Consider the following 144,179-nt stretch of genomic DNA (forward strand, 5'->3'; position numbering starts at 1 on the left):
TTTCAAATGTATGTTTAAAACGTTTACTGGCTTGTTAATCGTTTTTGTGAGGTACTTGGTGATAAAACTTATTAGGGCATGATTTTTACCACATGGCCATTTTTGTTTTCTGCATAGAAACAGTTTCTGAGCTTCCCCACTGTTGTAATATGAGTGGGAGGGGCCTATTTTAGCGCTTTTTTGCGCAGTGCACGGGGCGGGAGCGGGTGGGAACCGCTACACTACAGAAAACATAGTAAAAAGTATTAAAAAAAAATAAAGTTTAAACTTTAAAAAATATAATCTAAGGGATCTGGAAGGGGTGGGGGGTTGGTCTTGGTGGGGGGGGAAAGCTACACTACAGAAAATTGCTTTTTTTTTAATAAAATGGCAAATTTTTTGCAAAACTGGGTACTGGCAGACAGCTGCCAGTACCCAAGATGGCGCCCATTAAGGCAGAGGGGAAGGGTTAGAGAGCTGTTAGGTGGGGGATCAGTGAGGTTGGGGTCTAAGGGGGGATCATACACATCAGCATATGTAAATATGCTTTTTATTTTTTTTAAAAAAAATGGCCAAATACCTTTTATTTTAGTACTGGCAGAGTTTCTGCCAGTACTTAAGATGGCGGGGACAATTGTGGGGTGGGGGAGGGAAGAGAGCTGTTTGGGAGGGATCAGGGGGTCTGATGTTTCAGGTGGGAGGCTAAGCTCTACACTAAAGATAAAATTAACCCTGCAAGCTCCCTACAAGCTACATAATTAACCCCTTCACTGCTAGCCATAATACACGTGTGATGCGCAGCGGCATTTAGAGGCCTTCTAATTACCAAAAAGCAATGCCAAAGCCATATATGTCTGCTATTTCTGAACAAAGGGGATCCCAGAGAAGCATTTACAACCATTTGTGCCATAATTGCACAAGCTGTTTGTAAATAATTTCAGTGAGAAACCTAAAATTGAGAAAAATTTAACTTTTTTTTTAATTTGATCGCATTTGGCGGTGAAATGGTGGCATAAAATATACCAAAATTGGCCTAGATCAATACTTGGGGTTGTCTACTACACTACACTAAAGCTAAAACTATCCCAAAAAGCTCCCTACATGCTCCCTAATTAACCCCTTCACTGCTGGGCATAATACACGTGTGGTGCGCAGTGGCATTTAGCGGCCTTCTAATTACCAAAAAGCAACGCCAAAGTCATATATGTCTGCTATTTCTGAACAAAGGGGATCCCAGATAAGAATTTACAACAATTTATGCCATAATTGCACAAGCTGTTTGTAAATAATTTAAGTTAGAAACCAAAAGTTTGTGAAAAAATTTGTGAAAAGTAAACGATTTTTTATATTTGATTGCATTTGGCGGTGAAATGGTGGCATGAAATATACCAAAATGGGCCTAGATCAATACTTTGGGTTGTCTACTAAAAAAAATATATATACATGTCAATGGATATTCAGAGATTCCTGAAAGATATCAGTGTTCTAATGTAACTAGCGCTAATTTTGAAAAGAAATGGTTTGGAAATAGCAAAGTGCTACTTGTATTTATGGCCCTATAGCTTACAAAAAAAGCAAAGAACATGTAAACATTGGGTATTTCTAAATTCAGGACAAAATTTAGAAACTATTTAGCATGGGTGTTTTTTTGTGGTTGTAGATGTGTAACAGATTTTGGGGGTCAAAGTTAGAAAAAGTGTGTTTTTTTCCATTTTTTCCTCATATTTTATAATTTTTTTTATAGTAAATTATAAGATATGATGAAAATAATGGTATCTTTAGAAAGTCCATTTAATGGCGAGAAAAACTGTATATAATATGTGTGGGTACAGTTAATGAGTAAGAGGAAAATTACAGCTAAACACAAACACCTCAAAAATGTAAAAATAGCCTTGGTCCCAAATGGACAGAAAATGGAAAAGTGCTGTGGTCATTAAGGGGATAATTGTTATCCGTTTTTGGGTACTAAGGGGTTAATCATCCATTTGCTGGTGGGTGCAATCCTTTGCTAACTTAATACATTTACTGTTAAAATTTGGTTGCTATAACTATTTTGGTCATTGTTATTTCAACTGTCAGTTTTTCTGTGCTTCTTAAAGGCACAGTAACGTTTTTTATATTGCTTGTAAATTAATTTTGAAAAGTATTTCCAAGTTTGCTAGTCTCATTGCTAGTTTGTTTAAACATGTCTGACTCAGATGAATCTCTTTGTTCACTATGTTTAAAGGCCAATGTGGAGCCCAATAGAAATTTGTGTACTAATCGCATTGATGCTACTTTAAATAAAAGTCAATCTTTACATGTAAAGAAATTATCACCAGACGACGAGGGGGAAGTTATGCCGACTAACTCTCCTCACGTGTCAGTACCTTCGCCTCCCGCTCAGGAGGTGCGTGATTTTGTGGCGCCAAGTACATCAGGGAGGCCCTTACAAATCACTTTGCAAGACATGGCTACTGTTATGACAGAAGTATTATCTAAGTTGCCAGAATTAAGAGGCAAGCGCGATAGCTCTGGGTTAAGGATAGAGCGCGCGGATGAGATGAGAGCCATGTCAGATACTGCGTCACAGTTTGCAGAACGTGAGGACGGAGAGCTTCATTCTGTGGGTGACGGATCTGATCCAGGGAGACTGGATTCAGAGATTTCCAATTTTAAATTTAAGCTAGAGAACCTCCGCACATTGCTAGGGGAGGTATTAGCGGCTCTGAATGATTGTAACACGGTTGCAATTCCAGAGAAATTATGTAGGTTGGATAGATACTATGCGGTACTGGTATGTACTGACGTATTTCCTATACCAAAAAGGCTTACAGAGATTATTAGCAAGGAGTGGGATAGACCGGGTGTGCCTTTTACCCCTCCTCCCATATTTAGGAAAATGTTTCCTATTGACGCCACCACACGAGACTTATGGCAGACGGTCCCTAAGGTGGAGGGAGCAGTTTCTACTTTAGCTAAGCGTACCACTATCCCGGTGGAGGATAGTTGTGCCTTTTCAGATCCAATGGATAAAAAATTAGAGGGTTACCTTAAGAAAATGTTTGTTCAACAAGGTTTTATTTTTCAGCCCCTCGCATGCATTGCGCCTGTCACTGCTGCGGCAGCATTCTGGTTTGAGTCTCTGGAAGAGGCCATTCGCTCAGCTCCATTGGATGAAATAATCAACAAGCTTAAGTGTCATGCATATTCCTTTCTATATTAGCACTGCCCCTTTAACTGCTTGGAATTACCATAAATACCTGCAATTCACACTCACTCATTGCTTGGTATTGTTTCTCTACTGGGACCAGTCCTGAGCTGCACACCTTTCCTGCAATTCCTGCAGCAACCGCTCATTGAGCTCTGTTCCTGTTTCGCTCCCAAGCAGAGCTGGGACCTGCTCCGCTACCGGAACTGCGGCCTCTGTGACGTCACACGCCACTCTCCTGCCGAGACCGGCTGCCTCCTAACCGCTTACCGCTGCTTATCCTACTTGCGGTTCCTCTCACAATCAGTCTGCAACTTAGCTATTCAAGGTACCGATACTAGGGGGTTATTTCCTTGCTTATATTTTTAAACCTGTATTATGCTTTACACACTTGTGCTTATTCGTAAGTACACCCATTTTTACTTGAGCTCATGTTATATAAGTATCCTCCATTATTTTTCTGTTTTGTGCACAAACATATATTCAGCTCGTATTTGTTAACCTACTCCTCCAAAAGAGGCTTAAGCATCTATTCACACTGCTGATTAGACTACTCCTGCATTTATCAGCAATAGTGTTGTGCTGATGCTTATTTAATTTTTATTTTTGTTTTTTCTTCTTCACATATTAACTGCTTCTTGTGTGTGTGCTAGGTTGCCACATATTACTTATGTGTAATATCCGTGTGACACCCTGCTACACACTTAGCTACACCCTATATTATTCATATACCTATTTATCAGTAGCTGTGGTCCACTCTAACACATGTCTCTTTTCCCTGACATTACAGAAATACCAAGCCTTCTAAAAATGGTCCCAACTGATATGAATACACACATACAAACACTAAGCAACAAAGTAGACTTATTAACTGAGGGTCTTACTGCTTTAAAACTTGAAAATGATAATTTAAAAACTTATATCAAGGAGGTTGTTGATAGAAAACCCCCTCCCTTAGAACCCCATATTAGTTCCCCTGAACCTTTCTCAGGAGATAGAAAGATGTTTAGGGAATTTAAAAATTCATGCTATTTACTTTTTACTCTTAAACCCTATACATATCCTACCGATAGGGTAAAAGTTATGACTACCATCTCCTACCTGAGGGCAGAGCCAAGGGCATGGGCAAATAGTTTTCTGGAGCACAATGATGACATTCTTAACTCCTTAGACTCTTTCTTCTCTGCCTTATCACAACTTTATGAGGATCCCTTTAAGCAGCAAACAGCTGAAAATGCCATGAGGTCCCTAAGGCAGAGGAAGAGAGACGTAGAAGAATATATAGCGGAATTCAAGAGGTGGGCACCTGACACCCAATGGAACAACTTGTCTCTCCGAAATCAATTTCGGTTAGGGTTGTCAGATGCGGTTAAGGACGAGTTATCTCGCACCCAAATACCTCCCACTCTGGAACAACTTATAGACCTATGTATATGCATTGACAGAAGGCTTAGGGAAAGACATCACGAACGGTCTAGCCATGATTCATTCACTAGACCCAGGCTCACAAACAATCCACCCAGTACACACTCAAAACCCCCTCCAGAACCTATGGATATCGCCTTCTTAAGGGGACCCCTAAGTTCCCAGGAAAAGACAAGACGTTGCACTCATAACCTGTGCATGTACTGTGCCTCTGAAGAGCATGGGATACGAGAGTGCCCCAACCTCACCCGCCAAAGAAAGGGTAAGCTGTTGACTCCCTATCATTCAATTAAGACTGTCCTCAAATGTAACCAGTATTGTAAAACCACTCTTGTTTTACAGTGGGATCAAACTCGGGTGACCGTCCCAGGGATTATTGACTCCGGAGCCTCCCTCTCTTACATTGATAAAAGTTTTTGTGAATCTAATAAAATTCCCTTGCACAAGAAACTGTCTCCTGTTCATTTGAGAGGAATAGATGGTGAGGTCTTGTCCACAGGACCTGTTCTGTTTGAGACAATTCCTATTTTAATGTCAACACAGTGTCACCATAGGGAGTATATCAAATTCGATGTCATCACTTCACCTGACTTTCCCCTAATTCTAGGGCTACAATGGCTTAGGCAACATGATCCTACCATCACTTGGTCATCCCTCTCTTTACAGTTTACTTCAGATTACTGCAAGACCACCTGTTACCCTCAATTGCTACTTCAACCATCACCCGAAGGTGTACAAACAAATGTGCCCCCTGATTATGAAGATTTTTCTGATGTGTTCAGCAAGAAACAATCAGAAAATCTTCCACCACACAGGCCGTATGACTGCCCAATCGATCTCCTTCCAGGGGCGGCTATTCCTTGTGGGCACATCTTCCTTCTGTCTAAACCAGAACTGTTACATCTTAGATCCTACATCGAAGAAAACCTTAAAAAAGGTTTTATAAGACCATCAACCTCTCCTGCAGCAGCAGGGATTTTTTTTGTTAAAAACAAAGATGCCTCCCTAAGACCTATTGTGGATTATAGGCAGTTAAACAAAGTTACTATAAAAAACCGTTACCCCTTACCCCTTATCAGTGAATTAATTGAGCGTCTAGAAGGTTCCAAAATCTTCACCAAGTTAGACCTTAGGGGAGCCTACAACTTGATCAGGATGAGGGCAGGAGACGAATGGCTGACTGCATTTCATACCCGTTATGGGTTATACGAGTATGTAGTCATGCCATTCGGTCTCTGTAACGCTCCTGCCACCTTCCAACATCTCATAAATGACATTTTCAAGGATGTCCTGGATACCTACGTAGTCATTTACCTCGACGACATTCTCATATACTCCAAATCTCTAGCAGACCACAAAATCCATGTCCGACAGGTATTGACTAGACTCAGAAGTAACTCTTTATATGTAAAAGCAGAAAAATGCATCTTTCATGCCAGCAGTATACCATTCCTTGGATACATAATATCTGATAAGGGTATACGTATGGATGATACTAAAATAAAATCTGTAGTAAATTGGCCTGTCCCTACTTCCAGAAAACAAGTTCAAAGTTTTCTTGGATTCGCCAATTTCTACAGAAAATTTATTAAAAATTACTCCTCTCTTGCTAAACCTCTTATTGATCTCACAAAGCAAAATACAAAAATTTTCTGGTCAACTGTCGCTCAAGATGCTTTTGATTTACTGAAATCACGATTTACATCTGCTCCCATTTTGCGCTACCCAAACCAAGAACTCCCTTATACACTTGAAGTAGACGCTTCTGATTTTGCACTTGGAGCCATCCTTTCACAACGACAATCATTACAACAACCATTACATCCTGTAGCTTATTATTCTCGTACTCTAACAACAGCAGAAAGAAACTATCCAATTGGCGAAAAGGAACTCCTGGCTATTAAGGCTGCATTCGAGCAATGGAGACACCTACTGGAAGGTGTTACAACGCCAACCATAGTTTATACTGATCATCGAAACTTACAATTCCTAAAGTCCACAAGAACGCTTTCTGCTCGCCAAGTTCGCTGGAATTTATTCTTTTCACGCTTCAATTTTCTCATTACCTACAGACCTGCCAGGAAAAATGGGAAGGCTGACGCCCTATCTCGACTTCCACAACCACCTCTGGACATTACCACAAGCCAACACGTCATTCCCGAAGAAAACTTTCTTCTATTCATGGTTGATTTTGGACCTCTGTTAAAATCTGAACAAATGAAGGATTCCTCCAAACCTGAACATCTTCTAACAATTAACAACCAAGGACTTTATTGTTATGGGAACAAACTATATCTTCCTCCATCTCTACGTGACCAGTTATTCAAATCCGCTCACGACTCGTCTCTAGGGGGACATTGTGGAGTAACCAAAACTAAGGAACTAGTACAGAGATTTTACTGGTGGCCAACCTTATTAACTGATGTGACACAGTTCATTAACTCTTGCCCCACTTGTACCGTATCTAAAAGAAACAAAAGACCACCTTATGGACTTCTTCTATCAATTTCTACACCTGATAGACCCTGGCAAGAAATTGCGCTAGATTACATTGTGGATTTACCCATTTCTGAAAAAAACACCACTATATTAGTAGTAGTGGATTTGTTCAGCAAAATGATCCATCTTATACCTTACCACAAGCTCCCCACTGCAGCAGAAACCATACAACTACTTTTGAAAAATGTCATCAGGCTACATGGCTTGCCTAAGAAAATCCTGACCGATCGAGGGTCCCAATTCACCAGCGCCCTGTGGTCTGCCTTCTGCAAACAATTTTCCATTGATAAGTCCCTTTCTTCGTCCTACCATCCTCAGACGAACGGACAGACAGAACGTTGTAACCAATGGGTAGAACAGTTCCTAAGGACTTATTGTCATACAAATCAACATTCCTGGTCCCAACTACTACATTTCGCTGAATTCGTTTTTAATAATACTCTACATTCTACAACTAAACAGACACCCTTCTATGTCAACTATGGGTTCCATCCTTCCTTCCAATGGTTGCCTGAACTGGTTTCAGATCATTCCCATATTTCAGACTTAGCTTCCACCATCACTTCAAATTTCGTTTCTGTTAAACAAGCAATTGATGATGCAAAGATTATACAAAAAAAATATTACGACCGACACCGCACTCCACCACCTACATACAAACCAGGAGATCTTGTCTGGCTGTCCACAAAAAATCTACGCTTGTCAACTCCATCCAGGAAGCTTTCACCACTCTTCATCGGACCATTCCCTATCCAGCGGATCATCAACTGCAACGCTGTTCGTCTTACGTTACCTACTACACTCAGGATACATCCCACCTTTCATGTATCATTACTCAAACCTTACCGAACCCTACGTAACCAATCTACAGATACCACGCTGTCTAGTGAACACAACTCCTGGGAGCCATCCACCAACATCTCAGCTCCCAGATTAATTTCCAGATTCCATCAAAGACACCCAGAACGTCCAAGACTTTGAGCATCGGTGCTGCTCCTGGAGGGGGGTGTTCTGTCATGCATATTCCTTTCTATATTAGCACTGCCCCTTTAACTGCTTGGAATTACCATAAATACCTGCAATTCACACTCACTCATTGCTTGGTATTGTTTCTCTACTGGGACCAGTCCTGAGCTGCACACCTTTCCTGCAATTCCTGCAGCAACCGCTCATTGAGCTCTGTTCCTGTTTCGCTCCCAAGCAGAGCTGGGACCTGCTCCGCTACCGGAACTGCGGCCTCTGTGACATCACACGCCACTCTCCTGCCGAGACCGGCTGCCTCCTAACCGCTTACCGCTGCTTATCCTACTTGCGGTTCCTCTCACAATCAGTCTGCAACTTAGCTATTCAAGGTACCGATACTAGGGGGTTATTTCCTTGCTTATATTTTTAAACCTGTATTATGCTTTACACACTTATGCTTATTCGTAAGTACACCCATTTTTACTTGAGCTCATGTTATATAAGTATCCTCCATTATTTTTCTGTTTTGTGCACAAACATATATTCAGCTCGTATTTGTTAACCTACTCCTCCAAAAGAGGCTTAAGCATCTATTCACACTGCTGATTAGACTACTCCTGCATTTATCAGCAATAGTGTTGTGCTGATGCTTATCTAATTTTTATTTTTGTTTTTTCTTCTTCACATATTAACTGCTTCTTGTGTGTGTGCTAGGTTGCCACATATTACTTATGTGTAATATCCGTGTGACACCCTGCTACACACTTAGCTACACCCTATATTATTCATATACCTATTTATCAGTAGCTGTGGTCCACTCTAACAAATGTCTCCTTTCCCTGACATTACATTAAGACACTTAAGCTAGCTAACGCATTTGTTTCTGATGCCGTTGTGCATTTAACCAAACTTACGGCTAAGAACTCCGGATTCGCCATCCAAGCGCGCAGAGCGCTATGGCTTAAATCCTGGTCAGCTGACGTGACTTCTAAATCTAAATTGCTTAATATTCCTTTCAAAGGGCAGACCTTATTCGGGCCCGGCTTGAAAGAAATTATTGCTGACATTACGGGAGGTAAGGGCCATGCTCTACCTCAGGACAGGGCCAAATCAAAGGCCAAACAGTCTAATTTTCGTGCCTTTCGTAACTTCAAGGCAGGAGCAGCATCAACTTCCTCCGCTCCAAAACAGGAAGGAGCTGTTGCTCGTTACAGACAGGGCTGGAAAGTTAACCAGTCCTGGAACAGGGGCAAGCAGGCCAAGAAACCTGCTGCTGCCCCCAAAACAGCATGAAGAGAGGGCCCCCTATCCGGAAACGGATCTAGTGGGGGGCAGACTTTCTCTCTTCGCCCAGGCTTGGGCAAGAGATGTCCAGGATCCCTGGGCGTTGGAGATCATATCTCAGGGATATCTCCTGGACTTCAAAACTTCTCCACGGGGGAGATTTCATCTTTCAAGGTTATCAGCAAACCAAATAAAGAAAGAGGCGTTTCTACGCTGTGTACAAGACCTCTTACTAATGGGGGTAATCCACCCAGTTCCGCGGACGGAACACGGGCAGGGATTCTATTCAAACCTATTTGTGGTTCCCAAGAAAGAGGGAACCTTCAGGCCAATCTTGGACTTAAAAATCCTAAACAAATTTCTAAGAGTTCCATCATTCAAAATGGAAACTATTCGAACCATCCTTCCCATGATCCAAGAGGGTCAGTACATGACCACAGTGGATCTAAAGGATGCCTACCTTCACATACCGATTCACAAGGACCATTACCGGTATCTGAGATTTGCCTTCCTAGACAGGCATTACCAGTTTGTAGCTCTTCCCTTCGGATTAGCTACAGCTCCAAGAATCTTTACAAAAATTCTAGGATCACTTCTGGCGGTACTAAGACCGCGAGGCATAGCGGTGACTCCGTACCTAGACGACATTCTGATACAAGCGTCAAGTTTTCAAACGGCCAAGTCTCATACAGAGATAGTTCTGGCATTTCTGAGGTCGCATGGGTGGAAGGTGAATGTGGAAAAGAGTTCTCTATTACCACTTACAAGAGTTCCCTTTCTAGGGACTCTTATAGATTCTGTAGAGATGAAAATTTACCTTACAGAGGCCAGGTTATTAAAACTTCTAAATGCTTGCCGTGTCCTTCACTCCATTCCACACCCGTCAGTAGCTCAGTGCATGGAAGTAATCGGCTTAATGGTAGCGGCAATGGACATAGTACCATTTGCGCGCCTGCATCTCAGACCGCTGCAATTGTGCATGCTAAGTCAGTGGAACGGGGATTACTCAGATTTGTCCCCCCTACTAAATCTAGATCAAGAGACCAGAGATTCTCTTCTATGGTGGCTTTCTCGGCCACATCTGTCCAAGGGGATGACCTTTCGCAGGCCAGATTGGACGATTGTAACAACAGACGCCAGCCTTCTAGGCTGGGGAGCAGTCTGGAATTCCCTGAAAACTCAGGGATTATGGACTCAGGAGGAGAAACTCCTCCCAATAAATATTCTGGAGTTAAGAGCAATATTCAATGCTCTTCTAGCTTGGCCTCAGTTAGCAACTCTGAGGTTCATCAGATTTCAGTCGGACAACATCACGACTGTGGCTTACATCAACCATCAAGGGGGAACCAGAAGTTCCCTAGCGATGTTGGAAGTCTCAAAGATAATTCGCTGGGCAGAGTCTCACTCTTGCCACCTGTCAGCGATCTACATCCCAGGCGTGGAGAACTGGGAGGCGGATTTTCTAAGTCGCCAGACTTTTCATCCGGGGGAGTGGGAGCTTCATCCGGAGGTCTTTGCTCAACTGATTCGTCGTTGGGGCAAACCAGATCTGGATCTCATAGCGTCTCGTCAGAACGCCAAGCTTCCTTGTTACGGATCCAGGTCCAGGGACCCGGGAGCGGTGCTGATAGATGCTCTGACAGCCCCTTGGGTCTTCAACATGGCTTATGTGTTTCCACCATTCCCGATGCTTCCTCGTTTGATTGTCAAGATCAAACAGGAGAGAGCTTCGGTGATTCTGATAGCGCCTGCGTGGCCACGCAGGACCTGGTATGCAGACCTAGTGGACATGTCGTCCTGTCCACCGTGGTCTCTGCCTCTGAGACAGGACCTTCTAATTCAGGGTCCTTTCAAACATCCAAATCTAATTTCTCTGAGGCTGACTGCATGGAGATTGAACGCTTGATTCTATCAAAGCGTGGCTTCTCGGAGTCGGTTATTGATACCTTAATACAGGCTAGGAAGCCTGTTACCAGAAAAATTTACCATAAGATATGGCGTAAATATTTACATTGGTGCGAATCCAAGAGTTACTCATGGAGTAAGGTTAGGATTCCTAGGATATTGTCCTTTCTACAAGAGGGTTTAGAAAAGGGCTTATCTACTAGTTCGTTAAAGGGACAGATTTCTGCTCTGTCTATTCTTCTACACAAACGTCTGGCTGAAGTTCCAGACGTTCAGGCTTTCTGTCAGGCTTTAACTAGGATTAAGCCTGTGTTTAAGTCTGTTGCTCCGCCGTGGAGCTTAAACTTAGTTCTTAATGTTCTTCAAGGCGTTCCATTTGAACCCCTTCATTCCATTGATATCAAGCTGTTATCTTGCAAAGTTCTGTTTTTGATGGCTATTTCCTCGGCTCGAAGAGTCTCTGAGTTATCTGCCTTACATTGTGATTCTCCTTATCTGATTTTTCATTCAGACAAGGTAGTCCTGCGTACTAAACCTGGGTTCTTACCTAAGGTAGTTACTAACAGGAATATCAATCAAGAGATTGTTGTTCCATCTCTGTGTCCTAACCCTTCTTCAAAGAAGGAACGACTTTTGCATAATCTGGACGTAGTCCGTGCCCTGAAATTCTTTTTGCAGGCAACTAAGGATTTTCGTCAAACTTCTTCCCTGTTTGTCGTTTACTCTGGACAGAGGAGAGGTCAAAAGGCTTCGGCTACCTCTCTCTCTTTTTGGCTTCGTAGCATAATACGCTTAGCCTATGAGACTGCTGGACATCAGCCTCCTGAAAGGATTACAGCTCATTCTACTAGAGCTGTGGCTTCCACCTGGGCCTTTAAAAATGAGGCCTCTGTTGAACAGATTTGCAAGGCTGCGACTTGGTCTTCGCTTCACACTTTTTCAAAATTTTACAAATATGACACTTTTGCTTCGTCGGAGGCTATTTTTGGGAGAAAGGTACTTCAGGCAGTGGTTCCTTCTGTTTAATGTTCCTGCCTTGTCCCTCCCTTCATCCGTGTACTTTAGCTTTGGTATTGGTATTCCATAAGTAATGGATGACCCGTGGACTGACTACACTTAACAGGAGAAAACATAATTTATGCTTACCTGATAAATTCCTTTCTCCTGTAGTGTAGTCAGTCCACGGCCCGCCCTGTTTTTACGGCAGGTCTAAATTTTAATTAAACTCCAGTCACCACTGTACCCTATGGTTCCTCCTTTCTCGTCTGCTTTGGTCGAATGACTGAGTATGATATGTGAGGGGAGGAGCTATATAGCAGCTCTGCTGGGTAATTCTCTTGCAGTTTCCTGTTAGGAAGAGATATATTCCATAAGTAATGGATGACCCGTGGACTGACTACACTACAGGAGAAAGGAATTTATCAGGTAAGCATAAATTATGTTTTTTAAGATTCGCTTTTCTGGATCAGCACTTCCAGTTTGTAGCTACTGCTCCAAGAGTTTTTACGAAGGTTCTGGGGGCTCTGCTAATGGTGGTGAGATCCAGAGATATTGCAGTAGTGCCTTATTTGGACAACATTCTGCAAGCTCCGTCCTTCCGGCTGGCAGAAGACCATTCAACAGCTCTTCTGCTTCTTCAATCACATGGATGGAAGATAAACTTAGGAAAAGTTCTCTGTTTCCCAGTACCAGAGTGGAATTCCTGGGCACGATAATAGATTCCGTATCCATGATGATATTTCTTACAGACCAGAGACGTTGCAAAATTACTTACAGTTGTCTTGTCCTCCAGGCCTCCTTAAGGCTTGTGGTGTCCAGCATAGATATCATTCCATTTGCCAGGTTCCATCTCAGACCTCTTCAGCTATGCGTGCTGAGACATTGGAACGGCGATCACTCTGATCTATCCCAATATATTTCTCTGGACAGCCAATCCAGAGAATCGCTCTCTTGGTGGCTCTGTCCAGATTGCCTGTCCCAGGGGACATCATTCTTGAGACCATCCTGGGAGATTGTGACTACGGACACAAGTCTATCAGGATTTGGAGCTGTTTGGGGGCCCAAGAAGGCACAGGGCTGGTGGACTCGGGATGAATCTCTTCTCCCGATCAACATTCTGGAACTTCCAGATTGGCCTCTTTTGGGTTCATCCCAGTTTATCAGATTCCAATCGGACAACATTACCTTGGTGGCTTACATCAACCATCGGGGGGGAATGAGACGCTCCTTAGCCATGAGGGAAGTATCTTGGATTCTGGAATGGGCGGAGGCTCACAACTGCTCGCTGTCAGCGATCCACATTCTGGGTGTGAACAACTGGGAAGCAGACTTTCTCAGCAGACAATCGTTTCATCCAGGGGAATAGTCTCTCCATCCCGAGATGTTTGCGGAGATTTGGGGGACGCCGGAGATAGATCTTATGGTGTCCAGACTCAATACCAAGCTACCCAGATACAGGTCGCGGTCCAAGGATCCCCAGGCAGAGATAATAGATGCCTTAGCAGTGCCCTGGGGGTTCAACCTAGTTTACATTTTTCCACTGTTTGCAAAAAAGAGAGAGAGAAAAGAACAGAAGCATTAATGGGCACACTTGCAAGTTGGTTTACCAGATACAAATTAAGTGGAGTGCGGTGTGAAAATATGATAGCAATTAAAACATAACATTTAATAATGATAGGTTAAAAGATGTGGACCATGCTTTTTTTTTTTTTTTTAAAACAGGTTAAAGGAGTAAATAAATGCCAATTACGGCCAACACTATCTTAACCAAGCTACTTATAAACTATTACGGAAAGCAGTGCGAACGCTTGACACGCTTTTCGCATTTGCTATATCTAAGGTGCCCGCAACTCAGAGTTTACTTCCTTATGTAGGCCCTAAAGCCAAACAATGTTTCGTAATATGTGACGTCAGTCACAATCCACCAATCGCTGTATGTTGCACGCGATTGGTTATGTGCAGGGGTTATGTATTCCTATAGCCAATGGCGGGCTGTCCCTGTAACATACAGTAACACGCCCATCTGTCAGATTTAGCGTTGATAACTAACAAAGCGGAACAGTGTCACTAAATATGTTATATAGTCATCATAATAGATGTGCGCAATTAGCAGCAGTAGCACCCATATTAGGTATTTCTCCAACATAGGTGTGTCCGGTCCACGGCGTCATCCTTACTTGTGGGATATTCTCCTCCCCAACAGGAAATGGCAAAGAGCCCAGCAAAGCTGGTCACATGATCCCTCCTAGGCTCCGCCTACCCCAGTCATTCTCTTTGCCGTTGTACAGGCAACATCTCCACGGAGATGGCTTAGAGTTTTTTAGTGTTTAACTGTAGTTTTTATTATTCAATCAAGAGTTTGTTATTTTGAAATAGTGCTGGTATGTACTATTTACTCAGAAACAGAAAAGAGATGAAGATTTCTGTTTGTATGAGGAAAATGATTTTAGCAACCGTAACTAAAATCCATGGCTGTTCCACACAGGACTGTTGAGAGCAATTAACTTCAGTTGGGGGAACAGTATGCAGTCTCTTGCTGCTTGAGGTATGACACATTCTAACAAGACGATGTAATGCTGGAAGCTGTCATTTTCCCTATGGGATCCGGTAAGCCATGTTTATTACGATCGTAAATAAGGGCTTCACAAGGGCTTATTAAGACTGTAGACTTTTTCTGGGCTAAATCGATTCATTATTAACACATATTTAGCCTTGAGGAATCATTTTATCTGGGTATTTTGATATAATAATATCGGCAGGCACTGTATTAGACACCTTATTCCTTAGGGGCTTTCCCAAAGCATAAGCAGAGCCTCATTTTCGCGCCGGTGTGGCGCACTTGTTTTTGAGAGGCATGGCATGCAGTCGCATGTGAGAGGAGCTCTGATACTTAGAAAAGACTTTCTGAAGGCGTCATTTGGTATCGTATTCCCCTTTGGGCTTGGTTGGGTCTCAGCAAAGCAGATACCAGGGACTGTAAAGGGGTTAAAGTTTAAAACGGCTCCGGTTCCGTTATTTTAAGGGTTAAAGCTTCCAAATTTGGTGTGCAATACTTTTAAGGCTTTAAGACACTGTGGTGAAAATTTGGTGAATTTTGCACAATTCCTTCATGTTTTTTCGCAATTGCAGTAATAAAGTGTGTTCAGTTTAAATTTTAAAGTGACAGTAACGGTTTTATTTTAAAACGTTTTTGTACTTTGTTATCAAGTTTATGCCTGTTTAACATGTCTGAACTACCAGATAGACTGTGTTCTGAATGTGGGGAAGCCAGAATTCCTATTCATTTAAATAAATGTGATTTATGTGATAATGACAATGATGCCCAAGATGATTCCTCAAGTGAGGGGAGTAAGCATGGTACTGCATCATTCCCTCCTTCGTCTACACGAGTCTTGCCCACTCAGGAGGCCCCTAGTACATCTAGCGCGCCAATACTCCTTACTATGCAACAATTAACGGCTGTAATGGATAATTCTGTCAAAAACATTTTAGCCAGAATGAACACTTGTCAGCGTAAGCGCGGCTGCTCTGTTTTAGATACTGAAGAGCATGGCAACGCTGATACTAATATCTCTGGAGGGCCCCTAACCCAGTCTGATGGGGCCAGGGAGGTTTTGTCTGAGGGAGAAATTACTGATTCAGGGAACATTTCTCAACAGGCTGAACCTGATGTGATTGCATTTAAATTTAAGTTGGAACATCTCCGCATTTTGCTTAAGGAGGTATTATCCACTCTGGATGATTGTGACAAGTTGGTCATCCCAGAGAAACTATGTAAAATGGACAAGTTCCTAGAGGTGCCAGGGCTCCCAGAAGCTTTTCCTATACCCAAGCGGGTGGCGGACATTGTTAATAAAGAATGGGAAAGGCCCGGTATTCCTTTCGTCCCTCCCCCCATATTTAAAAAATTGTTTCCTATGGTCGACCCCAGAAAGGACTTATGGCAGACAGTCCCCAAGGTCGAGGGAGCGGTTTCCACTTTAAACAAACGCACCACTATACCCATAGAGGATAGTTGTGCTTTCAAAGATCCTATGGATAAAAAATTAGAAGGTTTGCTTAAAAAGATGTTTGTTCAGCAGGGTTACCTTCTACAACCAATTTCATGCATTGTTCCTGTCGCTACAGCCGCATGTTTCTGGTTCGATGAGCTGATAAAGGCGGTCGATAGCGATTCTCCTCCTTATGAGGAGATTATGGACAGAATCAATGCTCTCAAATTGGCTAATTCTTTCACCCTAGACGCCACTTTGCAATTGGCTAGGTTAGCGGCTAAGAATTCTGGGTTTGCTATTGTGGCGCGCAGAGCGCTTTGGTTGAAATCTTGGTCGGCTGATGCGTCTTCCAAGAACAAGCTTCTTAACATTCCTTTCAAGGGGAAAACGCTGTTTGGCCCTGACTTGAAAGAGATTATCTCTGATATCACTGGGGGTAAGGGCCACGCCCTTCCTCAGGATCGGCCTTTCAAGGCAAAAAATAAACCTAATTTTCGTCCCTTTCGTAGAAACGGACCAGCCCAAGGTGCTACGTCCTCTAAGCAAGAGGGTAATACTTCTCAAGCCAAGCCAGCTTGGAGACCAATGCGAGGCTGGAACAAGGGAAAGCAGGCCAAGAAACCTGCCACTGCTACCAAGACTGCATGAAATGTTGGCCCCCGATCCGGGACCGGATCTGGTGGGGGGCAGACTCTCTCTCTTCGCTCAGGCTTGGGCAAGAGATGTTCTGGATCCTTGGGCGCTAGAAATAGTCTCCCAAGGTTATCTTCTGGAATTCAAGGGACTTCCCCCAAGGGGGAGGTTCCACAGGTCTCAGTTGTCTTCAGACCACATAAAAAGACAGGCATTCTTACATTGTGTAGAAGACCTGTTAAAAATGGGAGTGATTCATCCTGTTCCATTAAGAGAACAAGGGATGGGGTTCTACTCCAATCTGTTCATAGTTCCCAAAAAAGAGGGAACGTTCAGACCAATCTTAGATCTCAAGATCTTAAACAAGTTTCTCAAGGTTCCATCGTTCAAGATGGAAACCATTCGAACTATTCTTCCTTCCATCCAGGAAGGTCAATTCATGACCACGGTGGATTTAAAGGATGCGTATCTACATATTCCTATCCACAAGGAACATCATCGGTTCCTAAGGTTCGCATTCCTGGACAAACATTACCAGTTCGTGGCGCTTCCTTTCGGATTAGCCACTGCTCCAAGGATTTTCACAAAGGTACTAGGGTCCCTTCTAGCTGTGCTAAGACCAAGGGGCATTGCTGTAGTACCTTACTTGGACGACATTCTGATTCAAGCGTCGTCCCTTCCTCAAGCAAAGGCTCACACGGACATCGTCCTGGCCTTTCTCAGATCTCACGGATGGAAAGTGAACGTGGAAAAGAGTTCTCTATCCCCGTCAACAAGGGTTCCCTTCTTGGGAACAATTATAGACTCCTTAGAAATGAGGATTTTTCTAACAGAGGCCAGAAAAACAAAACTTCTAGACTCTTGTCGGATACTTCATTCCGTTCCTCTTCCTTCCATAGCTCAGTGCATGGAAGTGATCGGGTTGATGGTAGCGGCAATGGACATAGTTCCTTTTGCGCGCATTCATCTAAGACCATTACAACTGTGCATGCTCAGTCAGTGGAATGGGGACTATACAGACTTGTCTCCGAAGATACAAGTAAATCAGAGGACCAGAGACTCACTCCGTTGGTGGCTGTCCCTGGACAACCTGTCACAAGGGATGACATTCCGCAGACCAGAGTGGGTCATTGTCACGACCGACGCCAGTCTGATGGGCTGGGGCGCGGTCTGGGGATCCCTGAAAGCTCAGGGTCTTTGGTCTCGGGAAGAGTCTCTTCTACCGATAAATATTCTGGAACTGAGAGCGATATTCAATGCTCTCAAGGCTTGGCCTCAGCTAGCGAGGGCCAAGTTCATACGGTTTCAATCAGACAACATGACAACTGTTGCGTACATCAACCATCAGGGGGGAACAAGAAGTTCCCTAGCGATGGAAGAAGTGACCAAAATCATTCTATGGGCGGAGTCTCACTCCTGCCACCTGTCTGCTATCCACATCCCAGGAGTGGAAAATTGGGAAGCGGATTTTCTGAGTCGTCAGACATTGCATCCGGGGGAGTGGGAACTCCATCCGGAAATCTTTGCCCAAGTCACTCAACTGTGGGGCATTCCAGACATGGATCTGATGGCCTCTCGTCAGAACTTCAAAGTTCCTTGCTACGGGTCCAGATCCAGGGATCCCAAGGCGGCTCTAGTGGATGCACTAGTAGCACCTTGGACCTTCAAACTAGCTTATGTGTTCCCGCCGTTTCCTCTCATCCCCAGGCTGGTAGCCAGGATCAATCAGGAAAGGGCGTCGGTGATCTTGATAGCTCCTGCGTGGCCACGCAGGACTTGGTATGCAGATCTGGTGAATATGTCATCGGCTCCACCATGGAAGCTACCTTTGAGACGAGACCTTCTTGTTCAAGGTCCGTTCGAACATCCGAATCTGGTCTCCCTCCAGCTGACTGCTTGGAGATTGAACGCTTGATCTTATCGAAGCGAGGGTTCTCAGATTCTGTTATCGATACTCTTGTTCAGGCCAGAAAGCCTGTAACTAGAAAGATTTACCACAAAATTTGGAAAAAATATATCTGTTGGTGTGAATCTAAAGGATTCCCTTGGGACAAGGTTAAGATTCCTAAGATTCTATCCTTCCTGCAAGAAGGATTGAAAAAAGGATTATCTGCAAGTTCCCTGAAGGGACAGATTTCTGCCTTGTCTGTGTTACTTCACAAAAAGCTGGCAGCTGTGCCAGATGTTCAAGCCTTTGTTCAGGCTCTGATTAGAATCAAGCCTGTTTACAAACCTTTGACTCCTCCTTGGAGTCTCAACTTAGTTCTTTCAGTTCTTCAGGGGGTTCCGTTTGAACCCTTACATTCCGTTGATATTAAGTTATTATCTTGGAAAGTTTTGTTTTTGGTTGCAATTTCTTCTGCTAGAAGAGTTTCAGAATTATCTGCTCTGCAGTGTTCCCCTCCTTATCTGGTGTTCCATGCAGATAAGGTGGTTTTACGTACTAAACCTGGTTTTCTTCCAAAAGTTGTTTCTAACAAAAACATTAACCAGGAGATTATCGTACCTTCTCTGTGTCCGAAACCAGTTTCGAAGAAGGAACGTTTGTTGCACAATTTGGATGTTGTTCGCGCTCTAAAATTCTATTTAGATGCTACAAAGGATTTTAGACAAACATCTTCCTTGTTTGTTGTTTATTCCGGTAAAAGGAGAGGTCAAAAAGCAACTTCTACCTCTCTCTCTTTTTGGATTAAAAGCATCATCAGATTGGCTTACGAGACTGCCGGACGGCAGCCTCCCGAAAGAATCACAGCTCATTCCACTAGGGCTGTGGCTTCCACATGGGCCTTCAAGAACGAGGCTTCTGTTGATCAGATATGTAGGGCAGCGACTTGGTCTTCACTGCACACTTTTACCAAATTTTACAAGTTTGATACTTTTGCTTCTTCTGAGGCTATTTTTGGGAGAAAGGTTTTGCAAGCCGTGGTGCCTTCCATCTAGGTGACCTGATTTGCTCCCTCCCATCATCCGTGTCCTAAAGCTTTGGTATTGGTTCCCACAAGTAAGGATGACGCCGTGGACCGGACACACCTATGTTGGAGAAAACAGAATTTATGTTTACCTGATAAATTACTTTCTCCAACGGTGTGTCCGGTCCACGGCCCGCCCTGGTTTTTTTAATCAGGTCTGATAATTTATTTTCTTTAACTACAGTCACCACGGTATCATATGGTTTCTCCTATGCAAATATTCCTCCTTAACGTCGGTCGAATGACTGGGGTAGGCGGAGCCTAGGAGGGATCATGTGACCAGCTTTGCTGGGCTCTTTGCCATTTCCTGTTGGGGAGGAGAATATCCCACAAGTAAGGATGACGCCGTGGACCGGACACACCGTTGGAGAAAGTAATTTATCAGGTAAACATAAATTCTGTTTTTATATACAGTAGCTACGATTTTGGTAAAAAGATTAACCGGACACTATGTCAGACCACACAATATGGTTGTGGTCCAGACTTCCACAGTTGCTCATTTCAGAATATGGGTGGGGAAGCCATTCTGACATATGGCAATCAATTATTCTGGATAACATGTTAAAGATCCAACTCTATGCTAACATCACTTATTAGTGAAGGAGAACCGAAGTGTTTATGCTCGGGATATAAAGCTCACAATATAATATACAGTGGCCAAAAATAAGCTAGCGATAAAGCAATGATAGTAGTTGGATCAGTAGCTAGAGAAATCCTTGTTTCAAAACTAAATAGAATGTCCATATATTATGCAGTGATATGGGAAATAGATTTGTTCTAAAAAAGGAAACGTACACATAGCTACACTTAAGGGACAATGTATGTACGGTAGTAATCCATATGCACTATACCATTAGTCAAATTATGCAAGTGACAATATGTACACATCTTATCCCAAAGAAAAGGCAAGGAGGAGCCATGTACCATATTTTGGACAGGTATATCTTGACCCATGACTAGGTATATTACATCAAGAGAATTAAAGGGGGATTGCTTAACTCCCTATTTCAGGAATGCACTATAGGTGATGAATTCATTCATGCCTAATGGATTCATGCTTTGAAGTCTGAAGATCCACTTAGTTTCTGCTTTGAGGAGGGCATTTTCCATATTGCCACCCCTTATTCCTAAGGATACTTACTGAAGAATCCAGCATTTGAGCTCAGGTTTACAATCATGGTCCTCCAAAAAGTGTCTGGCCACTGCCATCAATTTCCTTCCCTTTTCATGATCATTTCTGGTATTCTTGATATTGCAGATATGTTCCCCTAGCCGTTTCCTAAATTCACCTGTCAACATTCCAACATACCTTTTCAGACAGCTGCATTCTATGCAGTATACAATATTTTTGCTCCTACAATTAAAGAAGGCATTCATAACTATCGTTCCATCTGAGAAAGTCTCGATCTGTTTTATGTTTTTCATGTATGGGCAGAATATGCATGATCCACAGGTATATGTTCATTTAAAACCGTCTTTTCTGCGGTTTATATGCTTCACAAAATGACTTTTTGTGATCTTATCCCTGATTGTAGGGGCCCTCCTCCAAGTTATAGCTACTTTTTCACCTAAGCACTTTGCGAGATCCTCATCGGTTTTAAGTATATGAACAGGTTTGTTCAGAATATCTCTTATCTCTCTGTGTGCTTTGTTGAAGGTGCCAACAAAACGTACCCTGTTGTCCTGGGTAGTTTTAATTTTGGGTTTCAAAAGTTCAGGTCTTTCTGTATGTAGGGCTCTGTGATAAGCTTCCTTAAGGATACTACTAGGGTAACCTTTTGTTTTCAATCTTTGTTTCATATCTTTAGCTTGGTTCTTAATGATAGTGATATCAGAGCAATTACGTCTTAACCTGAGAAATTCCCCAAACGGAATTGCCTTTTCTGTTGATGGATGATGGGCACTTTTAAAGTATAGAGTTAGTGGAGGTTTCTTTCCTGTAGAGGTCTGATTTTATCTGGCCAAACGTGTCTCAATATTTTCAGGTCAAGGAATGTCACACTCTCATGTTTGATGTCATATGTCAATCTTAAGTTCAAATTGTTGGTGTTCAAGATCTCAATAAATTCTTTGAACAGGAATTCTTCTCCTTTCCACAGAAAAACACATCATCTATGTGATCGGCATATTGTTCCATGCTTTCACTGAATACAAATTCGCACTCCCACCACCCTAAGTATATATTAGCATATGTGGAGGCGCAGGCAGTGCCACAAATTTGAAGAAAGAACTTATCATTGAAAACAAAAAAGTTATGGCTCAGTAGAAACTTTAGAAGCTTCAAAATAAATTGTCTTTTTAATGTGTTCTCAGAAGATTCCATTTGCAAAAAATAGTCAACTGCATGACACCCCCACTTGTGATCTATGGAGGTATAGAGTGACTCTATGTCGCAGGTTGCTAATAGCGTTTCATCATTCAAGATCATCCCTTCAATTTTACTAAGGACATCCATTGTGTCCCTCAAACGAAAATCAAGGTATCTGGATGCCTGTTCACAAAGGCTATCTATACCTGCCACGATTGGTCTGCCCGGGGGCACTGTCTTATTTTTGTGAATCTTTGGCAGTTTTGGGGTTTTCTACAGTCAGGAATCTATGTTCAATATTATCAATTATGCAATCCCGTTTAGCATCATCAATTAAAGAGTTATATGAACTTAAATAATCACTGACTGGATTACTCCATAAAAATTTGTAACATTTTGTGTCTCTTAAGTTGTCTCATTGCCTCAATAATGTACATTTCCACAGGCCAAATAACAATGTTCCCTCCTTTATCCAAAGATTTCACCACTACATCCTCCCATTTCTGGATATCTTTTAATGCCCCTAATTCCTGTTTGGTTAAATTATTATGTTCTTTATCTTTAAGGTTGAGTATATCTCTACAGACCACTTATTATTATTATCAGGTATTTGTAGAGCGCCAACAGATTCCGCAGCGCTGACTTTAAGATATACTTCTATTTGAGGGTACTGGGATAGTTGTGGCATAAAAGTGGATTTTTTAGTAAGTTTCTGCTGCCGATCATTGCTGTCCGTGGCAGTTATTTTATTGTTTTCTAACAGTGTAATTAGATCCATAATTGCCTGTGTTTCTGTATCAGAATCATTGTGTTTTGTGTACATTTTCTGGCAAAAAGGTTTATATCTTTAATGATATCAAAGTAATTGATCTTGTTAGATGGTGAGAAGGATAATCCTTTGCTAAGTACATTAATGTGGTGTTTGGACAGGACTTTGTTGGAAAGATTTATTATTTCCAGTTTATTTAGGTTTACCACCTCTGTCGTCTTGACCAATCCTCCCTGGTTCTCTCGTTGTTCCTGTACCCCCACCTTGTTCTGTTTCTTAGATTGTGTTCTGTCCTTCCATCCCCTTCTTTTTCTTTTACTTTTTGTTTGCCCTCTTTCTCGTTTTTTAAGAGTATTGCTTGCCCATCATTAGCTTTAGGTACTAGGAGTGTTCTATTAGAGGGTCCCTCTGCCCCTTCCTCTGCTGCCGAAGATTCATATTCTGAGGTAGAGACATCATCTTTGTTGGCATTGGATGGAAGATAATTCCTCCTACACCTGGGATTTCTTTCATCCCAGGTAAATACCTTGCCCTGTTCAAAGTCTTTGATGTCTCTACTCAGGTTGTCACATTTTGTTTTTATGATATCTTTTTCTTTCCCATCTAACTGATCCCGCAAGTTCTTGCATGCAGTTTTGAAGTTCTCTAGGGTCTCAAAAGTTTGAAGTTTTACATTAGTTTCAGAAATTTCTTTATTTTGTTCTTCCACTATTTCTGTTTCGTAGTATGACAGAATGGCTAATAGGGTTTCGGAGCAGGAGATTAGGGCTTGTTCCCATCTCTCTTTCTAGCTTTTGGAATAATATGTTTGGCTAAATACCTGTCATATGTGCTTTTATTTCATATTGACCTGTTATGTTTTCTTAAAAGTTCTCCAAGAATTTTTAAACCTGATTCCCAATCATCAAAATTATTTTTGTTTAGACACTCTGCTGTAAAGTTAGCAAATGTTTTATCTATATTTGCCTTACGATCTTTTTCTCTGTTAAGGACGTCCTCCATCATATTGATAGAGGTCATAATATCCCAAGGAATGACTACCTAATAGTCTTATATAGTAAATGTTAGGCACTACCTCCACCATACACTTAGGTTTTTTTCTGGAGGTTTAGGTTTGTTTACCATTTCCCACCTTCCCTAGAGGTTACTAGGGACCCCTTTTTCTTAAAAATTTTCCACCGTTGCCACTTCTACCCTCGGGTAGTGGCCCGCATCAAGCAGGAGCAAGCTTCGGCTATTCTAATTGCTCCATTGTGGCCGAGAAGGATGTGGTTTGAGGACCTTGTGGGGATGTCATCATCTCCTCCATGGAGGTTACCCTGTCCCAGTGATCTGCTGGAACAGGGTCCTTTTGTCTAGATTCTCTGAGGCTGACTGTATGGAGATTGAACGCTTAGTCCTAGCCAAGAGAGTTTTTTTTGAGAGAGTGATTGGTACTCTCATTCAAGCTAGAAAGCCGGTTACCTGTCGCATCTACCATAAGGTGTGGAGGACATACTTATTCTGGTGTGAAGAACGTGGATTCCCCTGGCATAAGTTCAGGGTATCCAGGATTCTTTCCTTTCTCCAAGATGGTTTGGAGAAGGGAGTTGCTGCTAGTTCCTTAAGGGGACCGATTTCAGCTCTATCGGTGTTATTACACAAGAGGCTCGCTGAGCTTCCTGATATTCAGTCTTTTGTTCAGGCTCTGTCTAGAATCAGGCCTATTTTTAGACATTCCGCTCCTCGGAGTTTAAATTTGGTTCTTAAGGTTTTGCAGAGGGCTCCGTTTGAGCCCATGTAACTTAATTGACATTTACTGTCTTGGAAGGTTCTTTTTCTATTGGCTATTGCCTCTGCACGCAGAGTCTCTGAGATGGAGGCCTTGCAATGCTAGCCTCCTTACCTAGTTTTTCATGCTGATAAGGCTGTTCTTCGCACTGGGTTGAGTTTTCTCCCCAAGGTTGTGTCTGATCGCAACATCAATCAGGAGATCGTGGTTCCTTCCTTGTGTCCTAATCCTCCTCCTTCGAAGGAACGATTACTTCATAATTTGGATGTGGTTCAAACTTTGAAATTCTATCTTCAGGCTGTGAAAGATTTTAGACTTCGGCATTGTTTGTTGTCTATTCTGGAAATCGCAGAGAGCAGAAAGCTTCTTCCACTTCCCTATCTTTTTGGTTGAGGAGCATTATCCGCCTAGCATATGAAACAGCGGGACATAAGCCTCCTCAGAGGATTACAGCTCATTCAACTAGAGCTGTGGCTTCTACTTGGGCCTTCAAGAATGAAGCCTCTATGGAGCAGATTTGTAGGACGGCTACCTGGTCCTCCTTACATACTTTTTCAAAGTTTTACAAATTTGACATTTTTGCTTCGGCTGAAGCAGTTTTTGGAAGAAAGGTTTTGCAGGCTGTGGTGCCCTCAGATTAGGGTCCACCCCTCTTTTACCCTCCCATTTTCATTCAGTGTCCTCTAGAGCTTGGGTATATGTTTCCCATAAGTAAGGAATGAAGCCGTGGACTCTCCTCATATTAAGATGGAAAACATAAATTATGCTTAGCAGATAATTTCCTTTCCATCTATATGAGGAGAGTCCACGGCCCCCATCCGTTTTTCTCCGTTGAGTGGACCTAAATTTGTTTTTGTTCTTCTGGCACCTTTTTATACCCTGATATTTCTCCTACTGTTCCTTGTTCCCTCAGGCAGAATGACTGGGGAATGAAGGGAGTGGGGAAGGTATTTAAACCTTTGGCTGGGGGTGTATTTGCTGCCTCCTGGTGGCCAGGTTCTGTATTCCCACAAGTAAGGAATGAAGCCGTGGACTCTCATACAGATGGAAAGGAAATTATCTGGTAAGCATAATTTATGGGGGGGGTTTGTTTTTAAAGATTTTTTTTTTAGAATATGGCTTTTTTTATGGTGTTTGTTTAGGTGTCCATAACATATGGGGTATATTTACTGCCACCAGGATGAGGTCAAGGTCCCTAACAAGAGCTTTTAATCCCTCCCACCTCCTCTCCCCCACTCAGTTTGTTCTTAGCCTCCAAGGAGAGAGGAGCTCTGCAAGCAAGATTTTATTATTTCTTTATCCAATTAATTATTGGGAATTCAGCCCTGACTTGAGATCCAGTACTCCTTTTCCATATTCACTCAGGGAAGACTTCAGGATCATTTCTACAACATTCTGAGTGAAGCAAGGGATACCTCGGTTATGGCATGTCAGTACCCTCATGGGTGAATCTCTCTCTGCCATAATTGCCCTCAGATGTCGCAGGGACCCATTCCCTTAGCCTCCACCTTAGGGGTTGCAGGTATATCCTTAAGAATCCTCTGCAGTATATTTACTTGCACTGGATGGGTCCTCTACTGGATCAGCATTATGTGAGGGAGAAAGGCCTCAGGAAGCTAGTAAGATACTACAGTGGAGGGGTTCTGCAGCCCAGTAAATGACTCGGACACAAAACACCGTCCAGGAACTATCCCTAGTACTCTCCTTTTATAGGTACTTAATAGTTGGGGGCTCGCAGCCTTTACCCATAGCGATTTACCTATGTGTTTAACTCCAGAATTTCTGTAATTTAGACACAAAATCCCTCTTATTTGATACTCTACACCTAATACTGCTTAGCAGCTCACACTATGTTTTTGGATTGGGTTCTCTTATTTTCCTCAGATAAAAGAAAGGCACTCTATCTTTAAGAAAACCACTAACTGCCTTATGCAGTTAGCAGTTTAGCTTGTGGATGTGGTTAGGGTGGGAGACAAAGGGGAATCACAGGGGAGCATTTAATTCATTTTAGACTGAAGAGTGTTTTTACTCACAAGCTTTGGCCTGATTATTGTTCTGGAGGTTAGCTCCGCTCCCCCCTTTGGTCATTGGTGGGTGAGTACCCTCTTTGGAGCTGCTGAGGAGGTCGGTGGGATGGTGAAATTTTTCTGAGGGTAAACCATTTGGAGTTTGTTTTTTTTACTTACTGAGGTGTACAAGTAGGCTGTTTGTTGTATTTTAGGTAAATACACTTGCTATCTCAAATTCTGGAATATATCTTTATTTCCATCTACTCTGTGACCCATTTGAAGAGACCCCTAGGGAGCATACTGTAGTTCATTATCACTGGTTTTTATGAAAAAGTGTTCCAGTGCTAATTGTGTCTCACATCTCTAGTTCGCAATTTATAATCCTGTCAGTATTGCACCTGGCAGATATTTAGTGCCCATGCTTATTAATGGGGGATTCCACTGATTTTTCTCTAGAGTTTAAAACAAATCTTCCAAAGACTATGACTGAACTTTTAGCGGCCATCTCCAAACCAAGTAAGATTAAGTGAAAATCACAAGATTTACTTCATACCACCTGTAATATGCAGGGGCCTGTACTCCAGTCTCAGTTACCACCTAGCTTCCTGAGGGTGAAATCTCTGAAAACCCTGAACCAGCAACTGATTCCACTTTTATATATATTATATTTATTTCTGAGGATATTCATAACTGCATTAGTCAGCTAATGATTTCATTTGGGATGAGGTTTTTGACATTAAATTAATGTCAAGAATGTATATTGCTGTTTTATTAAGGCAAGCTTTTGGCTTAAATTTTGGTCATCTGATAAGGTCTCTAAGAAAAGGCTATTATTTGTCCCTTTTGAAGGGAGATGCTTTTTGGATCAGAATTGAATTCTATTATCAAAACTATCACTGGGGAAAAGGGGACTTTTCTACCTCAGGACAAGAAGTCTAAGGGGAAGTACAAACAAACAAATCGTTTTGCTTCCCTAGAGGGGAGCGGAGTCTGACCGGCAATGTGAGCAGACGTGCACAAGAGCAGCTCCTCAGTTTATAGGTATAAAATTCATTATTTGTATTTCTCAAATTCATGAGAACAGTTGTGGGAACGGCCTATAACCACCTGAAAGTGTTATCCTACTATTTTCCTTTTGGTCGAGGAGAATTCAAGATCCTAAGGGAAAGCTTTGCCGCTTCAGCGGCTCCATGTGTGCGGCCAACATTGTAGCCTGGGGATATCTGCCCACCTCTGACTGACTGCCTATATGCTTACCACACTCTTAGTCCAACGAGCTTTCCTCAACCACAAACACGGCAGCCTGTAATCAGTCTCCCCCACATTCAGTCACCACTATCAAGCTTCTTATAACAGCTCTCACAACCTCTTATAACAGCTTATGCACTTTTGTATCATCCCCTCCTCACCAATTCTACATTCATTGTCTTATGATTAATTCTACCTGGAATACATACTTCTATTTTGACTAAATATTCATCCTCCACATACTGCTAAATGGACACACCCTTCAGGATTTTAAACTGTACTATACTTGGTTTCAACAACCTTTTACCTCTCTCTACACATTACCATACTTAGGAAGGATTTTATTTCAGTAAGGTCTGTTAATCCTGACCTCTACTTTTACTACACTTGCCAATTAACTTTTAGTTTTGTACCAGTTTTCTAAGTCTGTTATGTGCAGTTCTCCAGACCCACTTGGACAGAAATTTTCTATGCCTCAATTCCCACTTCTTTATCTGAAGCAATATTTGTTTGCACTTCCCCTGCTAGCTGCTGCAACTATTGTGCAACATGGACATCTTGTGGCCTAATATCATATTGCATCTTGAGATTTTTTCTTTCATTGAAGTACATCTTTCAACTGTATGACAGCTTCCAGAAACGCTAGCATATCATTCTATTTCAACTTATCATTGTATATGCTGCACTCTTGTTCTCAACTACCACTCTCTTTGCTGATTTATTACTGAGCTCATAACCCAATAAATTATCCAGAACTTTTTTTTTTATCTCTTTTTATTTTTATATCTCAAAAGCCAACCTGACTCTTTGCCTGGTGTTTTATTCTCACCTATCTCAATTATCTTCTAATAAACAACAGTTCCCACTGTTTACATGGTTGAACCTACACCTATACCTTCCTCTCACTATTTACTGTGTCCTAGAGAGCTGCATCAATTTTCCTCTTCTTTCTACTGCCCTCTGTGGGTAGCTCTTGGGTCCCCTCACCAGTGTGCACCATTTCAAACAAAGTCTTGGTGCAGAAACATTACAGTTACTTGTCTACCCACACTTATTTCTCATATGAGACAGCCCATGGACTCATTCCAAGTACTGATGAGTGTGAAAAGTACAGAAACAGAAGACCTTCTCTGATACGTTGATCTATCTTACGTGGTCTGTTGTGGACACTTTTCCCTATTTTCCTACAAAAATCTCAAAAGCCAACCTGACTCTTTGCCTGGAGTTTTATTCTCACCTATCTCAATTATCTTCTAATAAACAACAGTTCCCACTGTTTACATGGTTGAACCTACATCTATACCTTCCTCTCACTATTTACTGTGTCCTAGAGAGCTGCATCAATTTTCCTCTTCTTTCTACTGCCCTCTGTGGGTAGGTCTTGGGTCCCCTCACCAGTATGCACCATTTCAAACAAAGTCTTGGTGCAGAAACATTACAGTTACTTGTCTACCCACACGTATTTCTCATATGAGACAGCCCATGGACTCACTCCAAGTACTGATGAGTGTGAAAAGTACAGAAACAGAAGACCTTCTCTGATACGCTGATCTATCTTCAGTGGTCTGTTGTGGACACTTTTCCCTATTTTCCTAGACACCCCCAGGGGCCCCCCATCTGCCATCCTTTTATCACAAATTTCAAAATGATATCCAAGTTCCACACACTTATTTCACACCTCCTATTTCCTGCCTATGGTAAAGATTCTCACCCTAAGACTCCATGATGTCTGAAGCTGCCAGAAGAAAAACAAAAGGGCCCCCTACCCCCAAGATGAATCAGATTATGAAGCATCTGACTCTACAAGTACTCCTGATCCCCAACTGGAAAGTTCATCTTTTGCCTTGAAAACTAAGGACAGTTTGTCTCAACATAACCTGATTGATACTATTAAAGATCTGCTTTCCTCTCATTACGATTGGATAAATCTACCTCTGAATTGAAGAGAGAAATAGCTGGGATAGGGGAGAGAACTTAGGCATTACAGCATAAACAAGAGGACCTGGTCATAGATCATGCTAACTTGCTTAACTTCTCGGAGACACCCGCAGACCAGATCACCCAACTTGATGGAAAATTAGCAGACCTGGAAGACAGGTCACAGAGGAATAACATCCTAATTAGGGGGGTACCTAAATGTGTGCCCAATGTCTGTGTCTTCTGCATTTTCTACAGGACATCTTTACTGTAGCTCTAGGCCAGATCACTGATACTGAGACTCTAATAGATAGAGTACACAGAGTTAACAGACCCGTTAATGTGGCAGATGATAAGCCTACATTACTTCATGTTTAAGGAGAAATTTATGAAAGCTATCAACAACAAGGCTCTCCTTTCCATTAAATTCTAATCTCTGTAAATCTTCCCCGACTTGTCCCCCCACACTCTACAGCAAAGGAAATCCTTTCAGGACGTTAACGAAATTATAAGAGAGAAAGGCATAAAATATAGGTTGGGCTACCCAGTTCACCTTTTCATCACTAAAGATGACTTACAGTTCACGGTTTCTACCCCACACCAGTTGCCTACCAAGTTGTGAGTCCAAGGAGGTTTATTGTTTCTATTTCTTTCCTAAGATATGGTGAGTCCACAACGTCATCATTTACTGTTGAGAATATCACTCCTGGCCAGCCAGGAGGAGGCAAAGAGCACCAAAGCCAAGCTGTTAAGTATCACTCCCCATTCCACAAACCCCAGTCATTCTCTTTGCCTTGGTACATGGAGGAGGTGAAGTTTTGGTGTCTGAAGAAAATTGGATTTCTTTCTCTTCAAGCAAGATTTAGCTAGTATAGTAGGTTTACTCTGTTCTTTACTTTTTCCAAGATTGGGTTTAGCTGTACTACACGTTAGTCTCTTCAGTAGGGCAGTGGTGGCTTTAAAAAAGCTAGGAACTTGTAATGTGGGCCTTGCTGTGTTTTCCTAACATATTTGCTGCCCATGATATAGAAAGCCAGAGTAGGTTTACTCTGTTTTTTTCTCTTTCTACAGGTCTCTGTGAGGAGTATGTATCCTCTCATACCGTGTAAGCTGTCCTCCTGCCGGAGTGCTTTGGCTTCTATGTATGGGGGCTTGCACTTTTGAGATTCAGTCTGCAACTTTATTTGGGACATGTATATCCTTGGGTAGGATATCTTAGGCAGGATGCAGACACTTTCTGGTGACAGGGAGACTAGGGGTTAATACTGTTATATATATATAGTATTCCCTAACTAACTATTTGGCTCTTATTATGGCTTGTGCTAACATTTCAGAGGCTCATTAGGGGTTAATTATTTCCTCTAATTAAAGGGACAGTCAACACCCAAAACAACTTTATCCCATACATTTGATCTGTCATACCATTTTCAACACCACTATCATTATACAAGTAATCGTCCAAAGCACATAATTTTTCTAAAAGAGATATGGCAGCCAAACTCCCCCCACCGTGACGTAGTAGGTTTTCAGTTTATTTGAATCAGCCAATCAGAAGTGAATACTCGGCTGGATTCTTAACACGCGTTCACACTTGCATTTCAGATTTCGGCTTGAAAACTGACAGAACTTAAAATGCGCATGCGTCAACGGTTCATACATGAACGAGCATGGCATTTAGTAAAGAAGGGAATGAAGGAGGAGGGGAGGAGCTTGGCTGCCATATCTCTATTAGAAAAACGTATGTGATTTGGACGATTACTAGTATAATGTTAGAGGTGTTGAAAATGGGATGCCGTGCAGGCGCATTGTCTTTGGCGGATCAAAGGTATGGGATAAAGGTCTTACGGTAGTTGACTGTCCCTTTAAGTTTTTATGCCTTTTTGTTTTGATTCATGAAGATGATTCTTATGTTAATCTATTTTTATTTTGTGGGGATTTGTTGATATATACCCCTGTATGCACAGTATATTCTAATGAGCGATTTTCCTGTTATTACGAGTGCGCTCTTTTTCTATCCTCTAGCCTGTTGCTAGTGTCTCAATCGAGCTGCACCATTATGGACTATCATGACAAGGGTGCTGAAATTCTTTTAGATGGGAGCCAGTCATGTAACGCTTAATGCACTGTAGTTTATCTCCTTTCGACTGGCAGAATGAAGCGCGATATTAGTTAACTGAAAGCGCGCTTCATTTCTGTGCCGAGTTTGTGTTCCCGTCTCATTCTTTGTCTTGAGGGAGAGAAGCGACATTTTTGTCTCTTACTGAGCCGGTCCTGTGAACACGCCCCTTTTTCTCCGGCTCGATCGGAGCGGTTTCCTTATTTAGCATGTCTCTGTATGATGAGAGACGTTAAATCCTATCAGAGCTGCTTCATATTCTTAGAGTATACATTGCTTGCCTTATTAAGTAATGTATTCTGGAGAAACGTTCATTTGAATTCTTTCAATGTATTGTGCATTTTTATCCCCTAGAAGTATTTATAAATAATGTTTATTGCCACTGTAGTTTAGTGGTAATTGTACTGAATTTTGCAGTTTTGTCTAATCCAGCCTAAGATGTGTTGAGCCTTTTTTTCACATAGTGACTTGGGGCATATTATTCATGATTTTGTCCTGTTCCTATGAATATATGATTGTTGTCCTTTGAGATCAGAATTGTTTTTCCTAGACATTTCTGTTCCTCATTTTAGAAATTAAAATAAAATTTTTGGTTTGAGCCATCATGTCTCCCAGGATGATGCTGTTTAGGCAGTGCCACAGCTCTCTCCTTAAACATCCCATGCCTCAATGGCATCACATGCAGTGCCCTGAAGTTCTTCTAAATCTCCTGGAGGAGTGTATTTGCCTGCAGATTTTGCAGCTCAGGTATCCTCTGTGATATCTGCAGCTTTATCTGTTGTTCCTTTTCTACAGGGAAAACGCAAGAAGATATTTAAAGATTCAGATAGTAAGGGTTCTGCTCCACATTCTGCTCCACAGGTTGTTCTGGTCTGGTGAGGAGAATTTGCCGTTAGCTTCTGAGGGTGAAATCTCAGATTCAGACAGTGTAATTCCTTCATCTGATGCTGAAGTGGTCACCTTCAGATGTATGCTTGAACATCTTGTGTATTGTTAAAGGAGGTTTTAGCTACTTGGACGACACCGATACCCCTGTCGCTGTCAACCCTTGAAAGTTTTGTAAATTTTATCATTTATATTATGTTCCTTCCTATGAGGAAGTGTTTTCTAGACATGCTATGGATTTTCACAGGAATAGGAGAAGCTAGGGATATCTTTATCCCTGTCTCCCGTCTTTTAAAGGATTTCCTTTTGCTGTCTCCATTAAAGTGCACGGTGCCCTAGGTAGAAGGGAGCATTTCTACTATAGCTCAGAGAACTTTGATCCCTATAGACGATAGATGCTCCTTTATGGATCCATGGATAAGAAGCTGAAGGTTTATTTGATCATCTAGAGCAATGCCTTGTCTAATTAGACTTGCTGTGCTAGCCCACGGGGCATTGTGGCTGAAATATTGGTCAGCTGAAAAGCCTATCTGTGGCTTAGTGTATCAGCCAATAGGATTTTTCCTACCTTAATTCCGATTGGCTGATAGGATTCTATCAGCCAATCGGAATTCAAGGGATGCCATCTTGGATGAGTTCATTTAAAGGAACCTTCATTCTTCGTTAGGACTTTGTTTGAAGAGGATGCTCCGCGTCGGCTGGATTGAAGATGGACCTACTCCGCTCCGGAAAGGATGAAGATAGAAGATGCAGCCTGGATGAAGCTTTCTGCCGTCTGGAGGACCTCTTCTTCCCCAATCGGATGAAGACTTCGGACCCTCTGGAGGACCACTTGTGCCCGGCTGGGTGAAGAAGGCTCAAGGTAGGGTGATCTTCAGGGGGTTAGTGTTAGTTTTTTTTTAAGGGGGGATTGGGTGGGTTTTAGAGTAGGGGTGTGTGGGTGGTGGGTTGTAATGTTGGGGGGTATTGTATTTTTTTTTACAGGTAAAAGAGCTGATTACTTTGGGGCAATGCCCCACAAAAGGCCCTTTTAAGGGCTATTTGTAATGTAGTATAAGGTAGGGAAATTTTATTATTTTGGGGGGCTTTTTATTTTATTAGGGGGATTAGATTAGGTGTAATTAGTTTAAAAATCTTGTAATTATTTTTTTATTTTCTGTAATTTAGTTTATTTAATTTAATTGTAATTAATTGTAGTTAGTTTAGGTAATTAGTTTAATTATAGTGTAGTGTTAGGTGTAATTGTAACTTAGGTTAGGGTTTATTTTACAGGTAATTTTGTACTTATTTTAGCTAGGTAGTTATTAAATAGTTAATAACTATTTAATAACTATTGTACCTAGTTAAAATAAATACAAAGTTACCTGTAAAATAAATATAAATCCTAAGCTAGCTACAATGTAACTATTAGTTATATTGTTGCTAGCTTAGGGTTTATTTTATCGGTAAGTATTTAGTTTTAAATAGGATTAATTTATTTAATTATGTTAAATTAATTTTGTATAATTTAAATTATATTTAAATTAGGGGGGGTCAGGGTTAGACTTAGGTTTAGGGGTTAATAAATTTATTATAGTAGCGGCGACGTTGGGGACGGAAGATTAGGGGTTAATTAATGTAGGTAGGTGTCTGCGATGTTGGGGGGGCAGATTAGAGGTTAATAAAATTTAACTAGTGTTTGCGAAACGGGAGTGCGGCGGTTTAGAGGTTAATACATTTATTAAAGTGGCAGCGATGTCCGGTCGGCAGATTAGGGGTTAATAATTGTAGGTAGGTGGCGGCGACGTTGGGGGCGGCAGATTAGGGGTTAATAAATATAATGTAGGTGTCGGCGATGTTAGGGGCAGCAGATTAGGGGTTCATAGGTATAATGTAGGTGGCGGCTATGTCCGGTCGGCAGATTAGGGGTTAAAGATTTTTATTTTAGTGTTTGCGATGTGGGGGTCTCAGTTTAGGGGTTAATAGGTAGTTTATGGGTGTTAGTGTACTTTTTAGCACTTTAGTTAAGAGCTTTATGTTCCGGCGTTAGCCCATAAAACTCTTAACTACTGACTTTTAAATGTGGTAGGAGTCTGGACAGGAGAGGGTCTACTGCTCACTCCTTCCAAGACTCATAATACCGGCGTTAGGCAAAGCCCATTAAAAAGATAGGATACGCAATTGACGTAAGGGAATTTGCGGTAGCCTCGAGTTGCAGAAGAAAAGTGAGCGGCACACCTGTACCTGTCAGACTCGTAATACCAGCGGGCGTTAAAAAGCAGCGTTGGGACCTCTCAACGCTGCTTTTTAAGGCTAATGCCAAACTCGTGATCTAGGCGCAAGGAAATAGCAGAAGTTTTCTGACCTTTCCTAGGACCAGAAAATATAACAAATAGACTAGAAGTCTTCCAGAAATCTTAGTAGCTTCAATATAATATTTCAAAGCTCTCACCACATCCAAAGAATGTAAGGATCTTTCCAAAGAATTCTTAGGATTAGGACACAAGGAAGGGACAACAATTTCTCTACTAATGTTGTTAGAATTCACAACCTTAGGAAAAAATTTAAATGAAGTCCACAAAACCGCCTTATCCTGATGAAAAATCAGAAAAGGAGATTTCACAAGAAAAAGCAGATAGCTCAGAAATTCTTCTAGCAGAAGAGATGGCCAAACGAAACAATAATTTCCAAGAAAGTAGTTAAATGTCCAAAAAAGGCATAGGCCTCTAGTTATCAAGCCGTCGACTTTCTTGCATTCAACAACACCAATACGCTTGCCTAAGATCGCCTAACATCGCCGCCGTGGACCTGAATACGTTCGCCAAATTTATCAAGAAAGCTGTCAAAAAGCCACGTACGGTGCGATGAGCAGCGGACTGTTGATAACTAACAGTCATCGATCTCACTGCTCTTCGGCTTATTCACAACTTTCTTGCTATACTGTCACTAAGCACCCACATTATACTATACTGTTTTACCCCCTAAACCGACGCTCCCGGAGCTCCCTGCAACTAAATACTTATTAACCCCTAAACCGCCGCTCCCGGACCCCACCGCAACTCTAATAAATGTATTAACCCCTAAACCGCCGCTCCTGGACCCCGCCGCCACCTACATTATACCTATTAACGACTAATCTTCCGCCCCCTATACTGCCGCCACCTACATAAAGTTATTAACCCCTATCCTGCCGATCCCGGACCCCGCTGCAACTAAATAAATTGTTTAACCCCTAAACCACTGCTCCCGGAGCCCACCGTCACCTACATTATATTTCTCTTGTAAGGTGTATCCAGTCCACGGATTCATCCATTACTTGTGGGATATTCTCCTTCCCAACAGGAAGCTGCAAGAGGATCACCCACAGCAGAGCTGTCTATATAGCTCCTCCCCTAACTGCCACCTCCAGTCATTCTCTTGCAGCTCTCGACAAGGGAAGTATCAAGAGAGATGTGAATTAGTGTAGTTTATCTTCAATCAAAAGTTTATTTTTAAACGGTACCGGCGTTGTACTGTTTTTTACCTCAGGCAGAAATTAGAAGAAGAGTTTTGCCTGAGGTTTTTGATGATCTTAGCAGGTTGTAACTAAGGTCCACTGCTGTTCTCACACATAACTGAAGAGTATGGGGAAACTTCAGCTGGGGGAACGGCCTGCAGAATTAACTGCCCTGAGGTATGTTCAGTATATTTTTTTCTAGAGGAATGATAAGAACTAGAAAATGCTGACAGTGCCTGATATATTTAAGGTAAGCCTGATTGCAGTGATTTAATAACGACTGGCATCATGCTTGCAGTAAAGGGTAATATTCATATTACTTTCTATTATGGCTTAGTATGTAAAACGTTTGCATATATATAAAGAACGTTTTTTTACTGAGGGTGATAAATCTTTATTTGGGGCCTAGTTTTCCACATGGCTGACTAGATTTCTCCTAGGAGTAGTTATTTATGGCCCTTTCACTTTGAGTGCATGGTGGGAGGGGCCTATTTTCGCGCTCTAATTGTGCAGTTGTTTTTACATTCTGAGACATCCAGCTTCCCTGAAGGAGTCCCCTGACATATTGGATCTCTAAAGGGTTTTTGTGCCTACAAAAGTCGTTTTATGGGAAGGTAGGAGTCACAGTAGAGCTGTGGCAGTTTGCTTGTGACTGTTATAACGGTTTTACCGTTTTTTTGCTTCGTTTTTGAGCCTGAGGGGTTAATCATCCATTTGCAAGTGGGTGCAATGCTATTTTAGTCTGTTATACACACTGTAAAAATTTCATAAAGTTAACTGCTTTTTTCACTGTTTTGCAGTTTTTGTGTTTGTTTTTTTCCCTTAAAGGCACAGTACCGTTTTTTATAATCTGCTTTTTCACATTAATTAAAGTGTTTTCCAAGCTTGCTGGTCTCATTACTAGTCTGCTAAACATGTCTGACATAGAGGAAACTCCTTGTTCATTATGTTTAGAAGCCATTGTGGAACCCCCTCTTTTAATGTGTACCAAATGTACTGATCTTACTATAAGTTATAAAGACCATATTCTGGCTTTAAAAGATTTATCACCAGAGGAAATTGACAAGGGGGAAGTTATGCCGACTAACTCTCCCCACGTGTCAGAGCCTATAACTCCCGCTCAAGGGGCGCCAAGTACATCTAGTGCGCCCATTGCTTATACTTTACAAGACATGGCGGCAGTTATGAATCATACTCTTACAGAAGTATTGTCCAAACTGCCAGGGTTACAAGGAAAGCGAGACAGCTCTGGGGCTAGAACAAATACAGAGCTCTCTGATGCTTTAGTAGCTATGTCTGATATACCCTCACAATGTGCAGAAGCCGAAGACGGAGAGCTTCTATCTGTGGGTGATTTTTCTGATTCAGGGAAGACACTTCAACCTGATTCTGATATGTATACATTTAAATTTAAGCTTGAACACCTCCGCATGTTGCTCAGGGAGGTTTTAGCAACTCTGGATGACTGTGACGCCATTGTAGTCCCAGAGAAATAGTGTAAATTGGATAAATACTATGCAGTGCCTGTTTATACTGATGTTTTTCCAATACCTGAGGTTTTCAGAAATTATTACTAAGGAATGGGATAGACCAGGTGTGCCGTTCTCTCCCCCTCCTGTTTTTAAAAAGATGTTTCCCATAGATGCCGCTACACGGGACTTGTGGCAAACGGTCCCTAAGGTGGAGGGAGCAGTCTCTACCCTAGCGAAGCGTACAACTATCCCTGTCGAGGACAGTTGTGCTTTTCTAGATCCAATGGACAAAAAATTAGAGGGTTACCTTAAGAAAATCTTTATTCAACAAGGTTTTATTCTCCAGCCCCTTGCATGCATTGCCCCTGTCACTGCTGCTGCGGCCTTCTGGTTTGAGTCTCTAGAAGAGGCTCTACAGGTAGAAACCCCATTGGATGATATCCTTGACAAGCTTAAAGCTCTTAAGCTAGCCAATTCATTTGTTTCTGACGCCGTTGTTCATTTAACCAAGCTAACGGCTAAAAACTCAGGTTTTGCTATTCAGCCGCGTAAGGCGCTATGGCTTAAAGCCTGGTCAGCTGACATTACTTCAAAGTCTAAGCTTCTCAATATTCCCTTCAAGGGGCAGACCCTATTCGGGCCTGGACTGAAGGAGATCATTTCTGATATTACTGGAGGAAAAGGTCACGCCCTTCCTCAGGATAGGTCCAACAAATTAAGGACCAAACAGACTAATTTTCGTTCCTTTCGAAATTTCAAGAGTGGCGCAGCTTCAACTTCCTCTAATACAAAACAAGAGGGAAATTTTGCCCAGTCCAAGCCGGTCTGGAGACCTAACCAGGCTTGGAACAAAGGAAAGCAGGCCAAAAAACCTGCTGCTGCCTCTAAGACAGCATGAAAGATCAGCTCCCGATCCGGAAACGGATCTAGTAGGGGGCAGACTTTCTCTCTTCGCCCAGGCTTGGGCAAGAGATGTCCAGGATCCCTGGGCGTTGGAAATTGTGTCCCAGGGATATCTTCTGGATTTCAAAGCTTCTTCCCCAAAAGGGAGATTTCATCTCTCACAATTATCTGCAAACCAGATAAAGAGAGAGGCATTCTTACATTGTGTTCAAGACCTCCTAGTTATGGGAGTGATCCACCCAGTTCCAAAGGAGGAACAGGGGCAAGGTTTCTATTCAAATCTGTTTGTAGTTCCCAAGAAAGAGGGAACTTTCAGACCAATCTTAGATCTCTAAATCCTAAACAAATTTCTCAGGGTCCCATCCTTCAAGATGGAGACTATTCGAACCTTCCTACCTATGATCCAGGAGGGTCAATATATGACTACCGTGGACTTAAAGGATGCTTATCTTCACATTCCGATACACAGAGATCATCATCGGTTTCTCAGGTTCGCCTTCCTAGACAGGCATTACCAGTTTGTGGCTCTTCCCTTTGGGTTAGCTACGGCACCAAGAATCTTTACGAAGGTTCTAGGGTCACTCCTAGCGATCCAAAGGCCGCGGGGTATAGCAGTAGCCCCTTACTTAGACGACATTCTGATACAGGCATCAAATTTTCAAATCGCCAGGTCCCATACGGACATTGTGCTTTTCTGAGGTCTCATGGGTATAAAGTGAACGAAGAAAAGAATTCTCTATCCCCTCTCACAAGAGTTTCCTTCCTAGGAACTCTGATAGATTCTGTAGAAATGAAGATTTACCTGACAGAGGCCAGGTTGTCAAAACTTCTAAATTCCTGCCGTGTTCTTTATTCTACTTCTCGCCCTTCAGTGGCTCAGTGTATGGAAGTAATCGGCTTAATGGTAGCAGCGATGGACATAGTGCCGTTTGCCCGCCTACATCTCAGACCACTGCAACTTTGCATGCTCAGTCAGTGGAATGGGGATTACACAGATTTGTCCCCTCTACTAAATCTGGATCAAGAGACCAAAGATTCTCTTCTCTGGTGGCTATCTCGGGTCCATCTGTCCAAGGGTATGACCTTCCGCAGGCCAGATTGGACAATAGTAACGACAGATGCCAGCCTTCTGGGCTGGGGTGCAGTCTGGAACTCCCTGAAGGCTCAGGGCTCGTGGACTCAGGAGGAGGCACTCCTTCCGATAAACATTCTGGAACTAAGAGCGATATTCAATGCTCTTCAGGCTTGGCCTCAGCTAGCTGCGGTCAGGTTCATCGGACAATATCACGACTGTAGCCTACATCAACCATCAAGGGGGAACAAGGAGTTCCCTAGCAATGTTGGAGGTTTCAAAAATAATTCTATGGGCAGAGGTTCACTCTTGCCATCAGCTATCCATATCCGGAGGTGTTTGCACAGTTGATTCAACTTTGGGGCAAACCAGACCTGGATCTCATGGCGTCTCGTCAGAACGCCAAGCTTCCTTGTTACGGATCCAGGTCCAGGGATCCCAAGGCAGCGCTGATAGATGCTCTAGCAGCGCCTTGGTCCTTCAACCTGGCTTATGTGTTTCCACCGTTTCCTCTGCTCCCTCGTTTGATTGCCAAGATCAAGCAGGAGAGAGCTTTGGTGATTTTGATAGCACCTGCGTGGCCACGCAGGACTTGGTATGCAGATCTGGTGGACATGTCATCCCTTCCACCATGGACTCTGCCGCTGAGGCAGGACCTTCTACTTCAGGGTCCTTTCAACCTTCCAAATCTAATTTCTCTGCGTCTGACTGCTTGGAGATTGAACACTTGATTTTATCAAAACGTGGGTTCTCCGAGTCGGTCATTGATACTTTAATTCAGGCTCGAAAGCCTGTCACCAGGAAAATCTATCATAAGATATGGTGTAAATATCTTCATTGGTGTGAATCCAAGGGTTACTCATGGAGTAAAGTCAGGATTCCCAGGATATTATCTTTTCTCCAAGAAGGATTGGAGAAGGGATTGTCAGCTAGTTCCTTAAAGGGACAGATTTCTGCTCTGTCTATACTTTTGCACAAGCTTCTGGCGGATGTTCCAGACGTTCAGGCGTTTTCTCAGGCTTTAGTTATTAGTAAGCCTGTGTTTAAACCTGTTGCTCCGCCATGGAGTTTAAATTTAGTTCGTAAAGTTCTTCAAGGGGTTCCGTTTGAACCTCTGCATTCCATAGATATCAAGCTTTTATCTTGGAAAGTTCTGTTTTTGGTAGCTATCTCTTCGGCTCGAAGAGTTTCAGAGTTATCTGCCTTACAGTGTGATTTCCCTTATCTGATCTTCCATGCAGATAAGGTAGTTTTGCATACCAAACCTGGGTTTCTTCCTAAGGTGGTATCTAATAGGAATATCAATCAGGAGATTGTTGTTCCGTCACTGTGTCCTAATCCTTCTTCAAAGAAGGAACGTCTATTACATAATCTTGACGTGGTTTGTGCCTTAAAGTTTTATTTACAAGCTACTAAGGATTTTCGTCAAACATCGGCATTGTTTGTGGTCTACTCTGGACAGAGAAGAGGCCAAAAGGCTTCAGCAACTTCTCTTTCTTTTTGGTTAAGAAGTATAATTTGCTTAGCTTATGAGACTGCTGGCCAGCAGCCTCCTGAAAGAATTACAGCTCATTCCACTAGAGCGGTGGCTTCCACACGGGCTTTTAAAAATGAGGCTTCTGTTGAACAGATTTGTAAGGCGGCGACTTGGTCTTCACTTCATACTTTTTCTAAATTCTACAAATTTGATACTTTTGCTTCTTCGGAGGCTATTTTTGGGAGAAAGGTCTTGCAGGCAGTGGTGCCTTCCGTTTAAGCGCCTGTCTTGTCCCTCCCTTCATCCGTGTTCTATAGCTTTGGTATTGGTATCCCACAAGTAATGGATTAATCCGTGGACTGGATACACCTTACAAGAGAAAACAAAATTTATGCTTACCTGATAAATTTATTTCTCTTGTGGTGTATCCAGTCCACTGTCATTTTAAGGTAGGTGTTTTTTATTTTTAAACTACAGTCACCACTGCACCCTATAGTTTCTCCTTTCTCTTGCTTGTCTTCAGTCGAATGACTGGAGGTGGCAGTTAGGGGAGGAGCTATATAGACAGCTCTGCTGTGGGTGATCCTCTTGCAGCTTCCTGTTGGGAAATAGAATATCCCACAAGTAATGGGACTGGATACACCACAAGAGAAATACATTTATCAGATATGCATAAATTTTGTTTTATTAACCCCTAATCTGCCCCCCTACACCGCCTCCACTATAATAAACATATTAACCCCTAAACATAAGTCTAACCCTAACACCCCCCCTAACTTAAATATAATTTAAAATAATCGAAATAAAATTACTACAATTACATAAATTATTCCTATTTAAAACTAAATACTTACCTGTAAAAAAAAACATAAGATAGCTAAAATTTAACTAATAGTTACATTGTAGCTATCTTAGGGTTTATTTTTATTTTACAGGCAAGTTTGTATTTATTTTAACTAGGTACAATAGTTATTAAATAGTTATTAACTATTTAATAACTACCTAGCTAAAATAAATACAAAAGTACCTGTAAAATAAAACCTAACCTATGTTACAATTACTCCTAACACTACACTATCATTAAAATAATTAAATAAAATAATTACAAGAATTTTAAACTTATTACACCTAATCTAATCCCCCTAATAAATAAAAAAAAGCCCCACCAAAATAATACAAATCCCTACCCTATACTAAATTACAAATAGCCCTTAAAAGGGCTTTTCTTTCATGTAATTGGCAAGAGTCCATGAGCTAGTGACGTATGGGATATACATTCCTACCAGGAGGGGCAAAGTTTCCCAAACCTCAAAATGCCTATAAATACACCCCTCACGACACCCACAATTCAGTTTTACAAACTTTGCCTCCCATGGAGGTGGTGAAGTAAGTTTGTGCTAGATTTCTACGTTGATATGCGCTTCGCAGCAGGCTGAAGCCCGGTTTTCCTCTCAGAGTGCAGTGAATGTCAGAGGGATGTGAAGAGAGTATTGCCTATTTGAATACCATGGTCTTCCTCTAGGGGATCTATTTCATAGGTTCTCTGTTATCGGTCGTAGAGATTTCTTCTCCTACCTCCCTTTTCAGATCGACGATATACTCTTATGTACCATTACCTCTACTGATTCTCGTTTCAGTACTGGTTTGGCTATCTACTTTATGTAGATGAGTGTCTTTGGGTAAGTAAGTCTTATTTTATTTATGACACTCTCAGCTATGGTTTGGCACTTTATATGTAAAGTTCTAAATATATGTTTTATACTTATATTTGCCATGATTCAGGTCGATCAGTTTATTTTCCTTCTTTCAGACTGTCAGTTTCATTTTTTGGGAAAATGCATATGAATGAAATATTTTTCTTACCTAAAATTTTCAATTTACTTTTTTCCTTTAAACTGCGGGCTGTTAGGCTCGCGGGTGCAAAAAATGTTAGAATTTATTGCGTCATTTTTGGCGCGAGACTTTTTTTGCGCGAGATTGACGTTTGACGTCAATGACGTCATTTCCGGCGTCGTAGTTGACGTCGGAAGTTTTCACGTAGTTGCGTCATTTTTGACTCTCGTGTTTGTTACAGACTTTTTTGGCACCAAAAAATATGTGGACGTCATACTTAGCGCCAGTTTTTTTACATTATTTAAGTCTCACTTTTTAGTTGCTTCTGGTTTCTAGAGGCTTGTTCTGTTTGCATTTATTCCCATTCCTGAAACTGTCATTTAAGGAATTTTATAATTTTGCTTTATATGTTCTTTTTCTATTACATATTGCAAGATATTCCAAAAACTGTTCCTGTTTCAGAAAATACTGTTGGATTCCTGATTACTGATATCGGTCCTACCATAGCTAAGTTAATTTATTTTAATGTTATGAATTTTATCTTTAGCTATGGTTTGTAATAAGTTATCATGATAAACTTTTACATGCAGAGTCCATTAGTATTTATGCATTATCTATTGCTATTCTTTTTACATCTAATGTACAAGATATACCTAGGAATCTATGAGAATGTTTTTCTGATTCTATCCTAAAGGCTTTGTCTGACATCCCGCCTTCTAATAAAATTTATAGGTCTTTTCTCCAACATTGGTGTGTCCGGTCCACGGCGTCATCCATTTCTTGTGGGAAATATTCTCCCCCACAGGGAAAGGCAAGGAGAGCACACAGCAAGAGCTGTCCATATATCTCCCCCTCTGGCTCCGCCCCCAGTCATTCTCCTTGCCGCTCTGAACAAGTAGCATCTCCACGGGGATGGCGAGGAGTTTGTGGCGCTCTGAACAAGTAGCATCTCCACGGGGATGGCGAGGAGTTTGTGGTGTTAGTTGTAGTTTTTTATTTCTTCTATCAAGAGTTTGATATTTTAAAATAGTGCTGGCTTGTACTATTTACTCTACAACAGAAAAGTGATGAAGATTTCTGTTTAAGGGGGCTATGATTTTAGCACAAGTAACTAAAATCCATTTCTGTTACCACGCAGGACTGTTGAAACTAGAGAACTTCAGTTGGGGGTAACAGCTTGCAGACTCATCTGCTTCAGGTATGACTAGTCTCCTTCTAACAACACAGGCTAATGCTAGATGACAGTCATTTTTCCCCTCAGGGAAAACGGTAAGCCATTTTTCTTTCACCTCAGCAAAAAAGATAACAGGCTTCCCCTTTTTGAATTTTATGCTGGTAGACACTGTTAGGGGCCAAATCGATTGGTTTTTATTGCAATATCATGGCATATGAAATGTTTTATGAGCTCATATACACTTGGGGACGTTTTTTATTGATCTGGCTTGTTTTAGACACCTAAATCTAGTCAGGAAGGCCCCTTCACTCTAGTGTACTGAGGGAGGAGGCCTCATTTTGGCGCTTCAGCTGCGCAGTTGATTTTCAAGGCAGTGCATGCAGTCTCATGTGAGAGGGTCCTGTGGCTCAGAAAGTGACTCCAGAAGGCTTATTTCTATGGATGGTTGACCCCTAAGGAAGGTAAAAGCTACAGCAATGCTGTAGCAGGGATTGTGGTGTATAAAAACGGTTAAATCCAACAATTAGCTCCATATGGAGCTAGAGTCTCCATATTTTCTGTGCAATACTTTATAAGCATTAGGACACTGGGGTCCAAATTTCATGAAAATCGGATATTGCCTTCATAGTTTTTTGAACATTTAGAAATAAAGTGTGTCATTTTATTATTTAAAGAGACAGTAACGTTTTTGTTTAAAATCGTTTTTATTGCATTGTTTGCCTGCCTAAATCTGTTTAACATGTCTGGGCCATCAGATAACCTATGTTCTGTGTGTGTAGAGACAAACGTGGTTCCCCCTTCGAGTGTTTGTGATGATTGTGCCATAGCGTCCAAACAAAATAAGGACAGCTCTGTTACATTTCATAATGTTGCCCAAGATGATTTATCTAATGAAGGTAGTGGGGATAGTTCTACGTCCTCTCCTTCTGTGTCTACACCAGCTTTGCCCGCGCAGGCGACACCTAGCGCGCCAATGCTTATTTCTATGCAACAATTATCAGCAGTAGTGGATAATTCTATAGCAAATCTTTTATCCAAACTGCCAGCATTTCAGAGAAAGCGTGATTGTTCAGTTTTAAATATAGATAAAAAGGATGAACAATCAGACGCTGACGATGCTTTATCTATTTTACCCTCACATCAATCAGAATTGGCTGTGAGGGAAGGGCTGTCTGAGGGTGAAATTTCAGACTCAGGAAAAATTTCTCAACAGACAGAACCTGATATAGTAGCATTTAAGTTTAAGCTAGAACATCTCCGCGCTTTGCTTAAGGAGATATTAGCTACTCTGGATGACTGTGGTAGTACTATGGTAGTACCAGAGAAGTTGTGCAAATTGGACAAATTTTTAGAGGTCCCAGTGCACGACGACGCTTTTCCAATACCCAGGAGGGTAGCTAACATAGTGGATAAGGAGTGGGAGAAGCCAGGTGTACCCTTTGCCCCACCTCCTATATTTAAGAAAATGTTTCCCATAATAGACCCTAGAAGGGACGAATGGCAGACGGTCCCGAAGGTTGAGGGAGCTGTTTCAACACTAGCGAAGCGCACAACTATTCCTATAGAGGACAGCTGCGCTTTCAAAGATCCTATGGATAAAAAATTGGAAGGATTGCTTAAAAAGATTTTTGTTCAGCAAGGGTTCATCATTCAAACAGCTACGTGTGTTATTACTGTCACTTCAGCGGCGTCCTTTTGGTTCGAGGAACTAGAAAGGTCGCTCCAGAAAGAGACTTCCTATGAAGAAGTCATGGACAGAATTCACGCATTAAAGTTAGCTAATTCCTTTATATTGGATGCCACTTTTCAAATAACGAAATTGGCGGCGAAAAACTCAGGTTTTGCTATAGTAGCGCAGAGGGCGCTTTGGCTAAAATCCTGGTCGGCAGATGTGTCGTCCAAGACTAACGGCTAGATTTGGAGTTTTGTCGGTAAGGACCCGCGTAGCTAACGCCGGCTTTTTTCTGGCCGCACCATAAAAATAACTCTGGTATTGAGAGTCCACAGAATCGCTGCGTTAGGCTCCAAAAAAGGAGCGTAGAGCATTTTTAACGCAACTTCAACTCTCGATACCAGAGTTGCTTACGGACGCGGCCAGCCTCAAAAACGTGCTCGTGCACGATTCCCCCATAGAAAACAATGGGGCTGTTTGAGCTGTAAAAAAACCTAACACCTGCAAAAAAGCCGCGTTCAGCTCTTAACGCAGCCCCATTGTTTGCTATGCGGAAACACCTCCTACGTCTGCACCTAACACTCTAACATGTACCCCGAGTCTAAACACCCCTAACCTTACACTTATTAACCCCTAATCTGCCGCCCCCGCTATCGCTGACACCTGCATTTTATTTTTAACCCCTAATCTGCCGCTCCGTAAACCGCCGCTACTTACATTATCCCTATGTACCCCTAATCTGCTGCCCCTAACACCGCCGACCCCTATATTATATTTATTAACCCCTAATCTGCCCCCCACAATGTCGCCTACACTTATTAACCCCTAATCTGCCGAGCGGACCGCACCGCTACTATAATAAAGTTATTAACCCCTAATCCGCCTCACTAACCCTATAATAAATAGTATTAACCCCTAATCTGCCCTCCCTAACATCGCCGACACCTAACTTCAATTATTAACCCCTAATCTGCCGACCGGAGCTCACCGCTATTCTAATAAATGTATTAACCCCTAAAGCTAAGTCTAACCCTAACACTAACACCCCCCTAAATTAAATATAATTTTAATCTAACAAAATTAATTAACTCTTATTAAATAAATTATTCCTATTTAAAGCTAAATACTTACCTGTAAAATAAACCCTAATATAGCTACAATATAAATTATAATTACATTGTAGCTATTTTAGGATTAATATTTATTTTACAGGCAACTTTGTAATTATTTTAACCAGGTACAATAGCTATTAAATAGTTAAGAACTATTTAATAGTTACCTAGTTAACCCCTTAATGACCGGACCATTTTTCAATTTTCTTACCCTTAATGACAATGGCTATTTTTACATTTCTGCAGTGTTTGCGTTTAGCTGTAATTTTCCTCTTACTCGTTTACTGTACCCACACATATTATATACTGTTTTTCTCGCCATTAAATGGACTTTCTAAAGATACCATTATTTTCATCATATCTTATAATTTACTAAAAAAAAAAAAAGATAAAATATGAGGAAAAAATGGAAAAAAAACACACTTTTTCTAACTTTGACCCCCAAAATCTGTTACACATCTACAATCACCAAAAAACACTGATGCTAAAGAGTTTATAAATTTTGTCCTGAGTTTAGAAATACCCAATGTTTGCACGTTCTTTGCTTTTTTTGCAATTTATGGGGCAATAAATACAAGTAGCACTTTACTATTTCCAAACCACTTTTTTTCAAAATTAGCGCTAGTTACTTTGGAACCCTGATATCTGTCAGGAATACCTGAATATCCCTTGACATGTATATATTTTGTTTTAGAAGACATCCCAAAGTATTGATCTAGGCCCATTTTGGTATATTTCATGCCACCATTTCACCGCCAAATGCGATAAAAAAAAAAAAGTTCACTTTTTCACAAATTTTGTCACAAACTTTAGGTTTCCCACTGAAATTATTTATAAACAGCTTCTGCAATTATGGCACAAATGGTTGTAAATTCTTCTCTGGGATCCCCTTTTTCAGAAATAACAGACTTATATGGCTTTGTGGTTGCGTTTTGGTAATTAGAAGGCCGCTAAATGCCGCTGCGCACCACACGTGTTTTATGTCCAGGAGTGAAGGGGTTAATTAGGGAGCTTGTAGGGAGCTTGTAGTGTTAATTTTAGCTTTAGTGTAGTGTAGTAGACAACCCCAAGTATTGATCTAGGCCCATTTTGGTATATTTTATGCCACCATTTCACCGCCAAATGCGAGCAAATAAAAAAAAAAACTTTACATTTTTCACAATTTTAGGTTTCTCACTGAAATTATTTACAAACAGCTTGTGTTATTATGGCAGAAATTGTTGTAAAAGCTTCTCTGGGATCCCCTTTGTTCAGAAATAGCAGACTTATATGGCGTTGGCGTTGCTTTTTGGTAATTAGAAGGCCGCTAAATGCTGCTGCGCACCACACGTGAATTATGCCCAGCAGTGAAGGGGTTAAATTAGGTAGCTTGTAAGGACCTTGCAGGGTTAATTTTAGAGATCAGCCTCCCACCCCCTGATCCCTCCCAAACAGCTCTCTTCCCTCCCCCACCCCACAATTGTTCCCGCCATCTTAAGTACTGGCAGAAAGTCTGCCAGTACTAAATAAAAGAGTTTTTGTTTTTTTTTAAATAAAAATAATAAAATATTTTAGTTGTGATGAACCCCTTCCTTAGCACCAACCTCTCCCCTACCTAATTACCGCCATCTTGGGTACTGGCAGCTGTCTGCCAGTACCCAGTTTGGCCCCACAAACCAAAGTATTTTAATTTTATTTTTAACTTTTATTTTTAATTATTTCTGTAGTGTAGCAGCCCCCCCACAATACCCCCACCCCCTCCCAGATCCTTTTATATGGAAAAAAAAAATTTTAACTTTTTTTCCCCCTTCCTAACTTCATTGGTGTCAGTGTGGCTAATGCGTGCACGTGCACGCGCGTCCACGTGCACGCGCGTCCACGTGCACACCCCCGTGCACGCGCTCGCGCATCGTGCACGCGCGCACACGCTCCCTCCTCCCACCCGGTCAAACGGCACCATCGGCACCATCGCTACCAGTGCAGAGAGGGCCACAGAGTGGCTCTCTCTGCATCGGAAGCTTGTAAAGGGGTATTGCAGGATGCCTCCATATCGAGGCATCACTGCAATACCCTCAGAGCTGCTGGAAGTGGTTGTGATCACTTCCAGCACTCTGTTAGACAACTGACGTACCAGGTACGTCCATTGTCATTAACTGCTTGTTAATGCATGACGTACCTGGTACGTCAGTTGTCATTAAGGGGTTAAAATAATTACAAAATTACCTGTAAAATAAATCCTAACCTAAGTTACAATTAAACCTAACACTATACTATCATTAAATTAATTAAATAAAATACCTACAATTACCTACAATTAAACCTAACACTACACTATCAATAAATTAATTAAATACAATTCCTACAAATAACTACAATGAAATAAACTAACTAAAGTACAAAAAATAAAAAAGAACTAAGTTACAAAAAATAAAAAAATATTTACAAACATAAGAAAAATATTACAACAATTTTAAACTAATTATACCTACTCTAAGCCCCCTAATAAAATAACAAAGCCCCCCAAAATAACAAAATGCCCTACCCTATTCTAAATTACTAAAGTTCAAAGCTCTTTTACCTTACCAGCCCTGAACAGGGCCCTTTGCGGGGCATGCCCCAAGAAGTTCAGCTCTTTTGCCTGTAAAAAAAAACATACAATACCCCCCCCAACATTACAACCCACCACCCACATACCCATAATCTAACCCAAACCCCCCTTAACCCCTTAATGACCGAGGACGTGCAGGGTACGTCCTCAAAAAAAAAGGCAGTTAACGCCTGAGGACGTACCCTGCACGTCCTCGGTGTGGAAAGCAGCTGGAAGCGATCCTGCTCGCTTCCAGCTGCTTTCCGGTTATTGCAGTGATGCCTCGATATGGAGGCATCCTGCAATAACCATGTATGGCCATCCGATGCAGAGAGAGCCACTCTGTGGCCCTCTCTGCACCGGACATCGATGGCCGGTATCGTTGGTGGGTGGGAGCCGACGTGGGAGGCGGGTGGCGGCCATCGATGGGCCCAGTGATGTGGTGGGGGGCGGGATCGTGGGCGGGGATGACCGGGGGCACGCACGGGCGTGCGCGCGTGCACGATAGGGAGGGGGCGGGCGTGTGCATGGAAGGGAGCGGGTGGGAACCGCTACACTACAGAAAATATGCACCATAGGATTTGCTAATCAGGGTTCTAAAACGTAATAATAATAAAAATAAAAAGCAAAATCAGGGGGTGTTGGGTTAGTATGTGGGAAGGAAGCTACACTACAGAAAAAAAAATGGGGAAAAATAAAAAAAAACAAAAAAATTTTCTGCAAATTGGGTACTGGCAGATAGCTGCCAGTACCCAAGATGGCCCCCAAAAAGGCAAAGGGGGATGGTTAGAGAGATGTTTGAGGGGGGATCAGGGAGGTTGGGGGCTAAGGGGGATCCTAAACAGCAGCATATGTAAATATGCTATACAATTTTTTTTAAAAAACCCAAAGATTCCCTTTATTTTTGTACTGGCAGACATTCTGCCAGTACTTAAGATGGCGGGGAAAATTGTGGGGTGGGGGAGGGAAGGGAGCTGTTTGGAAGGGATCAGGTCGTGTGATGTGTCAGGTGGGAGGCTGATCTCTACACTAAAGCTAAAATTAACCCTGCAAGCTCCCTACAAGCTACCTAATTAACCCCTTCACTGCTAGACATAATACACGTGTGATGTGCAGCGGCATTTAGCGGCCTTCTAATTACCAAAAAGCAACGCCAAAGTCATATATGTCTTCTATTTCTGAACAAAGGGGATCCCAGAGAAGCATTTACAACCATTTGTGACATAATTGCTCAAGCTGCTTGTAAATGATTTCAGTGAGAAACCTAAAATTGTGAAAAATTTAACGTTTTTTTTAATTTGATCGCATCTGGCGGTGAAATGGTGGCATGAAATATACCAAAATGGGCCTAGATCAATACTTTGGGTTGTCTACTACACTACACTAAAGCTAAAATTAACCCTAGAAGCTCCCTACATGCTCCCTAATTAACCCCTTCACTGCTGGGCATAATACACTTGTGGTGCGCAGTGGCATTTAGCGTCCTCCTAATTACCAAAAAGCAACAACAAAAGCCATACATGTCTGCTATTTCTGAACAAAGGGGATCCCAGAGAATAATTTACAACCATTTATGCCATAATTGCACAAGTTGTTTGTAAATAATTTCAGTGAGAAACCTAATGTTTGTGAAAAAAATTGTGAAAAAGTGAACGACTTACTTTATTTGATTGCATTTGGCGGTGAAATGGTGGCATGAAATATACCAAAATGGGCCTAGATCAATACTTTGGGGTGTCTTCTAAAAAAAAATATATACATGTTAAGGGATATTCAGGGATTCCTGAAAGATATCAGTGTCCCAATGTAACTAGCGCTAATTTTGAAAAAAAGGGGTTTGGAAATAGCAAAGTGCTACTTGTATTTATGGCCCTATTACTTGCAAAAAAAGCAAAGAACCTGTACACATTGGGTATTTCTAAACTCAGGACAAAATTTAGAAACTATTTAGCATGGGTGTTTTTTGGTGGTTGTAGATGTGTAACAGATTTTGGGGGTCAAAGTTAGAAAAAGTGTGTTTTTTTCCATTTTTTCCTCATATTATATAAAAAATTTTATAGTAAATTATAAGATATGATGAAAATAATGGTATCTTTAAAAAGTCCACTTAATGGCGAGAAAAACGGTATATAATATGTGTGGGTACAGTAAATGAGTAAGAGGAAAATTACAGCTAAACACAAACACTGCAGAAATGTAAAAATAGCCTTGGTCCCAAACGGCCAGAAAATGGAAAAGTGCTGCGGTCATTAAGGGGTTAAATAAACCTAACACTAAGCCCCTGAAGATCTTCCTACCTTATCTTCACCATACCAGGTTCACCGATCCGTCCTGAAGTGCTCCTCCAATGTCCTGATCCAAGCCCAAGCGGGGGGCTGAAGAGGTCCATGATCCGGCTGAAGTCTTCATCCAAGCGGGGCAGAAGAGGTCTTCCATCCGATTGAAGTCTTCATCCAGGCGGCATCTTCTATCGTCATCCATCCGGAGCGAAGCGGCAGCATCCTGAAGACCTCCGACGCGGAACATCCATCCTGCCCGACGACTGAACGACGAATGACGGTTCCTTTAAATGACGTCATCCAAGATGGCGTCTCTCGAATTCCGATTGGCTGATAGGATTCTATCAGCCAATCGGAATTAAGGTAGGAATATTCTGATTGGCTGATGGAATCAGCCAATCAGAATCAAGTTCAATCCGATTGGCTGATCCAATCAGCCAATCAGATTGAGCTTGCATTCTATTGGCTGTTCCGATCAGCCAATAGAATGCAAGCTCAATCTGATTGGCTGATTGGATCAGCCAATCGGATTGATCTTGATTCTGATTGGCTGATTCCATCAGCCAATCAGAATATTCCTACCTTAATTCCGATTGGCTGATAGAATCCTATCAGCCAATCGGAATTCGAGGGACGCCATCTTGGATGACGTCATTTAAAGGAACCGTCATTCGTCGTTCAGTCGTCGGGCAGGATGGATGTTCCGCGTCGGAGGTCTTCAGGATGCTGCCGCTTCGCTCCGGATGGATGACGATAGAAGATGCCGCCTGGATGAAGACTTCAATCGGATGGAAGACCTCTTCTGCCCCGCTTGGATGAAGACTTCAGCCGGATCATGGACCTCTTCAGCCCCCCGCTTGGGCTTGGATCAGGACATCGGAGGAGCACTTCAGGACGGATCGGTGAACCTGGTATGGTGAAGATAAGGTAGGAAGATCTTCAGGGGCTTAGTGTTAGGTTTATTTAAGGGGGGTTTGGGTTACATTAGGGGTATGTGGGTGGTGGGTTGTAATGTTGGGGGGGGGTATTGTATGTTTTTTTTTACAGGCAAAAGAGCTGAACTTCTTGGGGCATGCCCCGCAAAGGGCCCTGTTCAGGGCTGGTAAGGTAAAAGAGCTTTGAACTTTAGTAATTTAGAATAGGGTAGGGCATTTTGTTATTTGGGGGGCTTTGTTATTTAGTTTAAAATTGTTGTAATATTTTTCTTATGTTTGTAAATATTTTTTTATTTTTTGTACTTTAGTTAGTTTATTTCATTGTAGTTATTTGTAGGAATTGTATTTAATTAATTTATTGATAGTGTAGTGTTAGGTTTAATTGTAGATAATTGTAGATATTGTATTTAATTAATTTATTGATAGTGTAGTGTTAGGTTTAATTGTAGGTAATTGTAGGTATTTTATTTAATTAATTTAATGATAGTATAGTGTTAGGTTTAATTGTAACTTAGGTTAGGATTTATTTTACAGGTAATTTTGTAATTATTTTAACTAGGTAACTATTAAATAGTTCTTAACTATTTAATAGCTATTGTACCTGGTTAAAATAATTACAAAGTTGCCTGTAAAATAAATATTAATCCTAAAATAGCTACAATGTAATTATAATTTATATTGTAGCTATATTAGGGTTTATTTTACAGGTAAGTATTTAGCTTTAAATAGGAATAAGTTATTTAATAAGAGTTAATTTATTTTGTTAGATTTAAATTATATTTAACTTAGGGGGGTGTTAGTGTTAGGGTTAGACTTAGCTTTAGGGGTTTAAAAATTTATTAGAATAGCGGTGAGCTCCGGTCGGCAGATTAGGGGTTAATGTTTGAAGTTAGGTGTCGGCGATGTTAGGGAGGGCAGATTAGGGGTTAATACTATTTATTATAGGGTTAGTGAGGCGGATTAGGGGTTAATAAGTGTAGGCAGGTGGAGGCGACGTTGAGGGGGGCAGATTAGGGGTTAATAAATATAATATAGGGGTCGGCGGTGTTAGGGGCAGCAGATTAGGGGTACATAGCTATAATGTAGGTGGCGGCGCTTTGGGGTCGGCAGATTAGGGGTTAATAAGTGTAGGTAGTTGGCGGCGACGTTGTGGGGGGCAGATTAGGGGTTAATAAATATAATACAGGGGTCGGCGGTGTTAGGGGCAGCAGATTAGGGGTACATAAGTATAACGTAGGTGGCGTTCGGCAGATTAGGGGTTAAAAAATTTAATTGAGTGGCGGCGATGTGGGGGGACCTCAGTTTAGGGGTACATAAGTAGTTTATGGGTGTTAGTGTACTTTAGATAACAGTAGTTAAGAGCTTTATGAACCGGCGTTAGCCCAAAAAGCTCTTAACTACTGACTTTTTTCTGCGGCTGGAGTTTTGTCGTTAGATTTCTAACGCTCACTTCAGACACGACTCTAAATACCGTAGTTAGAAAGATCCCATTGAAAAGATAGGATACGCAATTGACGTAAGGGGATCTGCGGTATGGAAAAGTCGCGGCTGAAAAGTAAGCGTTCGACCCTTTTTTGAGTGACTCCAAATACCGGAGTTAGCCTAAAACCAGCGTAAGGAGCCTCTAACGCTGGTTTTCACGGCTACCGCCAAACTCCAAATCTAGGCCTAAGTTACTTAATATTCCTTTCAAGGGTAAGACCCTTTTTGGGCCGGAATTGAAGGAAATTATTTCAGACATCACTGGGGGTAAGGGACATGCCCTCCCACAGGATAGGCCTTTTAAGGCTAAGAACAAGTCTAATTTCCCCAACATAGGTGTGTCCGGTCCACGGCGTCATCCTTACTTGTGGGATATTCTCTTCCCCAACAGGAAATGGCAAAGAGCCCAGCAAAGCTGGTCACATGATCCCTCCTAGGCTCCGCCTACCCCAGTCATTCTCTTTGCCGTTGCACAGGCAACATCTCCACGGAGAGTTTTTTGGTGTTTAACTGTAGTTTTATTCTTCAATCAAGAGATTCACTCCGTTGGTGGCTGAACCTGGACAACCTGTCACAGGGAATGAGCTTCCGCAGACCAGAGTGGGTCATTGTCACGACCGACGCCAGTCTGGTGGGCTGGGGCGCGGTCTGGGAACCCCTGAAAGCTCAGGGTCTATGGTCTCGGGAAGAATTTCTTCTCCCGATAAACATTCTGGAACTGCGAGCGATATTCAATGCTCTCAAAGCTTGGCCTCAACTAGCAAAGGCCAAATTCATAAGGTTTCAATCAGACAACATGACGACTGTTGCATATATCAACCATCAGGGGGGAACAAGGAGTTCCCTGGCGATGGAGGAAGTGACCAAAATAATTCAATGGGCGGAGAATCACTCCTGCCACTTGTCTGCAATCCACATCCCAGGAGTGGAAAATTGGGAAGCGGATTTTCTGAGTCATCAGACATTTCATCCGGGGGAGTGGGAACTCCATCCGGAAATCTTTGCCCAAATAACTCAATTATGGGGCATTCCAGACATGGATCTGATGGCGTCTCGTCAGAACTTCAAGGTTCCTTGCTACGGGTCCAGATCCAGGGATCCCAAGGCGACTCTAGTAGATGCACTAGTAGCGCCCTGGACCTTCAACCTAGCTTATGTGTTCCCACCGTTTCCTCTCATTCCCAGGCTGGTAGCCAGGATCAATCAGGAGAGGGCTTCGGTGATCTTGATAGCTCCTGCGTGGCCACGCAGAACTTGGTATGCAGACCTGGTGAATATGTCATCGGCTCCACCATGGAAGCTACCTTTGAGACAGGACCTTCTTGTTCAAGGTCCATTCGAACATCCGAATCTGGTTTCACTCCAACTGACTGCTTGGAGATTGAACGCTTGATTTTATCAAAGCGTGGGTTTTCAGATTCTGTCATTGATACTCTTGTTCAGGCTAGAAAGCCCGTAACTAGGAAAATTTACCATAAAATAGGGAAAAAATATATTGGTTGGTGTGAATCTAAAGGATTCCCATGGAACAAGATAAAAATTCCTAAGATTCTATCCTTTCTACAGGAGGGTTTGGAGAAAGGATTATCTGCAAGTTCTTTGAAGGGACAGATTTCTGCTTTATCTGTTTTACTTCACAAAAAACTGGCGGCTGTGCCAGATGTTCAAGCTTTTGTTCAGGCTCTGGTTAGAATCAAGCCTGTTTACAAACCTTTGACTCCTCCTTGGAGTCTCAATTTAGTTCTTTCAGTTCTTCAAGGGGTTCCGTTTGAACCCTTACATTCCGTAGATATTAAGTTACTATCTTGGAAAGTTTTGTTTTTGGTTGCAATTTCTTCTGCTAGAAGAGTTTCAGAGTTATCTGCTCTGCAGTGTTCTCCTCCTTATCTGGTGTTCCATGCAGATAAGGTGGTTTTGCGTACTAAACCTGGTTTTCTTCCGAAAGTTGTTTCTAACAAAAACATTAACCAGGAGATAGTTGTGCCTTCTTTGTGTCCGAATCCAGTTTCAAAGAAGGAACGTTTGTTACACAATTTGGATGTAGTTCGTGCTCTAAAATTCTATTTAGAGGCTACAAAGGATTTCAGACAAACATCTTCTTTGTTTGTTGTTTATTCTGGTAAAAGGAGAGGTCAAAAAGCAACTTCTACCTCTCTCTCTTTTTGGCTTAAAAGCATCTTCCGATTGGCTTGTGAGACTGCCGGACGGCAGCCTCCTGAAAGAATCACAGCTCACTCCACTAGGGCTGTGGCTTCCACATGGGCCTTCAAGAACGAGGCTTCTGTTGATCAGATATGTAAGGCAGCGACTTGGTCTTCACTGCACACTTTTACCAAATTTTACAAATTTGATACTTTTGCTTCTTCTGAGGCTATTTTTGGGAGAAAGGTTTTGCAAGCCGTGGTGCCTTCCATCTAGGTGACCTGATTTGCTCCCTCCCATCATCCGTGTCCTAAAGCTTTGGTATTGGTTCCCACAAGTAAGGATGACGCCGTGGACCGGACACACCTATGTTGGAGAAAACAGAATTTATGCTTGCCTGATAAATTGCTTTCTCCAACGGTGTGTCCGGTCCACGGCCCGCCCTGGTTTTTTAATCAGGTCTGATGAATTATTTTCTCTAACTACAGTCACCACGGTATCATATGATTTCTCCTATGCATATTCCTCCTTTACGTCGGTCGAATGACTGGGGTAGGCGGAGCCTAGGAGGGATCATGTGACCAGCTTTGCTGGGCTCTTTGCCATTTCCTGTTGGGGAAGAGAATATCCCACAAGTAAGGATGACGCCGTGGACCGGACACACCGTTGGAGAAAGCAATTTATCAGGCAAGCATAAATTCTGTTTTTCGTTCCTTTCGCAATTTCAGGAACGGACCGGCTAATAACTTCACTGCCGCTAGACAAGAAGGTAACGCGGCCCAGCCCAAACCCGCTTGGAAGCCCATGCAAGGCTGGAATAAGGGTAAACAGACCAAGAAACCTGCTGCTGCTACCAAGACAGCATGAAGGGGTAGCCCCCGATCCGGGACCGGTTCTGGTAGGGGGCAGACTATCTCTCTTCGCTCAGGCTTGGGCAAGAGATGTTCCGGATCCCTGGGCACTAGAGATAGTCTCCAAGGGATACCTACTAGACTTCAAGGGACTTCCTCCAAAGGGAAGATTCCACCTGTCTCGCTTATCTTCAGACCAGATAAAGAAACAGGCATTCTTACATTGTGTAAGAGACCTATCGAAGATGGGAGTGATAAACCCAGTCCCCTCCGGGGAACAAGGTCTAGGTTTTACTCAAACCTGTTTGTGGTTCCCAAAAAAGAGGGAACTTTCAGGCCAATTCTGGATTTAAATATATTAAACAAGTTCCTCAGAGTTCCATCCTTCAAAATGGAAACCATTCGGACAATCTTGCCGACAATCCAGCAGGGTCAATATTTGACTACCGTGGATCTAAAGGATGCATATCTGCATATCCCAATCCACAAAACTCATCATCAGTTCCTGAGGTTCGCTTTTCTGGACAAACATTACCAGTTCATGGCTCTTCCATTCGGTTTAGCCACCGCTCCCAGAATTTTCACAAAGGTGCTAGGGTCCTTTCTAGCGGTCCTAAGGCCGAGGGGCATCGCTGTAGCACCTTATCTAGACGACATCCTAATCCAAGCGTTGTCTCTTTCCAAAGCAAGGGCCCACACGGACATTGTGTTGGCTTTTCTCAGATCTCACGGGTGGAAGGTGAACATAGAAAAGAGTTCACTGTCACCGTCCACAAGGGTTCCTTTTCTGGGAACAATAATAGATTCTGTGGAAATGAAGATCTTCCTGACAGAAGTCAGAAAGTTAAAGCTTCTAAACGCTTGTCGAGTTCTTCATTCTATTCCTCAACCCTCCATAGCTCAGTGCATGGAAGTAATAGGACTAATGGTCGCAGCAATGGACGTGGTTCCTTTTGCTCGAATTCATCTAAGACCATTACAGCTGTGCATGCTCAATCAGTGGAATGGGGACTATACAGACTTGTCTCCCCAAATTCAAGTAGACCAGGTAACCAGGGACTCACTTCTCTGGTGGTTGACCCAGGATCACCTGTCTCAGGGAATGAGTTTCCGCAGACCAGAGTGGGTCATTGTCACAACCGACGCCAGTCTCTTAGGCTGGGGCGCGGTCTGGGACTCCCTGAAAGCTCAGGGTCTATGGTCTCGGGAAGAGTCACTTCTCCCGATAAACATTTTGGAACTAAGAGCAATATTCAATGCGCTCCTGGCTTGGCCTCAGCTAGCGGAAGCCAGGTTCATTAGATTTCAGTCGGACAACATAACCACTGTTGCGTACATCAATCATCAGGGGGGAACAAAGAGTTCCCTAGCGATGAAGGAAGTAACCAAGATCATCCAATGGGCAGAGAATCACTCCTGCCATCTATCTGCTATTCACATCCCAGGAGTAGACAACTGGGAGGCGGACTATTTGAGTCATCAGACTTTCCATCCGGGGGAGTGGGAACTCCACCCGGAGGTCTTTGCTCAGTTAACCCAATTATGGGGCATTCCAGACATGGATCTAATGGCGTCCTGTCAGAACTTCAAGATTCCTCGTTACGGGTCCAGATCCAGGGATCCCAAGGCGATTCTAGTGGATGCATTAGTGGCGTCTTGGTCGTTCAACCTAGCGTATGTGTTTCCACCGTTTCCTCTCCTTCCCAGGCTCATAGCCAGGATCAAACAGGAGAAGGCCTTGGTGATTCTGATAGCTCATGCGTGGCCACGCAGGACTTGGTATGCAGACCTGGTGAATATGTCATCGGCTCCACCATGGAAGCTACCTTTGAGACAGGATCTTCTAGTACAAGGTCCATTCGAACATCCAAATCTAGTTTCTCTGCAGCTGACTGCTTGGAAATTGAACGCTTGATTTTATCCAAGTGTGGGTTTTCAAATTCTGTGATAGATACTCTGGTCCAAGCCAGAAAACCTGTGACTAGAAGGATTTACCATAAAATATGGAAAAAATATATCTGTTGGTGTGAATCCAAGGGATTCCCCTGGAGTAAGATTAACATTCCAAAGATTCTCTCCTTTCTCCAAGAAGGTTTGGAAAAAGGGTTGTCAGCTAGTTCTCTAAAAGGACAGATTTCTGCTTTATCTGTCTTGTTACACAAACGATTGGCAGCTGTGCCAGATGTACAAGCTTTTGTTCAGGCTTTGGTTAGAATCAAGCCTGTTTACAGACCCATGACTCCTCCTTGGAGTCTAAATTTAGTTCTTTCAGTTCTTCAAGGGGTTCCGTTTGAACCTTTACATTCCATAGATATTAAGTTATAATCTTGGAAAGTTCTGTTTTTGGTTGCTATTTCTTCTTCTAGAAGAGTTTCTGAATTATCTGTTTTGCAGTGTAATCCACCCTATCTGGTTTTCCATTCAGATAAGGTTGTTTTGCGTACTAAGCCTGGTTTTCTTCCAAAAGTTGTTTCCAACAAGAATATTAACCAGGAAATAGTTGTTCCTTCTCTGTGTCCGAATCCAGTTTCAAAGAAGGAACGTTTATTACACAATTTAGATGTTGTTCGTGCTTTAAAGTTCTATTTAGAAGCAACAAAAGATTTTAGACAAACCTCATCTTTGTTTGTCGTTTACTCTGGTAAGAGGAGAGGTCACAAAGCTACTGCTACCTCTCTCTCTTTCTGGCTGAAAAGCATTATCCGATTGGCTTATGAGACTGCCGGACGGCAGCCTCCTGACCGAATCACAGCTCACTCTACCAGGGCTGTGGCTTCCACATGGGCCTACAAGAACGAGGCTTCTGTTGATCAGATATGTAAGGCAGCGACTTGGTCTTCTCTGCACACTTTTGCCAAATTCTACAAATTTGATACTTATGCTTCTTCGGAGGCTATTTTTGGGAGAAAGGTTTTGCAAGCCGTGGTGCCTTCCATTTAGGTAACCTGATTTGCTCCCTCCCTTCATCCGTGTCCTAAAGCTTTGGTATTGGTTCCCACAAGTAATGGATGACGCCGTGGACCGGACACACCAATGTTGGAGAAAACAGAATTTATGCTTACCTGATAAATTACTTTCTCCAATGGTGTGTCCGGTCCACGGCCCGCCCTGGTTTTCCTAATCAGGTTGAACATTTTTTTCTTTATACACTACAGTCACCACGGCACCCTATAGTTTCTCCTTTTTCTCCTAACCGTCGGTCGAATGACTGGGGGGCGGAGCCAGAGGGGGAGCTATATGGACAGCTCTTGCTGTGTGCTCTCCTTGCCTTTCCCAGTGGGGGAGAATATTTCCCACAAGTAATGGATGACGCCGTGGACCGGACACACCGTTGGAGAAAGTAATTTATCAGGTAAGCATAAATTCTGTTTTTTAAACTTCTCATTTAGTTGATGAATTTTCAAATGACAGACAACATACTAAATTATCCTTTTCTGATGATGTTTTTTCTCATTTAGAATATACTTCATCAGATATTTGACACTAACAAATCTACTTTTTTATTTTTAAATAGAGTACATTCATTGTTGAAAAGGTGTTGATTATATTTATTGAGGAGTCTAGTTCTTTTGATTTAAGACTAGCTAACATTTAAATTCTGCTCATTAACCTCCTGTGGTTTCTTCAGAGGTTTTTTTCCCAGTTCATGATACTAGGGAATGGAATATGCCTGGGACTTTTTATTCCTTCTTTAAGGTTTTTAAATTGTATCCTTTGCTGGCAGTTAGTTTAAAAGTTTTGAGGAAAGATCCCCAAAGTTAATGGGGCTATCTCTACTCTTGCTAAACATACTACTATTCCTATAGATAATAGTATTTATTTTTTTCCTTCAGATGGGAAACTTGTATCTTATTTAAGGAAAAATATTTTTTATTTCAGGTCCTTTTCTTAGGCCTGCAATTTATTTGGCTGATGTTGCAAATGCTTCAACTTTCTGGTTGAATACTTTAGTGCAACAAGTATCGAATTATGATTTGTTTTAGCATTGTTAAGTTGATCAACATGCTAATAATTTCATTTGTGTCGTCATTTTTTTGATATTTTCACAATTGAGGTTAAATCTATGTCTTTAGCTACTATTAGCTAGAAGAACTTTGTGACTTAATCTTGGAATGCTAATTTGATTTCTAAAATCCATATTTCTTTTTTTCCAAGGTAATCAATTATTTGGTTCACAATTGGATTCATTTTTTCAAAATGTTACTCTGGGGAAGGGAGTTTTTTTGTTGCTTCAAGATTGAGTTCTAAGAGTAAATCTTAAGCTTATATTAGTTTGTTCTTAATAAGGAACATAATTCTAATTCTTCCCCAAGTAACATGTTTATAATTGGAAGCTTTCTTCAACATGGAATGAATTTAAGCTATTTAAAAGATCAAAGTCAGCCTCCCAAATTTGCATGTAGGTGCGGTTTTTTATTCCAGCTTAGCTGGTAAGGGGCAGGTTAAGACTTTTTAAAATTTGTTTGGTTCAATTCGGTCCAAACTTCTTATATTGGGGTACTGAATAGGATTTAGAGTAAAACCGCCTGTGAGAAGTTTTTTTTCTCTCTAGCATATTCCAGCTATTCCAGTAAAGGCTCACACTTTTCTGAAGTATGTTTCAGATCTGTATGTGTTGGGTACTTGTGAGGCACGGCTGGTTACCCGTTGGGGTCTCAAGGCGCTGCTCAGACCTGGAGTTATCTGGGGTATTCATACCATAACAGGGTTTGGGGTTTTGTTCAAAACAATTCATTTTCCCAAAGATAGAAAATCTTTTTGATTTGTCATATAAGAGTTCCTTCTTTCAGAATGGTGTTTATATGGTCTATTCTGCCTTTTTGGTCAGTAAGGGCATTATTTGTTTACAATAGATACAATAGATGCATATCTTCTTCCGTTTTCATTCAGATTATTTTCATTTTCTGAGATTTGTTGCTTTTCCTTCTGGTCTAGCGACAGCTCTGAGAATCTTTTCAAGGTTCTCAGTGTTTCCTTATTTGGACGATCTCATGGTACTGGCTCAGTCTTTTCGTTCTCCAGAATCTCATACGATTCAACTTTTGTTGTTTCTTCTAAAACATGGTTGGAGGATCTTTTTATCAAAAGATCCTTGGTTGCTCAGACAAGGGTCACCTTTTTTAGGTTTCCAGATAGATTGTGTCAATGTCTTTGTCTCTAACAGACAGGAGAAAATTATATTGGATTCAGTTTGTCGGAACCTTCGGTCTCTATTATTTCCTTCAGTAGCTATATGCATGGAAGTTTTAGGTCTCATGGCTGCAGCATTGGATTCGATTCCCTTTGCTCATTTTCATATGAAACCTTTCCAGTTTTTTTATGCTGAATTAATGGTGCAGGGATTCTAGGATATAATTTTTAATATCTTTGGATTCCAATGTTCAACTATCTTTGACTTGGTGGTTAGATCACCATCATTTAGTTCTACGGGTCTCTTCGATTCATCCAACCTAGACCTTGATCACTACAGATGCGAGTCTTTTAGGTTGGGAGGCTGTCTGGGGATCTCTGTCAGCACAAGGGGTTTGGAAATCTCAGGAGGCGAGATTACCATTCAATATTTTGGAACTCCGTGCATTCTCAGAGTTCGTCAGTTTTGGCTTCTTTTTGAAGAGAGAGACGTTATTGTTTTTACGACAGACAATGTCACAACTGAGAGTCCCACCCTGTCAATCATCAGGGTGGGACTCTCAGTCCTTAGGCTGTGAAAGAAGTATCTCGGATACTTGCTTGGGCTAAATCCAGCTCCTGTCTAATTTCTGCCGTCCATATCCCAGGTTTAGACAATTGGGAAGCGGATTATCTCTGTCAATCAAGCTTTACATCCGGGAGAATGGTCTCTTTACACAGATGTGTTTTTTCAAATTGTTCAGATGTGAGGGTTTCCAGTAATAGTTCTGATGGCATCTCATCTAAACAAGAAAACTTCCCAGGTACCTATTCAGGTCCGGGGATCCTCAGGCGGAAGCAGTGTATGCATTGACACTTCCTTGGAGTTATCAATCTGCCTATATTTTTGCTCCTTCTGGTTCTTCTTTTTAAGAGTGATTTTTCAAAATCATCATGGAGCAATCGTTTGTGCTGCTGGTGGCTCCAGCATGGCCACTCAGGTTTTGGTATATGGTTCTTGTTCGGATGTCCAGTTGCCAACCTTGGTCACTTCCATTTAGGCTAGACTTTATATCTTAAGATTCGTTTTTTCCGTCAGGAAATCAAATTATTAAATTTGATGGTATGGAAATTAAAACGCTTAGGCCTAGATTTGGAGTTCGGAGCCAATAGAATGCGAGCTCAATCTGATTGGCTGATTGGATCAGCCAATCGGATTGAACTTGATTCTGATTGGCTGATTCCATCAGCCAATCAGAAAATTCCTACCTTAATTCCGATTGGCTGATAGAATCCTATCAGCCAATCGGAATTCGAGGGACGCCATCTTGGATGACGTCCCTTAAAGGAACCGTCATTCGTCGGGAGACAACGGAAGAAGAGGATGGATCCGCGTCGCCTGCTTCAAGATGGACCCGCTCCGCACCGGATGGAAGAAGATTGAAGATGCCGCTTGGAGAAGATGTTTGCCGGTCCGGATGTCCTCTTCTTGCGGGATAGGAGGAAGACTTTGGAGCCTCTTCTGGACCTCTTCAGCACCGGATGATGGATCGCCAACCCCCGCTTGGGTTGGATGAAGATGTTGGAGCCAGGACGGATCGGTGAACCTGGTATGGTGAAGACAAGGTAGGAAGATCTTCAGGGGCTTAGTGTTAGGTTTATTTAAGGGGGGTTTGGGTTAGATTAGGGGTATGTGGGTGGTGGGTTGTAATGTTGGGGGGGGTATGGTATGTTTTTTTTTACAGGCAAAAGAGCTGAAATCCTTGGGGCATGCCCCGCAAAGGGCCCTGTTCAGGGCTGGTAAGGTAAAAGAGCTTGTAACTTTTTTAATTTAGAATAGGGTAGGGAATTTTTTATTTTGGGGGGCTTTGTTATTTTATTAGGGGGCTTAGAGTAGGTGTAATTAGTTTAAAATTGTTGTAATATTTTTCTTATGTTTGTAAATATTTTATTATTTTTTGTAACTTAGTTCTTTTTTATTTTTTGTACTTTAGCTAGTTTATTTAATTGTATTTATTTGTAGCAATTGTGTTTAATTAATTTATTGATAGTGTAGTGTTAGGTTAATTGTAGGTAGTTTATTTAATTAATTTATTGATAGGGTAGTGTTAGGTTTAATTATATCTTAGGTTAGGATTTCTTTTACAGGTAAATTTGTTATTATTTTAACTAGGTAGCTATTAAATAGTTCTTAACTATTTAATAGCTATTGTACCTGGTTAAAATAATTACAAAGTTGCCTGTAAAATAAATATTAATCCTAAAATAGCTATAATATAATTATAATTTATATTGTAGCTATATTAGGGTTTATTTTACAGGTAAGTATTTAGCTTTAAATAGGAATAAGTTATTTAATAAGAGTTAATTTATTTCGTTAGATTAAAATTATATTTAATTTAGGGGGGGTGTTAGTGTTAGGGTTAGACTTAGCTTTAGGGGTTAATACATTTATTATAGTAGCGGTGAGGTCCGCTCGGCAGATTAGGGGTTAATAATTGAAGGTAGGTGTCGGCGATGTTAGGGAGGGCAGATTAGGGGTTAATACTATTTATGATAGGGTTAGTGAGGCGGGTTAGGGGTTAATAACTTTATTATAGTAGCGCTCAGGTCCGCTCGGCAGATTAGGGGTTAATAAGTGTAGGCAGGTGTCGGCGACGTTGAGGGGGGCAGATTAGGGGTTAATAAATATAATATAGGGGTCGGCGGTGTTAGGGGTAGCAGATTAGGGGTACATAAGGATAACGTAGGTGGCGGCGCTTTGCGGTCGGAAGATTAGGGGTTAATTATTTTAAGTAGCTGGCGGCGATGTTGTGGGGGGCAGGTTAGGGGTTAATAAATATAATACAGGGGTCGGCGGGGTTAGGGGCAGCAGATTAGGGGTACATAAGTATAACGTAGGTGGCGGTCGGCAGATTAGGGGTTAAAAATTTAAATCGAGTGGCGGCGATGTGGGGGGAGCTCGGTTTAGGGGTACATAGGTAGTTTATGGGTGTTAGTGTACTTTAGGGTACAGTAGTTAAGAGCTTTATGAACCGGCGTTAGCACAGAAAGCTCTTAACTCCTGCTTTTTTCAGGCGGCTGGAATTTTGTCGTTAGAGCTCTAACGCTCACTTCAGAAACGACTCTAAATACCAGCGTTAGAAAGATCCCATTGAAAAGATAGGATACGCAAATGGCGTAGGGGGATCTGCGGTATGGAAAAGTCGCGGCTGAAAAGTGAGCGTTAGACCCTTTAATCACTGACTCCAAATACCAGCGGGCGGCCAAAACCAGCGTTAGGAGCCTCTAACGCTGGTTTTGACGGCTACCGCCGAACTCCAAATCTAGGCCTTAGTGCTTAGTCATAGAGGTTTCTCTGACTCAGTGATTAATACTATGTTGCAGGTTCGTAAATCTGTGTCTAGAAAGATTTATTATCAAGTTTGGAAGACTTACATCTTATGATGCTCTTCTCATAATTTCTCTTGGCATTCTTTTAGAATTCCTAGGATTTTATAGTTTCTTCATAAGGTTTTGTCTGCAAGTTCCTTGAAAGGACAAATCTCTGCTCTTTCTGTGCTGTTTCACAGAAAAAAATGCTAATATTTCTGATATTCATTGTTTTGTTCAGGCTTTGGTTTGTATCAAGCCTGTCATTAAGCCAATTTCTCCTCCTTGGAGTCTTAATTTGGTTATGAGGGCTTTACAGGCTCTTCTGTTTGAGCATATGCTTTCTTTGGATATTGAATTACTTTCATGGAAAATATTTTTCCTTTTGGCCATCTCTTCTGCTAGAAGAGTTTTTGAATTATCTGCTCTTTCTTGTGAGTCTCCTTTTCTGATTTTTCATCAGGATAAGGTGGTTTTGCTGTCTTTATTTAAATTTTTACCTCAAGTTGTGAATTCTAACAACATTAATAGAGGAATTATTGTTCCTTCCTTGTGTCCTAAATCCTAAGAATTCTTTGGAAAGATCCTTACATTCTTTGGATGTGGTCAGAGTTTTGAAATATTATGTTGAAGCTACTAAGATTTCAGAAAGACTTCTAGTCTATTTGTTATCTTTTCTGGTTTTAGGAAAGGTCAGAAGGCTTCTGCCATTTCTTTGGCGTCTTGGTTAAAGCTTTTGTTTCATCATGCTTATGTGTAGTCGGGTAAATCCCCGCCTCAAAGGATTTCGGCTCATTCTACTAGGTCAGTTTCTACTTCCTGGGCTTTTAAGAATGAAGCTTCTGTTGATCAGATTTGCAAAGCAGCAACTTGGTCTTCTTTGCATACTTTTACTAAATTCTACCATTTAGATGTTTTTTCTTCTTCAGAAGCAGTTTTTGGTAGAAAAGTACTTCAGGCAGCTGTTTCAGTCTGATTCTTCTGCTTATAATTTCAGTTGGGTTTTTTTCATTATAAAGATTAAAACTTTTGATTTGGGTTGTGGATTGTTTTTTCAGCGGAATTGGCTGTCTTTATTTTATCCCTCCCTCTCTAGTGACTCTTGCGTGGAGTTCCACATCTTGGGTATTTGCTATCCCATACGTCACTAGCTCATGGACTCTTGCCAATTACATGAAAGAAAACATAATTTATGTAAGAACTTACCTGATAAATTAATTTCTTTCATATTGGCAAGATTCCATGAGACCCATCCTTTTTTGTGGTGGTTATGATTTTTTTGTATAAAGCACAATTATTCCAATTCCTTGTTGATGCTTTCGCTCCTTTCTTATCACCCCACTTCTTGGCTATTCATTCAACTGAATTGTGGGTGTGGAGAGGGGTGTATTTATAGGCATTTTGAGGTTTGGCAAACTTTGCCCCTCCTGGTAGGAATGTATATCCCATACGTCACTAGCTCATGGACTCTTGCCAATATGAAAGAAATGAATTTATCAGGTAAGTTCTTACATAAATTATGTTTTCTCTTCCCATTTTATGAAAATTTCAGATGCCAGGCCTGGAGGGAATAGGTTATTACCTCTAATGGGTAAGTATGAAGATATTTGATAATCTATATCTAAGGCAGTGCATAACTTTTGCCATGCTAGAACCATGTTACGAATTATCAGTAATTTTTTGATATATATTGGTAGTTGTGTAACTGGACAATGAATAATAGCTTTGAGTGAAAAAGGAGCGACCAATTGTTTTTCAATTAAAAAAATTGTGAAATAACTAGTATCTGTAATCCAGTCAGAAGCAAAACGTGCAAGTATCGAGATATTATACCATTTTATATCAGGGAGGGCAAATCCTCCAATATCTGGTAATTGATACAATTTGGCACGAGATAGATAGTGCCTTTTCCTACTCCACACAAAAGATGAGCAGTTTTTATTAAAAAGTCTTACATCTTTATTGGAGATAAAGAGGGGGAGATTTTGAAGGAGATATATTAATTGTGGGAGGAGAATCGACTTAATTAACATAATTCTGGCTGAGAGATAAATAGGGAATAAGGTCCATCTACTCAATTTCTCAAATGCGTTTGAAAAAAGGTAGAAAAGTTATTGTTATACCAGAAATTAGGGTTTCTGTTTAGGTTAATTCCTAGATACTTTATATTTTCTGTAACCTGAAAAGGATGTTCCTTGTAAATATCTTTATTTTGATATATCCATAAAATCTCAGATTTACTCAGATTTAATTTATATCCCGAGAAAGAGCTAAATTATTTAAATATATTTAGGACAAGAGGTATACTTACTTTAGTATTTTGTAAGAATAGTAATAAATCATCCTAATAGAGCGATAGTACCATTCGTTGGTCTCCAATTTCTATGCCTTGTATGATATCTCTTAATAAAATTGCAAGGGGCTCTATAGCGATATTGAATAAAAGGGGCGACAGGGGGCATCCCTGTCTCGTCCCTTTATGAATATGGAATCTAGTGGTTGGAATACCGTTGACTAGGATGTAGGAAGTGGAGAGTTATAGATAGACTTAACCAGTGAAAGGAAGTTCCCACTAAAACCAAATCTTTCAAGGGCAGTATATAAGTGGTCCCAAGTTACTGAGTCAAAAGCTTTCTCGGCGTCGGCTGTTAACAGTGCATAATCTTGTTTTGTACCATGTTTATTTTCTTGCGTATTAATACAAAAATATTCTAATATAGTGGTAACACAGCGTATATTTCTAAAAGAGGATCTTCCGGGCATGAAGCCAGATTGATCCTCATGTATTATTTGTTCTATACCTGATTTAAGCCTTTTTGCCATTATAGAAGTAAGTAGTTTATAGTCTGCATTCAAAAGTGATATAGGTCTATAGGAGGCTGGCTCAAGGGGATCTTTACCTTTCTTGAGTATTAATGTAACAGCCGACGCCGAGAAATATCCAGACATAGGTTTCCCTACCATAAAGTATTCGTTAAACAACTTAACCAGGATAGGGGGCAGTTCATTTCGCATGATCTTATAAAACTCTGATGAAAGCTGATCAGGGCCGGGAGCTTTGTTGGTCTTAGCATGATCAATTGACTCGGCCACCTCTTCCACAGTAATAGGGCTATTCAAGGCTTCCAGAAAGGATGGAGCGATTTTGGGGGTTTTAACTCTATTCCAGAAACTATTTTTGTTTTCAAAATTAATCTCATTCGCCGTATAGATAGTCTGGTAATACTTATAGAAGATTTCTTTGATCTCTAACGGGTCTGTATATCTTTCTTGGCCGTCCCTAATAGCACAATTGTATTGTTTTTTTTCCCTAGTCTTGTTTAACCTAGCCAGAAATTTGGCTGATCTGCCATAATGTCCGCTATACTTTGCGTTAATTCTAATGTCTTCCTGCAGCGTTTTTTCTTTGAAAAAAAGATCCCGCTCCTGTTTGGCCTTCTGATATTTATTCCAGGCAATTTTACAATTATTATTGATATAATATTTATATATAAGTTGGTTAGCCAACTGTATTTCGCGGGCATTAGATTGTTTTTTTCTTTTTATCATATATGCCTTGATTTCGCCTTTGAGATATGCTTTGGCAGCTTCCCAATATATCTCTACTTTCTCTAAATACTCTTTATTAAAGTCTTGATAATCTCGCCACTTCTGGCCTAACCAGTCAGAAAACTTTTTATCTTGGAATAAATAATTAGGGAAGTAAAAATTATTTGCGGGATTAACAGTTGGGTTCTTGGTGCATATACTTAAAGAAATAATGGCATGGTCAGATATAACTATATCAGCAATTTGAACATCAGTATTCATTGCTAACATAGAACTGGAAATCAAAAAGAAATCTATCCTGGAAAATGCTCTATAAGCCTTAGACTCGCAGGAGAATATTTGAGAGTCCGGATATTTGATACGCCATATATCGTGGACTTTTAAATTATTACAGATCTGGCGGAATATTTTAGCCTTCGCATTAGAAAATCGAGAGGTGTTTGGAGTATACCTATCTAACAACGGAGTTGGGATTAAATTAAAATCTCCTTCAAGAATTAGGTTTTGTCCAATATACTGAGATAGATACATAGTAAGTTTATTCCAAAATTCTAAATCTACCTGATTTGGACCATATATATTACAAAAAATTTATTTAATATTCCCCATCTCAATCTCAACCAGTAGCCATCTGTCCTCCTTATCTGGAGTTTGTTTCAATAGTTTAAAAGACAAATTATTGTTAAACAATATAGCCACTCCTCTTTTCCTCTTATTACATGCAGAGGCAATTACATGGCCAACCCATTTCGATTTGAGTTTGTTTACCTCTATAGCTTTAAGATGTGTTTCTTGTAGGAAAGCAAGATCAGGTTTGTGTTTACTTAATTGTTTGAGAATTAGCTTCCTTTTAATAGGGGAAGTTATTCCCCCTATATTCCAGGAAACACATTTAACAATGACTCCTATTTTTATTTCCTATATTTGAATTGAGTGTGGAGAAGGAGGCAGGGGGGGAAAGGAAGGGAGGGGAAAAAAAGAAGAAAAAAATTTTTTAAAAGAAAAAATTAATCTGTCAAGTGACAGCATCGCACGAGACCCAATAATATATTTGCAAATTTTAGTTAGTTTCTTTCTTATAGCCTAACTTTTAAGTCAATACAGAATTGTCTGGCTTCTTGTTCATTTAGCAGGGTGTGTATGATATCTTTGTCTTCTATTATTATTTTGGCTGAATAAATTAACCTGGCCTTGTGTCCTGCGTTAATTAGCTTAGTGCAGAAGGGGGCCATGGCTTTCCTTCTTTGGGAGGTTTCGCTGGAATAATCCTAAAAGATCAGGATTTTGGCATCCCCTACCTGCACTGAGCCAGTTTTCCTGTAAAGTCGTAGAAGTGTCATTTTGTCTTGGTAGTTTTGAAATTTAATCATAACCGCTCTATATTGAATTGTTCCATTCATTGTTCTCCTTTGAGGGCCTATTCTGTGGGCTCTTTCAATCAGTAGGGGAAAAAGTACGTTTATGACGCAACTTCGGCGGCGTCATTAGTGACGCAAGTGTGTCATTTCCAGTCATTTTTGGCGCCAAAAAAGACTTTACTTTACGTTGTGCGTCATACTTGGCGACAAATTTTTTTCATTATTTCTATACCCCTTGTTTGTTTGCCTCTTGCTTTTTGCTTTCAGAGGCCTATGCTATTGCATTTTTTCCCATTCCTGAAACTGTCATATAAGGAAATAGATAATTTTGCTTTATATGTTGTTTTTTCTCTTACATTGAGCAAGATGTCCCAATTTGATCCTGCCTCAGAAGTTTCTGCTGGAACATTGCTGCCTGACATCGGTTCTACCAAAGCTAAGTGCATTTGTTTTAAAGTTGTAGAAATTATTCCACCGAATGTCATTTGTAATAGTTGTCATGATAAACTTTTTCATGCAGATAGTGTTTCCATCAGTAATAGTACATTGCCAGTTGCAGTTCCTTCAACTTCTAATGTGCATGATATACCTGTAACTTTTAAAGAATTTGTTTCTGATTTTATTATGAAGGCTTTGTCTGCTTTTCCACCTTCTAATAAACGTAAAAGGTCTTTTAAAACTTCTCATTTAGCTGATGAAATTTCAAATAACCAACAACATAATAATTCATCTTCTTCTGATGAGGATCTATCTGAAACAGAAGATCCTTCCTCAGACATTGACACTGACAAATCTACTTATTTATTTAAAATAGAGTATATGCGTTCTTTATTAAAAGAAGTGTTAATTACTTTGGATATTGAGGTAACCAGTCCTATTGACGTTCAGTCTAATAAACATTTAAATGCTGTTTTTCAACCTCCTGTGGTTTCCCCAGGGGTTTTTCCCATTCCTAAGGCTATTTCTGATATGATTTCTAGGGAATGGAATAAGCCAGGTACTTCTTTTATTCCTTCTTCAAGGTTTAAAAAATGGTATCCTTTACCAACAAAAGATATAGAGTTTTGGGAAAAAATCCCCAAAGTTGATGGGGCTATTTCTACTCTTGCTAAACATACCACTATACCTATGGAAGATAGCACTTCCTTTAAGAATCCTTTAGATAGGAAGCTTGAATCTTATCTAAGGAAGGCCTATTTATATTCAGGTCATCTTCTCAGACCTGCTATTTCTTTGGCTGATGTTGCGGCTGCATCAACTTTCTGGTTGGAAAATTTAGCGCAACACGAATTGGATTCTGACATATCTAGCGTTGTTCGCTTACTGCAACATGCTAATCATTTTATTTGTGATGCCATTTTTGATATTATCAAAATTGATGTTAGATAGCTGTTTTAGCTAGAAGAGCTTTGTGGCTTAAATCTTGGAATGCTGATATGACATCTAAATCTAGATTACTATTTCTTTCTTTCCAAGGTAATAATTTATTTGGTTCTCAGTTGGATTCTATTACTTCAACTATCACTGGGGGAAAAGGAGTTTTTTTGCCTCAGGATAAAAAACCTAAGGGTAAATCTAAGGCTTCTAACCGTTTTCGTTCCTTTCGTCAGAATAAAGAACAAAAACTCAATCCTTCCCCCAAGGAATCTGCTTCCAATTGGAAGCCTTCCTCAAATTGGAATAAATCCAAGCCATTTAGGAAACCAAAGTCAGCCCCTAAATCCGCATGAAGGTGCGGCCCTCATGCCAGCTCAGCTAGTTGGGGGCAGATTAAGGTTTTTCAAGGATTTTTGGATAAAATCTGTCCAAAATCATTGGATTCAGAGCATTGTCTCTCAAGGGTATCGAATAGGTTTCAAAGTAAGACCTCCTGTGAGAAGATTTTTTCTCTCACGCATCCCTGTAAATCCAGTAAAAGCTCAGGCTTTTCAGAAGTGTGTTTCAGATCTGGAGTCTTCAGGGGTAATCATGCCAGTTCCTCCGCAGGAACAAAGTTTGGGGTTTTATTCAAACCTATTCATTGTACCAAAGAAAGAAAATTTATTCAGACCAGTTCTGGATCTAAAAATTTTGAATCGTTATGTAAGAGTACCAACTTTCAAGATGGTGACTATAAGGACTATTCTGCCTTTTGTTCAGCGAGGACATTATATGTCCACAATAGACTTGCAGGATGCATACCTTCATATTCCGATTCATCCAGAACACTTTCAGTTTCTGAGATTCTCTTTTCTAGACAAGCATTACCAATTTGTTGCTCTTCCATTTGGCCTAGCAACAGCTCCAAGAATCTTTTCAAAGGTTCTGGGTGCCCTGCTATCTGTAATCAGAGAACAGGGTATTGCGGTGTTTCCTTATTTGGACGATATCTTGGTACTAGCTCAGTCTTTACATACTGCAGAGTCTCACACGAATCAACTAGTGTTGTTTCTTCGGAAACATGGTTGGAGGATCAATTTACCAAAAATGTTTCTTGATTCCTCAGACAAGGGTCACCTTTTTAGGCTTCCAGATAGATTCAGTGTCCATGACTCTGTCTCTAACAGACAAGAGACGTTTAAAATTGGTCGCAGCATGCCGGCTCCTTCAGTCTCAGTCATTCCCTTCAGTGGCTATGTGCATGGAAGTTTTATGTCTCATGACTGCAGCATCGGACGCGATCCCCTTTGCTCGTTTTCACATGAGACCTCTACAGCTTTGTATGCTGAATCAATGGTGCAGGGATTATACAAAGATATCACAATTAATATCCTTGAATCCCAATGTACGACACTCTCTGACATGGTGGATAGATCACCATCGTTTGGTTCAAGGGGCTTCTTTTGTTCGCCCAACCTGGACTGTGATCACAACAGATGCGAGTCTTTCAGGTTGGGGAGCTGTTTGGGTATCTCTGACAGCACAAGGGGTTTGGAAATCTCAAGAGGCGAGATTACCAATAAATATTTTAGAACTCCGTGCAATTTTCAGGGCTCTTCAATTCTGGCCTCTGCTAAAGAGAGAACCGTTCATTTGTTTTCAGACAGACAATATCACAATTGTGGCTTATGTCGATCATCAGGGTGGGACTCACAGTCCCCAAGCTATGAAAGAAGTATCTCGGATACTTGCCTGGGCGGAATCCAGCTCCTGTCTAATCTCTGCGGTGCATATCCCAGGCGTAGACAATTGGGAGGCGGATTATCTCAGCCGCCAGACTTTACATCCAGGGGAGTGGTCTCTCCATCCAGATGTGTTTTCTCCGATTGTTCAGATGTGGGGGCTTTCAGAGATAGATCTCATGGCCTCTCATCTAAACAAGAAACTTCCCAGATACCTGTCCAGGTCCAGGGATGTTCAGGCGGAAGCAGTGGATGCCCTGACACTTCCTTGGTGTTATCAACCTGCTTACATCTTCCCGCCTCTAGTTCTCCTTCCAAGAGTGATCTCCAAAATCATCATGGAACAGTCTTTTGTGTTGCTGGTGGCTCCAGCATGGCCACACAGGTTTTGGTATGCGGATCTGGTTTGGATGTCCAGTTGCCCGCCTTGGCCACTTCCATTACGTCCAGACCTACTATCTCAAGGTCCGTTTTCTCCTGTTAAGTGTAGTCAGTCCACGGGTCATCCATTACTTATGGAATATTTCTCTTCCTAACAGGAAACTGCAAGAGAATTACCCAGCAGAGCTTGCTATATAGCTCCTCCCCTCACCTATCATAGTCAGTCATTCTCTTGCAGCCTAACTAGTAGGAAGCTGTGAGAGATCTGTGGTGTTTTTTTTTAACTTAGTTTATTTCTTCAATCAAAAGTTTGTTATTTTTAAATGGCACCGGAGTGTGCTGTTTATTCTCAGGCAGCATTAGAAGAAGAATCTGCCTGGGTTTCTTTCTATGGTCTTAGCAGACGTAACTAAGATCCACTGGCTGTTTCTCATCTGAGGCGTGAGGTACTTTCAGAGAAGGGGAATAGCATGCAGGGCTCCCCTGCAACAAATGAGGTATGCGCAGTAATTTATTTTCTGGGGAATGGAATTGACTGAGAAAATACTGCTGATACCATTGTAAAGTAAGTTCAGCCTTAAATGCAGTGATAGCGACTGGTATTAGGCTGATGAGTGTGTGTGCACTGAATGTATTTTCTAAGGAATGGAATTGACTCTGAAAATACTGTAAATACTGAAATAATGTATGAGCCTGAACTGCAGTAAAAGCGACTGGTAGCAGGCTTGTAAATAATAATACATAACTTTTAAATGTATGTTTAAAACGTTTTACTGGCTTGTTAATCGTTTTTGTGAGGTACTTGGTGATAAAACTTATTGGGGCATGATTTTTACCACATGGCCATTTTTGTTTTCTGCATAGAAACAGTTTCTGAGCTTCCCCACTGTTGTAATATGAGTGGGAGGGGTCTATTTTAGCGCTTTTTTACACAGTAAATATTCAGTCACAATCTGTCTACTTCATCCTCCATGATCCAGATCGTCTCTAGAGAGCTCAGGGGTCTTCAAAATCCATTTTGAGGGAGGTAATCAGTCACAGTAGTCCTGTGACAGTGTATTTGACTGTGAGAAAAACGTTAATTACATAATTGTTATCCGTTTTTGGGTACTAAGGGGTTAATCATCCATTTGCTGGTGGGTGCAATCCTTTGCTAACTTAATACATTTACTGTGAAAATTTGGTTGCTATAACTATTTTTGATCATTGTTATTTCAACTGTGTTAGTTTTTCTGTGCTTCTTAAAGGCACAGTAACGTTTTTTATATTGCTTGTAAATTCATTTTGAAAAATATTTCCAAGTTTGCTAGTCTCATTGCTAGTTTTGTTTAAACATGTCTGACTCAGATGAATCTCTTTGTTCACTATGTTTAAAGGCCAATGTGGAGCCCAATAGAAATTTGTGCACTCAATGTATAGATGTCACTTTAAATAAAAGTCAAACTTTATATGTTAAGAAATTATCACCAGACAACGAGGGGGAAGTTATGCCGACTAACTCTCCTCACGTGTCAGTACCTTCGCCTCCCGCTCAGGAGGTGCGTGATATTGTGGCGCCAAGTACATCAGGGCGGCCCATACAAATCACTTTGCAAGACATGGCTACTGTTATGACAGAAGTACTGTCTAAATTGCAACAAAGAAAATATTCCCAAATTGAAAACTAGTGTGTCTCTCCAATATTAATATTCCAAACCAATATCGTGGAATCTTCACAAAGGTCAGTTTAGTAGTGGCGGTATGTGCCCCAGCAGGTCTACACAGCAAACACCCCCAGCAATAAGGAAAAACAGGCATCCACCATTGCGGAATAGAGTGAAAACAAACTCACCCTTCTGCCAAAATCTTCTCCGATTCTAGACGATTAAATGCTCAAGGCTGTACAAGGTATGCGCTGATAGAGATCCTCCGCTTGGCGTGTAACGCTGCTGATCTTTCTCTGTTTCAAGCGTCCCGGCGCCTAGGCATGACGTCTAAACTGGGGGTGTGTGTGAGACTGCGAGCCCATTGGCTGAACCGCTCCGTAGTGAATCCTTCCTGTGAAGACAATCCGCTTCCAAGCTGAAGCATTAAACGCTCAGAAGGTAGGACCGGGGATGTCGGACAGAGACTGCAAAAGAGGATTCCTTGTAATCCAATGTGTAAATAAAAAGAAAAGAGGGCGCAGCTTCATCCGGTAAAAAAGTTCATCTTTATTTATTTAAATACATGGATAAAATTCCAGCAGCAGCAGGAAACATAGAACAAGGATGAAAGGTCTGACTAGTTTCGGCTATCTCGCCGTAATCGTAAACCTGTACATCATAAAATTGTGTTGGTTTAAAAATACTTTACTATTCTCTAATTGGTTGTTTAGAGGGCGTTGTTTATTGAAACATATTAACTCCATGAGTACTGAAAAGGGGTAGTGGGAGCTTGATAACTATGTATACTGAAACTTGGGATTTTTTAATGAAACCTATTTTACACCAGTATGTTCTGGAAGTGACAGATAATATTTACAGAAAGAAATGAGGTTGTAATAATATCTAAATAATTCATACATCCTATATCTAGACATATATTTAAGATGGTTTTAGTATTATTGTGTATATACCATATGATTGAATATATTGCTACATAAATAGGTGTAATCCCTCTATATATCAAGGAAAAATGTTTAGAGAAAATATTTCTCATATTGCATATAATTCAAAGGCAAAAATGATATATATTCATATCTGAAAGAAACCTATTGGATTTAACCTATTCGTAGATTAGGACACCTCAGAATAACAACGTGATCATAGTATTTAATTATAGCAGAACTAATGAAAAACATGTAGTTTCATTTAAGGCATATCAAGCTCTATAGTTCTGATATCTTCGGGTATCCTAATACGATTTATTCTTTCAGTGAAGTTCATACCTTATATATATATATAAGGATACTGAACACTGAAGTTGTGCAACGATAATAAACTAGTGAGCTAAAGGCATATACATTGATGTGAGGTGTAAAAGTAACCACTAGTCCCATAGCTAACAATAGTCAGTAACTGAGAACTCAGAGCCATTATGGCCCAAATAGGTATCTACTAACACCAAACCTATAGTCATTTAGAAAATATCAATGGTAATATTTAAGTTGATGCAAATTCTTAAAGTACACAATCTATAGAATATATATATAGATTGTCAGAGTCGTATAAACCCCTATTATATGATGTACAGAGTATTACATATGTTTATGACTTGGGAAAATTAAAAGGATATTATATGTGTTAATAGGAACAGAAAGCTACAGAGTGGGGGTGATAATGCACATGTGCTAGCTAACATGTGAACAATATATAGTTAACTGTACAGTACTGGTGTCGTCGCCTCTGCAAGCACATAAAGTTATGTGATTGCATATTGGGATATCGGCCGGAGTCGGCCAAAAACGTGTAAAGGGTAAACGGATGGCCGGAGTTGGCAAGTGTTGCCACTACTACAGTACAAATAAGGATAAATAATCACATAAAGTGATAATGGATAGTAAAATAAGTAATCACGTATATTGGTGATAGACCAAGGGCACAGCTCAATAGGTAGATAAAATTATAGCCCGTTCATTGGCTTATTGCCAATGGTTTATCAGATCGAACTCTGAGTTATATCCATCAGGAACTCTAGTCCTTAATTTAAAAATCCAGAAGGTTTCACGTCTGGCTAAGAGTGTATCCTTGTCTCCCCCTCTTAACGGTTTTTTTATTACTTCGATAGCCCTCCATTTGAAGGTATTGACTAAACAAGCATGTGTTTCGATGAAGTGTCTGGAGAGTGCTGAACATGTTACTTCGTTTTTAATGTAACCCAAATGTTCCCGTATTCGGGTACGTACATCTCGACTAGTTTTACCCACATACTGTTGGTGATGTTGTGTACACTCAATTAGGTATATAGTATAAGGTGTTGAACACTTTATAAGCCCGTTGGTTTTAAAAATTTGGTTTGTGGTACAGGAATAAAATTCCTTACCTTCTACCAAATAATCACAGGCTTTGCACCTCCCGTCACCACATTTGTACGTTCCTTGGATACTAAGCCAAGAGGATGGCTTCTTTGTAGGGGGTAATAGGGAAGGAGATAATATGTTGCCCAAAGTCATATTTTTAGAATATATGCATTTGAAACCCTTAGTTACCACTTCCTTTAGGGCTTTGTCCCCGTACAATATAGGAAAATATTTTTTGAGAATGGAACACACCTCATCATACTCTGTAGAATACTTGGTGATGAACATGGTTCTATCATCCATGTCACTCTTGTATTTATGTTTTAGGGCCTCCTGCCTACTCACCCCAGCCACCTCCTTAGCCACGTTTCTGACCATCTCCGGCCGGTACCCCCCTTTCCACTAGTTTGTCTACCATACTCTTGCTTTCAACTGCAAAGTCCTGGTCTGAACTGCATAGGCGTCTAGTACGTAGCAACTGCCCCTTGGCAATTCCCTTAAATACATGCCTTGGATGTGAGCTCTCAATGTATAGATGTCACTTTAAATAAAAGTCAAACTTTATATGTTAAGAAATTATCACCAGACAACGAGGGGGAAGTTATGCCGACTAACTCTCCTCACGTGTCAGTACCTTCGCCTCCCGCTCAGGAGGTGCGTGATATTGTGGCGCCAAGTACATCAGGGCGGCCCATACAAATCACTTTGCAAGACATGGCTACTGTTATGACAGAAGTACTGTCTAAATTGCCAGAATTAAGAGGTAAGCGCGATCACTCTGGAGTTAGAACAGAGCGCGCTGATAATGGTAGAGCCATGTCTGATACTGCGTCACAATTTGCAGAACATGAGGACGGAGAGCTTCATTCTGTGGGTGACGGGTCTGATCCGGGTAAACTGGATTCAGAAATTTCAAATTTTAAATTTAAGCTTGAGAACCTCCGCGTATTGCTAGGGGAGGTATTAGCGGCTCTGAATGATTGTAACACAGTTGCAATTCCAGAGAAAGTATGTAGGCTGGATAAATATTTTGCGGTACCGGTGTGTACTGACGCTTTTCCTATACCTAAAAGGCTTACAGAAATTGTTAACAAGGAGTGGGATAGACCCGGTGTGCCCTTTTCACCACCTCCTATATTTAGAAAAATGTTTCCTATAGACGCCACCACATGGGACTTATGGCAGACGGTCCCTAAGGTGGAGGGAGCAGTTTCTACTTTGGCTAAGCGCACCACTATCCCGGTGGAGGATAGCTGTGCTTTTTCAGATCCAATGGATAAAAAGTTAGAGGGTTACCTTAAGAAAATGTTTGTTCAACAAGGTTTTATATTACAACCCCTTGCATGCATTGCGCCTGTTACTGCTGCGGCGGCATTCTGGTTTGAGTCTCTGGAAGAGACCATTCGCACAGCTCCATTGGATGAAATTATGAACAAGCTTAAAACCCTTAAGCTAGCTAACTCATTTGTTTCTGATGCCGTCGTACACTTAACCAAACTTACGGCTAAGAACTCCGGATTCGCCATTCAAGCACGCAGAGCGCTGTGGCTTAAATCCTGGTCAGCTAATGTGACTTCTAAATCCAAATTGCTTAATATTCCTTTCAAAGGGCAGACCTTATTCGGGCCCGGCTTGAAAGAAATTATTGCTGACATTACGGGAGGTAAGGGCCATGCTCTACCTCAGGACAGGGCCAAATCAAAGGCCAAACAGTCTAATTTTCGTGTCTTTCGTAACTTCAAGGCAGGAGCAGCATCAACTTCCTCCGCTCCAAAACAGGAAGGAGCTGTTGCTCGTTACAGGCAGGGCTGGAAAGTTAACCAGTCCTGGAACAGGGGCAAGCAGGCCAAGAAACCTGCTGCTGCCCCCAAGACAGCATGAAGAGAGGGCCCCCTATCCGGAAACGGATCTAGTGGGGGGCAGACTTTCTCTCTTCGCCCAGGCTTGGGCAAGAGATGTCCAGGATCCCTGGGCGTTGGAGATCATATCTCAGGGATATCTCCTGGACTTCAAAACTTCTCCTCCACGGGGGAGATTTCATCTTTCAAGGTTATTAGCAAACCAAACAAAGAAAGAGGCGTTTCTACGCTGTGTACAAGACCTCTTACTAATGGGGGTAATCCACCCAGTTCCGCGGACGGAACACGGGCAGGGATTCTATTCAAATCTATTTGTGGTTCCCAAAAAAAGAGGGAACCTTCAGACCAATCTTGGACTTAAAAATCCTAAACAAATTTCTAAGGGTTCCATCATTCAAAATGGAAACTATTCGAACCATCCTTCCCATGATCCAAGAGGGTCAGTACATGACCACGGTGGACTTAAAGGATGCTTACCTTCACATACCGATTCACAAGGACCATTACCGGTATCTGAGATTTGCCTTCCTAGACAGGCATTACCAGTTTGTAGCTCTTCCCTTCGGATTAGCTACGGCCCCAAGAATCTTTACAAAAATTCTAGGATCACTTCTGGCGGTACTAAGACCGCGAGGCATAGCGGAGACTCCGTACCTAGACGACATTCTGATACAAGCGTCAAGTTTTCAAACTGCCACGTCTCATACAGAGATAGTTCTGGCATTTCTGAGGTCGCATGGGTGGAAGGTGAATGTGGAAAAGAGTTCTCTATTACCACTTACAAGAGTTCCCTTTCTAGGGACTCTTATAGATTCTGTAGAGATGAAAATTTACCTGACAGAGGCCAGGTTATTAAAACTTCTAAATGCTTGCCGTGTCCTTCACTCCATTCCACACCCGCCAGAGACTGCTGGACAGCAGCCTCCTGAAAGGATTACAGCTCATTCTACTAGAGCTGTGGCTTCCACTTGGGCCTTTAAAAATGAGGCCTCTGTTGAACAGATTTGCAAAGCTGCGACTTGGTCTTCGCTTCACACTTTTTCAAAATTTTACAAATTTGACACTTTTGCTTCGTCGGAGGCTATTTTTGGGAGAAAGGTACTTCAGGCAGTGGTTCCTTCTGTTTAATGTTCCTGCCTTGTCCCTCCCTTCATCCGTGTACTTTAGCTTTGGTATTGGTATTCCATAAGTAATGGATGACCCGTGGACTGACTACACTTAACAGGAGAAAACATAATTTATGCTTACCTGATAAATTCCTTTCTCCTGTAGTGTAGTCAGTCCACGGCCCGCCCTGTTTTTACGGCAGGTCTAAATTTTAATTAAACTCCAGTCACCACTGTACCCTATGGTTCCTCCTTTCTCGTCTGCTTTGGTCGAATGACTGACTATGATAGGTGAGGGGAGGAGCTATATAGCAAGCTCTGCTGGGTAATTCTCTTGCAGTTTCCTGTTAGGAAGAGAAATATTCCATAAGTAATGGATGACCCGTGGACTGACTACACTACAGGAGAAAGGAATTTATCAGGTAAGCATAAATTATGTTTTTCCATCAGGATCTCAAATCATTAACGGCTAGATTTAGAGTTTTGTCGGTAACGACCCACTAAAACCAAATCTTTCAAGGGCAGTATATAAGTTGTCCCAAGTTACTGAGTCAAAAGCTTTCTCGGCGTCGGCTGTTAACAGTGCATAATCTTGTTTTGTACCATGTTTATTTTCTTGCGTATTAATCCAAAAATATTCTAATATAGTGGTAACACAGCGTATATTTCTAATAGAGGATCTTCCGGGCATGAAGCCAGATTGATCCTCATGTATTATTTGTTCTATACCTGATTTAAGCCTTTTTGCCATTATAGAAGTAAGTAGTTTATAGTCTGCATTCAAAAGTGATATAGGTCTATAGGAGGCTGGCTCAAGGGGATCTTTACCTTTCTTGAGTATTAATGTAACAGCCGACGCCGAGAAATATCCAGACATAGGTTTCCCTACCATAAAGTATTCGTTAAACAACTTAACCAGGATAGGGGGCAGTTCATTTCGCATGATCTTATAAAACTCTGATGAAAGCTGATCAGGGCCGGGAGCTTTGTTGGTTTTAGCATGATCAATTGACTCGGCCACCTCTTCCACAGTAATAGGGCTATTCAAGGCTTCCAGAAAGGATGGAGCGATTTTGGGGGTTTTAACTCTATTCCAGAAACTATTTTTGTTTTCAAAATTAATCTCATTCGCCGTATAGATAGTCTGGTAATACTTATAGAAGATTTCTTTGATCTCTAACGGGTCTGTATATCTTTCTTGGCCGTCCCTAATAGCACAATTGTATTGTTTTTTTTCCCTAGTCTTGTTTAACCTAGCCAGAAATTTGGCTGATCTGCCATAATGTCCGCTATACTTTGCGTTAATTCTAATGTCTTCCTGCAGCGTTTTTTCTTTGAAAAAAATATCCCGCTCCTGTTTGGCCTTCTGATATTTATTCCAGGCAATTTTACAATTATTATTGATATAATATTTATATATAAGTTGGTTAGCCAACTGTATTTCGCGGGCATTAGATTGTTTTTTTCTTTTTATCATATATGCCTTGATTTCGCCTTTGAGATATGCTTTGGCAGCTTCCCAGTATATCTCTACTTTCTCTAAATACTCTTTATTAAAGTATTGATAATCTCACCACTTCTGGCCTAACCAGTCAGAAAACTTTTTATCTTGGAATAAATAATTAGGAAAGTAAAAATTATTTGCTGGATTAACAGTTGGGTTCTTGGTGCATATACTTAAAGAAATAATGGCATGGTCAGATATAACTATATCAGCAATTTGAACATCAGTATTCATTGCTAACATAGAACTGGAAATCAAAAAGAAATCTATCCTGGAAAATGCTCTATAAGCCTTAGACTCGCAGGAGAATATTTGAGAGTCCGGATATTTGATACGCCATATATCGTGGACTTTTAAATTATTACAGATCTGGCGGAATATTTTAGCCTTCGCATTAGAAAATCGAGAGGTGTTTGGAGTATACCTATCTAACAACGGAGTTGGGATTAAATTAAAATCTCCTACAAGAATTAGGTTTTGTCCAATATACTGAGATAGATACATAGTAAGTTTATTCCAAAATTCTAAATCTACCTGATTTGGACCATATATATTACAAAAAATGTATTTAATATTCCCCATCTCAATCTCAACCAGTAGCCATCTGTCCTCCTTATCTGGAGTTTGTTTCAATAGTTTAAAAGACAAATTATTGTTAAACAATATAGCCACTCCTCTTTTCCTCTTATTACATGCAGAGGCAATTACATGGCCAACCCATTTCGATTTGAGTTTGTTTACCTCTGTAGCTTTAAGATGTGTTTCTTGTAGGAAAGCAAGATCAGGTTTGTGTTTACTTAATTGTTTGAGAATTAGCTTCCTTTTAATAGGGGAAGTTATTCCCCCTATATTCCAGGAAACACATTTAACAATGACTCCTATTTTTATTTCCTATATTTGAATCGAGTGTGGAGAAGGAGGCAGGGGGGGAAAGGAAGGGAGGGGAAAAAAAAGAAGAAAAGACCCAATAATATATTTGCAAATTTTAGTTAGTTTCCTTCTTATAGCCTAACTTTTAAGTCAATACAGAATTGTCTGGCTTCTTGTTCATTTAGCAGGGTGTGTATGATATCTTTGTCTTCTATTATTATTTTGGCTGAATAAATTAACCTGGCCTTGTGTCCTGCGTTAATTAGCTTAGTGCAGAAGGGGGCCATGGCTTTCCTTCTTTGGGAGGTTTCGCTGGAATAATCCTGAAAGATCAGGATTTTGGCATCCCCTACCTGCACTGAGCCAGTTTTCCTGTAAAGTCGTAGAAGTGTCATTTTGTCTTGGTAGTTTTGAAATTTAATCATAACCGCTCTATATTGAATTGTTCCATTCATTGTTCTCCTTTGAGGGCCTATTCTGTGGGCTCTTTCAATCAGTAGGGGAAAAAGTACGTTTATGACGCAACTTTGGCGGCGTCATTAGTGACGCAAGTGTGTCATTTCCAGTCATTTTTGGCGCCAAAAAAGACTTTACTTTACGTTGTGCGTCATACTTGGCGACAAATTTTTTTCATTATTTCTATACCCCTTGTTTGTTTGCCTCTTGCTTTTTGCTTTCAGAGGCCTATGCTATTGCATTTTTTCCCATTCCTGAAACTGTCATATAAGGAAATAGATAATTTTGCTTTATATGTTGTTTTTTCTCTTACATTGAGCAAGATGTCCCAATTTGATCCTGCCTCAGAAGTTTCTGCTGGAACATTGCTGCCTGACATCGGTTCTACCAAAGCTAAGTGCATTTGTTTTAAAGTTGTAGAAATTATTCCACCGAATGTCATTTGTAATAGTTGTCATGATAAACTTTTACATGCAGATAGTGTTTCCATCAGTAATAGTACATTGCCAGTTGCAGTTCCTTCAACTTCTAATGTGCATGATATACCTGTAAATTTTAAAGAATTTGTTTCTGATTTTATTATGAAGGCTTTGTCTGCTTTTCCACCTTCTAATAAACGTAAAAGGTCTTTTAAAACTTCTCATTTAGCTGATGAAATTTCAAATAACCAACAACATAATAATTCATCTTCTTCTGATGAGGATCTATCTGAAACAGAAGATCCTTCCTCAGACATTGACACTGACAAATCTACTTATTTATTTAAAATAGAGTATATGCGTTCTTTATTAAAAGAAGTGTTAATTACTTTGGATATTGAGGTAACCAGTCCTATTGACGTTCAGTCTAATAAACGTTTAAATGCTGTTTTTAAACCTCCTGTAGTTTCCCCAGGGGTTTTTCCCATTCCTGAGGCTATTTCTGATATGATTTCTAGGGAATGGAATAAGCCAGGGACTTCTTTTATTCCTTCTTCAAGGTTTAAAAAATGGTATCCTTTACCAGCAAAAGATATAGAGTTTTGGGAAAAAATCCCCAAAGTTGATGGGGCTATTTCTACTCTTGCTAAACATACCACTATACCTATGGAAGATAGCACTTCCTTTAAGAATCCTTTAGATAGGAAGCTTGAATCTTATCTAAGGAAGGCCTATTTATATTCAGGTCATCTTCTCAGACCTGCTATTTCTTTGGCTGATGTTGCGGCTGCATCAACTTTCTGGTTGGAAAATTTAGCGCAACACGAATTGGATTCTGACATATCTAGCGTTGTTCGCTTACTGCAACATGCTAATCATTTTATTTGTGATGCCATTTATGATATTATCAAAATTGATGTTAGATCCATGTCTTTAGCTGTTTTAGCTAGAAGAGCTTTGTGGCTTAAATCTTGGAATGCTGATATGACATCTAAATCTAGATTGCTATTTCTTTCTTTCCAAGGTAATAATTTATTTGGTTCTCAGTTGGATTCTATTACTTCAACTATCACTGGGGGAAAAGGAGTTTTTTTGCCTCAGGATAAAAAACCTAAGGGCAAATCTAAGGCTTCTAACCGTTTTCGTTCCTTTCGTCAGAATAAAGAACAAAAACTCAATCCTTCCCCCAAGGAATCTGCTTCCAATTGGAAGCCTTCCTCAAATTGGAATAAATCCAAGCCATTTAGGAAACCAAAGTCAGCCCCTAAATCCGCATGAAGGTGCGGCCCTCATGCCAGCTCAGCTAGTTGGGGGCAGATTAAGGTTTTTCAAGGATTTTTGGATAAAATCTGTCCAAAATCATTGGATTCAGAGCATTGTCTCTCAAGGGTATCGAATAGGTTTCAAAGTAAGACCTCCTGTGAGAAGATTTTTTCTCTCACACAACCCTGTAAATGCAGTAAAAGCTCAGGCTTTTCTGAAGTGTGTTTCAGATCTGGAGTCTTCAGGGGTAATCATGCCAGTTCCTCCGCAGGAAACAAAGTTTGGGGTTTTATTCAAACCTATTCATTGTATCAAAGAAAGAAAATTTATTCAGACCAGTTCTGGATCTAAAAATTTTGAATCGTTATGTAAGAGTACCAACTTTCAAGATGGTGACTATAAGGACTATTCTGCCTTTTGTTCAGCGAGGACATTATATGTCCACAATAGACTTGCAGGATGCATACCTTCATATTCCGATTCATCCAGAACACTTTCATTTTCTGAGATTCTCTTTTCTAGACAAGCATTACCAATTTGTTGCTCTTCCATTTGGCCTAGCAACAGCTCCAAGAATCTTTTCAAAGGTTCTGGGTGCCCTACTATCTGTAATCAGAGAACAGGGTATTGCGGTGTTTCCTTATTTGGACGATATCTTGGTACTAGCTCAGTCTTTACATACTGCAGAGTCTCACACGAATCAACTAGTGTTGTTTCTTCGGAAACATGGTTGGAGGATCAATTTACCAAAAAGTTTCTTGATTCCTAAGACAAGGGTCACCTTTTTAGGCTTCCAGATAGATTCAGTGTCCATGACTCTGTCTCTAACAGACAAGAGACGTTTAAAATTGGTCGCAGCATGCCGGCTCCTTCAGTCTCAGTCATTCCCTTCAGTGGCTATGTGCATGGAAGTTTTATGTCTCATGACTGCAGCATCGGACGCGATCCCCTTTGCTCGTTTTCACATGAGACCTCTACAGCTTTGTATGCTGAATCAATGGTGCAGGGATTATACAAAGATATCACAATTAATATCCTTGAATCCCAATGTACGACACTCTCTGACATGGTGGATAGATCACCATCGTTTGGTTCAAGGGGCTTCTTTTGTTCGCCCAACCTGGACTGTGATCACAACAGATGCGAGTCTTTCAGGTTGGGGAGCTGTTGGGGTATCTCTGACAGCACAAGGGGTTTGGAAATCTCAGAAGGCGAGATTACCAATAAATATTTTAGAACTCCGTGCAATTTTCAGGGCTCTTCAATTCTGGCCTCTGCTAAAGAGAGAACCGTTCATTTGTTTTCAGACAGACAATATCACAATTGTGGCTTATGTCGATCATCAGGGTGGGACTCACAGTCCCCAAGCTATGAAAGAAGTATCTCGGATACTTGCCTGGGCGGAATCCAGCTCCTGTCTAATCTCTGCGGTGCATATCCCAGGCGTAGACAATTGGGAGGCGGATTATCTCAGCCGCCAGACTTTACATCCAGGGGAGTGGTCTCTCCATCCAGATGTGTTTTCTCCGATTGTTCAGATGTGGGGGCTTTCAGAGATAGATCTCATGGCCTCTCATCTAAACAAGAAACTTCCCAGATACCTGTCCAGGTCCAGGGATGTTCAGGCGGAAGCAGTGGATGCGCTGACACTTCCTTGGTGTTATCAACCTGCTTACATCTTCCCGCCTCTAGTTCTCCTTCCAAGAGTGATCTCCAAAATCATCATGGAACAGTCTTTTGTGTTGCTGGTGGCTCCAGCATGGCCACACAGGTTTTGGTATGCGGATCTGGTTCAGATGTCCAGTTGCCCGCCTTGGCCACTTCCATTACGTCCAGACCTACTATCTCAAGGTCCGTTTTTCCATCAGGATCTCAAATCATTAACGGCTAGATTTAGAGTTTTGTCGGTAACGACCCGCGTAGCTAACGCTGGCTTTTTTCTGGCCGCACCTTTAAAATAACTCTGGTATTGAGAGTTCACAGAATGGCTGCGTTAGGCTCCAAAAAGGGAGCGTACAGGCATATTTAACGCCACTGCAACTCTCGATACCAGAGTTGCTTACGGAAGCGGCCAGCTTCAAAAACGTGCTCGTGCACGATTCCCCCATAGGAAACAATGGGGCAGTTTGAGCTGAAAAAAAAACCTAACACCTGCAAAAAAGCCGCGTTCAGCTCCTAACGCAGCCCCATTGTTTCCTATGGGGAAACACTTCCTACGTCTGCACCTAACACTCTAACATGTACCCCTAGTCTAAACACCCCTAACCTTACACTTATTAACCCCTAATCTGCCGCCCCCGCTATCGCTGACCCCTGCATATTATTATTAACCCCTAATCTGCCACTCCGTAAACCGCAGCTACTTACATTATCCCTATGTACCCCTAATCTGCTGTCCCTAACACCGCCGACCCCTATATTATATTTATTAACCCCTAATCTGCCCCCCACAACGTCGCCTCCACCTGCCTACACTTATTAACCCCTAATCTGCCGACCGGACCGCACCGCTATTTTAATAAAGTTATTAACCCCTAATCCGCCTCACTAACCCTATAATAAATAGTATTAACCCCTAATCTGCCCTCCCTAACATCGCCGACACCTAACTTCAAACATTAACCCCTAATCTGCTGACTGGAGCTCACCGCTATTCTAATAAATGTATTAACCCCTAAAGCTAAGTCTAACCCTAACACTAACACCCCCTAAATTAAATATAATTTAAATCTAACGAAATTAATTAACTCTTATTAAATAAATTATTCCTATTTAAAGCTAAATACTTACCTGTAAAATAAATCCTAATATAGCTACAATATAAATTATAATTATATTATAGCTATTTTAGGATTAATATTTATTTTACAGGTAACTTTGTATTTATTTTAACCAGGTACAATAGCTATTAAATAGTTAAGAAACAAAAAAATTACCTGTAAAATAAATTCTAACCTAAGTTACAATTAAACCTAACACTACACTATCAATAAATTAATTAAATACAATACCTACAATTACCTACAATTAAACCTAACACTACACTATCAATAAATTAATTAAATACAATACCTACAAATAACTACAATTAAATAAACTAACTAAAGTACAAAAAAATAAAAAAGAACTAAGTTACAAAAAATAAAAAAATATTTACAAACATAAGAAAAATATTACAACAATTTTAAATTAATTACACCTACTCTAAGCCCCCTAATAAAATAACAAAGCCCCCCAAAATAAAAAATGCCCTACCCTATTCTAAATTACAAAAGTTCAAAGCTCTTTTACCTTACCAGCCCTGAACAGGGCCCTTTGCAAGCCCCAAAGAATTCATCTCTTTTGCCTGTAAAAAAAACATACACTACCCCCCCCCCAACATTACAACCCACCACCCACATACCCCTAATCTAACCCAAACCCCCCTTAAATAAACCTAACACTAAGCCCCTGAAGATCTTCCTACCTTATCTTCACCTCACCGGGTATCACCGATCAATCCTGGCTCCAAAATCTTCATCTAAGCCCAAGCGGGGGCTAGACATCCATCATCCGACGGCTGAAGAAGTCCAGAAGAGGCTCCAAAGTCTTCATCCTAAGCCGGGAAGAAGAGTAGATCCGGACCGGCAACCGATCAGCCAATAGAATGCGAGCTCAATCTGATTGGCTGATCGGATCAGCCAATCGGATTGAACTTGATTCTGATTGGCTGATTCCATCAGCCAATCAGAATTTTCCTACCTTAATTCCGATTGGCTGATAGAATCCTATCAGCCAATCGGAATTCGAGGGACGCCATCTTGGATGACATCCCTTAAAGGAACCGTCATTCGTCGGGAAGTCGTCGTCGGAAGAAGATGGGTCCGCAGTGGAGGTCTTCAAGATGGAGCCGGTCCTCATCGGATGAAGATAGAAGATGCCGCTTGGAAGATGATGGTTGCCGGTCCGGATCTACTCTTCTTCCCGGATAGGATGAAGACTTTGGAGCCTCTTCTGGACTTCTTCAGCCGTCGGATGATGGATGTCTAGCCCCCGCTTGGGCTTAGATGAAGATTTTGGAGCCAGGGCCGATCGGTGATACCCGGTGAGGTGAAGATAAGGTAGGAAGATCTTCAGGGGCTTAGTGTTAGGTTTATTTAAGGGGGGTTTGGGTTAGATTAGGGGTATGTGGGTGGTGGGTTGTAATATTGGGGGGGGGGTAGTGTATGTTTTTTTTTACAGGCAAAAGAGCTGAATTCTTTGGGGCATGCCCCGCAAAGGGCCCTGTTCAGGGCTGGTAAGGTAAAAGAGCTTTGAACTTTTGTAATTTAGAATAGGGTAGGGCAGTTTTTATTTTGGGGGGCTTTGTTATTTTATTAGGGGGCTTAGAGTAGGTGTAATTAGTTTAAAATTGTTGTAATATTTTTCTTATGTTTGTAAATATTTTTTTATTTTTTGTAACTTAGTTCTTTTTTATTTTTTGTACTTGTTAGTTTATTTCATTGTAGTTATTTGTAGGTATTGTATTTAATTAATTTATTGATAGTGTAGTGTTAGGTTTAATTGTAGGTAATTGTAGGTATTGTATTTAATTAATTTATTGATAGTGTAGTGTTAGGTTTAATTGTAACTTAGGTTAGGATTTATTTTACAGGTAATTTTGTAATTATTTTAACTATTTTAGCTATTAAATAGTTCTTAACTATTTAATAGCTATTGTACCTGGTTAAAATAAATACAAAGTTACCTGTAAAATAAATATTAATCCTAAAATAGCTATAATATAATTATAATTTATATTGTAGCTATATTAGGATTTATTTTACAGGTAAGTTTTTTAGCTTTAAATAGGAATAATTTATTTAATAAGAGTTAATTAATTTCATTAGATTTAAATTATATTTAACTTAGGGGGTGTTAGTGTTAGGGTTAGACTTAGCTTTAGGGGTTAATACATTTATTAGAATAGCGGCGAGATTCGGTCGGCAGATTAGGGGTTAATAATTGAAGTTAGGTGTCGGCGATGTTAGGGAGGGCAGATTAGGGGTTAATAAATATAATATAGGGGTCGGCGGTGTTAGGGGCAGCAGATTAGGGGTACATAGCTATAATGTAGGTGGCGGCTCTTTGCGGTCGGCAGATTAGGGCTTAATTATTGTAGGTAGGTGGCGGCGACGTTGTGGGGGGCAGATTAGGGGTTAATAAATATAATATAGGGGTCGGCGATGTTAGGGCAGCAAATTAGGGTTACATAGCTATAATGTAGCTGGCGGCGGCGTACGGACGGCAGATTAGGGGTTAATAAGTGTAGGTAGCTGGCGGCGACGTTGTGGGGGGCAGATTAGGGGTTAATAAATATAATATAGGGGTCGGCGGTGTTAGGGGCAGCAGATTAGGGGTACATAAGGATAACGTAGGTGGCGGTTGGCAGATTAGGGGTTAAAAAAATGTAATCGAGTGTCGGCGATGTGGGGGGGCCTCGGTTTAGGGGTACATAGGTAGTTTATGGGTGTTAGTGTACTTTAGGGCACAGTAGTTAAGAGCTTTATGAACCGGCGTTAGCCCAGAAAGCTCTTAACTACTGACTTTTTTCTGCGGCTGGAGTTTTGTCGTTAGATTTCTAACGCTCACTTCAGCCACGACTCTAAATACCGGAGTTAGAAAGATCCCATTGAAAAGATAGGATACGCAATTGACGTAAGGGGATCTGCGGTATGGAAAAGTCGCGGCTGAAAAGTGAGCGTTAGACCCTTTTTTGACTGACTCCAAATACCGGCGGTAGCCTAAAACCAGCGTTAGGAGCCTCTAACGCTGGTTTTCACGGCTACCGCCAAACTCCAAATCTAGGCCTAAATTTGAAGGTATGGAAATTGAACTCTTAGTTCTAAGTCATAGAGGTTTCTCTGACTCAGTGATTAATACTATGTTACAAGCTCGTAAATCTGTCTCTAGGAAGATTTATTATAGAGTTTGGAAGACTTACATTTCATGGTGTTCTTCTCATAAATTCTCCTGGCATTCTTTCAGAATTCCTAGAATTTTACAGTTCCTTCAGGATGGTTTGGATAAGGGTTTGTCTGCAAGTTCCTTGAAAGGACAAATCTCTGCTTTTTCTGTTTTATTTCACAGAAAGATTGCTATACTTCCTGATATTCACTGTTTTGTACAGGCTTTAGTTCATATTAAGCCTGTCATTAAATCAATTTATCCTCCTTGGAGTCTTAATTTGGTTCTGAAGGCTTTACAGGCTCCTCCATTTGAGCCTATGCATTCTTTGGACATTAAACTACTTTCTTGGAAAGTGTTGTTCCTTTTGGCTATCTCTTCTGCTAGTAGAGTTTTTGAGCTATCTGCTCTTTCTTGTGAGTCTCCTTTTCTGATTTTTCATCAGGATAAGGCAGTTTTGCGGACTTCTTTTCAATTTTACCTAAGGTTGTGAATTCTAACAACATTAGTAGAGAAATTGTTGTCCCTTCCTTGTGTCCTAATCCTAAGAATTCTTTGGAGAGATCCTTACATTCTTTGGATGTGGTAAGAGCTTTGAAATATTATGTGGAAGCTACTAAAGATTTCAGGAAGACTTCCAGTCTATTTGTTTTATTTTCTCGTCCTAGGAAATGTCAGAAGTCTTCTGCTATTTCCTTGGCTTCTTGGTTGAAACTTTTGATTCATCAAGCTTATTTGGAGTCGGGTCAGGCCCCGCCTCAGAGAATTACAGCTCATTCTACTAGATCAGTCTCCACTTCGTGGGCTTTTAAGAATGAAGCTTCAATTGATCAGATTTGCAAAGCGGCGACTTGGTCCTCTTTGCATACATTTACTAAATTCTACCGTTTTGATGTATTTGCTTCTTCGGAAGCATTCTTTGTAGAAAAGTTCTTCAGGCAGCTGTTTCAGTTTGATTCTTCTGCTTTTTGATTTAAGTTTTTTTCTTTCAAAAATGAAAATAAACTTATTTTTTTGGGTTGTGGATTAATTTTTTCAGCGAAATATGGCTGTTTTTATTTTTATTCCCTCTCTCTCTAGTGACTCTTGAGTGGAAGACTCCACATCTTGGGTATTGATATCCCATATGTCACTAGCTCATGGACTCTTGCCAATTACATGAAAGAAAAATAATTTATGTAAGAACTTACCTGATAAATTCATTTCTTTCATATTGGCAAGAGTCCATGAGGCCCACCCTTTTTATGGTGGTTATGATTTTTTGTATAAAGCACAATTATTTCCAAATTTCCTTTGTTGATGCTTTCTACTCCTTTCTTTATCACCCCACTGCTTGGCTATTCGTTAAACTGAATTGTGGATGTGGTGAGGGGTTTATTTATAGGCATTTTGAGGTTTGGGAAACTTTGCCCCTCCTGGTAGGAATGTATATCCCATATGTCTCTAGCTCATGGACTCTTGCCAATATGAAAGAAATGAATTTATCAGGTAAGTTCTTACATAAATTATTTTTTTCCTCACTTGTGCGAGACACCAGGATTAAAGCTGAAAGCACTGCTTAGAAACCAGCGGAAAAAAAATGAAGGAGTGTGGTCCTCTATCGCAGTCAGTTAGCGAGGAGATCTGACCCAGTAAAAAGTAGTCTCTTGCGGTGGTGCCACTTGCGGCTCTAGCAACGGAGCCTATATTTAGCTCGCACGGGCTTCCTGCTTGGGCTCTTGATGTGACTTGCCCGGCTCCCTAGGATGCAAAAACCGCACCAACAACGGGAGAGACGGCAGGGGAGAAAAGGATGGTTCACAGGCTGACGATGCACCACGCCAGAACTTGGCATGCTCTGCTCCTGATCAGCTCCTCCAACCGGAAGCCTTACTTCTGTTATCTAATTTGCTCCATTCTCATGATATCCTTTGCTGAAAAGCATATCTCGATAGGCTCAGTAGCTGCTGATTGGTGGCTGCACATAGATGCCTCTTGTGATTGGCTCACCTTTGTGCATTGCTATTTCTTCAACAAAGGATATCTAAAGAATGAGGCAAATTAGATAGAAGTAAATTGGAATGTTATTTAAAATTGCATTCTCTATCTAAATCATGAAAGAAAATGTTTGGGTTTAATGTCCCTTTAAACTTTATATTAATGTTTAAAATAATAAAAAGAGTAATTAAATGAATATGCATTATACAAGAAAATGCATAATATTTAAACATTTTATATACAGGTATTGATATACTGTAGCTCCTATAGTTATAATAGTAAGGTTTTTTATGTCTTTATTAGTCAGGTATAGTGAAGACATAATATGGATGTAGGCATTCTGTAGGAGTTACCAGGGAAGTAACCTGAATTTTAATTGGGTTAACATAGCCAGTAGTGCAATATATACTGTAACAAGGCCAGCCCTGCAGGTTAGGTATAGGGCAGCCCTGCAGGTCTATGGGGTCTCAGCCATATTTTTCTATATACCAGTTAGGTATGTATTTATTATGTGAAGTGTTCCTACACAGAACCCGTTTTTTGATTCTGTGCTGTGTAGGAACACTTCAAATAAGTCCCTCCCATGCTGAGATTTCCGAGTGGCGATGTTGGCAGCCTTTGGCAGAAGCCGCAATCCCTATTGTTTCCAAAGGGATCCACATCGGCACTCGCCAGCACTTTGCGGCTCAGCCCCCCTTTTTTAACACATTGCCAGACCAAAGGCCTGCAAGCCTGGCAACCTAAAAAATATAATAAATCAATTTTTAATACACAAGTGCTTTGGAAGGTGTAGTGTAGAACTTGGGGGGGTTGCACAGTCTTTGCTGTGGGGTCAAGTGAAACCTAGTTGTGCCTCTGAAAATTACATGAAACACATTGATATTACAAGACTTCTGTTGTCTTACAATACATTAACATACTCATAATTTGGGAACATTTTCTGTACACATTAACACTGTTTGCTGCAATTGTTTTTACTGACCTCATCCAACTACCTGCTGTATTTTAATTTATTGATGTAGAAAATGATTGCAACTGCCATTTTGTTTGCACAGCTTGCATGCAAGGTTAAAAAAAACACTTAATTGTAAGGTAAAAGCTAAATAGAATTTTTTTAAAACGTTTTCTCTTTAAAGTCAGCAGGGTTTGCAGGGCTAGTGCAAATTGATCCAAGCGGTGATCCTGTTCATCCATCCTGGAAATTATGTCAGGTAAAGGTGGATTATTAGCATCATCAGGATTCATGACCCTTGCGTAATGTCAGGGTGCCAGGAATCAGACTGACGAGAAGTGCAAAAATAATCACACCTTTATTAATAGCAAAAAATAATAATAAGTCCACAAGTCAAATAACAAGCCAGGAGTCAAAACCAGAGCTGGTAGTCAGACGAGCCGAGTCAGGAGCCAAAGTGAGTAGTCAGATGAGCCGGAATCAGGAACAAGGAAAACAGCAGAGTCAGGAACAAGCCAGGGATCAGGAACCAGGAGGGACGTCAGACAGCCAGGTAATACACAGGAGCCTTCACAAACAGGTCTGAGACAACGCAAGGGCAAAGCATACTGAACAGAGACCCTTTAAATAATAAGTGATGACATCACAATTCTGAGACTGCATCCTGTCTCACACGGATAATGTATACCAGTCTGGCCATAAAAGGAAGTGTAGGAAATGAGCAGCATCACACAGTATGCACCAGAGTCAGCAAGAGAGGTGAGTAAAATGGCTACCAGCAGCACATGGCAAACAAAACAGGGAAAAAACCCTGACACGTCCCCTGTCAAAACCTGCTCATACCAAGAAGTTGGTGGAGATTATTTTGATATAACCTGGGACAAAAATGTATTAACTTATTTTGGAGTCATGCTCTCAGACTCTTATACGAAACTCTATAAACTGAATTATATCCCATTATATAAAAGTATTAGGAGAGATCTGGCAGCTTGGAAAAAGGGAACTTTTTCATGGTATGGTCGCCTCTCGGCCATAAAGATGAATATCCTGCCTAGAATTTTATACCCTTTCAGAGCATTACCTATCAAAGTCCCAATTCCAGATCTCCACAAATTGCAATCGGATTTTCTTTCCTTTATTAGAGGGGATAGGAAAGCAAGGATTGCTTCTCACATTTTGGCTAAACACCGACAACTTGGAGGAGTGGGTGTACCAAATCTATTAGATTATTTCTAGGCCGCCAGATTAGCACAAACTACTCTCCTTTGTAAACAGTCTTAGTATATACTATGGACAAAAATAGAGAAAGATTTAGGAGAATTCAGTAGCACAGATGACATTTTATGGGACCAGAGGGGAGAAAGACCCGGTAACCTACACAGATCACCTGTTACAACCATATTGGCAATAAATGCATATTATTCTCTCTTGATGTATGCAGCCTTTATACCTCAATAAAACACACATGTGGTATTTCTTCAGTGGAGAATCTTTTAAAATCAGAAGGTGAATATACATCGAGAGAGATATCTAATTTTTGGTAGATTTGTTAACGATTATATTACACTGCAATTATTTTCTTTTTATGGATACTTTATTTTATTTGCAGAAACAGGGAACTGACATTGAGGATCTGAATAACACAGTGCAAGGCCTTAAATTCACTCTGGAAATGAGTGAAACAGTAATTAATTTTTTAGATACTCATGTTTATATGGAGAATGTTTTTTTACATTCAGACTTATATGTTAAACCCACAGATAAAAACAACTTATTAGAGTTTGGCAGCTTTCATCCCATTAACACCTTAAAAGCTATACCTAAAAGCCAATTTTTGAGGGTTAAGCGCATAGTGACTGATGAGACTAAATGCAAATTGAGATTAAAAGAAATGTCTGATACATTTAAAGAAAGAGGATATCTATCCAAATTAATAGAGGAACAATTACAAAATGCAATTCAAACTGAAATTATAACACATGATAAAAAAAATAACAAAATAAATAAAGTTGATGATCAAGAGAGGCTAATTTTTATTACTCAGTATAATAAATTTCTCAAAATTAATCAGATTGTGAGAAAATATTGGAATATAATTAGGGACTGCAATCCACAAATAGAAGCCTTTAAAGATATGCATATGATAGCATTTAAGAGAAACAAAAGTGTTAGGTGTTTTCAGGGGGGGAGAGTGTCAGTCAGCGCTTGGCCTGGAACACACCATATCAGCTGGAAATGAATGGATTATTTGATAGGATATCCCAGAGAACAGAAATCAGACCACACAGCAATCAGTCTAACATCTGCTCTGTTTATTGAAAGATGAACTATACATTTTATAGGCAGTCATGATAGCATATAGGGTTAACATGATGACACGTTCATGACCGCGTCATTTTACACAGTGTTTGTCAGGAAAGAAATAAGCCCATTATTATAATTAGGTAAAATAGAGTTTTGAGAAGAAATGTTTCTTATAACCATAATAAAGGTACATCTGGGCTCACAGCAAGGCTGTGTGAGCATCTTATAGAGATAACAGCTTCCAGACGCATCGCCAGGAACATTTACAAGGCCAACCTAGCTATACAAAGATTCATAATATCTACATATTTCTCACTACATAATATGCTGCTATAATAAATGCTTCCTAGACAAGATGGATGCCTAAGACAAAATGGCAACTAAGAACAAGATGGCGTCGGTAATGCTAACATTTCCTAACATACCACTCTTTTATTCTAACAGAATAACTTAAAAAATTAACGAATATACAGGGAGTGCAGAATTATTAGGCAAGTTGTATTTTTTGAGGATTAATTTTATTATTGAACAACAACCATGTTCTCAATGAACCCACAAAAATCATTAATATCAAAGCTGAATAGTTTTGGAAGTAGTTTTTAGTTTGTTTTTAGTTATAGCTATTTTAGGGGGATATCTGTGTGTGCAGGTGACTATTACTGTGCATAATTATTAGGCAACTTAACAAAAAACAAATATATACCGATTTCAATTATTTATTTTTACCAGTGAAACCAATATAACATCTCAACATTCACAAATATACATTTCTGACATTCAAAAAACAAAACAAAAACAAATCAGTGACCAATATAGCCACCTTTCTTTGCAAGGACATTCAAAAGCCTGCCATCCATAGATTCTGTCAGTGTTTTGATCTGTTCACCATCAACATTGCGTGTAGCAGCAACCACAGCCTCCCAGACACTGTTCAGAGAGGTGTACTGTTTTCCCTCCTTGTAAATCTCACATTTGATGATGGACCACAGGTTCTCAATGGGGTTCAGATCAGGTGAACAAGGTGGCCATGTCATTAGATTTTCTTCTTTTATACCCTTTCTTGCCAGCCACGCTATGGAGTACTTGGACGCGTGTGATGGAGCATTGTCCTGCATGAAAATCATGTTTTTCCTGAAGGATGCAGACTTCTTCCTGTACCACTGCTTGAAGAAGGTGTCTTCCAGAAACTGGCAGTAGGACTGGGAGTTGAGCTTGACTCCATCCTCAACCCGAAAAGGCCCCACAAGCTCATCTTTGATGATACCAGCCCAAACTAGTACTCCACCTCCACCTTGCTGGCGTCTGAGTCGGACTGGAGCTCTCTGCCCTTTACCAATCCAGCCACGTGCCCATCCATCTGGCCCATCAAGACTCACTCTCATTTCATCAGTCCATAAAACCTTAGAAAAATCAGTCTTGAGATATTTCTTGGCCCAGTCTTGACGTTTCAGCTTGTGTGTCTTGTTCAGTGGTGGTCGTCTTTCAGCCTTTCTTACCTTGGCCATGTCTCTGAGTATTGCACACCTTGTGCTTTTGGGCACTCCAGTGATGTTGTACTTTATCACCCCACTGCTTGGCTATTCGTTAAACTGAATTGTGGATGTGGTGAGGGGTGTATTTATAGGCATTTTGAGGTTTGGGAAACTTTGCCCCTCCTGGTAGGAATGTATATCCCATATGTCTCTAGCTCATGGACTCTTGCCAATATGAAAGAAATGAATTTATCAGGTAAGTTCTTACATAAATTATTTTTTTCCTCACTTGTGCGAGACACCAGGATTAAAGCTGAAAGCACTGCTTAGAAACCAGCGGGAAAAAAATGAAGGAGTGTGGTCCTCTATCGCAGTCAGTTAGCGAGGAGATCTGACCCAGTAATAAGTAGTCTCTTGCGGTGGTGCCACTTGCGGCTCTAGCAACAGAGCCTATATTTAGCTCTCATGGGCTTCCTGCTTGGGCTCTTGATGTGACTTGCCTGGCTCCCTAGGATGCAAAAACCGCACCAACAACGGGAGAGACGGCAGGGGAGAAAAGGATGGTTCACAGGCTGACGATGCACCACGCCAGAACTCGGCATGCTCTGCTCCTGATCAGCTCCTCCCACCGGAAGCCTTACTTCTGTTATCTAATTTGCTCCATTCTCATGATATCCTTTGCTGAAAAGCATATCTCGATAGGCTCAGTAGCTGCTGATTGGTGGCTGCACATAGATGCCTCTTGTGATTGGCTCACCTTTGTGCATTGCTATTTCTTCAACAAAGGATATCTAAAGAATGAGGCAAATTAGATAGAAGTAAATTGGAATGTTATTTAAAATTGCATTCTCTATCTAAATCATGAAAGAAAATGTTTGGGTTTAATGTCCCTTTAAACTTTATATTAATGTTTAAAATAATAAAAAGAGCAATTAAATGAATATGCATTATACAAGAAAATGCATAATATTTAAACATTTTATATACAGGTATTGATATACTGTAGCTCCTATAGTTATAATAGTAAGGTTTTTTATGTCTTTATTAGTCAGGTATAGTGAAGACATAATATGGATGTAGGCATTCTGTAGGAGTTACCAGGGAAGTAACCTGAATTTTAATTGGGTTAACATAGCCAGTAGTGCAATATATACTGTAACACGGCCAGCCCTGCAGGTTAGGTATAGGGCAGCCCTGCAGGTCTATGGGGTCTCAGCCATATTTTTCTATATACCAGTTAGGTATGTATTTATTATGTGAAGTGTTCCTACACAGAACCCGTTTTTTGATTCTGTGCTGTGTAGGAACACTTCAAATAAGTCCCTCCCATGCTGAGATTGCCGAGTGGCGATGTTGGCAGCCTTTGGCAGAAGCCGCAATCCCTATTGTTTCCAAAGGGATTCACATCGGCACTCGCCAGCACTTTGCGGCTCAGCCCCCCTTTTTTAACACATTGCCAGACCAAAGGCCTGCAAGCCTGGCAACCTAAAAAATATAATAAATCAATTTTTAATACACAAGTGCTTTGGAAGGTGTAGTGTAGAACTTGGGGGGGTTGCACAGTCTTTGCTGTGGGGTCAAGTGAAACCTAGTTGTGCCTCTGAAAATTACATGAAACACATTGATATTACAAGACTTCTGTTGTCTTACAATACATTAACATACTCATAATTTGGGAACATTTTCTGTACACATTAACACTGTTTGCTGCAATTGTTTTTACTGACCTCATCCAACTACCTGCTGTATTTTAATTTATTGATGTAGAAAATGATTGCAACTGCCATTTTGCTTGCACAGCTTGCATGCAAGGTTAAAAAAAACACTTAATTGTAAGGTAAAAGCTAAATAGAATTTTTTAAAACGTTTTCTCTTTAAAGTCAGCAGGGTTTGCAGGGCTAGTGCAAATTGATCCAAGCGGTGATCCTGTTCATCCATCCTGGAAATTATGTCAGGTAAAGGTGGATTATTAGCATCATCAGGATTCATGACCCTTGCGTAATGTCAGGGTGCCAGGAATCAGACTGACGAGAAGTGCAAAAATAATCACACCTTTATTAATAGCAAAAAATAATAATAAGTCCACAAGTCAAATAACAAGCCAGGAGTCAAAACCAGAGCTGGTAGTCAGACGAGCCGAGTCAGGAGCCAAAGTGAGTAGTCAGATGAGCCGGAATCAGGAACAAGGAAAACAGCAGAGTCAGGAACAAGCCAGGATCAGGAACCAGGAGGGACGTCAGACAGCCAGGTAATACACAGGAGCCTTCACAAACAGGTCTGAGACAACGCAAGGGCAAAGCATACTGAACAGAGGCCCTTTAAATAATAAGTGATGACATCACAATTCTGAGACTGCATCCTGTCTCACACGGATAATGTATACCAGTCTGGCCATAAAAGGAAGTGTAGGAAATGAGCAGCATCACACAGTATGCACCAGAGTCAGCAAGAGAGGTGAGTAAAATGGCTACCAGCAGCACATGGCAAACAAAACAGGGAAAAAACCCTGACACGTCCCCTGTCAAAACCTGCTCATACCAAGAAGTTGGTGGAGATTATTTGATATAACCTGGGACAAAAATGTATTAACTTATTTTGGAGTCATGCTCTCAGACTCTTATACGAAACTCTATAAACTGAATTATATCCCATTATATAAAAGTATTAGGAGAGATCTGGCAGCTTGGAAAAAGGGAACTTTTTCATGGTATGGTCGCCTCTCGGCCATAAAGATGAATATCCTGCCTAGAATTTTATACCCTTTCAGAGCATTACCTATCAAAGTCCCAATTCCAGATCTCCACAAATTGCAATCGGATTTTCTTTCCTTTATTAGAGGGGATAGGAAAGCAAGGATTGCTTCTCACATTTTGGCTAAACCAAATCTATTAGATTATTTCTAGGCCGCCAGATTAGCACAAACTACTCTCCTTTGTAAACAGTCTTAGTATATACTATGGACAAAAATAGAGAAAGATTTAGGAGAATTCAGTAGCACAGATGACATTTTATGGGACCAGAGGGGAGAAAGACCCGGTAACCTACACAGATCACCTGTTACAACCATATTGGCAATAAATGCATATTATTCTCTCTTGATGTATGCAGCCTTTATACCTCAATAAAACACACATGTGGTATTTCTTCAGTGGAGAATCTTTTAAAATCAGAAGGTGAATATACATCGAGAGAGATATCTAATTTTTTGGTAGATTTGTTAACGATTATATTACACTGCAATTATTTTCTTTTTATGGATACTTTATTTTATTTGCAGAAAACAGGGAACTGACATTGAGGATCTGAATAACACAGTGCAAGGCCTTAAATTCACTCTGGAAATGAGTGAAACAGTAATTAATTTTTTAGATACTCATGTTTATATGGAGAATGTTTTTTTACATTCAGACTTATATGTTAAACCCACAGATAAAAACAACTTATTAGAGTTTGGCAGCTTTCATCCCATTAACACCTTAAAAGTTATACCTAAAAGCCAATTTTTGAGGGTTAAGCGCATAGTGACTGATGAGACTAAATGCAAATTGAGATTAAAAGAAATGTCTGATACATTTAAAGAAAGAGGATATCTATCCAAATTAATAGAGGAACAATTACAAAATGCAATTCAAACTGAAATTATAACACATGATAAAAAAAATAACAAAAGAAATAAAGTTGATGATCAAGAGAGGCTAATTTTTATTACTCAGTATAATAAATTTCTCAAAATTAATCAGATTGTGAGAAAATATTGGAATATAATTAGGGACTGCAATCCACAAATAGAAGCCTTTAAAGATATGCATATGATAGCATTTAAGAGAAACAAAAGTGTTAGGTGTTTTCAGGGGGGGAGAGTGTCAGTCAGCGCTTGGCCTGGAACACACCATATCAGCTGGAAATGAATGGATTATTTGATAGGATATCCCAGAGAACAGAAATCAGACCACACAGCAATCAGTCTAACATCTGCTCTGTTTATTGAAAGATGAACTATACATTTTATAGGCAGTCATGACAGCATATAGGGTTAACATGATGACACGTTCATGACCCGCGTCATTTTACACAGTGTTTGTCAGGAAAGAAATAAGCCCATTATTATAATTAGGTAAAATAGAGTTTTGAGAAGAAATGTTTCTTATAACCATAATAAAGGTACATCTGGGCTCACAGCAAGGCTGTGTGAGCATCTTATAGAGATAACAGCTTCCAGACGCATCGCCAGGAACATTTACAAGGCCAACCTAGCTATACAAAGATTCATAATATCTACATATTTCTCACTACATAATAAGCTGCTATAATAAATGCTTCCTAGACAAGATGGATGCCTAAGACAAAATGGCAACTAAGAACAAGATGGCGTCGGTAATGCTAACATTTCCTAACATACCACTCTTTTATTCTAACAGAATAACTTAAAAAATTAACGAATATACAGGGAGTGCAGAATTATTAGGCAAGTTGTATTTTTGAGGATTAATTTTATTATTGAACAACAATCATGTTCTCAATGAACCCAAAAAAACTCATTAATATCAAAGCTGAATAGTTTTGGAAGTAGTTTTTAGTTTGTTTTTAGTTATAGCTATTTTAGGGGGATATCTGTGTGTGCAGGTGACTATTACTGTGCATAATTATTAGGCAACTTAACAAAAAACAAATATATACCGATTTCAATTATTTATTTTTACCAGTGAAACCAATATAACATCTCAACATTCAAAAATATACATTTCTGACATTCAAAACAAAACAAAAACAAATCAGTGACCAATATAGCCACCTTTCTTTGCAAGGACATTCAAAAGCCTGCCATCCATGGATTCTGTCAGTGTTTTGATCTGTTCACCATCAACATTGCGTGCAGCAGCAAACCACAGCCCTCCCAGACACTGCTCAGAGAGGTGTACTGTTTTCCCTCCTTGTAAATCTCACATTTGATGATGGACCACAGGTTCTCAATGGGGTTCAGATCAGGTGAACAAGGTGGCCATGTCATTAGATTTTCTTCTTTTATACCCTTTTCTTGCCAGCCACGCTATGGAGTACTTGGACGCGTGTGATGGAGCATTGTCCTGCATGAAAATCATGTTTTTCCTGAAGGATGCAGACTTCTTCCTGTACCACTGCTTGAAGAAGGTGTCTTCCAGAAACTGGCAGTAGGACTGGGAGTTGAGCTTGACTCCATCCTCAACCCGAAAAGGCCCCACAAGCTCATCTTTGATGATACCAGCCCAAACTAGTACTCCACCTCCACCTTGCTGGCATCTGAGTCGGACTGGAGCTCTCTGCCCTTTACCAATCCAGCCACTTGCCCATCCATCTGGCCCATCAAGACTCACTCTCATTTCATCAGTCCATAAAACCTTAGAAAAATCAGTCTTGAGATATTTCTTGGCCCAGTCTTGACGTTTCAGCTTGTGTGTCTTGTTCAGTGGTGGTCGTCTTTCAGCCTTTCTTACCTTGGCCATGTCTCTGAGTATTGCACACCTTGTGCTTTTGGGCACTCCAGTGATTTTGCAGCTCTGAAATATGGCCAAACTGGTGGCAAGTGGCATCTTGGCAGCTGCACGCTTGACTTTTCTCAGTTCATGGGCAGTTATTTTGCGCCTTGGTTTTTCCACACGCTTCTTGCGACCCTGTTGACTATTTTGAATGAAACGCTTGATTGTTCGATGATCACGCTTCAGAAGCTTTGCAATTTTAAGAGTGCTGCATCCCTCTGCAAGATATCTCACTATTTTTGACTTTTCTGAGCCTTTCAAGTCCTTCTTTTGACCCATTTTGCCAAAGGAAAGGAAGTTGCCTAATAATTATGCACACCTGATATAGGGTGTTGATGTCATTAGACCACACCCCTTCTCATTACAGAGATGCACATCACCTAATATGCTTAATTGGTAGTAGGCTTTCGAGCCTATACAGCTTGGAGTAAGACAACATGCATAAAGAGGATGATGTGGTAAAATACTCATTTGCCTAATAATTCTGCACTCCCTGTAGAGAACTCTATAGAGAGATGGCTGATCAGTTACATTGTGGAAAAGAGAATGGTGAGTATTAGTGTGAGTACTAGTAAGCTTATTAATCACACACACAGTAAGCTTATATATAAAAAAGAAAGCAAGAAAAAGAATAAATGGCAATACCCATTAAAATTTTCATACCAAGGGCTCCTAGCCAGGAACCCAGACCAAAAGGTCCAATCTATACCATCAAAGAGACCTTTAGGCTGTTTACGTATCTGTGATTAAATGCCATGCAAATTATCAAGATCATGGTGTATTCTACCAGTGTTATTCCAAATAAAAACACAGCAAGAAGAACCTTTGCACTTACATACTCCTCCTTCTGCGGCTAGCAAATAATCTAGAGCCATTCTATTCTGGAGAGCGGTCTGAGCTATCTGTTCTTGTCGCATAGTCAAGGACTCTATTGCATCTGCGGTAGAATTGAAGGCTGCATCTACAAGTGTGGCAAACAAATTAAGCTTATAATATAATCACATTGCAGCTGCAGTAGGAAACCAGGATGCAGTAGCTATTTCAGCATCACTAGTCTTAACTGTGAAACTAGAATCTCTATGTGTATGCAGTTTACCACTAGGGAGTATGTCATGAATACTTAATGCTGGGGATATATAACCCAAGTAATATAATTAGGGAAAGTGGGGGGATTTCTGGCATTTAAGCCAAGTGTAGATTATAACACTCTGTATATACAGAAAATAATAGGTGATTAAAAAATTACACTTTATTTAACAAAATATGCAAAAAAAACATTACCATAGAAAGAATGCTGCAGGCTAAAAGGATGGTATGGGTAAAGTTACTTCCAACCACCTTAAGTGCAGCATCAATCTATAATTAAAAAGATGCTATAGAAGGCTAGTGAGAAGAATGGGACATTCACTACCAACTTACATAAATCCATCAGCCTTATTAAATATATTAATAATAATAAATTATGAGTCTGGTAAGGCGTTGAAAGAGTAATGAGGTGAGTAAATAGGGAAGAGGTAAGAGCAGGCTAAGGAGTAATCAAACCAAAAAACAATTCACAACAGTATTCACACTGAATGTAAAATAAGCTATGCGCTCAAGGCGACCTCCTACCTGCGTACTGCTCTGATTAAACAGAGTCAAGCCGATTTCTGACTATATTCCCTACAGTCAATGTATATTTTCACATAACATTCATACAAAAGCATTCAAGTGTGAAAAACAGACAGAGGATTATTGTTCAGTATCCTCTTAATCTCAATATGAAGATAGGATCCCTGCCTGTATGATATACAAAGCTAGCAAGTAATGTATTTAGAAATTTAGAGTAAATGTTACAACGTGATACTATGTTGCAAACTGGGCTAAACTCCGCAATAGTAAAGGAGTCAGCTCTATCTGTTTGGCACCTTTTAGGCACTTAACATTGTAACCAACAAACTAGCATATATTGTATCTCGAGCGGATATAATTGTAAGGAAACCGCTCGTGTAAGGTGATAGATGGCTACATGGTATAATTTTAACTGCCCATCTTTCACAAAGCCAATAATAACCATAAGGTAACTTAATAACTGGAGGACAGGAAGGAAATCTTCTCCTCTTAGCTTCTGGAAAAGCACCTGTCTGCTTACTTATATTTCTATTGTTACGCCAAAACCAGTTACGAATTGTGTTATGTGGTTCATTGTAGTTAACAGTAAAGTTGCGAATATACTCAAAGAAAGATAAGACCCATCCCATACATTTAACAGTGCTAGCATTAACTGGTGTAGCTACATTGTAGATTAGGAACGCTGCCGGCAAGAGGTACCACACTACTCGATGGAATCATGGAGCGGCCAGGGTTGACGTTGTCTGGTGCTTTCTTGATCTGATTCCCATGGATCCATACTGGGGCTTCCTCCGTGAGGACAGCGGGTCTCGTCACAGCAATCACTGTAGTTGGAAGGCCAAAAGGAGGATCCAACGACTTATTCCTTGTGGAGCTGTTTCATCAGGACAGTATCTCCAGGCTTGAACAGGGTGTGTCGGGTACCTGTGGGTTGAGGGAGAGTAGAAGAAACATCACCATAGATGCCATTCAATGTTTCAATCAATTTACTCACATATTCTTCCCTTACAACATTTATGTCTCCCCTTACCACAGGAGAACCTTTTTGTTTACACCATGGGGTTGGAAAAGGTCTGCCCATCAAAATTTCAAAAGGTGAATAACCCGTAGTGGCGTTAGGGGTCATTCTAATTTCTACCAAAACTGCAGGTAAATGTTCAAGCCAATTAGTAAATGTACCACCAGTTCCCTTCCTGAAATTATCTTTGATGGTTCTATTCATTCGTTTTACCTTCCCTGATGACTGTGGATGATAAGGAATATGAAATTTCCAATCAATGGTTACATAGTACAAACCATTTGTGTAATCTGCGAGGTAAAAGGAGTACCTTTATCACTGTTTATCTGTAATGAACAACCAAAATGAGGAATAATTTCTTTGCACAATATCTTAGCTACAGTACGTGCATTTTCTCTAGTGGTTGGAAAGACCTCTACCCACTTACTGAATTGATCAACAATGACTAAATGATACTTGTACCCACCTCGGGCAGTTGGCATGTGTGTAAAATAAATTTGTAATACCTGCATAGGGCCATCAGGAGGTGGCAAATTTACCATGTACAAGGCCTCCAGGATTATTTCTAGCACAGGTTAGACATCTATCCAGTTGTCTATCAATCATGTGCGACAGTTCTTTAATGACATATTTGGATGTCATTAGATTCTTGTCTGTTGTTTACTTATGTGGCCAAACCATGGAAAATGACTAATAAACAAAGGTGCAGCTATTTGTGGTATTCCCACTCTCCCCTTCTCGTCTGACCATAGGCCACCTTGGCCTTTGGTCAGACCTGCAGACGTCCAAGTCTGTAAATCGGTTTCAGTTGCGCCAAATTGAAGGTGTGCTACATCAGATTCTAGTGCAGGAATCATTACCATATGTAACTGTTCATATGTCATTAGTGTTGAGATAGTTAGGGTGTGGTGGTCCCTGAAGTGCAGCTTCTTTAGTTATTGTGTCTGCAAAAATCTTTACCATATCTAATGTCAGTGGAGTCCAGTACTGTGACCTTTACATTTAACAATTGCTAGCTTATGTGGCAATTTAATTGCATCCAAGAGTTCCTGTACCAGTGTAGAATGTGAGATACTCTTACCATCAGCAGCAACAAGCCTCTATTCTGCCAGATCACTCCAAAATCATGCACAACTCCAAATGCATACCTTGAGTCAGTGTAAATGGTCACATCTTTCATTGCAACGCTTTACATGCCTGAGTTAGAGCTACCAGTTCAGCTGCTTGAACTGACACAAAATGCAGGGAACCAGCCGTAATCACTGTGTTAGGCAACTGTACCATGGCAAAGCCTGTAAGATAAACACCATCAGCAGGTTTAGAACATGACCCATCAACAAAAACAAACTTCTCCCTCTAGTGGGGTTGTTTGTAAGTCAAGACTCGGTGATGTCTCTATGTGTACAGTGTCTATACAATTGTGGTCATCAGTGTGTTCTAAAGGACCATTAGAAATCAATGCATGTAAAAAAGGTGCTGGGCCTCCCATAGGTGTAATGTATTTGATAGTGAGGTTAGCAGTAGATGTGAGAATTGTTTCATAGCCTGACCTTCTCTTTGCGGTCATATGTTGTGTAGTGAGATTGTTTAACACTTACAAGACTTGATGTGATGTATGCAATGTCAAAGGATATGACAGTACCAATGTTTGTGCCGCCTCCACCATTATAGCACATGCTGCTGTAGCTCTTAAGCATGCTGGCATATCCTGTACCACCGTTGGCAACAATTTTGAAAAAAAGCTACCGCTCTGTACCCATTACCGTGTTCCTGAGCAAGGACCCCTGCTGCTGTACCTCCCCCTTCTGTGCAATACAGGTGAAATGGTAGGTTATAGTTCAGTAAACCTAAGGGCTGGAGAGGAACAGAGAGCCTGCTTGAGGGTGCGGTAGGCTTCATCAAGAGCCTTTGTCGAGTGGATTTGTTCTCGTTCATTCTGACCTGTAACTGAGCATATAATATGGTCCATAATATGAACAGTCTGGTATCCATTGCCTACAGTAAGTAACCATACCAAAAAGGATAACATTGCAGTCTTTGTTTGTGGTCGAGGAAGAACCATGAGAGCCTTAACTCTTTCAGGGGATAACAGTCTCTTGCCTGCTGAAAGAACAAAACCGAGGTATGTTACTTGTGGAAGACAAAATTGCATTTTTCTCAAAGTCACTTTGTGTCCTGCATCTGCTAAGTGCTGAAGCAAATGGAGAGAGTCAGTTTTACAAGTCTGTTCATCAATACTGCACAACAACAAATCATCCACATACTGTATCAACGTGGAACCTCCAGGAGGTGTCCAGGATTCTAGGGTCTTACGGACTACAGCTGAGTACGCGGCGGGGGAGTCAATAAAGCCCATTGGCAATCGATTCCACGTATACTGATCCCCTAAGTACGTGAAACCAAACAACGGTTGAGTGTCGGGATGCACAGGGATGCTAAAGAATGCACTGCAGAGATCAATGGCTGTAAAGCAAGTTGCAGTACTTGGAATGGCTGTTAAAATGGCATTAACATCTGGCACTATTGGGGCAAGTGGTTGCACTAAGGCATTTACTGCTCGCAAGTCTTGTGTAAATCTGTATTCTTTACCTCCAGGTTTAGGAACAGGATTGATAGGTGTATTGTATGGTGACAGTGTACGTTTAATAACCACCCTTAGATAATAGGTCCTCAATTACAGGAGCTATTCCTTGTTCCTTTTCTTTTGACAAAGGGTACTGTTTATATATACAGGTTTAGCATCTGGTTTGAGAGTAGCTTGATATGGTGTGCATGAAATGAAACCTGGATCATTAGACCCAGTGGCCCATAAATTCTGTGTCAAGTCACTTAGTGCATCTGGAATGTCGTTAGTAATGTGTGAAGCATGTGTGAATGCATCAGGCTCTAGTTGTACAGGTATAATCTTGGGAGTTTTCACAATACCCCTACCATATTTCCACACCCATACATGTTCAGGTGTTTGCAAGTATACTGTATCTGGTGTGAGTACAAATGCTTGAACTGGCACTTTCCACATTTCTCTATCAACATTATCAGTAATCCAGGGTCTGTAAAAAGCTTGTGTCACAATTTTGTCAGGGTTGTGAGGCATACTCATACACATTCTCAAGAGTCTGTAAACTGTCAGTGTCAAGGTACAATTGCTTAGCAAGGACAGGTTCATGATCAGCTGCATACAGTGACTGAACAGTGTCCCAGGGAGTGCCAACATGCAGTCCACCCTTAGAATCTCTTTTAACAGACATTTGCATTTTAGCCATTAAATCTTTACCCAACAGATTAACAGGACTATTGGGTATTATGCGAAAAGCATAAGTAAACCTATTTGAAGGGCTGTCATTTGGGTACACTTCTAAAGGGGGTGTTCTGGGACACAAAATTGGGACTCCTCCAATGCCAACAGATATTTCACATGTATTAGTTACTTGCCCATTGTATTCTCTAGCAGAAATGCTAGATTTTGTTGCTCCGGTATCTACCAAAAAAATCATGTGGGACACCGTGCACAACTAAGGACATTAATGGTAAATCCTGCCAATGATAAGACAATTGAGCCATATAACATGTGAGAAGTCCCTTCTGCTGGCAATCCTAGCGGGTATTAGTCTCCTTCCCAGAATCAGAATGAGTCCAGAGAATCTGGTATCGAGGAGCATTGCTGGGATTCTGGGGGGAGTTATTATTTCCATTATACTGATCATTTCTGTCCCTTTTAGGATGTGGGCAGTCTCGCTGCAATGAACATTAGCCCCACAATTCCAGCAAGATCTGTCTGAAGAAGTGTTTATGCCTCCTCTCCTGTTACTATTCCACTGAGATCTGTCTCTCCCTCTAAAACTTCTATTCTGTCCTCCTCCTCTCTTGTTAGCTGAATCATTAAACATACTCTCTTGACCTTTCTCATTACACATACAAAAAAACATCTGCTGCATCTTTCTCTCGTACAGCCTTTTTGAATTCATCCACTTTCATTGCATGTATGCCTGAAATTGTCTGTCTCACCAATTGCGAGTTTGCAAATGCATATTATTCAACAGATGGTGCACATACAATTGCCCTAAATCTCCTTGCATCCCCAGACAACATTCTTGTCTCCAACAGTCACCAAATCTTTAAAAAAAATCAGACACCTGTTCACCCTTTCTTTTGCTTACACGCACCAGCTTTCGTGATATCTTTACGATCACCATGCTGACTTTAAAAGAATTTCTCAATCGCCACCCACATATCACTTACAACTGTCGGTTCTCTCCCACACATAATTAAAACCTTCTGGAACATCATATTTAGTATCTAGAAAATTGTACACCAGCAAAATTCACATCTGCATATTGGTAATCACATTTAACAAAAACCTATAATCAGGACCACCCAGACACATATCGTTTTGTGATCCTTTTAAGATAGGTAACTGCTCCCATCGGATGCTTCACAGGGTCAGGGCATTTCAATGCCCAATCCATCAAACGCTCTGAGTCAGGGGTCTAATCATGGTTTGTTCACCTATAGTACAAATGGTGCATCTATGTCTGTATCTGTGCCCTGCATGAGTGATCTCGTGTGCTTCCCTACGGGGCTAGAATCAGTAACAGCTTAGCTTTAGTCTTAGTTTTAGTCTGTCTCGGAGCACTCGGTGGCCTCCCTTCCTTGCCCACAAAACTAGTGAACATAGGAGCTAGCTTCCTCGCTGACCCTTCAACGCTGTGCTCATTGACAGCTTGAAATTCCTCGTCCCCCTCCTCCTCTCTCTCAGGAGTGGACATTCCTCTGTCTACACTGCTCTCGTCCTGAAATGCAATTGTTAACCTTTTCCTAGCCACTAAAGATGCAACAGCAGCGTCTTCCACCTGCTCTGTCTCCCTTCTGTGTGCCCCATTAAGCGCAACTAATGAGGGGTACAGTGCAGATGGAAGAGTTGAGGGGAACCGCTGGAGCTGAGGGAACAGCTGGATATGGAGGAGGCAGGGTGTTACAATCAGTCCAAAAAGAAGACAGTTTCACCCAAACCTCTCCACATTCTCTCATGTATTTCTTATCCCATAAAGGGTCTCCACCTGGACCTGATAAGCAGGATCCTTTAAACACATACTCCTTATCATTAGTAACATGTGGTTCACAGAGAGAACCTGTACGAGGGAATGGATTTGCTTCCTGAGGATACAAAGACTCCGTCCAAACCCAACAGATTGTCGTTTAAATGGGATTGCGTAGTACCCTCCTGCTATTCTAGTTAACAAAATCTCTGGGAGTTTCCCCTTTAACAGGCTGAGGGTTTGTAATACGTAAGGTATTTTTACCAGCACTAGATGGTACATTTATACTTAATATTACATTTCTGACATCAGCATTACTGTCACAATTTTTGCTATGAGCAGACCCCCATTTTCACAACACAATAATAGCAGCAATGATTAAATGCACAGTCACTTAATATTTTCTAAGCACAGCACCGCACAATCACATGGCAATAAAAGCATAAGCAATCAAGCAAAAAAGCAGCACCAAATACCAATAAAGACCAATTGGTCTATACAGATATTGGAAGTAATAAGAAAATGATACAAAAAACAATAGGGAGTACAAAAACTGTTTGTTACCCATGCCTAAATTGTAGCCACTGTGGATCAATGATCAAAGGAGAATTCTTTTACCATCCAATCAATGAACAAATTTAAGATTAGAGATAGAATTCTATCAGCCAAACAGAATCTAAGGGATGCCACCTTGGATGACGTCACTTAAAGGAACCGCCATTCAGTAAGAAGACTTCGTTTGAAGAGGATGCTCCATGTCGGATGTCTTGAAGATGGAGCCGCTCCGCGTTGGATGGATGAAGATAGAAGATGCTGTCTGGATGAAGACTTCTGCCCGTCTGGAGGACCACTTCACCGGCTTGGATGAAGACTTCTCCCGGCTTCGTTGAGGACTTCGGCCCGGTTGGATGAAGACTTCTGCCACTTCCTTGAGGATGGATGTCCGGTCTTCAGAACAGTAAGTCGATCTTCAGGGGTTAGTGTTAGGCTTTTTTAAGGTGTATTGGGTGGGTTTTATTTTTTAGATTAGGGTTTGGGCCGCAAAAGAGCTAACTGCCCTTTTAAGGGCAATGCCCATCCAGATGCCCTTTTCAGGGCAATGGGGAGCTTAGGTATTTTTATTTAGTATTTTATTTTGGGGGTTAGGTTGTGTGGGTGGTGGGTTTTACTGTTGGGGGGTTGTTTGTATTTTTTTTACAGGTAAAAGAGCTGATTACTTTGGGGCAATGCCCCGCAAAAGGCCCTTTTAAGGGCTATTGATAGTTTAGTTTAGGCTAGGTTTTTATTTTTATTTTGGGGGGCTTTTTACTATTTTGATATGGCTATAGAATAGGGTAATTAGTTTAATATCTTGTAATTTGTTTATTATTTTCTGTAATTTAGTGGGGGGGGTTTACTTTAGCTAATTTAATTTATTTAATTGTTGTTAATTTAGTTAATTTATTTAATTATAGTGTAGTGTTAGGTGTTATTGTAACTTAGGTTAGTTTTTATTTTACAGGTACTTTTGTATTTATTTTAGCTAGGTAGTTATTAAATAGTTAATAACTATTCTACTAGTTAAAATAAATACAAACTTGCCTGTAAAATAAAAATAAACCCTAAGCTAGCTACAATGTAACTATTAGTTATATTGTAGCTAGCTTAGGGTTTATTTTATAGGTAAGTATTTAGTTTTAAATAGGAATTATTTAGTTAATGGTAGGAATTTTTAGTTTGATTTATTTTAATTATATTTAAGTGAGGGGGGTTAGGGTTAGACTTAGGTTTAGGGGTTAATACAATTAGTATAGTGGCAGCGATGTTGGGGGCGGCAGATTAGGGGTTAATAATATTTAACTAGTGTTTGCGAGGCGGGAGTGCGGCGGTTTTAGGGGCTAATATGTTTATTATAGAAGCGGCATATTAGGGGTTAAACATTGTATTATAGTGTTTGCGATGCGGGAGGGCCTCGTTTTAGGGGTTAATAGGTAGTTTATGGGTGTTAGTGTACTTTTTAGCACTTTAGTTATGAGTTTTATGTTACGGCATTGTACCATAAAACTCTTAACTACTGACTTTTTAAATGCGTTAGGACTATTGACGGGGTAGGGTGTACCGCTCAGTTTTTGGCCTCCCAGGGACAGACTCGTAATATCAGCGCTATGGAAGTCCCCATCGAAAAAAAAGACTTTACGAAGTTTACGTAAGTCGTTTTGCGGTAAGGCCAAAGAAGTGTGTGGTGCCTTAGCAATGCAAGACTCGTAATAGCAGCGGTAGGGAAAAAAGCAGCGTTAGGACCTGTTAACGCTGCTTTTTCAGCCTAATGCACAACTCGTAATCTAGCTGAAAGTTTACTGAAATTTTAGGAACAAATGATGAGGTGGAAAGTATTTGGGTGACTAATTGGAGATAAAATTGTGTTTAGAATAGGGGTTGTATATAGGCTTCCATTGCAGGATGAAAAACTGGACACTCTGTTATTAGAGGAAATAACCAAAATTTACCAGATATAGACTGGAAGATTGCTTCTGCTAGATCAGTTAGAAGCAGGTATATTCTTGAATCTCTGCTAGGGGAATCACTGAGCAATTAGTTAAGGAACCAACTCGTAAGGAATCTATATTAGATCTATTACTTACAAACAGTGATACAGTTTCAGATGTGTCTGTATGTGAGAACTTAGGATCCAGTGATCATCAATCTGTTTAGTTTAGTATTCATGTGCAGGAACTGTCCACCCAGACTAAAACAAAAGTTTTAGACTTTAGGAAGGCAGATTTTTCATTAATGGGAGAATACCTAAAAAAACTATTTAAAAGGGAAAACTCTTATTACAGGGGTTCAAGAACAGTGGGAATTTGTGAAAGGTGCCATTTTAGATGCAACCGCACACTGTATTAGACATGTCTGTAAAAGTAAAAGAAAGCGGAAACCAATTTGGTTTTCCAAAGAAGTAGCACATGCTGTAAAGACAAAAAAGATAGCTTATAAAAATTACAGACACACACAAGCAGATGATGATATGAAAATATGGAGACTCCAACAAAAAAGACTAAGCAGTTAATTAGGAAGGTTAAAGCTCATGCAGAATAGATAGCACAGTCAGTAAAACATGGGGACAAAACATTGTTTAGATATATCAGTGAAAGAAGAAAAAATAAGGTAGAAATAGTAAAATTGAAATCAGTTGATGGTAGAATAATAGAAGGAGATAAGCAGATTGCAGACTGTCTCAATGATTACTTCTGTTCTGTTTTCACAAAAGATTGTGAAGATACAATGTCTACATTAAGGGATGCTATGAAAAATAGAAACAAGCTTAACAGTAATCTTTTTACAGAGGATGAGGTTTTGTTAGCATTATCAAAAATAAATGTTAAAAAGGCAGTGGGTCCTGATAATATTCATCCAAGGGTTTTAAAAGAAATTCAATCAGTGCTAACTGTCCCATTAACTGATCTGTTTAATCAGTCACTATTAACAGGTGCTGTCCCAGATGATTAGAGAATAGCAAATGTAATACCTCTTCATAAAAAGGGCAGTAGAGAAGAATCTGATAACTACAGACCAGTTAGTTTAACTTCAGTAGTAGGGAAATTTATGGAAAGCCTCTTAAAAGAAAGAATTATGACTTACATAAAGACAAACAATTTAGAGGACCAAAATCAGCATGGTTTTACTTTAGGGGGATCATGTCATACTAATCTAATTGACTTCTTTGATTATGTATCAAAAGTATTAGACAAGGGTGGAGCAGTTGATGTAGCATATCTAGATTTCATCAAAGCATTTGACACCGTCCCACACAATAAACTAATTCACAAACTGTATCTCCTTGGTCTAGATTAAAAAATTGTGAACTGGGTGGAATACTGGTTTAAGGACAGAAACAAAGTGTCTTAGTAAATGGAGTTCATTCAGCAGAGGGGGCTTGTTACTAGTGGTGTTCCTCAGGGGTCAGTTCTGGCCTGTTTTGTTTAACATATTTATCTGTGATATCAGCAAAGGGCTACAGGGGAAAGTACGTCTGTTTGCAGATGATACAAAAATTTGGAACAGAGTGGATGTTCCGGGGGGGGGTAGACAAAAGGAGAAGTGATATACAACAATTGGAGGATTGGACAAACGACTGGGATCTAAAGTTTAACACAGCAAAGTGTAAAATAATGCATTTAGGGAAGAAAATCCAAATGTTAATTACAGACTCAATGACACTTTACTGACTGTTACAGATGAGGAACAGGACTTGGGAATTATTATTCAGATGATTTACAACTTAGTAAACAATGTAGTAATGCAGCGACTAAGGCTAGCAGAATGCTTGGATGTATTGGTAGAGGTATTTGCAGCAGAAATAGTAAGTTCTTATGCACTTTATAGATCATTAGTTAGGCCTCATCTTGAGTATTGTGTGCAGTACTGAAGGCCATATGTTCAGAAGGATATTAACAAACTGGAATCTGTGCAAAGGAGGGCTACCAAAATAATACATGGTCTAAAAAATAAAACTTACCAGGATAGGTCAATGACCTAAATATGTATAGCTTAGAGGAGAGAAGGAAAGAGGTGATATGATAGCAACTTTCAAGTATGTTAAAGGGCTTAGTAAAACTGAGGCTGTGAGTATTTTACATAAAATGGAAAATTCAAGAACAAGGGATCATGATTTCAAGCTAAAGGGTAGTAGATTTAGGAGTAATTTGAGGAAGAACTTATTTACAGAAAGAGTGATTGATTTATGGAATAAACTTCCTCAAGAGGTAGTAGCGACAAACACTGTGGGGGACTTTAAAATGCATGGGACAAGCATAAGGCTATCCTACAAAACTAGATAAGTTTATACTGTTAGGTAATATCGGGCATACTTGCTGGGCCTATGGCTCTTATCTGCCGTCAATATCTATGTTTCTAGGAGACCAGATCTCATAAATCACATCAACTAAGCTTACTGCACGTTCTTTTAGATCCTCTCGCTCCAGAAGTTCAACATTGAACGCACTAGTAAATACGTGCTAAAGCATAATATTTGCAATGATACAGAGTCATCTCCTGTACTTCCTACTAACTCCATCATTCTCAATCCCAACAGAGAGACCTCTCAGCACCAAATGCCTGAGCCTCTTCAAATCCGCAACACAAGTGCATCTATACAGCAAACCGCATCACCTCCCCGCTGACAACAAGGTGACTTCCAGTGACAAGCTGCAGCTCAAACCACAGCCAGTAGACAGGGCCGGCGTTTTGTAATAGGCAGCTTAGGCTACCGCCTTAGGGCGCATCAGCAGGGATCAGCAGGGGGGCGCTCAAGAGCAGCAGTGCATTTGCAGATTGCTGCTCAAACAAAAAAAAAAATTTTAAGTATTTTTTTTTTTGATCCACCACACATCCGACCCAGCGCTCCCCCCCCCCCCCCCCCACCCCCCGCCCGTCCGACCGCGACATAAATAATTATGAACAAGTATGTTGATGAATTTAATTTGTATATGTGTGAAAACTTCTCTGCTCATCAACTGTGTCACTGACACTAATGAGTTAACTTAACGGAAACGGTCTCGACTCGCTCACTGGTCTGTCTGTCTGTGTGGGAGGACTCAGCTCACCAGTTGCCTAAGTTGCGCAGCACGTGACAGCCTCTGAGTGGCTGACTGTGTCTGACTGACTGGCTGCCCGTCCAACCACCTGGTGACATCACGTCACTCGACTGAGTGAGAGAGGGAACGTGACACAGGCAGCCTGAGCCAGCCACGTGAGGAGAGAGCCCGCTCGCACTGCGCAGCCGCGCAGTTCAAGAACTTCGAGAAGACTAGAGAAGATCACTGATCAGAGGCAGGAGGACAACGTCGTCAACAAGTTCAACAGAGTGACTGAGACACAGAGTGAGACGAGTGAGTCCAGTGAGTCCAGCAGAAGTTACGGTAGGAATTTAGATAAGGCTTAGGTGACGGTCAGCCAGGAATGGATCATTTGGATTGGAATTAAGTAATTTAAGGAGGATCATGTTATGTGACAGTGTTCATGTCATGCTGGATCATCATCCAGCCTGGATCTGGATGATGGATCTGAGTGAGTGAGTCTGAGTCTGACTGAATGTTATGGGTTATTATTTATATTTATTATAATGAATAATTGATCATGGATGGGGACGGGGGGTGCAGCCATGCAGCCCGTGGCGTGGGTCATGCCTGGATGTTTAGATAAGGCTTAGGTCAGCCAGGAATCGGATCATTTGGAATTATTTAGGAGGATCATGTTGTGTTCATGTCATGCTGGATGATGGATCTGAGTGAGTCTGACTGGATGGGTTATTATTTTGTTTATTATAATGAATTGATCATGGATGGTGGGGGGGGGGCGGGCGGGGGTGCAGCCATGCAGCCCGTGGCGTGGGTCATGCCTGGATGTTTAGATAAGGCTTAGGTCAGCCAGGATCATTTGGAATTCTTTAGGAGGATCATGTTGTGTTCATGTCATGCTGGATGATGGATCTGAGTGAGTCTGACTGGATATGGGTTATTATTATTATTATAATGAATTGATCATGGATGGGACGGGGGGGGGGGCGGGGGGGGGTGCAGCCATGCAGCCCGTGGGTCACGCCTGGATGTTTAGATAGGCTTAGGTCCTGGTCAGCCAGGATAATTTGGCATTATTTAGGAGGAGGATCATGTTGTGTGTTCATGACATGCCATGCTGGATCCTCCCAGCCTGGATGATGGATCTGAGTGAGTCTGACTGGATGGGTTATATTTTATTTATTATAATGAATTGATCATGGATGGGGGCGGGGGGTGCAGCCATGCAGCCCGTGGCGTGGCGGTGGGTCATGCCTGGATGTTTAGATAAGGCTTAGGTCAGCCAGGATCATTTGGAATTATTTAGGAGGATCATGTTGCTTGTGTTCATGGCATGCTGGATCATCCAGCCTGGATGATGGATCTGAGTGAGTCTGACTGGATATGGGTTAGTAGGGTGTGTGTGAGTGACAGTGTGTGTGATCAGATCATGTATTTAATTAAATTGAATTTGTTTGTATATGATTATTATTATAATGAATTGATTATGGGGAGGGGGGGGTGCAGCCATGCCAGCCCGCGTGGGTCACGCCTGGATGTTTAGATAAGGCTTAGGTCAGCCAGGATCATTTGGAATTATTTAGGAGGATCATGTTGTGTTCATGTCATGCTGGATCATCCAGCCTGCTGAGCCTGGATGATGGATCTGAGTGAGTCTGACTGATATATGGGTTAGTACGTAGTGTGACAGTGTGTGTGATCATGTATTTAATTAAATTGAATTTGTTTGTATATGATATGAATTGATCATGGGGACGGGGGGGGGTGTTGCAGCCATGCAGCCCGTGGGTCACCGTCTACTAGTAGTAACTAGACAGTCAGTCTGTCTGACTGTGACTGAGAGTGAGACAGTGCAGCAGGACAGGACAGAGACACAGAGTCCAGTCTCCAGAAGTTACGGTAGCCGGTAGAATTTATATTATTATAGATGAATTGATGGATCATTTGGAATTGGAATTAGGAAAAATTCATAATCATTCATGATGGCTGCATGTCATGCTGGATCTGGATGGGTTAGTTAGTGACATGTCATGTGGATGGATGTGTGATCATGTGATCATGGGGGAGGGACCGCGTGGGGAGGGGGGGGTGCTGGTGCAGCCGTGGGGTGTACTAGACAGTCAGTCAGACTGAGTCTGAGATGTGAGTGGTCAGTGGTCACTGTCACTGAGGTCACGGTGAGGGTTGGAAACTTGGAAGCTCAAGCCTGACACAGACAGAGACAGTCACTGACCTAACCAGACCACCAGTCCTACAGTTCATCACATTTTAAACAGTAACTAACACTACACAGTCAGTCAGTGACTGACTCACGACTGTCTGTGAGACCACAACAATGCATGCATGCATGATGCAGTAGTGTGGTGTCCTTAATTTATTAACTCAAAAATCCCTTGGCAGTTGGCTTCATAAATAAACTGGCACTGGCAGACAGTTTACACACTCTGTCTTCATTATAACTTTTTATATTAAATGAATATATGTTGTTAGCTAGGTATAAAAAGAGATTGGAAAGATTAGAAAAAAAAAATAAGTACAATGGCCCTTTAACAGTATAGCATTTCATTTATTATTTATACATGGATTTCTTTTGCCTAAGAACTTGCATTTTCTGAGTTTCCAATTTTGCAAAATTCCACCTTTTTGTGATTTTTTGTTTATGTGACTGTCTGAATTGTTGGGGAAATCTAGATTTGTCCCATAACATCTTGATCAAGAAAGGGTGCACCGTGTATGCTGTGTAAAGGGCCATTGTACTTATTATTATTTTTTTTTTTTTTTACTGTTTTCAAATGTCTTTCTATACCAGCTCCAGACAGTCCAGATAGCATTAATGTACAGAATTATAGTTGCGCTTTGAATGAGCATTGAGCAATATCAGCTGTTTCATCTGGGAGAATACAACCTAAAGGATAGATTTGAAACACATTTAACTAGAGCAAATACAGTGCACAGCGTAAGCGTCTGTCCGTTATTGTTAAGTTAACAATAACAGGACAGACGTTGTACACTGTATTTCTCTTAAATGTGTTTGAAATGTATCCTTTAGGTGTATTCTCCCAGATGAAACAGCTGATATTGCTCAATGCTCATTCAAAGCAGCAACTATAATTCAGTACATTTAATGCTCAGGTCTCCTAAGTTAAAATTTCAACTAAGAATACCAAGACGAACAAAGAAGAATTGTTCGCTAAAAGTAAATTAGACAATTGTTTAAATTGCATGCCCTATCTGAATCATGAAAGTTTTATTGGGACTAGACTTAATTGCATGCCCTATCTGAATCATGAAAGTTTTTTGGGACTAGACTTAATTGCATGCCCTATCTGAATCATGAAAGTTTTTTGGGACTAGACTTAATTGCATGCCCTATCTGAATCATGAAAGTTTTTTTGGACTAGACTGTCCCTTTAAGGGCGACAGAGACTACTTGTGGTTCACATGCAGCATCTACGTTATTGTGACAAACAGTACTGGGACAAGGGAGACAATCTGTTAAAGCCTACTTAAAGGGACACACCTTATATTGATATTTATTATATATATTCATGTTATGTTTGTTGTGTGGACAGGATAATTTTAAAGCCTTGGGCAATATAACCTTAGCTTGAGAGTGTATTTAGTTATTAACTTATTCTATATCAAACATATGCAGAAGTTTAATCTGTGCCATATTTATATAAGGACATCACATGCTAATAGTTTTAAATTGTTTTTATTGTTCTCTTCCCAAATTAAATACTACAAAGACAATATAGATAAATAATGAGTTTATTTATTTTGCATTATTACAGACATTTTTCTGTTCCAATTGGTATAAGCCAGTATTAGTGGAATAAATAAACTCATTATTGTTTGTTTGCATCTGAAATTGTGCATTTTCAAAGCTGAAAACAAAAATTCCTTTGAGTGGTTATGGTTAAACACATTTTTGTTTTGATGTTTGTTGAGTCATTTAACTGTCCACTGACCCACCACCTTCCTGTGACTTTATATTGATAAATACATACTTTAGTATCATTATAGTGTCACCGTCACCACCACATTATTAGCTCAGTACAGTAGGGAATATAAGCAGAATGTGAATGTGTATTTACAGTTGTTGATCCCAATTTTATATTATACTATGTGAATACAAAGATAAACCAGTCTCAGTATTGCCCAGACATATAGTTTAATCCACTAAACAGTATTACTCTTAATTTAAAAAGCAATTATAATGTTACTATTTTCAGCTGTATATTTCTAGTACATTGGCCCATAAATAATTTCCCTGAAATTCTGATGTCAGCTTTGAAATTTCTCATATACCAAATTATTGTATACCTTTTTTAGACAAAAAGTAAAAAATAAACATCACACAATCAGATTTGGATCAGTTATTGGATAATTACGTATGGTATGTGCTGGGTTAAGACATAGAAAACTGTGATATTCCAAGCCAAGGCAACGTTATTTCATCCAGGCGGGCCGCAGAATGATGCCAGGCATGTGCCCACGGTGCTCGTGGGTGGTGGGTGAAATTGACAGTCAGTTGTAACTGTGTTGTGAGAAACCACGGTGGAGGTGTCAACTGTGAGTCTGAGTGCGGGACTCTGTGAGACTGGAACAAAGTTAGACAAACTGCAGTTATAATCTTATTTGTAATAATTGTTGTGGGATTTTATTTTAAACATGCTGTCAATCATGTTGACCTTACTTTTTTTTTATGTTATGTATGATTCACAACAATGTGAGTGACTGGTGGGGTGGTAGGACTGGTGTGCACTGGTGATTGGGAATGGTGAATTATGTAATTTTAACCTCTCTGAGTCTGAAGTAGACTGTTATAGGTATATTCAATTATTTTTGATATTTTGTTGTGGGATTTTCTTTATACATGCTGACATTACTGTGTGTTTTAAATGTATGTATGATTCACAATGATAAATGGCCAAAAGAAGTAATGCTTCTACATTACAAAAGTAAAATACTTTCTTAGAGTAAAATATAGTAAATAATATTTAGTTGCACAAATAAATACATCTCCTTGAAAAAAAAAATTGGAATCTGTGACTACTGGTCTGTACACAGACTCGCAGTGTTTTTTTGTTTTTCTTTTCAATGAGACAGCTTTATTTTTGCAAACTATTACAAAATATTATTAATATATGTGTTTGCAGCTTTCTTATGGATAAAAACATAGCCCTAACAGCAACAGACCCTCATCACAATTAAACCATATACATTTTTTTTTACAAAATACAATTTACATTATACTTGGTGGACTACACTAAACCTAATGTACTAACACCCAAATCAACCACATTAAAGGGACAGTAGTACACTGTACAATTGGTTTCCATTGAGCCTGCCGGTAGTATAATATCTTATGTTATCACTTTGTGTACACACACCTTGCTTAATTATATAATGTAATGTTTGTCTGTCAAACAAAAGCTAAATACTTAGAGAGAATAAATGGATAAATAACATTGTATTACTTATAAAGCCTACACCCCACAGAGCGTGTAATTTGTTCTGCTCGGCTGAGTTTTTTTAAGCTTGACTCGAGTATAAATATCTTTCAGTATAGGTGTGGATACCACGGCCAAAATCAGCGTTTTTAAATGCTGAAATAGGGGTAAAGGAGATAGTTTTAAACCAATTTTAGACACTCCAGCAGTTAAAATGGATCATTGGAAACAATTTAAAGGGGAGAGAATTTTGGGTAAACTATCCCTTTAACACTATACTGTCACCACTCTAAAGCAGAAATAAAGCTGTGATACCACCTTTCACATAAGAACATAAATCTCTCACACACATACATTGACACACACATATACGCACACACTCACACACATACACATTAACAACACATACACCCACACACAAAAATATAACATCTTTCTTATTGTTTACATAGCTCAGCTGGAAAACTACTTCAAAATGCCAAAACTATATAAAGAGAAGAAATCCTCTGGAGCAGCTTTCAGAAAGAGACGAGCAGAGAAAGAAAAAGCTGGGAAGCAGATGTCTGGAGATTTAAAAGTACTTGACCTCTCACAAAATCAGAAAGCAAGATGCTCCTGCTTCAGAACCAGTTCCAATCTGGGAGATGATCCAGTAGACATAGATATGGATGAGGATTCTTCAGCATCAGCTGCATCCTACAGACAGCCCATCACAGCCCAAGACACTGCTAATCTGGGTGATGCAAACGCAGAGGAAATACAAGAACAAGGAGATGATGAACAACCTTCAACATCATCTGCATCACATATCTACTCTCTTGAAAAGACTATTGATACAGAAGGATCAAGTGATGAAGAAAGAGAAGAACTGGTGCAGAAGGAACAATCTTCTACTTTGGAGACTCTTGATTTGTCTGATCCAGCTGATTGGCCAGCTGTTCTCACCACCTCACTAAGGGATGCTATTGTCAGGAAAGGTCCTGCAAATCACAAAACAAATGTGGTTTTTCCCAAAGATGCATCCAATAGACGCTTTACTAAAGCAAATTACAAGCGACGGCTGCCAAACGGAGAAGAAACCTTTAGAAACTGGCTGGTTTATTCTGTTAAGCTGGACAAAGTGTTTTGTTTTTGTTGTAAGCTATTTGCAACTAAAACAACTACAAATTTGACATGCGGAGGATATAATGATTGGAAGAATATGTCTCAAATTCTTGGCATTCATGAAATGTCTAATTCTCATCTTGTTGCTGTAAGAGACTGGAATGGACTCTCTAGAAGACTTGGATCTGGAAAAACGATAGATGCTACTTACCAGAGATTTTTGTCAGCAGAAACACAGCATTGGCAAAATGTTGTTAAACGGCTTGTAGGAATAGTAAAGTACCTTGGTCGCCAGTGCTTAGCTTTCAGAGGTAGCAGTGATACATTATATAGTGAAAATAATGGCAATTATCTGCAACTTGTGGAAATGCTGGGCACATTTGATATGGTTATGCAGGAACATCTGAAGCGAATTAAAAATAAGGAAATTTACCAACATTATTTGGGGAAGGACATTCAGAATGAACTAATCAGCCTTATAGCTAAAGAAATAAAGAGACAAATTATGCAGTTATTGAAAAATTCAAAGTATTATTCAATTATACTTGATTGTACCCCAGACATTAGTCTCTGTGAACAAATGACTATAATTGTTAGATTTGTGTCCATCAAGGAAGGAAGTCTCCTACTGCTGAACCAGAAGTCTGTATACAAGAAAGATTTTTAGGTTTTATTCAAATCCACAGCTCAACTGGAGAAGGTCTGACTGAGGCAGTTTTGACTGAACTTGAAAATCTTAAGATTCCCCTTGGTGATATGAGAGGACAAGGATATGATAATGGTTCCAATATGAAAGGAAAACACCAAGGTGTCCAGAAAAGGATCCTTGATTTAAACTCACGTGCCTTTTATGTTCCCTGCAGCGCTCACACTTTAAATCTAGTGGTGAATGACGCAGCCATGTCATGCAGGGATGCAACAACTTTCTTTTCTGTTGTGCAGAAAATATATGTTTTTTTGTCAGGGTCCACACTTCGTTGGAATGTCTTGAAAAAAACATTGGCAAACTAACAGTAAAACCTTTGTCTGACACCAGATGGTCATCAAGAATTGATGCTGTTCGTCCGTTTAGGTTCCAGGTTGGAGAAATTTATGATGCTTTGACCGAAATTTCAAGAGATCACTCACACACAGCAATGGTAGCACAATGCGAAGCTGAATCCCTCGCAAAAGAATTAAATAACTTTAAATTTTTGTGTTTCATTGTATTGTGGTATAAAATACTGAATAGAATTAACTTTGTCAGCAAACTTCTTCAAAGACAAACGATTTATCTCCCAGATGTGATTGATGTTTTGCAATCCACGACTACTTTTTTGAAAGATTATCGTTCAGATAAAGGATTTGAAGATTTGATGGAAGAGGCAAAAGAACTAGCTTTAGAAATGGAAATAGATCCTGTGTTTGCCCCTTTAGTGCGACAAACAAAGAAAAAGAGGTTGTTTTTTTATGAAGGTCCAGATGATCCAATTGTTGATCCTGCCCAAAAATTTAAAGTTGAGTGCTTTTTCAGTATTTTGGATGTATGCATTAATTCTCTTGATGAGAGATTTGAGCAGATTAAGCATCACAGCAGGCACTTTCAATTTCTTTATGACATTCAGAAAATTAAAGATGTACCACAGGAAACACTGATGAAGCACTGTCTAGATTTGCAGAATGTTTTGACCGATAAAAACTCAGAAGATTCTGATCTAGATGGAGCACAACTATGTGAAGAGCTTAAAATATTGGCTCCTATCTTGAAACCTGCAATGACGCCTAGTCAAATTCTGGCATATGCAGTTAAAAATGGCTTTGCTCCAAATGTCTCCATTGCACTTCATATACTCTTGACATTGCCGATATCTGTTGCCTCTGGTGAGCGAAGCTTTTCAAAGCTGAAATTAATAAAGAATTATCTTCGCTCTTCAATGTCACAAGAGAGATTGGTGGGACTTGCAATGATTTCTATTGAAAACCGTATTGCACGAAACATTGATTTTCATACTCTGCTTCAGGATTTTGTGAGTGCAAAAGCAAGAAAGGTTAAGTTTTTTTAAGGTTTTCTCACTTTGTTTGAATGTTTGCAATATCTTTTAAAGCACTTTATGTAAATTAGCACTGACAGACAACTTGCTGAGAAAGTTAAGTTCTTATGTTATAGTTTTTGAATATGTTTGTTACTTGTAATGTAAAAGGAATCAAGAGATTAATATGTTGATTTGAAACCTCATTGTTCCTAGTTGCACTACTACTTCACTCTTTTTGAGTGATAGCTGTTAAAGTTTTGCCTTGACCCTAACTGTTTTATTGTAGCAATGTTTGTGTGTAATGTTTTCATCTGTTTAATGTGAATATTTATCATAAGTTCTAATTTGTCTGTGAACTGGAATATTGTGTGACTTGTTCTTACCCTAAGAAATTAAAGTCTAAGTCACACCGTTTACACTATTTTCTGCACTTTCACTCATTGTTGAAAATGTTATGTTTTATATTTAGTTGAACAAATGTTAATAAAATGCACTTTACAAAACCACAAATATGTGTTTTTATGTAAAAGAAAAATAAGTTGGCTTAATGGAGCGCAAATAAAATGTACTTGGTATGGGGGGGGTGGTCTTGAGGAGGGCAGGGAGGTTGGTGATATTGTCTGGGTTTTTTCGTGGGGGGGGGCATGGGGGGGGGCGTCCAAATGCACCTTCGCCTGTGTAGACTAAAATCCTTGCACCGGCCCTGCCAGTAGAAGCCTTAGAGACTACACCAGAGTTGAATGCTCTTGCAACATCATTTTAACCTGGTAAACTTCACTCTTCTTCACCAGAGAACTTTCACACCCAAGGGGTTCCTCAAGTTACTTTGGCCCTCCTTTATCCTCAACAAGTTATACGCTCCCCTGAGGTCAAGTTTAGTATAGATCTTTGCTTCAGATAGACGTTCAATCAACTCCGGGATCAGAGGGAGAGGATAGCGGTTCTTGATTGTACGTTTATTCAGCTCCCGGTAGTCGATTATAGGTCTAAGTGTAGAGTCCTTGTTTCGGACAAAGAACATACCAGCGCCAGCAGGAGAGGTCGAAGTCCTGATGAAACCTTTTCTGAGGTTCCCCTCCAGATACTCTTTTAGATGAACTAATTCGGGTTGGCTCATAGGGTAGAGATGTCCGTATGGGATGGTAGAACCTGGTAGTAATTCGATCGGACAATCATACGGACGATGAGGTGGAAGATTTTCAGCCTCGATTTTACTAAATACATCAGCAAAGTCAGAGTAGTGTGATGGAATCTCAGGCACGTAAATTTCAGACTGTTGTTCAGTCTGAAGTATGCTATGGGTAGGCAAACAAGTCTGTGAGCAGTAATCGGAATTGAACTGAATAGAGAAAGGGGACCATACAATCTGCGGGTTGTGTTGTTGTAACCACTTAATACCGAGAACCACAGGGAAAAGAGGAGAACTTAAAACCTCGAAAGAGATTAATTCAGTGTGACCATTAATGTTAACAGTGATAGGAACAGTTTGGTGTGTTATAGGACCTGTTTTGGGTGCGGAATCATCAATCATACGAATGGAGACAGGGTTATGCTTTAGAATAGTAGGTATTTTATTTGCTTTTACAACATGTTGGTCTATAAAACAACCATAAGCTCCAGAGTCGATTATAGCATCAGTTGTCACTTGATCTTGCTCCCAATGTAAGGAGAGGGACAACATAGCGTAAGTATTCAAGCGGCAAGATTGCACAGAGGAATTAATTTGTAAAAACTTACTTTTTTTAGTTTTCTGAAGTATGGGGCAATCTTGTACTGAGGGGGATGGACTAGCACAATACATACAGAGATTTTTTATTTTCCTGCGATAGCGTTCTTCTGAAGTCAGAGGCCCTCTGACTGCACCTATTTCCGTAGGAGTGGTTCTTGGTTGAGTAGTTGAAGGTATGGCTGGAATGTTATAACCCTTTGGACGCACATCTGTAGAAAATTTCTCTGCTTTTCTTTCGCGTAGTCTTCGGTCTATTTGTTGAGCAGTTTTCATCATGACCTCCAGTGATTTTGGGAGCTCTATTCTGGCTAGCTCATCTTTTAATGCCTCCGAAAGACCTAAGCGAAACTGGTTACGTAAGGCAATTTGACTCCATTGAGAGTCTACAGCATACAGTTTGAAATCGGTTATGTAGTCCTCAACAGGTCTTTTGCCTTGTTTCAGGCTTCTCATAGATGCTTCGGCAGACATCTGGACATCGGTGTCATGAAAGAGTTCATCCATTGCATTGAAGAGATCTGTTAGAGTGGCTAATGCCGGATCATTATGCTCGCACAGATAATCTGCCCATGTGCATGGCTCACCTCTCAGAAAAGAAATGGTACTGAGTACCTTGATTCTCTCAGTAGGGTAGCTACGAGGTCTTAAATTAAATAGAAGGTGGCAGGAATTTTTAAACTGTCTATAGTTTTTTGTTCCGGGGAGAAAGGTTCTGGTAATGATACCGATGGTTCAGAGGTTTGTAGTACCTGTGAGGGTTGTGGAGATATGGACTCCCTGATAATACCCCTTAGTTTTCAACCTGTAGGTCGTGCACAGCCTGGGCTAACTGATCCGCTTTTTGGGATACTATTTGTGGAAGCTCTGCTGGTTCCATGACGGGCTTAGTATTATATGAGGTTATTTCAAACTTAATTGACTTTAGATTCTGGAACTCAATTGCAGAGAAAAAATGTTTAAATGTATCACTGTTTCAAATATGAGTTCACTATTGAGGAGTGAAATCCCAGCAAGAAATAGTGCAAATCAATATGATGGACACATTTCCCTATGAGGATTGATTCATATGTTCCTTAATTAAGAACACTAAAAACACATATGGTATGTGTAAAATAATAGCATAAGCAGTTTATCGAATACTTCAATCAATATGTTGCAGACTGAAAATAGATACAAAGATACAGGGTGCTGAGAATGTCAATTCAGGAAATTGGTAATCATAACTCCAATAGGATTTTATAACACAAGGTTTTACAGCACCTCTTAGTATGGTAACATTTAACTGAGGAGTATCACTTTAAGCGGATTAGACTTGCTTGCAGTTATTCAACTAAGTATGGAAATGATACTTTGTAAGAAAAGCAACAAAAGATACTTGTGGTTCAGTTTGGTTAATCCGCCCTCCGGTCAGCTGACAATGATAGCCGTTACTCCTGAACGGTACTTGCAAACAAAGCAGGGGGAGAGAATTGAGAAGTGAGCTGAACTGTGCGACAATCTCCGGTCTGATGCTTTGAGGCTCTGTATGCTGAATTAGCTGCAGCAGAGGGAGAAGTGGAAGTTTGCAGCTGCTGCTGCAGATTCAGTGTTGATTCAGCACAAGTAATAGTGCAGGTGAGAAAGGTTTAGTGGAAATTAGGAAACTGTAGCGAAAAAAATCACACTGACTTCCTTTTCTAAAAAATTGGCAAATAAATTCAGTAGTAGGTGAAAAAAGATTGAAGTCCACTTCCACTGAGAATAGATATAAACTTTAATTTGTAATCCAAATAGAGGCTTGCAATAGGAACACAAGCTGGGCTCAGGTAAAGGTAGATTACACTACAAAATACTAAGCAAGGAGCCACAGGAAATGGTGGAACTTATAACCTAGGCAACCAATGAGAAAGTTCCTATGCAAATCCCTGCTTAAAGGCACAGTAACCCTGACACAAGTGCACAGAATGCAGTAGCGACAGACACATTAAAGCTATGCATCCTACTCCACTTCCAGACAACCCACAGCAGCTAACTGCCTCCACCTGCCTCCCTGTCTCAATTCATGGCGGGGAGCAACAAACTTGTTGTTGTTGTGCTCCAGTCACAGCGAGTGTTTCCTCTGCATGCACAGAAGTCTGTGGAGAAGGCTTAGACCACAAAATCTGTGCCAAGGTATGTCTAGTCAAGATTTACCCACAGGATCAACCTGAGAAAGTTGCTAGGATGTATGCTATAATAGATGAACAGAGCAACAGATCCCTGGGTAAGCCTAAATTCTTTGAAATCTTCGGTATAGAGGGTCATGCAACACTGTATACTCTCGAAACCTGTTCTGGTCGTGTAGAGGCCTTCGGCAGAAGGGCCGATGGATTCATGGTCTCTCATATCAAAGGCATACCCCTACCAACATTAGTCGAGTGTGACCACATACCAGACGAAAGGGAAGACATTCCTACTCCAGAGGCTGCATATCACCATCCGTACTTAAGGCACCTTGTTGATGAGATTCTGGCAAGGGACATAGAAACATAGATATTGACGGCAGATAAGAGCCATAGGCCCAGCAAGTCTGCCCGACCTTACCTAACAGTATAAACTTATCTAGTTCGTAGGATAGCCTTATGCTTGTCCCATGCATTTTTAAAGTCCCCCACAGTGTTTCTATAAAGAAATGCTTCCTCAAATTACTCCTGAATCTACTACCCTTTAGCTTGAGCTCATGACCCCTTGTTCTTGAATTTTCCATTTTATGTAAAATACCCACAGCCTCAGTTTTACTAAACCCAATAATGTGATCTATAAAGTGGCATAAGAACCTCACTATTTCTGCTGCAAATACCTCTACAAATACATCCAAGCATTCTGCTAGCCTTACTCGCTGCATTACTACATTGTTTACTAAGTTTTAAATCATCTGAAATAATAATTCCCAAGTCCTGTTCCTCATCTGTAACAGTCAGTAAAGTGTCATTGAGTCTGTAATTAACATTTGGATTTTTCTTCCCTAAATGCATTATTTTACACTTTGCTGTGTTAAACTTTAGATCCCAGTCGTTTGTCCAATCCTCCAATTGTTGTATATCACTTCTCATTTTGTCTACCCCCCCCCTGGAACATCCACTCTGTTACAAATTTTTGTATCATCTGAAAAGAGACATACTTTTCCCTGTAGCCCTTTGCTGATATCGCAGATAAATATGTTAAACAAAACAGGCCCCAGAACTGACCCCTGAGGAACACCACTAGTAACAGCCCCCTCTGTGAATGAACTCCATTTACTCAGACACTTTGTATTCTGTCCTTAAGCCAGCATTCCACCTAGTTCACAATTTTTGAATCTAGACAAAGAAGATACAGTTTGTGAATTAGTTTTTTTGTGTGGGACGGTGTCAAATGCTTTGCTGAAATCTAGATATGCTACATCAACTGCTCCACCCTTGTCTAATACCTTTGTTACATAATCAAAGAAGTCAATTAGATTAGTCTGACATGATCTCCCTGAAGTAAAACCATGCTGATTTTGGTCCTCTAAATTGTTTGTCTTTATGTAAGTCATAATTCTTTCTTTTAAGAGGTTTTCCATTAATTTCCCTACTACTGAAGTTAAACTAACTGGCCTGTAGTTGCCAGATTCTTCTCTACTGCCCTTTTTTATGAAGAGGTATTACATTTGCTATTCTCCAATAATCTGGGACAGCTCCTGTTAATAGTGACTGATTAAACAGATCAGTTAATGGGACAGTTAGCACTGATCGAAGTTCTTTTAAAACCCTTGGATGAATATTATCAGGACCCACTGCCTTTTTAACATTTATTTTTGATAATGCTAACAAAACCTCATCCTCTGTAAAAAGATTACTGCTAAGCTTGTTTCTATTTTTCATAGCATCCCTTAATGTAGACATTGTATCTTCACAATCTTTTGTGAAAACAGAACAGAAGTAATCATTGAGACAGTCTGCAATCTGCTTCTCTCCTTCTATTATTCTACCATCAACTGATTTCAATTTTACTATTCCTACCTTATTTTTTCTTCTTTCACTGATATATCTAAAGAATGTTTTGTCCCCATGTTTTACTGACTGTGCTATCTTCTCTTCTGCATGAGCTTTAACCTTCCTAATTAACTGCTTAGTCTTTTTTTGTTGGAGTCTCCATATTTTCATATCATCATCTGCTTGTGTGTGTCTGTAATTTTTATAAGCTATCTTTTTTGTCTTTACAGCATGTGCTACTTCTTTGGAAAACCAAATTGGTTTCCGCTGAAATCTTGGTCCTGCTTGGAAGAGACATTCCCAGAGTACATAAAGTATGCGAGCAGTGCGATGGACCTGACGATACCCCTTATGCACAAAGACTTGATCTAGGCTGGGTGATAGTGGGCGATGTATGCTTGAATAGAATGCGTACGTCATCTGAGATCCACTCCTTCAAAACTTACATATTAGGAAATGGCGTGCATCCCACTTCAAACAGTGCTCTCGCCATTATGAAGTAAGGGAGAAGCCTTCTGACATCATCCAAATACCTGATGTTACTCCTATACTTTGTGATGACAATCTGGGTACCACAGTGTTTTGTACTACAAGTGATGACACCAAAATAGCCCTGTCAGTTAAATACAGAGAATTCATCAAAGTATTGGACAAAGAATTCTTCAAGGACGAGTCTAACAACTGGGTTGCATCATTGCCTTTTTGTGCTGCAAGGGTCAAACTCCCAAACAATCGCAAACAGGCATTATTCAGATTCAACTCGCTTCAACGAACACTAAAGTATAGGCCTGAAATGAAGGACCATTTCATTTCCTTTATGAAAAGTTTCTTTGCAAATTCTTCTTGGTTAACAGGCCCTTAATTCCTGCTGGATCATCCAGAAAAAACTGTAGTGTTGTGCTTACTTCCTGGTTTGGTTAGATGGCACATTGAGGCTTCCATACAAAGATAATGTCATCAAGTGGGCTGTGCTTAGAATCAGAACAGTTCAGAGACCACCATCTTGTGACAGTTTGTGATGCAGTTATAAAGTACAAGGACTGAACCTCAGGATCTGACAAGTGCTAGTAATAATAATAATAATAAGTGTAATGTCAGCTACAGATCACTGCAGAGGATACAGCATCAGCCAGTCAGGAAGAGTAAGAACTCAGTTACACATTATAAGTTATATTGCAGTTATACAGTTATAAGTTACCCTGGATTACTATAGTGCTGCATTCACAGTGTACAGGACTGCTAATATAAGGAGTGCAGCAGCCATTCATTATAAAGGACTATATACTGTATGTGTATCTATCCATATTACTGTGTGCAAATCTACAGGAGCACCTTGTTATGTCATCCAGTAAATAAAGTGCCAGTTTACATTTAGAAGTTGCAGGCGCATCATTCATATAAAGAGTTAATGTTTGCTATGTAAGTACATTACAGAAACCACAGCTGATGACTTTCTTCTAGAACCTGACAACGACAACAAACATTTAGTTCTGATTGTGGAACTAATTTCATTGGTGCCTGTCGAGAGTTACATCTCAACTCTAGGCCAATTCAAAACCTTTTAGCTGAAAAGGGCTGTACATGGATTTTTAATCCTCCTCATTCTTCCCACATGGGTGGCTCATGGGAGAGAATGATAGGCATCACACATAAAATACTGGACTCCATGCTTATGGACTTGAAATCCACAAGACTCACCCATGAGATTCTAAACACCTTCCTGGCAGAAGCATCTGCCATAATCAATTCAAGACCACTTGTTCCAGTGTCTGTATATCCAGTGACCCCAACTCTTCTTATTCCAGCTACTCTTCTTACCCAGAAGCTTGGGTCTGTTCATGTTCCACCTGGAGACTTTAAAACAGGATATATGTGCTACAATAAGTGAAAGCGAGTACAACACCTTGCCAACTGCTTCTGGAATCGTTGGAAGATGGAGTATCTCTCTACTCTGCAAGGACACAGGAAATGGCAACGTCTGAACCCTAACATCAAGGTTGGAGATCTCGTTCTCCTCAAGGACCAGCAAGCTGAATGAATTGAATGGCCCATGGGACTGATTGTAAAGAGCATTCCTAGTGATGATAGCAAGGTGTGTAAGGTGACTGTGAAAGTTGCAAGACAAGGGACTATAAAAACCTTCATTAGAACTATCACAGAACTTATTTTGCTCTTGCCCTTTGGAGACTGAACTTACTTATGCATGCTGTTGGATTATTCCTGTGACTTCAAGAAGGAAGTATCTTGAACTTTAATTGTCACAACTTGAAGTCTTATATTATAGTCGTTGTTGCATTATATGTATGTTCTCCTTATATCTTTCAGGCCTTCAAGACATCTCTGAAAATTACAATGTTATGCATAACTTCCATTACGATTTAAATAGTGACATTTACTATGCCAATCGGGGAGTGTGCTGCCCCAATGGGGCATAGAATATGACATAGCATCTGTTAATATTCATGTTGATATAGTTAAGAAATTATATCGTTTTTTATACCATTTTCTCAAAGCTTCTCTATGTTTATTCTGTGCTGCCATCTAGTGACCTTTTTTGGTAACGCTCCTGTTTTCTGTAGTACCTTCCCTCAGACCTATTATGCATTTCCCTTTTTGTGTATTGCTCCGCCCTTGTAGTTTGATGATGCTTTTCCTGTGTCATGGCTGCAGCTAGCAGGCCTCATGTAACAAGCAAACATGTTAATCTACATTGCACAATACGAACAGTATCAACTTTTGACCACTTAAATACTGTAACCATTCATCTGCTGTATTTTATTATCTGCTGTAACCCGATATTCAGAATAAAGCAACTTTGTGGATGGACAAGGTATTGGTGAGTTCAGCTATCTGACAAGGATTGTCCGCAGTGATTGTATCTTCTTATACAGGCCAGGCATAGAGGTCTCAGCAAGGGATAGATCGCTATCACAACTATCTGAGTCAGAATAGGAGATGTATTGGATAAATAAATTGGACACTATTATACCTAAAGATCTTAATAAAGACTTTGATTGGAATCTATTTTTGTAAAATGACATATATTTGTTGTGTTGTATTCTGTTTGTTTTCTTAAAAATTGTATATAATGGTTTTACTTTACCTATGTTTTTAACTTTTGGAGTTTGGTACATTAAGGGTTAATATTGGAGTTGAAAGATGTAATACCAATATGTTACCAGTAGATGTCACTATAATGTTACCCAGAACTTTGTATTATCCAGGTGAGGGTATAAAAGGCACAAACCTGTATGCAATCAGTGTACATGATTAAGAGCCTATTGTAGGTTTGAAACGTTGTTCCTGTAAACTTTTGGACCCAACTAAATGAAAATAAAGGTATTTTAAACAAAGATTTCTTCTGGTGGCTGAAGTGCTTGTATGTATGATCACCTGTTACAACCGACATGTTGACATTGTGGAAATCACTCACTAGATCCCTAAACTTGATACCTGCTAACTCACGGGTTAGACCACACCTTCTTCCCCAAGAAATACATGGTCTGATAGATAAATGGGTGAACAAAGGACTGTATAGGGTAGCAGACTTCATGGTAAAAGGAATTATAATCACATATAGCCAATTACAGGAGACATTACTCCCACACAAACTACACCCTCTTCATAAAAAGGGCAGTAGAAAAGAATCTGGTAGGCCAGTTAGTTTAACTTCAGTAGTAGGGAAATTAATGGAAAGCCTCTTAAAAGAAAGAATTATCACTTACATAAAGACAAACAATTTAGAGGACCAAAATCAGCATGGTTTTACTTCAGGGAGATCATGTCAGACTAATCTACTTTACTTCTTTGATTATGTAACAAAAGTATTAGGGTGGAGCAGTTGATCTAGATTTCCGCAAAGCATTTTACACCGTCCCACACAATAAACTAATTCACAAACTGTATCTCCTTGGTCTATATTCAAAAATTGTGAACTGGGGGGAATGCTGGCTTAAGGACAGAAAACAAAATGTCTTAGTAAATGGAGTTCATTCAGCAGAGGGGCTGTTACTAGTGGTGTTCCTCAGGGGTCAGTTCTGGGGCCTGTTTTGTTTAACATATTTATCTGTGATATCAGCAAAGGGCTACAGTATGTCTGTTTGCAGATGATACAAAAATTTGTAACAGAGTGGATGTTCCAGGGGGGTAGACAAAATGAGAAGTGATATACAACAATTGGAGGATTGGACAAACAACTGGGATCTAAAGTTTAACACAGCAAAGTGTAAAATAATGCATCTAGGGAAGAAAAATCCAAATGTTAATTACAGACTTAATGACACTTTACTGACTGTTACAGATGAGGAAAAGGACTTGGGAATTATTATTTCAGATGATTTACAACTTAGTAAACAATGTAGTAATGCAGCGAGTAAGGCTAGCAGAATGCTTGGATGTATTGGTAGAGGTATTTGCAGCAGAAATAGTAAGGTTCTTATGCTATTTTATAGATCATTAGTTAGGCCTCATCTTGAGTATTGTGTGCAGTTCTGGAGGCCATATCTTCAGAAGGATATTAACAAACGTGAATCTATGCAAAGGAGGGCTACAAAAATGGTACATGGTCTAAAAAATAAAACTTACCAGGATAGGCTCAATGACCTAAATATGTATAGCTTAGAGGAGAGAAGGGAAAGAGGTGATCTTATTAGTGAGGCATATTTTTAGTGGGATGCCTTGTCTGATTCTAAATTAGTAGAGACTCCTTTGGAGGCAATCCAGAGCAGAATTAAGGCTCTTCAATTAGCCAATTCTTTTATTTCTGATACCACCTTGCAGGTTGTTAAGCCAGGAGCCAAGATATCAGGCCTCGCTGTGCTAGCCTGTGGGGCGTTGTGGTTATATGCTTGGTCAGTGGATTTTTCCTCTGAGTCCAATCTTCTGGCACTTCCTTACAAGGATAAGACTTTTTTGGTCCTGATCTGACAGGAATATTTCTGATTCGAATGGAAAATTATTTTTTCTACCACAAGACAAGATGAATAGACTTAAAGGAGTTTGGCCCCAATCTGGGATCTCCCACGTGTTTTTTTTTTATCTCTCTGTTTGTCTTTAAACATGGATACAAGATGTCCCTGATAGACTTCGGACATAATATCTCAGGGTTACTACATATAATTCATACCTTTCCTCATAGAGGTAGACTCCACCTCTCTTTTTATCTGCAAGTCAGATATCAGTGAGTCATTTTTGAAGTGTGTTTTGGGGCCTCTCTGCCCTGTGAGCGATAACCAGTTCTTGTAAGGGAACAGGGTCTAGGAGTCTTTTCATTCCTGTTCTTGGTTCCCGAAAAAGGGGGATTTTTTCGTCCTATGGTAGACCTAAAGTGTCTCATTAAGTTGTCTCAGGATACCGTCCGTCACATGGGAACCTGTGGTTCCATTCTTACTTTGATCTAGGAGGATCAATTAATGGTGACCGTAGACCTGGAGGATGCGTATTTTCAAGTCCCTGAGTTTTTGCCTCCATCTTGGAGTGGAGAGCGATCTACTTTGCTTGTTCGCTTGGTATTAGATGTCTTAACAGGGTTTCAGGTTCTAGCTGAACACTTTCATCTCAGTGGTTTACATTAACCACCTGGGAGGAACCTGGAGTTCCTTTGCCATGACTGGTGTGCATTGTTTGGTGGGCGGACTCTCACATTCATTGTTTTTTCCACTATTCACATTTCAAGAGTGAATACCGAGAGCAGACTTTTTGAGCAGTCAGATTTTTCATTCCAGGGAGTGGGCGCTTCTCCCGGAGGTTTTTTCCAGGTTAACCCTCACATGGGGGGTGCTGGAGTTGGAGATGGCAGTACGCCATGCTTCCAAGTTATGTTTAGAGTCAAGAGTTCAGAAGGCGAGTCATTGCTCGTATCAAATGGGTGTGAGCATAGGTTTTTTAATAGTCCTGCATAGTCTCGCAGAATCTGGTATTCAGACTTAGCAGAGATTTATTTTTTTTCACTTTGGTGGTTGTTCCTGAGGAAGGACCTTCTAATTCAGGGTCCATTCTTTCTTCCAACTTTCGTCTTCTCTGAAGCTTTGTGCTAGGAGATTGAATGCTTAGTTCGGTCTAAGCGTGGTTTTTCTTATTCGGTCTTTGAGACCATGATTCAGGCTCGCAAGCCTGTTACTGGTAACTTTTACCATAAGGTATGTTGTAAATTCCCTAATTGGTGTGAATCCCAGGACTACTCTTGGAAGTAGGGTCAGGATTCCTAGGGTTTTGCTTTTTCTTCTGGAAGGTCTAGAGGACGGTTTGTCAGTCAGTTCTCTTAAGGGTCAGATTTCTGCATTATCCTTTTTTTTTACACTAGTGTCTGGCGGATGTGCTCGATATGTAATCTTTTTGTCAGACCCTGGTCAGGCCTGTCTTTAAGTCTGTTGCTCCTCTTGGAGTTTTAACCTTGATTTTAAGTTTTTGCAGCAGGCTCAGTTTGAGCCATAGCATTCCATAGATTTTAAATTTTTATCTTGGAAGTTTTTCATTTTTTGCTATATTTTCTGCTCGGAGAGTTAAGGTATTCTCGGCTTTGCAGTTTGATTCACTTTATCTTATTTTGGATAAAGCGTTTTTTTATCCTAAGTGGAAATATTGTTTGTTGTTCTCACTCTGTGTCCTCATTCTTATCTCTTGAGGAATGTGTGTGCACAATTTGGTTGTTGTGCGTGTTTACCATTTTTTCTACAGAAAGCTACTGCTACTTCTCTTTTCTCTGGTTGAAAAGTTACATTTGTTTGTTTTTCAGACTGCAGGGCTGCAGTCTCCTGTGAGAGTTATGGCTCATTGCACGAGGGCTGTCTCTTCTTGGGCTTTCACAGATGAAGCTTTTGTGGATCAGTTTTGCAAGTCTGCAACTTGGTTCTCTTTGCATACTCTTTCCAAATTTTATACTTTTGCCAAGGTGTCTTTTGGGAGAAAGGTTCTTCAAGCGGTGGTGCCTTCTGTTTAGGTCTGTCTTGTCCCTCCTTAATCATCTGTGTCTTCTAGCTTGGGTATTGGTTCCACTAGTAATTGATGCCGTGGACTCACCATATCTTAAAAAAGAAAACATAACTTATGCTTACCTGATAAATTTATTTATTTCCGGATATGGTGAGTCCACGGCCCCGCCCTGTATTTTAAAGACAGTTTTTTTTTTCAGGCACCTTTACACCTTGTGTTACTTCTTTTCTCCATTTTCCTTCGGTCGAATGACTGGGGAATGCGGGAAGGGGAGTGGTATTTAACAGCTGGCGGCTGTGAAGCTCTTTGCCTTCTCCTGCTGGCCAGGAGTGATATTCCCACTAGTAATTAATGATGACATGGACTCACCATATCCGGAACGAAATACATTTATTAGGTAAGCATAAATTATGTTTTTTATCCAAAAGGAAAGAATATGTCTGACAAATAATTTGATGTGGAATAAAAAACAGAATCTAAATAAATATATTTTAATGCTGTGTTGTCTAACCCTCCCCATGGAATACTGGTCTTCAGAATTTCAATATTCTAAGATTTTTCTTTTGTCTTTAAAATACATTTTCACTGAGTTGGCCTCTAGCCAAGCAGCACGGATGGTCTTTACGGCGCTAACACATCCTGTGTTCTGAAAAGGTGTATTCCCAAAAGGCATTAGAGTATAAACTTAGTAAGTTCTTGTAGTGGTAAATCTATTTTCTCCACTCATTTCCTGTGTAACAGGTCACTGGAATCCAATCTTGGAAGAGAACTCATGGGAAATTATATTCCTTTTTTGTTTCGTTTCAGTGCTGAAAAAAGGAAATTACTTTTTTTTTATCTCCCTTTAAAGGGACAGTGCTCTGTAAAATTGGTTTCCTCTTAAATTGACAAAAAAAAACCATCATATTTATTTCATCATTCAGATAGAGAATACCATTTTTAAAAAAGTTTCTAATTTACTTCTATTATCAAATTTGTTTCCTTCTCATGATATTCCTTGTTGAAGAGATATCTAGGTAGGTAGCGTGCACGTGCCTGAAGCACTACATGACAGGAAATAGTGCTGCCATCTAGTGCTCCTGCTGATGTATAGCATTGTTGTAAAATGTTATGTTCTAACTAAATCATGAAAGAAAATATTTGGGTTTTATCTCTCTGTAAGTGAAAGGAAGGAGGTATGTGCCCCCATACATCGGGATGGTCCTGTGTGTTTTTTTTGTTTGTTTTTTTTAACTCCCATGTCCCGCTGTAGCTGTCCGGATGGGGACCTTGTGCAACTCCAGATATTGTGCTCATTTTCACCATATTTCCCCGTCCCTGCTCTGATGCACCTTTTTTACAGGTCACTACAGGGACATTCTGCACAGGAACCTTGAACAGTTCCAAATGCTGTGCTCATTTTTTTCCCCATAATCCAGCTTTATTAAAAAAAAAAATTTAAAAAAAGGGGTAAATATTGTACAACAAATATGGAGACACAAATCCCGAAACGGTAGCAACAACAGTTGGATCATGTTAGTATTTTTTTTTCTTTTTACTTAGATAAAGAACAATGTAACACAAACAAAGAAAATGGTTGGTCTAAAAGCAATTAGATTGGTCAAAGATACGTCCACCGTAATCATCAACTGCTCTAATCATCTCTTAGATCGGAATTAACAAACATCCCAGATCAAATATCAATGATTCTCCACATAAAGCTGACATGGTACAGATGATGACTCATTTTTGGGGGGAATATTGATCCCATGTAGTCAGCATTTCTACATATATTTCCATTTTCTTTCATTTCATGTAGTTACATTCTTCTAAGTTAAGGAACTCTGAAACGTTATGGTGCCACATAGGCAGGGTGGGAGCTGAACGAGATTTCCAGTTTTGGGCTATTAAAAATGTTATACTTTTTTGACATACTTTTACCTCTTTACCTTTTATTCATTTAACTCAATAATAAAGTGTAGGGAGCGTATGCAAAGGGAACGAAATAAGGGATGAGCTTCTGGGCTGGTAATAGTTAAAAGGTTTTCTTTGTGTGGTGTAAGGAACGCCCTGAGGCTGATATAGGCTCACTATTGGCAGAGGCGGACAAAAGGGGGGTGGCTTCAGAACAGGTACATAAGATGAGGTTCTACAGGAAGTGCTTAAACTAACATTTGTCTTTTGTTTTCACAGGAAGCACTCTCGCAGCTTGTGAAGAATTCAGAAGATGGCGACCAGAAATAGGAAAATTCCAAAAAGATATCTGGATGATGGGGAATCCGTATGGAGGACCAGGGCCCTGCAGGCGCAGAGAAAGTTGCGAGGATGGAGAAGGACAAATCGGACCAAAAGCCAGCAAAAGGAGCATCGCCGGATAGTGTGGTTGGTGGTTCAGTGATTCCTTTGCTGCAAAAGGACGTAGTATCAGATCCTGAGCTGGTAAGTGATATGCGGGGGGGGGGGGGAGGTGTCGCCCGATGCAGGTCCCATCATGCCAGGTAACAGTGTGGCCATTATGGGGTGGGGCAGACAAGGACTCCTGCGAGTTGCAGGATAGTTCTGGGGTGCCCCAATGTTTTAATTTGCCCATTTATTTTCCTGGGGTGGGCATTCCTCTGGCCCAGGGTGGTAGGGAGGGTCCGCTACAGCAAAGGCCTAGCGTTGTTACGAAATCCAAGATGGCCATGGGATGGTTGTGTGCGTCGGCTGGGGAAGATGACGTCACGGCATTGCATCGCCATGAGGTGTACATCGTCAATGAGAGGGGTGATTTTGAGCCTAGCAGTCACACGCAGCAGGAGTGGGGCTCCAGCGACAGTGCAAGTGAATGGGAGTGGCAGCGATTTCAGGCGGATAGTAGCGGTAGGGGCCCAGGTGGTTTTTACGGTTATGGTTGGGATAGTGAGGCGACTGTTCAAGGTAGGGGTCAGCACAGAAGTAGGTGGATACAGGAGTATGGGAATAGCTGCCGCTGTTGTCCCAGTGGGCCGAGTGCATTTTATGAGGAGGGGTGGGAGAACAGGAGACATAGGGACCCAAAAGAAGGTGGACCATTCAGGAAGTAGGAAAGGGGAGTAAATGCATACAGGGAACCTGGGCATTTTTGTATTTTTGAAAGGGGAGGTGAAGCGCTAGGAAGACCTTTGAAGCGAACAAGGCAGGCGGAGGGTGGCAGGTCTAGGATAATTAGGGACATGGAGGGGAATACCTATATGATGATGGACCCAGAGGAGTCAGTAAGGGACCCAGTAGGCAGTAATAGCAAGGGAAGCATGGGGGCTGGGGAGAGGGGGAGTGATGCTAAAAATCAATAGGGTACTATGAGGGTGCAGCGCACTCTACATACGGAAAAGGTCATTAATAATAATAATGATAATCTATTACAGAGTACAGGGGAGCAGCGAGCTAAGGATGGACAGTTGGTGTCAGCAGCAAAGAGTATGGAGTCCTTGGAAGCAGAATCTGGTCAGGGAGCGGGGACAGTGGCAGCGCAGCTGAAGGAAGGAGCTGGGGTATCAAAGAATGCGGAGGTGGCTACAAGGAGTGACGGCACACAGAAACCTAAACAGGGTAAGCGGATTATATGTAGGAACAATAGCATGTCTGAGAGCTCTTCTGATTTGGATTCTGATGATGATAAGGCCAAGGGCAATGGTTTTAATAGAATACAAAAAATAGTAAGAAAGATTTATGCGAAGCAAGGAAAAGGGGAGGATAAGGAGATAGTAAGGGAGGCTGCTGCGGGAGAGATGGATTAATTTAATGCAAATGATGAGGTTACAGGGACTTTGTTATTACCGCTGACCACTCATTTAAAAGCAGAAGTAATAGCCAGGGTGCAAAAAGGTAAATTCGTAGACATATTCAAAATTACAAGGGAAGCAGCTTTTAAATCTAGAGGGGAGGCTTTTAAATCTAGAGGGAAGGTAAAAAAACAAACAAACATTTACGGATCGGGGGAACTGAATGCTAATATACGCAGAGTGTTTCATTACTGCAAATCCTGAGACGGTGAAGGGGATGTTGAGGTACATTCATCTAATTGCGGAATGCTATACAACATACAGAGGATTTGCATGGAAAGACTATGATGCAGAATTTAGGAGGGGTCATTTGCAGCTTGGTGATAGAGGGCGGGAGGATTTTAGGGCAAAAATCCTGGATATGTATACAAGGTTAATGAAAGTGGCAGATAATCAAGGGGGGCGGAATATGAATTTTGGGAAGACAGTTAAAACGGAGTTTATGGAATGCTGAGAAAAGATGTGATAGAGGCAATGACTGTAAATATAGGCATGCATGTAGATACTGTAGCGGCGGGCATGCAGGGGTCTGGTAATAACGGAGTGGGGAGGGGTTCCCTTCATAACCAAAGTGGGGTCTGGCCTCAATGCCATTGAGAGCAGATAAGATAGCACAGGAATTGAGAAGTTACCCTATACAAGGAGACAGGCAGCTATTAATTGAGGGTATAAATAGGGGCTTCATAGTACCAGTAAAAAAGGGAAGTTGAGGTGGCAACCAAAGCTAGAAACCTAAAGTCTGCCAATGATTTCTCTGAAATTTTGAAATAAAAATTGGAAAAAGAGGTTTTGTTGGGTAGGATGGCAGGACCTTTTCTGGAGAAACCTTTTCTAGACATGGTAGTGTCCCCATTGGGGGTGGTTCCCAAAAAAGAAAAAGGTAAATTCAAAATGATACATCATTTATCTTACCCTAAGGGTAAATAAGTAAATTATGCTATTGACAAGCTCAATGCTGCAGTCCAGTACCAGTCATTCGACAATGCAGTAAACCTAGTGAGAAAAGCGGGAAAAGAGGCGGAGATGACGAAAATACACATTGAGTCTGCATTCAGACTATTGCCACTAAATCCTGTGAGTTTAAAGCTAATGGGGTGTAAATAACATGGAGGGTTTTACATAGACAAATGTTTACCAATGGGCTGTTCAATCTCTTGTTCGATCTTTGAGAAATTCGGTTTATTTCTGCATTGGTTATTGGTAAAGAGGTTAAGAAAGGAGTCAGTGGTCCATTATCTGGATGACTTCATGGTAGTCGGTACAGCGGGATCCGGGGTATGTAGGCAAATGAAGGACAGTTTCATTGGAATGTTGGGTTTGCTGGGGGTGCCAGTTGCTAAAGAGAAAACAGAAGACCCAGTGTTGCAACTGGCTTTCCCGGGAATAGTCATAGACCCAGTTAGAGGACAGTGTGAGTTACCAGAGGACAAAGTTGAAAAAGCTAGACAGGCACTAGGGGGGGGGGGTGCTTAAAAGGAAAAAAGTGACACTGAGGGAGATGCAAAAGTTGTTGGGCATTTTGAATTTTGCCTGTAAAGTTATACCGGTAGGCAGAGTTTTTAAAAGACGCTTGGAGCTGGGCACAAAAGGGGCCAAAAAACCTGAGGATTTTATTTGAATATCCAGGGCAATGAGGGAGGACCTTAGAGTGTGGGATGAATTTCTAAAGGATTCCAATGGTATAAGGATATGGGTGCTGGAAGTGTCTGGAGAGGAGATTGAATTATATACAGATGCAGCAGAAAGTGCGGGGTTTGGAGCATATTGGCAGGGCAGATGGTGCGCGGGCAAATGGCCTGAGTTATGGAAAGAGAATGAGTGAGAGAAGAACTTAGTGCTATTAGAGTTATTTCCTATAGTGGTGGCCATTGAACTGTGGGGGGAGAAGTTGGCTAACAAAAGCATACTATGCTGGTCAGACAACAAAGGTACTTAGTATTGAAGTGCTTGAAATTGAACATATGTTTTAAGCAAAATACATTCCAGCATACAAAACGTAGTGGCGGACACCCTTTCACATTTTCAATGGGTTAAATTCAGGAGCCTGGTCCCCAATGCTAGGATAGAATGTGATTGCTGCCCTATTTCTATCTGGCAGATTGGCAACTAATAGACGCGATCAAGGAATTGGTGGAGAAATCCCTGGCCCCAAGGACATGGTTAGTGTATAAAAAATACCGGGAGCAATGATAGG

The sequence above is a fragment of the Bombina bombina genome, chromosome 1 (genome assembly GCF_027579735.1).
Source record: "Bombina bombina isolate aBomBom1 chromosome 1, aBomBom1.pri, whole genome shotgun sequence".
NCBI classification, from domain to species: Eukaryota; Metazoa; Chordata; class Amphibia; order Anura; family Bombinatoridae; genus Bombina; species Bombina bombina.